The sequence below is a fragment of the Thermobia domestica genome, chromosome 16 (genome assembly GCF_964235325.1).
Source record: "Thermobia domestica chromosome 16, izTheDome1.hap1.1, whole genome shotgun sequence".
NCBI classification, from domain to species: domain Eukaryota; kingdom Metazoa; phylum Arthropoda; class Insecta; order Zygentoma; family Lepismatidae; genus Thermobia; species Thermobia domestica.
In genome coordinates, this window is record NC_137469.1 from 160,423,459 (window position 1) to 160,567,637 (window position 144,179).

Sequence of the window (144,179 nt, forward strand, 5' to 3'; positions counted from 1 at the left end):
ACGGAAAAGAAAATTGAACTACGAAACATTAAAATATGACGGACATAGGGAATGAAATGAAGAACTTCTATTATTTTTCGAGAGATCTTTCCAATCATTACTTTAGGCACATTTTAATTGTTTTGTGCTTTTGAACACCCTATATTTCAGGTGGAGACTTCTTGATTGCTATCAAGTAAAACTCATACAACCAGTGGCGGCGATTGGACGTTAAAAGTGGGGGGCGGGCAAGACATGATCTGAATATTTGTATATCAATGTTAATATACAAATTTCCCTGGTTGAAACTATATACATTAACAGGCCATTTCAGAAAAGTGGGGGGCAACTGCCCCCTTTGCCCCCCTAATCGCCGCCCATGCATACAACGTACTTGTAATCTATCTAAAACAATTCGTTAAAAAATTAAATGTGTAACAGGTAGAGTTTGAATCTGTTATACACTTTTCATTTCTAATTTTTGTTGGTGGTCGTTTTTTTTACACTTATCTTATGCACTAATGAAAATTATTTATTTATTTATTTATTTGTACCATCAACAGAGTATAAAACTCCAGTTACAGAAGGTTAACATTAGTGTTTATGTCCAGTTAACCAGTAAGAGTAATGATGATAAAAAAGTTTAAATACATACATAAATAAATACATAATAACACGACAAGACAAATAAAATACATTAAGTGTACAAATAGCCAGGAATCATAGGATTTCCATAACTTGGTTCCTGAAGTGACGCTCTTTGTTACTGAATATATCCAAAAACACATTCTCTTTACTTATTGCATTGTAAGCAGCACTAATTCTCCAAGTAGGTGACATATACAGTATATTAGTTCTTGCTTTCCGGCAAAAGAATATGTTATTATTTTTGCACGCGTTTTGAGGGACGGGGCTTGAATAAATAGACTTTGTAACAGCGCTGGACAGTGAATTTTATTATGCAGAAGTCGAAAGAGAAAAATTAAGTCAGTTAGTGTTCTTCTTTGTTCTAACGTCCTGAGGTTAAAATTATCAATAAGATTGGTATAGTGTTTAAATTTTGGATAAAGACCTGTCTTTTTGTAGGTAAAATATCTCAAGAATTTACTTTGTAATTGCTCAACTTTCTGGCATTTAGATTTTAAGTATGGATTCCAGATAACTTATGCATATTCTAATTTAGCCCTAACATACGAAAAGTAAAGAGTCTTCAACGTCATCTCATTTCTAAGTTCATTACCCATTCGAATTACGAATCCGAGGTTCCTGTAGGCTTCATTAGTTATTTTATCTACATGTTGGTTGAATGTTAACCTATGATCAAATATTACTCCCAAATCTTTCACTGAGTTCGATTTATTTAAATTTGCCCCACCAAGGAAATACGAATATTCGCAAGGAAACTCTTTTCTACTGAACGTCACAGACACACATTTATCTACATTCATCTGAAGTTTGTTTACCTTGCACCAATTCATTACCTTATTTAGATCTTATTGTAATATCTAACAGTCTTCTTGTGTTTTGATTTTGGCATATATTTTGAGATCGTCTGCAAACAGTAGTTTTTCTGAATTTGCAATACAACTCGGAAGATCATTGATAAAAAGTAAAAAGAGAAGAGGCCCCAAGTTCGATCCCTGCGGAACTCCTGAAATCATGTCGATTTCTTTAGAAAGAAATTCTTTATAGATAACGGACTGTTTACGGTTATGTAAATAAGAGGAAAAGAAATTGACCATCACAGGACTAAAGTTAAATAAAGCTACTTTATGTAGTAAAACATCATGTTGTACGGTGTCAAAAGCCTTACTGAAATCAGTATATATAACATCTACTTGACCATTGTTGTCCAAAGAAGAAGCTATAAAGTCTGTAATAATACCTAAATTTGTAACTGTCGATCTACTTTGTAAGAATCCATGTTGATATACCGAGATTACAGGACGCACGTGATTTAATATTCGAACATATAGGATACTTTCAAATATCTTGGCAAATACGGGTAAAATTGCAACAGGCCGAAAGTTTTCAATATTGTTTTTCTTTACTGATTTTGGAATTGGGCAAACTATTGAGTGCTTCCATTTGTCAGGAAAAACATTGTTTTTTATTGCAAAATTAAATATTATACTTAGAGGATATTTGAAAATATCAATAAAAAAAGAGCCTAACATAGTATTATTATCAATGTTATCACCAAATGAATGATTACTACCGGTATCATCAGTTGACGACGCTAGTCTATATATAGACTGAAAATGGTGTGCGAAAGCATTTGCGATCTCATCATTTTTGCTCAGACTACGTCCTTGGTACAACAGTGGTCCAGGAGAGAGATGTCGCGTTTTTCTCTTAATATAGTTCCAAAATTGTTTTGGGTCTTCCTGTATGTTAATTTCCGTTTCTAAAATAAATAATTTATACTCTCTTGCTATTTCCTGTTTCACTTCCTTCCGCAATTTACAAAATTCATTGAAATGATATTGACAATTCCCCTTTCCCCTCAGCCAAAAAGCAGGGCGGTACGATTTCTTTTTTATTTTTTCTATTATACTACTTGTAAACCAACATGGAAAAATTTTTGTGGACTTTTTTCTCAAGGGAATACTTTTGCGAAAAGCGTCATAAATTATTTCGTAGAATTGGTCCACCATTCTATTTACATCCCGGTAAGTTCCCAGACTTAAATAGTTAATTTCATGTAGATCTTTGTAAAGTCGCAAAAAATTTCCCTTTCGAAAGTTGAAACCTAAAATATTTTTATGGGATTTTGATTTTATTGCCCGTTTACACAATATATTTATGAGAGGGCACGGATGGTGCATGTCCTCTCTTACGAGAGAATGCAGCTCTCTTTCTACAGTAACATTCTCAAGGTTAGAGAGTACGAGGTCTAACGTTCGTCCTACGCTGTTGCACACATTATTAAGGGATGTTAGGTCATAATACAATAGGAAATTATATAAATGTTGATATTTGCCTGTCAAGTTAACAAAAGAAAATTGCGTTCCATTTATTTGAGAACAGTTCATATCCCCCACTATGAGAATAGTGCTGCCTACTTCACAATTGCCTTCAATAAATTGAAAGAAGTAATCATATTGAGAGATACTGGAGTCCGGTTCAATATACACAACGCAAATGTAAACAGCCTTTGAATTAATTTTTACTTTCACAAGAATATCATTCATGTTCAGATCGGTATAGATAACCTGAATCACTTCTATGTTCTTAAATGCCAGTAGCACGCCTCCCCCACGTGTTTTATTGCTTGCACTATCTCTACCTTTCCGATAAACAGAATATCGAATATCAAAAAACTCATGATAAAAAAAACTGTTATTTAACCAGGTTTCTGTTAATGCTACTATGTCATAGTCATTTGATAAAATATTAGGATAAAACTCAGCCGCCTTCTTTCTAAGAGATCGCACATTCATATAGCACATACGTAAATGTTCTATTTTTTTACCACTTCCAAACACATTAGAGCATTCAGTTTTCAAAGTCTTACCTTGAGGGTCATTGAACGTTTCCTGTCAATTTCGAAAAGTCCTCTGAGGTCGTGCCCCTCCTCTTCTTCTTGTTTGTCGACTACAAACTGGTTATGAAATTGGCAACCCTGTAGAATGGATATTTTTGTTTTTATGTTAATACATGTTACAAATACAGTGAAAGTGTGCATCAGTTGTACCAAACGATACCAGGCTTCTGTCATTGAGGCTGTACGCCAAATAGCAGGGAAATTGTTGTGCGATTCTCTTTCTTGACATAGAAGATTGACACTCATCAACTCAGACATCAACAAAGTGATGCATAGAGATATATGTGGAAGGATCGTCATTCGGTACCATCGACCGGACCAGAATTAACTGTAAGATGTGCGTGCGACACGAGTCAGGAACATTCATTTTTTTCTGCTATATAAGGAAGATATGTTTAACACTGATTTTGCCTAACATTTCTTATTCATTCACGTACTTCAGAAACCAATCTCAGAATAAGGTATACGTTACACAATGACGAAAATCTCGAGAATATGTTTATGGTTATATTCAGTGGCTATACACTGTGAGCTACTCGATGTTTTGCCTATGGCAATTTTTTTGCCTTTGATTTATTTTATTCTGTTTTTCTGGATCAAAAGATCCAATATATTTCAATAAAAAAATTTTCTTGGAAACCTTATATCTGGAGAACTATGTATAGTGTACCAAACCCAAACTATCACTTAACTCAGTATGATATGCCTATTCCGTAAAACATACGAAACTCGATTTAGAGGCCGTTCAAAAATTTTGTTGCACCTGATCCAAAAACTAACTGGGCAAAATCGCAATGTTTTGATACATTTTTGGGGGGACATTCCTAAAATGCTTCTTTATCTATCTATTTTTACATCTTCGAGAATCCATAGCTTTTGTTCCTGTAGCACTCAATAAAAGTTATTTTCATCTTGCCTATCAGTTCGCTATCTGTTCCTGAACCAACAACTTTCGTTCTAATTATAACCAACGTCTTTTTATTGTTCTTTTTATACGCAACTATAAGGAACTCTTGTAAGAACTAATATATATATTGCAGTATCACTTTCAGCGATCTTAAATCAACTTGCTATAATAAATTGATATATAATTTTCTACACAAACTAAATACAACTTTCTTACAAGGCTGTCTATAACTTTTATAAATTAACTAGAAATGTTACAGTTTCGGAAGTATATCACTTCCTTCTTCAGACTCAGTGTTGCCACAGTCCTGGCTCTGGAGTGGGCTGAAAAATAGTACCAAATTGAAACGAAAAGGGCTGAATTTATTATTTTATACCAGTGTAATACATGGCTCTATAACATGAAACTAAAAGAGGGTAAGTTCTAAAACATATCTTCCCCCCCCCCCCTCGTTTCCTGAGTCCAAATCAAGAAAGTGCTCTTTTAAAAATTACTTTTTAAAAATATCCAAATAGGAGGACCCCGAATAAACCAAAACAGTATTATGGCCATATATGAAAAAATATATAAAACGAGGAGCAAACCAATCATCTCGGCGTTCGTGTGTAAACAGTACGTTACAATAAAATAATAAAATATAAATTATTCCATTTTATTCTCGCTCGACCGAAGGAGGATATCTAATAACTGTAAGAAGAATATTGTGCTACTTTTTGTTTTCATGATTTCAAGCTAAAATTTCCACCACACTGCTTCTTCCTCGTCTCCTTCATGTGCGGCGCGGATACGCCCATGTAGCGTAATTTGTTTCTTGACATAGTTCGAATTACGAATCACCCACACAAAGTTCGTAGCCTTATGAATGTAATGCCGCAGAATGAATGTTCAACAAGGTTTTTAAGAGTCCAACACACAGTATGAGTAACATGAGATGTAAGAAAAGTCTTACTAACACTTTTAAAAGTATTTATTAAATGGGGCTGAATTGGGTAGAATTATACCAACTTTTTCACAAAAGGGGCGGAAAATGCCAGCGTGGTTCCAACAGGCCGATGAGTGACAAAAAGGGCTGAATTTGGTACAATTGTACCAACTGTGGCAACACTGTTCAGACTACTACTCCAACCGAAATCATAAATAACATTACATAATTTGTTATCTCTACAAATCAGGAATCACTTTTCATTAAAATTCAATATATATATCCATTGTTGTGACAATTTTAAATTCTTAACAGACATAATACATTGTTAACAAATCTTTATATTTCTTTTAACATATATTAACAAAAATAAATACTAATTAACTACCTAAATATTGAAATTTTCTACCTGAATATTGAATACTAATTAACTACCTAAATATTGAAATTTTCTACCTGAATATTGAATACTAATTAACTACCTGAATATTGAAAAAACACATAAATAAATTTAACCCTATATTGTCCTTATTTTCTACCTTTCTTCTTTCTTCTCTTTTCAAAATGTCCTCCCACTCTTCATTAATATTAAAAAAATTATTCCAGTTCATAGCTTTATCGTAAACTTCTTTTATCCTCTTCGCTTCTTTCCGCTATCTAACCAGTTGTCTCCCTTCATATTCCAATATTTTCGCTCCTTCCCAGTTTACTTCGTGGCCTGTTTCATCGACGTGCTTGTAAATTGCATTAGTGTCTCTCTTCAATCTTACATCATCTTTATGTTGTTTTAAACCTTTTGCATTCTCTTCTTGGTTTCCCCTACATATATCTTATCACACATCCCACACGGTACTTCATATATCACTCCTTTTTCTACATAATTCCGCTGACGTTCTCATCTTCTTTTTCTTGAGGATATCTATTACCTTCATTCCTCCTTTCCTGTACGTTTTAATACCTTCTCTCTTAAGAATTCTTCTTATCTTCTCTGATATCACCCCTGTACTTTCAATACCATGCCATCTTTTCTTCTTGTCCTCTTCTTTCTCTTCTTCTTCTTTCTCTTTTCTTCCTTCTCTTCCTGCTCTTTTTCTTGTCCTTTTCATTGTAACCATTCTCTTTTAGCTGTCTCAATAGTCTTTCTATATTTTTCTCCTTTTGATCTTCCTTCATATTTATCATTTTGATTCTCTCTTCCATATTCCTAATGAAATTCAGTTTTGTTCTTTCATCGACATCACTTCTTTCATTGCAATAAACTGCTGCTGCACATTCTTTTTCGAACCACTATGTTATAAAATTTCCTTCCTTTGTTCTCATTACTTTGATATTTAAGAAATTTATTACACCTTCTTTTTCTATTTCCTTTTCTAACGTGATTCCTTTTCTTTCATCATTCAATTTTCCAATAAATTTTTCTAATTGCCTTCTAGTTCTTTTTCATACTCCAAAACAATCATCCACATACCTACAAAACAATAGTAATTTATCACTACCTTTTTCCATCACTGTTTTCTCCCATTCATTCATTACCAGATCTGCTATTACTGGGCTTATACATGATCCAATGCTCAACCCATCTTTCATTTTCACTATTCTATCACTTATCTTGCAGAAACTATTGTCCCACACAAACCTTAAAGCTTTTTTAAATTTTCTCCTTATCCCAATTTTCAATCTTTCTGTCCTTCATCACCGTGTCCACTACTCTTAGAACTTCTTCTCTCTTGAGGCTGGGGAACATACTTTTTACGTCCACACTAAACATAACAGTCCTTTCTTTTCTGGTTCCTAAACTTTTTATCAATTCTTTCACTTCTGCTGAATTAACTACCCTCTTGCTATCCTGAATTCCTCTGAGAGCTTCTGCAATCTTTTTAATCTTTTTCCCCAATGCTTGCATGAAATTCCTCCTAAAGTCTAAAACAGGTCTTAGTTTTACTTCCTTCTTAAGAATTTTAGGAAAACCTTTCATCTTCGGTATCCTTCCTTCTTCATCAAGAAACTTTGAGAATCCTTTCTTCTTACCTTCTTCTATTACCTGTCTTCTTATCTTGTTCTCTTCTTTTCCTGCTTCTGCTACTTCCTCATATGTACTGTCATTCTATTGCTTAAGCTTCTCTTCATACCACCCTTTCTCCATAACCACTATTGCACCCCCTTTATCCGCTTGTTCTACAACTATATCTTTCCTGTTCTTAATTCTCTTTAAATCTTGTAATTCATTTTCATGTAGATTACATTTCTTCTTATTTTTTGAAACATTTTTTCACTAATTTCACTATTTTTCTTCTTACTTCTTTCATCTTCTCTTTATCTTCTATCTCCTGTAAAGCTTCTTCTGCTCCATAAACCAATTCTTCTATGTACGTTTTACATTTGACCACCTTAAACGTGTATCCTAGAATTAAAAATTCCTCTTCTTCTTTCGTAATCTGAGCTCCTCCAGTAACTACTACCTTCTTCTTGGAATAATTTCTTTTTTCTTCCTTTTTCATTTAACCTCTTCCTCTCTTTCTCCCTGTAGCTTTCTTCCAAACGTCTTAGACCTTCCATCGTCCACTCCCTGACAAATATACTTAGTTTTTCTTCAAATTGGCTTTTGTTTCTCTCATTACGCTCTTTCAAAGTCTTCACTTCTACTTTCTTCTTCCTGATCACATCCCATATGAGTTCTTTTCGTAACTTTCTAATCAAGTTTCTATATCTCATCGATTTGCACTCTACACCTTTTTTCTTTACCACTAGTGTTTTCGGAGTTACACCCTCTTCTAAGCACTTATTTAAGAATCTCAGTTGTTCTTCAATCTTAATTTCCTTTCTTTTGTCATCTTTCCATTCATCAATTTTCCTCTGAAAACTCGGAAAATGACAAACAACTTTTGTAGGTATGTGAATGATTGTTTTGGAGTATGGAAAGGAACTAGAAGGCAATTAGAAAAATTTATTGGAAAATTGAATGATGAAAGAAAAGGAATCACGTTAGAAAAGGAAATAGAAAAAGAAGGTGTAATAAATTTCTTAAATATCAAAGTAATGAGAACAAAGGAAGGAAATTTTATAACATAGTGGTTCGAAAAAGAATGTGCAGCAGCAGTTTATTGCAATGAAAGAAGTGATGTCGATGAAAGAACAAAACTGAATTTCATTAGGAATATGGAAGAGAGAATCAAAATGATAAATATGAAGGAAGATCAAAAGGAGAAAAATATAGAAAGACTATTGAGACAGCTAAAAGAGAATGGTTACAATGAAAAGGACAAGAAAAAGAGCAGGAAGAGAAGGAAGAAAAGAGAAAGAAGAAGAAGAGAAAGAAGAGGACAAGAAGAAAAGATGGCATGGTATTGAAAGTACAGGGGTGATATCAGAGAAGATAAGAAGAATTCTTAAGAGAGAAGGTATTAAAACGTACAGGAAAGGAGGAATGAAGGTAATAGATATCCTCAAGAAAAAGAAGATGAGAACGTCAGCGGAATTATGTAGAAAAAGGAGTGATATATGAAGTACCGTGTGGGATGTGTGATAAGATGTATGTAGGGGAAACCTAGAAGAGAATGCAAGAGGTTTAAAACAACATAAAGATGATGTAAGATTGAAGAGAGACACTAATGCAATTTACAAGCACGTCGATGAAACAGGCCACGAAAGTAAACTGGGAAGGAGCGAAAATATTGGAATATGAAGGGAGACAACTGGTTAGAAAGCGGAAAGAAGCGAAGAGGATAAAAGAAGTTTACGATAAAGCTATGAACTGGAATAATGGTTTTAATATTAATGAAGAGTGGGAGGACATTTTGAAAAGAGAAGAAAGAAGAAAAGTTGTATAAAAAGACAATATAGGGTTATATTGTATTATAATATAGGGTTAAATTTATTTATGTGTTTTTTCAATATTCAGGTAGTTAATTAGTATTTATTTTAGTTAATATATGTTAAAAGAAATATAAAGATTTGTTAACAATGTGTTATGTCTGTTAAGAATTTAAAATTGTCACAACAGTGGATATATATATTGAATTTTAATGAAAAGTTATTCCTGATTGGTAGAGATAACAAATGATGTAATGTTATTTATGATTTCAGTTGGAGTAGTAGTCTGAAGAAGGAATCGATATACTTCCGAAACTGTAACATTTCTAGCTAATTTATAATAAAGATTATACACAGCCTTGTAAGAAATTGTGTTTAAGATGGACACAAGGCCTTTTTATCATAATCAGAGTTGGCGTGGGTCAATGAAAACTTCACCCACGACCCACTGACCCACCATCCACCATGACCCACTCTGACCCACGACCCACCATGCCCCACCACCCACCGTGACCCACCATGACCCACCACCCACCATGAGCCACTCTCATTCACTTTCACCTACTCTGACTCACCAAAATCCATCGTCATCAACTCTGAATACGATCCAAGGCCTCTTCTGAACTGACTAAAGAGTTTACACTTGTAATAAAACAAGACTGTGAAATTGTCATTAATCGGAGTTTGAATTTCTAGTCAATCGCTCAAGCACCACTCTGTTACAATAACGGTGGATCTGACCTTTACGATATAAAATGGTAAAGTGTTTGTAGGTGAGGAAATTGAAACTCTTCGCGGTGGGGGGAAATTAGTGTGTGCCTAAAATATACTTGTACTAAGAGAGTATTCTTGCAAGTGTTAATTTCTGAACGCATTCAACAAGAAACTTCTATTCGCAGGAAAATACTCCTGTACAATATGGAAAAGGTTGTGGTTTCTCAGTTCACAGTATTTTTCTCACAAAAGACTTGAAAAATCAGTTGTTCATAGGGTATAAAGGTGCTCGGGTACCCTATGTGAGAGCATCTCCATAAAGTATGCTCATAATTGTAATTTGTGTAATCACTAAAACACCACGTTAAATTTAAGTTACAAATATGCATAATTGCAATTATTATGAATATTTATTCAAACTAGTTTACCTAAAGCAAAGAGGAGACTTACTAAAAATTAGGTACAAAGTTGAATAACACAAATAAGCCATTAGTAATACAAGTATATATTTTCCGTAACTCGTAATTTTCCACCTTAAAACAAATCTGAAATCGGATTTATTTCCTGTTGGTAACTTTTTGGCGGTAAATCATCCGCAGTAGAATGATGTCCATCCTTCAGCCAAGAAATAACTAGCTCGTCTACTTTGAGCTTGTCTAGCGGTGGGCCATTAATATTGATGAGCAACAAATTAGACAATGTTTGAGCACTTAGTCTATTTCTAATATCAGTCATCTGTAAATTCATAAGGAGAAATCCCCGTTCGCACTCTGTCGTGGAAATTGATAATACTTCTACCCTATTTCTGCAAATTCTCATCGACAATCTACTTGTTAGACTTAAGTCAGATAACGATTTTTCTTGGTCAGGTTTGAAATACTCAGCAAGAAGTATCATTTCTCTATCACCATACATCTTTTCCATATCGACCATGTCAGTTGGCAATGTCGACCCATGTAGAACAAACTTTATCTACCACGCTTTTGATAGGGAATCTTGTAAACAAATTATCAATTAAAGCCTGATAAACTGATGATTTCTTATTTGTTTATAAATTTAATTTTTGTAATTACACATGAAGGTTTGATACCATTACCAAGTTCCCTCCCCCGTCTAGAAAGCGAAAGGGAACGAGGTTCCTGGAAAGTGTTCAGAGGTGAATGGGAATTTCCCTCCTTCTTCAACTTCAATTACCACACTGCTGTTTGCCATGTGCCAAATTACGATGAATTTCAATTAAATTATCATAGTATAATTATTTCCTTGTTGAATTATCAATACTTTTCAGTGGAAAAAAGGATGAAATTTCAAAGTTCCAAATCAAAGTAAGTAGACCAACTTAAAGGGAAAAAAGTGTAAAATTTTCCATACAATTATGCGTACAATCCAAACTTCAAATTTCCGTGTAATTAAGCTTACAGTACAAATTTTATGCCTACTTTTCTCACAACTTTATGGGTTGATTGCCCTGTGCTGTAAGCGCTCCATATAATAAACATAAGCTTCAGCAATTATTATAGCAGAAAGCAATGGATATATGAAGCTAAGCACCGTATTTTGTGTTTCTGATTTTTTAAAATTAAATAACATCGATCGTTTTCGATCTTTTTTACAAACCAACTCACTACCAATTTTCCATATCTAGAAAGTGCCCCCTCCGCCTCACATAAAGGAGAATTTTAAAAAATGCTAGGACACATTCTGTTTATTTTCAATAAAGGATAAATACACTGAATTTCAGCTCCGTAAGTTTAACGGCTTGCGAGATACTTTTTTTCGGGGGGGGGGGGGCAAAAATTCGGATCCTCACTATTTACTTAGGATATTATGCATTATAATAAAAGCAATATAACATCCCAATTTGGATTAAGGCCTAAATATATACCAAAAGTAATTTCATTTGACTTTGCAATTTGACCGTGATGATCAGGCACACACAGTTACATTCAATTTTTTATATAATAATTTATATATTACAGTGATTCAAAAATGTATTTTTTCCAGTAGTTAGCTCTAAAAACTCACAGGTCTCGACAGCCAAGTTGTAGTGTAAGTCCTATTGCTATTATTACTATTAAAAATATCAATATCCAAAAGTGCCTGAAGTTCTTTTTTCACTTGGTTAGATATACTCACCTCAGGTAAGTAGACAGAAACAAGTGGAAAAGGAAGGGAAATGAAGGTCTTGAAAGTAAAACGGAGACTAATTTACCAGTCTTCAGAAGATACTATCTACAATGCAGTGAGCAGAGAGGGTCGGTAGATCATACTGAGTCGGTGGGTCACAGTGGGTCACGGTGGGTGGTGGGTCACAGTGGGTCACATGCTGTTGACCTACGACCCACTGACCCACTCAGAAAACTTGACCCACCGACCCACTGACCCAGTCCATCTCTGATCATAATATAATTTTCTAAATACACGTATAACTCAAAACTGTGTTCTCTGCTTCTTTATAAAGCACCGCTATATTAATGTACCGACTTAGTGCTCGTAGTGCTGTTTCAGTAACAAGGATACAATTTATAGCGTTCACGACTCTTTTAGCTGTTGAAGACCTTGAGTTAACAGCTATTGAACTTTCATGAAGAGAGGCTGAAATGATATCAATGGATAAGATTGCGATATAGGCTCCACTAATAACAGTAGGCATATATTTCGATATATCCCTTGATATAATTCAATGGCTAGAAAGTTTGCATTTATAATTGAAAATGCATTAATAAAATAACCTGCTATATTTGCAAATACACACTGCAGTAATTTGAAACAGTATGAGTTAGAATAACGCATTTTATTTACTGTTTTCTATTGTAATACCACAGCTTTTTACATTCATTGGAATACGCTTGTTTAAATTGAATTACAGTTCTTAATCACAAGGTTTAGGCTTTCGGGTATTTCTTGCTATTTCCCCTTCTTAGAATGTCAAAAATTTTTAAAAACTTCAAGCAAAATTATTTTAGCTGAATGGAAACAGCATATATTGACTTGATAAATAAGAAAAATCATTTTCACTGATTGGATGGACTAGAAGAGAAAAATAATCGATAATAAGTTATAATGTTACGAAGTATTACCTAAAGACTTAACGCTATATTATTTAAACTTTCTAATTAGTAGGATTAGTTAGTCTCAAAATAATATTACCACACGAGATAGATAACTCATTTCTCTCATTTCATGTTATTATTATTATTATTATTATTATTATTATTATTATTATTATTATTATTATTATTATTATTATTATTATTATTATTATTATTATTATTATTATTTGAAGTCAGAGGGACAAATATCTTTCTGATAGAAAATTAACCAATTAGAAGAAAGGTTTTACGTATTATTTTGTTAATTGTGGTTCTTAAAATGTAATTTACGAAGCAAAACATTATGCGTAATCTTGTTGAACCTCTTTCGAAATAAAATAATGAATCGATAAATTTATCGTATTTTCTGCAATTCTGAATCACAACATATGGTAAAAATACAAATCATGAAAACATTCTGAAACTAGAATACACAAAGTTCGAAGACGGAGGTGATAATATGACCTACTCAAAACACTATTCAGACTGGAGTCGCTAACATCAACACTGGGTAGAAGAACGTAGGTTGTAAGTAACAAAAGCTTTATTTACCACACGTTCACGAATGGTCAACTTAATATTCAAACGAGGAAGCTATGTTAGATTAGTTCTCAAATGAAATAACGGTAATATCGGATTAAGTAAAACCAAAATCTGTAAATTTATTAAAAGGTGTTGCTTTCAATGTCTGTAATTACTGCTCTGGTTTATACCGAGAGATTCTTAATACTCTTGGGGTCAGACCATGCCTGTTGGAAAAATTGCGTATACGGCATTTCTCTTTTCGAATCGTTTCTATAATGGTAATGAACTATTTATAGCTTGGTCATGTGATCCGTATCGTGTGACTTTTCTTTCAGTTGTACTTCAAACTTTAACCCTTTGGAGACGGCTGTATGAATGGGGAATGAATTTAAAAGTTTAAACGATATAACAAACATAGATAGAAGTCAAATTTGTATGATATTTTACTCTCATGGCTTTGCCGTATACAAGCGTAGATTGTTTGCTCACAGGGCGGGGGCGATGACGTCATTACGTAAATTGCAAAATATTGTTAGCCTATGTAGAACCACTTCCGTAGCTACTCCTATCGTGATTATAGTATAGTTATGATTTATACATGATTTTAGTCAGGAAAGAACATTGTTTCGAAGGTCATTACTCGCATAGGACTGTACCGTCACACGGAAGATTTGTTACCGAACCAATCTAATCAAAGAACCTCCACACCAAAGGAAGTGGTAGTAAGTGAAAGGTTTTTGTCCATTTTAAGTATTTTTCATAACTTGTTTAGCACACTTGTTATTCAATTACAGCTAATTGGTTGATTGTAATGTTTCCCTCTGTCTTTTCTTTGTTTCAGATAACTGTCTGTCACGTCGTTTATAATGGAAGGTAAAAATCTAGTACCTCATTTCAAAAGTAAACCGAAACTAGAAAACAGTACAGATCCAACATGTATTTTCAGCAAGATGCAACCTTGAGCGAAAAAAGTTTATGGGACAGATAGTGGTCGAGAAACCATTTCAGTTTCATTACAGAAGCTCCAGGTTTGCCTCTTAGATAAAGCGACGTCCAGTGAAAGCGACGTTAAAGACCCTACGTGTTAAAAGCAAATCGAATAGAAGAACGAATAGGATCCGTGAAAAATATTAACTCTATTGGCAGTGATAACTATAATGAAGATAAATCCCCTCAAGTTTTTCGCAATCGGAAGAAGGAAGGGAATTCCATAAGGAAACGGTGCGTTATTTGTGATCAGATATCAAACAAAACTAACAGAAAATTGTATAGAATTTGTGAACGAGACAGAGATACTCAAGTTCTCTCAGCATCTCGATATTTTCAAGACCATGTCTTTTCAAGGACAAGTACATTAGCAAACGAAGAGAATATTTTCACCAGTCAGAGAGTGTACTTTTCATCGCCAGTACATGAGTTCATAGCTGTTTGTTGAAATGTAGTAGAGCTGGATCATGGAAAGGAGTAAGTTATGTAATTTCCGGCGGCATTTCAAAAACTTCTGCCGAAGATTTCATTTCCAGAGAAAGGATATGAGCTTTAGCAGCAGCCTGTGAAAATTCACTGCAAACTTTCGGGGATCTAGTGAAGCGCATGTTCCAAAGAATACTTCATCTATCAAAAGGAGCCGTGAGAATGGATGTCGTTATGGAATTTACGTGGATGAAAGCATACATCTCAGAGAGAAGAAGAATGGATTGTGATCCTATTGAAATAGCTATTTCCAGCATGGAAACACTTCTTCCAAAGGGCATGATGCATTTTGGGCATCTCCACAGAACAAGCACAACGTTCAGCAATTCTTTGCACAATTCCTTATGGAACGTTATTTCCGGCAAACATTTATATCTACATGGCAGGACTTGGAATCAGTGGATACAAGAGTGTATGCCTTTCGAATGGTGAGTCTAAAGAAATAAAGGAGTTAATATCACATCTTGAAGAAGCAGATGAAAGACTTCTTTTACATGTGAATCATGCCATAAAGACATCAGAAGTGATGCACGTTGTACTTGATTCATCTGATGCTGATTCATTTGTATGTGCAGTGTACAGTACCTTTATGCTCTGGAGTTTAAGAACAAGGGACTTATTGAGATGTGAATTCTATGTGGCACAGGGTAACAACCAAGTACTAACCCGTCCACAAACTTATTGACTGCATACCTGAATCGTTCGTCAACGTTTTACCAGCTGTTCATGCTTGTCTCGATGAGACACCATAAGTACATTTTCAACAAAATGCGCTCCTGTTAAACGAGCGAAAAGAATCAACCCACCTTTTGGAAAATTTCGGGAAGAATTAATTATCCAACACTATGGTCCACCAAGCTGAGTCATATCTTGCAAGTACCTTAAAAGCAAACTATACAGCAATAAATGACTTCAGAGTGACGGAGTATCAAGGGTGAAACGTGTTGATTTCTCAGAGCTCCCACCAACATCTTCTTCAACACATTTGCACATAAAGAGAGCATATCTTCAGAGTCACCGTTGGTATCACATACTTGAGAATTATGCACCACTTAATCCCTAGGATTACGGTTTCTTAGAAGAAGATGGTGATTGGTTGTCTTCCATAGTAGAAGAAATACTTCCACCGGATTTTCCTTTAACTTACGAATGCAAAACAAAAAGTGTTAAAATCGTTATAGCAAATGTATATAATTGATTTCGTGCTGTAAATTCTGTCAATGTGGTCTTAATGGTTGTAGTTATCGCTACACTAAGAGGTATGTTGTACTACCAAGTGACACAAGTTCCTCTAATACTATAATATTGTAGCATATTAAGTGAAAGTAATAGCTGAACTTTATTTCTGTATGCATCTATTATACCTAGGTATATATTATGGTTTCACTACGAATTGTTAGCATTAAGAGAAAAGTCTGTCATTAAAATTTTATCAAAATTATTTTCTTAACTTATTATTGGTATATTCATCATGAAAATAGACCTAATCTTAGAAAATTGGACATTCTTCGAAGTTATGAATGTCACTTTAGTCTTAGATATTGCCTAACATATTGGAAAATTCTGGAAATATCAATATATTTTGCTCAAGGTTGAAGTAATCCATTAAGACTTTAGAAAATATTGTAGAAGAGAAATTCTTTATACACAATTTTTCAAATAGGAGCAGCAGTAATCAAAATGAAAATGGAGCTCTACGAACGTATTTGACAATGTACGTTATGACGTCATCGCCCCCGCTCTGTAAGCAAACAACCTACTCTTGTATACGATACAAATTTGACTTCTATCTATGTTTATTGTATCGTTTAAAAAACTTTTAAATTCATTCCCCACTCATACGGCCATCTCCAAAGGGTTAAAGTTTGAAGCACAACTGAATGGAAAGTAACACGATCCGGATCACGTGACCAAGCTATAAATAGTTCATTACCACCATAGAAACTATTTCAAAAGAGAAACGCCGTATACGCATCTTTTCCAACAGATCCTATGCATGGCTATAAGACTATAAGGTTATATCCTTGCGTAATTGCCATTGTATGATGGACAACCATACAACTAGTAACACAATGTATGTATTTAAGCTCTACTGTCTAAAACTTTATTTTATTCAGTTTAGTTTACTAGGGAGGAAAAGAAGTATAATTCGTTCAGTATAGAATTCATGTCCAGGCTAACAAGTTATATTTCCAACTAGCTAAGTCAACAGATTACTGACTTGGTTATTTCACGACATTAGTCTGCTTGCTATTGAAGATTTCGTACAAATAATATTTCTTAAGTAGTTAGGATTCTTGCTATTGTAGACTTAGTCAGAATAGTAAATATTAGTACTTGTAGTAGTACTTTTGTCTACTAATAGGTGATTACTTCTATACAATGATCTGATATTGGAAATGAATGCACAAGAAAGATGTCTAATGTTAAAAAAAAAGAGAGCTTAGACTTTCTTCACTAACAATTCCCGACCCCGGGTCCCATTATAATAGTAATACATCAATGTAATTTTGGAAAGATTTGTTCATTCTAAAATTCTCTTCTGGTTTTCGCTCTCTTTCTGACTCTCTTTCTCTCTCTCTCTCGCTCGCTCGCTCTTTTCTCCTGTATTTTGCTGAAATCTTTTATGACAGTTGATAATCTTCTTTTGGGATGATCAACCGTAATAAACGTCTTTAGCTCTTTTTAAAGATAGAAACAAAAAATTAACTGTTTCTTCGGCTTCCTTGTTAACTAACAAGTTAAAATCATCTATACAAATTGATCTAAACATTATGTCATTACTGGATATAGTAGATTCCATACTGTGAACATATCATTTGTTGAATGAATAAATACTAATCTTTTTTTAATTGCCTCTGCTTGTTAATTTACAATAATATTACAACATGTCCAAAAATCATATAAAATGAATGTTCTGCTTTGTAGGATAAACAGACGAAATTTAAGAACTCGTAGTACATATGTAGTACGGATAAACAGTCTCAAGGTACAGATATAGTGAAATTAAATGTGAAGTAATCCAAATAGATAAGTTGCTTGAACTTGAGGTACTTAATAATGAAAGCAGCTCATAAAAACCTCTGCTTGGATTAGAGGAGTGTACAAGTTAGAAATCGATAGACAAAGTCACTGAGTACAATATCTGAAAGTGTGAAAGAGACATTCATAGCACAACAGAAAGATGTATTTCAAGATATAGATAAGTTTGATCAAAAATTACACATTAATAGATGAAAAAACAACTTCAGTATTAAAGTCTCCAAAAGGAACACTATTAACAATACAATCTAAATTAATACAAATATTAGACTTGCTTGAAAAGGAAAAGGTAATTTGTAAAGAAGATACTCTAAATGACTGAGTTAACAACTTAATAAAAATAATAAAACACTAAAAATGTGCTTAATTCGAAAAGTCTAAACAAAGTAATTAAAATAAATGTAGCACTCATACATACAGTTTAAGAACTTAATGTTAAATTAAATAATACGAGTAAGTTTGTGTTCAATGTTCTGGATTGGAAGGATCAGTTTTATCACATTGAAGTAGATGAAATTTCTAGTAAGCACATATACTAGGGGGAGTCAAATGAAAACCATAAAAGTAGAAATAAAAATCCGCATATGGCGCCAGTGAGCTGTAAGTTGGCATGCCTTTGTACGATAGTATGCCGGATGTCTCCTAGGTGGCAGCAGCCGGCAGATGCACAAACACCGGCGCAACAACAGTTTCAAAATGGCAGCCCCACTAGCCACATGCATTAGCGAGGAGCAGCGTTCTGTGATTCGGTTTTTGCGAAGTGAAGGTGTGAAACTGATTGACATTTTTAGGCGAATGAAGGTTCAGTATGGAGATGCGTGTTTGTCACAGCCACAAATCTATGAATGGTGCCGGAAATTTGCAAATGGTGTTACGTCTGTGGCTTCAACGGCTGCAATGGTCTCTGGAGTCACTACGCGCCGAGCCTGGCCGGGGCGTGGAGCATCGGCCACAGACGTAACACCATCTCCATACTGAACCTTCATTCACTTAAAAATGTCAATCGGTTTCACACCTTCACTTCGCAAAAACCGAATCACAGAACGCTGCTCCTCGCTGGTGCATGTGGCTAGTGGGGCTGCCATTTTGGAACTGTTGTTGCGCCGGTGTTTGTGCATCTGCCGGCTGCTGCCACCTAGGAGACATCCGGCATACTATCGTAAACAGGCATGCCAACTTACAGCTCACTGGCGCCATATGCGGATTTTTATTTCTACTTTTATGGTTTTCATTTGACTTACCCTCGTATTTAGAACTCCTTTTATTTTATTCGTAGGTCATCATTTGGGTTATCGTTGGCACCAGAAATATTCAAAATATTAAATTACAAAGTTTTGGGAATATACAGGGCTATAATATATATATAGTAACTGCATCTCAATCAGTACAAGAACATGGTGAGATCCAGAAGCGGATTAAGGGCGGAGCCAATGCAGCACAGGCTCCGGGGCCCCAGCCTCAGGAGGCCACCAAAAAATCCCTCTAATACTAAAATATAGCAATGAACTTATTACAGGCTTCAGGTCCATGCAACTTTTATCCCGCTCGCTAGCTCGCGTTATCACAAAGTTTAGTCTTCTTTCACCGGCGTCTTCACGATACTTATCTTGTGAAGGAGTGAGCTATTTTGAGCATCCATTACAAACCAGGTTATTAGCTTGTGATGACAATTCCTTTGAAATATCTCTCATTTCAATGTCGTTTAATGACATGTTTAATGACATCCTTTGCAGAGCAAAAAATGTAGGAAGAAAACTTTTGTAACAATGTAGCCTTGAACAGCTTTACCTATTTGTATATGATTTTTTCCTTTTACTCTGTTAGTATTTTTTCAGGGACTGTTGACCATTTGGCTTGTATTTGGCATTGCAACATATGAGCATTTAACTGTTAATAATGAATGTAATTAAACTAATTTGGAGCGCATTAAAATATTACAGCATAGTTCTCAATGTTTCGATAAGTTCATGAGGCTGTGGAAGGCAGCAAAGAAATAGTCGCTGAAATTATTTGTAACTTAGGGCCTCCTTGAAATAGTCGGCTACAGGGCCCCAAAATCCTTAACCCGTCCCTGGTGAAATCATACATAAAATATTAGAGAGAGCTTGAGCATTGAGTATAAAATTATACCCATATAAATTATACTACGTACTTAGTGATCTAAAAATACTTGAATCATATTTACTGTAAAGCAATCAAATCTAATAAAGACATGGCTAAAGCAATCACCGAAGTTAGGAAACCTAATAACAAGAGAAAACAAGTAATCAATATTAGATATGGTAAATTATTTGAATTAGTTTATTCAGAACTATTCTAAGTTAATGACGCATTTAAGATAATTTATACAATTGGATATAGAATTTCAGTGGGTACCTCAATTTTAGAAACTTAATAAGAGCTGAAACATAAGCGAATTAAATCTAATGTACTGGGTACATTCAATAGTCATAAGAAAATTACAGTATATTGTGATACATCAGAATAAGGATTGGGTTATTTTTAATGCAAAGAGATTAACTTATTGTTTACAGTCCTTGTAACCTAACAAACACAGAACAAATGCATGCACAAGTAGAAAAGTGTTACTAATATCGTCTTCGTATGCAAGAAATTTCATATGGTAAAGAGAGGAACAGACCATAAACCTCTGTTGTTAATAATGACAAAAAGTATGTGACTAAAAGACATTCCAGTAAATGACAAAGGATAAAACTAAAATTGTATAACTATGACCTTAATTGAAACAGTACTGATTAAAAATGTGTACATTGCAGAGTCCCTATCTCGCTTGAATCTACCAACTCCAGATTAAAATAGTGGTTGCCTTAACCCACGAGCAGGCGTATATGCGCAAAAAGTGCAAAAAATAGCATTAAAAAAAAGTGCAGCTCTTTCATAAGTTTGATTGAAACATGCCTTCTTTCTATTCCTCACGGAGTTCTTCAGTTAAATATTTTAATAGTCATTGTTGTCATCCCACGAGTCTATTTTTGTTTATTACGTGTTATTGGAGGAAAATGAATTGTATCGCACAAAATGCGCGGCGCGCCCGCTAGTGTTAATCTGTTTACTTTCTGAGGTAAATGCGTTTTTACGATGGCGGAAGAAATTTACAGGCGACTGATTTGTTACAGGTTTTTAAGGTAATGTCAGATGATGAAGCAGAGCATGAAATTGATAGTGATAGTGACCTAAGTGGTGAAAACATATAAATAAATCAATATGACAGTAATTCGGAATAAGAAATGTCTGATGCTGAATTTTGTCATCTATAGATTTTGTGCGCTGCCGAGAAGCTAAGATCTACAACAATGAAATGTAGTATGTGCTCCTTCACCTGCAAAATCACTCATCAAAAATTATTGTTTGCGTTGAATGCAATGCAAATGATTCTGATTGTGCATAAATACCGGACATTCAAGAGCACGTAAGTCATAATCTGAGAGGTGTGTGGAATAGGTTAGATATCTTCGAGTACAGGAAAGAAGTAGAGTATATTGAATCATATCATATTACAACATTTTCTAAGCAGAATATCCAGTCAAAATATATTTCTGTTTTGTAAAACGTAACTCCATTCAAAACATAATATTCTATCAAGTACTTAATATATTCTGTGTTCTAATTTTCAATGTCACGTGTAACGTTTCTGTGCTAATATTGTGAAGAAACACATAAATAATTGAAACCTACACGAAAAACACATTTTTTCTGTTAAAATTAATAGATACTCTCAGTATTACTCTATATCGCGCAAAGAGCTCAACGAGCCCGCTGGTGTTATGGCGTGATGCGCGCCCGCTAGAAGGATAATGATGTAGTACAAAGTGCGTGTACGAATGTCCAAGCCAATGTGTAACGTAAAATAAAGCTAGTACAAAAGAACAAAACTGAGGTCAAATAAATTGATCCAGTTATATTTTAAAGGATAATAATACAGTCTGTAGAAGAAGAAAAACTTGGGTTTTGTTAGTAAAGAGGAGACAACTATACAATATGAAATTTATTTTAGGACATAAAATAATTGTACTTACATTGTTACGAAAAGAAACCTTACGGCAGTTACATCCAGGTCATTTTGGAATATAACAGACAAAAGCTATAGCTACACAAATAGTACGTTGGTCACGAATGGGCATATATATTAAAGTTTACTAATTGTAAAAGTTAAAATGTCATAGTATAAAGAACAGCTAATGAAATTTCTTAATTGTCATTTGAAAAAAAGAAGGTTAGATAGAGAATATGCTATTAAAACATAACATACTTAATTTTGGTGGATTATTATTTAAGTGGCTGCTTATCTTTCCACTTGAAAGGAAATCAGCCACTGAAATAATAGAAAAATTTAAAATATGTTTGCCTCAAAAATAACTATAAAATATAATATTAAAATTAAAATTTTGCAAAAGAATGAGAATTTAAAATTATTAGAACTAGTATGCGCTATCCAAACTTCAATGAATTATCAGAAGAAACAGTAGGAATTCCTAAATTAATCCTAAAAAATGTAACGAGGAAAAAAATATGGCGTTCCTAGCAATACTTGGGTATTAGGCAGTAAAATCTCACCCTCTCAAATTCTACTGAATAGGAGGCTTATAATCAAATTCCAAATATAAAAAAAATGTTTTAAATTCGAAAACAAACTAAATGTAAAGAAAATGATCATCAAAAAAGAAGAAAAAGATGGGAAAAATTATAACAGAAATACTAAAACACAAGTTGACTTTGAACTAAGTGAAAATTGTGTAATTCAACAAGGAAAACAACGGATGCCTGGTGTAGGTATTATAGCACATGAAACATTAAGATTTTGTGTTGTAGAAGATGTATACAATCAGATATTAAGAAGAAATGACACTCGTTAAAAAGATCAGTGAACAAATACCAATGTAGGGATTAAGTTCAACTAATGACGGCCAAGAAATATAATAATTTTGGAAAGAAATAACAGAATTAGACGAAATTGAAGCATCAGACTAACAACAAAAACAATCAAGGTCATCACTTAGGGTAAGCAATTAGGAGGAAAAAACTTTAATTTTGGACTATGAAGGCACGCAGTAAGATCATATTAGATTAATTTGTACTAAAGCGTTTTTCACAGTCCTCTGCACCTTTCAAAACAAACCGCGTAACTTGATGTTATATCACTGCGCGCACGACTATTTGCTGATTGGTGAAGAGGAAATTGTTTCGTCTGTTTCCCGCAATATTTCTGCTGCAGCACGTGCATGTATTTCTGCTACTGCGATGTGCATTACTCGTCTCACTCTCACACCATTGCCGTGATATAGGGCAAAATACCCAATACTATATAATACCCCCTCCTTTAAGAGCAACTGAACATTGTTATTTTTCTCCAAACTGTAATTATAAATGAAATTACAATGAGTTATGTCAAATTATCAACTGAACGATAAAGACATGGCGCTGGTATGTAACAGCAAGATTATTATTTCTTTTTCATCTATTATTTCTTTTTTATATATTATCTAAATCATTATACATATCCATGAAAAACAGGTAATACTTTTCCCCCTTAAGTTCAATTTATTGATGGCATGCGAATGTACAAATGCTAACTTCAGTAGAAAATACTACAAAGTAAGTAAATAAATATTCTATGAGAACATGAAAATTAGCTATTATAGGTCTTAATTTTCTTCAAGTGAATTGAACAACGTTGATATCGTTTGATAAAGTATTTGTTTTTCTTCTGCCCTTACGGTTTGCCTTGTTTATGTTTAACAGAATAACTCGGAGCAGTAGGTAACCTGCTGGCTTCCTTGGGCGACATCTTTAAATTGTGGCGCGCACTTCGTGTGTTTTGTCATTTGTTGTAACAGTTCTCTCTTACAAATTCGATTTTGGTTCAAGATTTCGATCCCATATAGATACATACTTTGAGTCGAAACCTAAATGTTCTTACTGTGCCTTAACAATACATTAATTCCTATAATACATTGTATTTGTTGTGTACTATTTGCTCATGGAAGAATAAACAGTTATTAATCTCATTTTCAATGTTGCTAACTCATAGTTATTTTTCTGTTTTTCACAAAGAATGGTTGTCAAATAGTTGTGTCATTTCATGAAAACGGGCTAAGAAAATGAAAAAGAGAAATAAAGTGAACTCGCTGTTCTTATTGAAGATAATAAGTTCCTTACAGTATTTCAGATCTTTGTTTGACCTTTCATTAGAGATAAGGAAATAATCAATTAAAAAAAAGAGAGAGTGAGGGTGATAGAGAGAAGTTAAACCTGTTTTAGTGATTCATTACGAAGTAATATGAGGCTAGTTTTTTTTAGTTATAATTTGTATATCGCGTTTTTAAAATGCGATCAGAATAAATCACCATTTAAAAGATGCAAAAACCGAATATTTATTTATTTTGACTTATTTTACATGTCGAGGTTAAGACTATATGGTGCCTTGTCTACCACCTAAACATGACACAAAATATTCGGTGCCAGAAATGAAATAATGTACAAAGGAATCTTCAACGTTTAAGAATTTTTATAATATTGGATAGGAATGTTCATAACTTTTGAGTCTTATATTTTATTCTGGCTGCAGTGAAATTAAGAGGAGGAGATGTGGATATTAAATAATGTGTCTTTATTCCTATGTAGAATCTAAAAAGTTTCTTGGAATTTGTTGAATAAGATGTCGATAGAGTATTCATACTCTCGTGACTGATAGTAGCTTATGGTGTAACTTTTCTGTTAGATATCAAATGAAAGGATAAGTCACGAGGATTCAAAATACACTGTATAGGTATTTTATTACATATAACAAAGGAAATAAAATAATAAATTCTCTATTCAATAAATAAGTAAACTCAGTAGTTTTCAAGTTCTTGGAGAATGAACAATTGCTTGTTCCAAACAATCGCTCGCATGTAAAGGAAACGTACAAGGAGCTCAATTTTAAAATGAAATTAAATAAAATCTTTTGAATTTTCGTCCCACGATTATGCAGGCTAGGCTAAAGGAGACTCTGATGATAAAAACATGAATGAAGTGGTGGAATGAAGAAAGTGGAAAGAAACTGAAGGACCTAGAGGAATCCCACGCACACGGTGTTTGTCCACCACAAGGTTCACTTGGCGCGAGCTGGAATCGAACCAGGAACCCCATGTGCCAGAGGTGAACGCTCTACCGCTGAGCCACCGCGGCCCCCCAAGAGCTCAATTTTGAATAGAAATCGTGAGTATAACTGCACATGTTTCTAGATCCTATAATTAACTCCTTTGTGGCTATGTGATCCGCGTACTCGTCGTCGGGCGGGAGACCCGCGTTCGATTTCCGGACGAAATTCATCTAGTTCGGATTACTCGTTCGACTGTAGGTCCAAATCTTATATAGCCTTGTTGTTGAAGGGGACGATAAACTTTAATCCATCCATCCAACCATAGATCTGCTAGTATGAACACTAAGTCATCATGTAATAGTGGCTCTGAATCCTAACATTTAGGTAGATTCTCAGCTAGAGGAAACGTTAGGAGTGGGGATAGTAAGTTTAGTTGTAATTTACACTGGTAGAAGAAGTTCAACGTTCTGCTCTTCTTCCTCTTGATGCGTGTCTGGGTTTACATAGTAGTTCAAAGATTCAGGAGAGCAGTGCGTACGCCACTGCAAACGAGAGAAAATGGTTCCTGATTCTCTTATCACAAGCCCATGCCATTTTATTTTTAATCTCATTGTTTCCCCCCTTCAGTTTGTTTATTCATTTCTTAGTACAAATTTGCATATAACATTTTTTGTTTAATTAGTTGGCAACATTTCTGCACTGCAGTCTGCTTTGTTTACAAGGAGTACAAAGGTTCGTGAAAATCAGATTAGAGCATAATGTGATTTTCAAACCCACTGCCTTATTAACTAACTTAGGAAATGTATGCCACAATAGTGGAGAAAATACATAAATGTAAAGTGAAAGTACGTGAAGCTAAACCAATAATGGTTCGTATTTACTTTAAGAATCCAATGAGGTATGAATCTCACAGGACAATATTTGTATGTCTAAAGCGATCCCTTGATTATTCTACATTGAACCAAGAAATGTCCACATTTTCCTGGACATAACTGGATCTGAGGATTTCTACAGGATGTCCACGGGCAAAAATGGACGTTCTAGGAATGTAACAATATTATTTGAACGCACATCCCAACGGATGCCTCAAGGACATTCTTTTATTCGTGACTGGACATCCCTTGGATGTAAAAGTAATGTCTCTGTGATTGTCCCACAAAGAAATACGAAACGTCCTTCATAAATCCCACTGAAAATCCTATTTAGGAGAATAATCGACGTATGGATTCTCACAGGTGTTTGCTGTTTACTCGCAAAAACGGAAATCTCACGTACATCCAAATAGTAATTGACTGCACATCCTTTGACGTCCAAGAGCATGAACATCCATTACACTGGACAGGCGACCACTGTTCATCTGAGTGATATCTGTACTATGTTGGAAGCAATGTAAACCTAAACCTAAATAATCAAAACTAACTTAAACTACGTTTACAAAACTTACGAACGTAATTATAGTTACAAAAGCTAAGCTTACATAAGATACATCTAAATATGGATGTCCATTGGATGTGTAGTGGATGTCCCATGTACATCCAGTTACTTTTTCTGGACATCCCTTGGATTTCCAGATTGAAGTGAAACCGAAACCTAAGTAGCCAAAACTAACTTAAGTTCCACTTACAAAACAGTGGTGCCCACCCCCCCTAATGTCCATGACGCACCCCCCCTCAATTGCCTATCCGTAGGTGTTCTTCCATGAAAAAAAAATCTTTTCGATTAATTTTTACACCCTCTCAAACATATTTATATAGATCTTTAACCCCCCCAAATATTTCAATGACGCAGTTTGCGTCATAGCCCCCCCTTGTGGGCACCCCTGTACAAAAGGTACGCAAATGCAACATATAAGGGTCATTCCATGTCAAATCACCTCGAGCACTGCCCTTCAATGTCTCAGATTCTCCTCAAAATTTTTTCGTACATAAATACCAATGAAATTATGCTAAATTATTTTTTTCCGATTTTTTGGATGAGAAATGGGCAGGGGAAAATTATTTGAAAAATGTGAATTTTGCTTCAATTTCACTTTTTGGCATTCAGCATCATGGAACTAAATTACCATAACTTTCTTATTTTTTAAGTTATTGGGCTCATCCAGGTGTCAATGAAAGCTTAATTTTTTGCTCTTTCAGTAGATCTTAAGTAACATTGCAAAACGTTACACTGTCAAACATTAAGGGGCATACAAAGCTTTTTTTTTTTTTTAACAAATTGTGCCGTTGCTTAAGTTACAACTATGAAACTTTTGAAACTTTTTGTACATTCATCTTAACACGTACATGGAATGGTTAAAAAATTAAGAGGGTGTGGTTGTATTTTTGTAATTATTATTTTTATGTACAGAAATATAGTTTTAACTGTTGTCACAAATTGTGTCATTGCTTGTAAGTTACAACTATGAAACTTTTGACTTTTTAAATAGAATCATCTTAGCACATACATGATATGGTTAAAAAATAAAAAGGGTGCTTTGGTATTTTTGGATTTTTTTTCTATTTTACATGTATGGAAATATACAGTTTTAAGTGTTGTTACAAATCGTGTCATTGCTCCTAAGTTACAACTATGAAACTTTTGAAACTTTTTAAATAGAATCATCTTAGCCCATACATGATATGGTTAAAAAATAAAAAGGGTGCTTTTGGTATTTTTGAAATTATTATTTTTTGGTAATTTACATTTACGGAAATATATAGTTTTAAGTTTTGTTAAAAATTGTGTTATTGTGCGAAAATTACAATTGTGAAACTCTTGAAACCTTTTTTATAGGATCATTTTATCACATACATGATATGGCTAAAGTATAAAAAGGGTGCTTTTGGTATTTTGTAAGTATTATCTTTGTACGTCAGAATGCAATTGATGAATCGCTCTGGGCCTTCTATATTGTACTGTCCAGAAAATGAAGACTTTTGTTGGATACCTTTTGAAAAAATCATCTGGGAAGTTCCTGTTCCATCTCGTACAAGCCAATCAGTCCGGACTTACGCTACTGAAAGCAAAGTTAAAAGAAGACATCATATCATCAATGAAAAGAATGAGCTGTGAAATATAGGGCACAACATTGTGTATGTAAATCTATGTAATTCTAAGAAGTATTACTGGTATGTACGTTTATTGTTTTCATCTATGTACGTTAATCTATTGTTTCTTATTTCTGTTATAAGATTTGTAATAATCATTTAACCCCTTACATTGCTAGGCCTATATTTTCCATTCACAAAACCGCAAGATTATTATTAAAAAAGTATCCCTTTTTGTTATTTAATCATACCTAGTAAATGCAAACTGATCCTATAGAAAGTTATAAAAGTTTGATAGTTGTAAGCTATGGTACAATTGTGAAAAAAGTTGAAAGTCATAGTTAAAGTACAAAAATATAATATTATGGTAATACCAAAACTACACATTACACCAGTTCTATTTTTAAGCATACCTAATATTTACTAAGATGACTATTTGAAAAAGTTTTAAAGTTTGATAGTTGTCACTTCAGAGTGGGGATGGCCAAAATTTTCTGAAATCGGAAATTTCACTTTCCGGAATTTTTCCGAAATCGGAATTTTTCCGAATTCCGAAATTTTTCCGATCTTACTTTCCGGAATCCGGAAAGTAAAAATTCGGGAATTGGCCATTACTACTTCACACAAAAGGCATAATCTGTTATCAACAGTAAAGCTGTATATTTCTGTATATTTAAAACACAAATAATAATAATAATAATAATAATAATAATAATAATAATAATAATAATAATAATAATAATAATAATAATAATAATAATAATAATAATAATAATAATAATTACAAAAATACCAAAAGCACCCTATTTATTTTTTAATCATATCATGTATGTGCTAAGATGATTCTATTTAAAAAGTTTCAAAAGTTTCATAGTTGTAACTTACAAGCAATGACACAATTTGTAACAACACTTAAAACTCTGTTTCCGTACATAAAAAATAATAAATACAAAAATACAAAAAAAAAACGCCTTCTTTATTTTTTAACCATACCATGTACGTGTTAAGATGAATGTACATAAAAAGTTTCAAAAGTTTCATAGTTGTAAGTTTTGAGCAACGGCACAATTTGTAAAACAAAATAAATAAATAAATAAATAAAATAAATAAAATAAAAATATAAAATTTGCTTTGTATGCCTCTTAATGTTTGACAGTGTAACGTTTTGCAAGGTTACTTAGAATCTACTGAAAGAGCAAAAATTAAGCTTCCATTTGATACCTAGATGAGCTCAATAACTTCAAAAATAAGGAAGTTATGGTAATTTTAGTTCCATGATGCTGAGTGCCGGAAAGTGAAATTGAAGCAAAATTCACATTTTTCAAAAAAGTCTCCCCGGCCCATTTCTCATCCAAAAAATCGGAAAAAATTAATTTAGCATAATTTATTTGATATTAATATATGAAAAAATTGAAGAGAATCTGAGACGTTGAAGCACGGTCATGTTTTAAAATTAGGTGATTTGACATGGAATGACTCATAATTGCAAAAGCTAAATCACATCTAGAATGTTAGTAGTAAAACGAGTTTGGTGCAGCTGTACCAGCGCTGCGAAATTTTATTTCCGGCATAGAGCAAATAACGGACCACTTCGATGGATATTTGTTTTTGTAATTTCTGAATAGTACTCAATTTGCAACAATTTAAAGATACTACTTTTGCGCAGTTATACGATATACGTGCATTCGCATTTAGTGATGAAGATAGGAAGCATGAAAATAACAAATATTTTGGCATAACAATTACGAGAGAAGGAAACAAACGAAACAGGAGTAATTGTGGGTAAGGTATTTTAAGACAGCCACAGTTAGTTAGAATTATAAAGTTGAAAATAGGTTCATGTTTGTAATAGATATAAACTCATTAAAACGATTGCATTCCTTGTCTTTTATTTAATTTATGTTAATATATTACATTATATTATTGTTTATTTCCGTGTTTGTTCCATTGTAATGCTCCAGTTCTAATTTAAATATATTTTCTCTTGTTGGTTGACATATAGTTAACTTGCACCAGTTAGTTAGTTTATAATATTCAACAGATTCGTTTGTTTTTTTCATCCAGACATATTGGATTTTTATTGTCTTGTCCTGCTATTATGTATTTAAACTTATTTATCATCTTAATTCTTACTACTTAAATGACCATAAACAAACACTAATTGATAGTGATGAGCGCAAGAGTCTTGGTCTTGCAGTTTTTGCAAGAGTCTTGCATGCAAGACCAAGACCAAGACCAAGACCAGGAATCCCGATGCAAGACCAAGACCAAGACCAAGGGGTGCAAGACCAAGACCAAGACCAAGACCATACCTGCAAGACCAAGACCAAGACCAAGACTCTTGCGCAAGAGTCTTGCACAAGTACCAACACTACTTGAATTTTTTATAGAATGTAAAAAAGGAAGAGGAAAAATCATTACATCTTTCACGTGAACTTCTTGGCTCCAGTAAAAATACCGCCGGAGTGAATGTGTTTCCAGTAGTGTATACAATCCATGTGAGTCGATCTGCTCCTGTAACATATAGCTACAGTATGTCGTTTTTTGAATCGGTTGTTCACGAGACGTCCGACAGCATAATTCTATGAATTGTTACAAGCTATAATAACTTCAGTGTCTGATTTACTTTGGTCATCATTTGATCATTCACGACGGCCCATGATTGGATTTTGGGAAATCATATGAAGAATAGTTGTGTCCATAAGAAGTGGATAAGCAAAAATAAACTAGAGCATGTTATAGACACGGTAGCTCAGTGGCAGAGCGTTCACCTCTGGTACATGGAGCCCTGGTTCGATCGCAGCTTGCGCTATGTGAGCTTTTTTGGTGAACAAACACCCTGTGCGTGGGTTTTCCCGTTTCCTCGTACTTTCTTCATTCCACCATTTCTCATCATCACTGTTTCCCTTAGCTTCAGTGTTATAATCGTGGGACGTTAAAGTAGATATTTAATTTCATTTCAAAAACATATGAATGGTGTTCTTCTTCCAAAACTAACGGGAAATGTAGCATTGAACATCGGCAATTTCGTACACCATAGGTGCCGACTACATGGGTATGGCCTTGGCTCTGAGGTTCAAGCATCCGTTGGAAATTTTTAATGTGTACTTATAAAATTAATATTGAAATAACATTTTCATGACATTGACAAAAACTTAGCGCATGTGACCGCAAGTTTGATTTCATAGGTGGATGCTTATACGTTGAATAATTGTTTATCAATATAACTTATAACCCCCTTAGGTATACGGCATATCTAGGATTCAACGATATAACATTATACAACAATAAATAATCTATATTCACAACTGAGAGTGATTTCGTACTTATTTCAAATAACTTGAAGTTTGATGCCGTTGTTATGTATTTCTAATGTAGGTCAAAAGTATTTATATAAATTGAGTATATATATATATATTAAAAAAGACAGACAGTTGAGTCGTTTTCAGTTTTCACTCAAATTATTCTAAAATATTGGGGCCGCGGTGGCTCAGTGGTAGAGCGTTCAGCTCTGGTGTTTGGTGTCCCGCGTTCGATCCCAGCCCCCGTCAAGTGAACTTTGTGGTGGACTACAAAGCTCCTCGTGCGTGGGTTTCCTCGTGGTTCTCCCGTTTCCTCCCACTTTCTTCTTTCCACCATTTTCATTCATTTTTCATCATCACTGTCTCCTTTAGCCTAGCCGGCATAATCGTAGGACGTAAAACTCACAAATTTAATTTCATTTCATATTCTAAAATATTAAGAGGTTTAATTATTATTATTTTAATTTGTTCTCTCTTTTTTGGTCAATATTGCAAAACATATCATCATCGTCATAATAATAGCTTTTCTGCTATTATTGGCAGGTCACTTGCTACAGCTGAGAAGCTTCGATGACTCTGGTCCTCCGCTAGTCTCTTCGTCTTAACGTAGCAATTTTCTGTCTTAATATCTTTCTTCAACTACGATCTCCTTCGCCCCCTCCCTCTAGCACGTCCCTCATAATACAGTTCCTCCTCAACCAATGTCCTCCTCTTCATTACATCTAAAATTCTTCTTTTCTCCCCTACTGCTACTATTTCTAAAACCTTCGCATTTGTTTTCCGTTCAACCCAGCTGATTCTCTCCTTTTTTTCTCCATGCCCACATTTCGAAAGTCTAACTGTTTCATCGTTTTTGCGTATGTTCTTATTTCTGCCATATACAGTACATATTAGAATCAGTAAAACAAAATTTCAATATTTAATTGGGAGATTGTTCAATACAAAGATGAGCTAATCGTGGTAGGGAAGAAAAAAATCTGACGCCTTTAGAGTGTAAACATAATTTTGCAATTTATGGTATTTCAGTAATCTGTGCCGTCTTGGTTTTCTTTCATGCGTCTCACTGTCAGGGATAGCCTCCCCAGTTTGGGAACCAGTGGAGTATTGGATCTGTTAAAACATATAAAAATATTACGAAATGTTGTAATTTATCTTATAAGTAGTGAAGCGTGATCACCCATTGAAAAAAAAAGTAAAGGTCATCGCCTATGTTGTACAGTATCATCACACTTACACGAAGGTAAAATAGGTCCTATATTACATTTAGAAACATACATTGTATTTCCCTCACCATTGACGCAATGTAGGATTTATTATCCCTTATATCCAGAGTAAAATTTACTTATGAAAATCATAGATTTCTTAAAAGCAAAACTTGCAAGACTCTTGCAAGCAAGACCAAGACTGGGTGTGCAAGAACAAGACCAAGACCAAGACTAGGTGTGCAAGACCAAGACCAAGACCAAGACCGAGGGTTCCACTGCAAGACCAAGACCAAGACCGCATGTGCAAGACCAAGACCAAGATCAAGACCACCCGGGTCTTGGTCTTGGTCTTGCATTTGCTCATCACTACTAATTGATAACCTTCTGTAACTGAGTTTTATACTCTGTTGAGAGTACAAATAAATAAATATTGCTATCCTTTCAATTATTGTACTGTGATGGCTACGTTCAACAGTATCTGCACCAGTTCGCAATCTTTAAACACGTAAAAGAAAAAGGACATGATGTGAACTGGGAAGAAGTTATTGTACTGGAACGGGAAGAAAGGTTGTGGCCGAAGAAACGGAAAGAGGCATGGTGGATAGAAAAGGAAGGGAATGTAAACTTAATGAATTGGACCCAAGGTATCAGCATTAATAAAGAATGGAGAAATATTATTGATAAATACAGAAAAATGTATGTGAATTAATGTATTCAATGGTTGCTTGCTCCTTGTTGTTTCTTTCTAATAGAATGTTATGTTTTCCCATTGGTCAGTTCAGATAGATTTCCACGCTTCTGATTGGCTGTTTGAACGGGCCAATGAGAGAGCAGATAGGGAGATAAATTTTGTATATATATTTGAGTTTTTTTTTTGTATCACTCAGTGTAAGTCTGATGAGGATCTTGGCTAGAAGACCGAAACGTCACGTGTAAATGTGTTTTTATATTAAATAAGCAGTCTTGTTCAACAGTGTGTTTATTTTTCTGTAGAAATTTATATTTATAATTAGCCATCGTCGATCTATTTTCTGTTCATCACATCTACGTTTGGAAATGAATTTGCTTCACATTAAAAAATTTTCCTTGCAATTGTATTGCGCTTCGCTTATCCATGGAATAATAACATTGGAGAGGAGGTGTTGTATGATACTTGTTGCTGCCATCAGCGGAACCTTAGGCCCGTGTAGAAAGAACACGTATGATGAGTCGCAGCGACGCAACTAGGCTAGTTGTCGCCCGGGGCTAGGAATCACCTTAACATCATCCCCCCGACCAACCACACTAAAACCCTCCCCGACTACACCTGTGATTGGCATCACACTGTAATTCTATTCCATTTTTTCTTCAAATGGTAAAGCTTGATTTCAAAATTGTGGTACATAATTTATATTTTAGTACAAGATAAAACACGAAACCAGTGTTTGTTCCAGCATTTTTTGGGGTGGGACAATACCCCCCGGAGCTCTGAGAGTGCCCCCCGGAGGAGACCAAATAATATGTCTATAATATAATCATAAATAGAATAGTACCAGCAATCCCCTCCTAATACTAAATGTGCCCCAGATTTTTTTTGAAAGAAACACTGCACGAAACTAATTAGTATTTGGTTGCCAAATAATCTAAGTAGTATGCTTGACATATTCTTATAGTATTATCATCATAACTGCCAATCACAATGTTTTTGGAATTATATCGGGATGTGCATATGTGTAGAATGAATCAACAGCCTGTTGCTTTAGCATAGAATATTTAATTACGGTTGGTAAGGTTGGTAAGTCGTTGTTATTCTGTTAAGTTTCTGAGATGTTTTTTATGACTTTAGTTTGCCAAAATTTCATTCCTTGCCTTATAGTGAAAATAAATGTTTGACCACTTTTGCGCCCCCCCAATCCGCCCCCCGGGGGAATAAGACCCGTTTGTCCCCTTAGTTATGTCACTGATGAGTCGTTTACTATAGGTAGTGTGATGTACAGAGTAATAAAAAATGTAGTAGTATTCCTGACTGCAACTACTGATTAACATTGAAATGAGTTAAAGGAGCAGTTCGACTTAGAAATGCATTTTTTACAAATTATTTCCATTTGTAGAGTTGAAAATTCTAAAAAGAATGGTGTTTGTTTTATTCCGATATGTTCAGTCGTTAGCGAGTAACAGAGGAAAAAAGATTTTGTGATGACGTCATCGGTGGTCAACTGCGAGAGTAGGCTTCCATATAGACAGTGCCAAGCGTTTCGTTCGTGAGTGGTCCAGTGCATTGGCACGTTCTAAAGTGTGGTTTCCTTTTTCAGAACTGCTTGCGATGACTGATACTTTCAGACCTTATCAGTTCGAACCTCGAGCTAGTGGCCGTGGAGAAAGAAAAACAAATAAAAACGATTCTTTTCGTGGTCGTTACAAAAATTTGGACTGTTGCAGTTGCAAATGTTGCTTGCATATGGCTACCGAAGAAGAAAATACTTGTTGTGTTGAGAGCGAGACAATAAAATAATGTCAGAGGAAGTGTTGAGTGTATAACATTACACGAAAACTTTGCTAGTGTTATTTTAAATATTGATACTTTAAATACCGAGAGACAATTCATGATAATAAACTCCAAAGACAGAATTGTGAAAAATAAGCTGACAACGAACACAAATGCTATGTGGCGATTTCTAGCTTACCGACAGTTCGTGTACTGGGTCAATTCATGGAATACACTAGGGAAAAATGTACGAAAAGTGATACCAGCTTGTGTGGTAAAGAAAATCCGTGAAACATTCCCTGAAGTGAATAACATTTATGTCGGTTTTAGACCATCTGTTGACGGAGAAGAATACGGTTATTTTGATTAGTTTTTGTATCGAATACACAAACATGTAATATATATATATATATATATATATATATATATATATATATATATATATATATATATATATATATCCTATTCTAAATCATTGCATTCGATATTAAAAAAGAGGAAGAAACGTAAAAAAAAAAGAGGCAAACTCTTATACTTACCCATAAATTTCTATTATTACTATTCTTCCTCCTCACCGCATGTAGATGGCCGAGGTATCGGAGCGATGTTCCTGGGAACTTCAATTGCGAATGTGTCTTCGAAAAAAGGTAAGTTTACTCCACTTGCCACATCCATTACGCTGCTTTGTAGTGATTCACGCCATGATGTAGATTTTCCGTCGTACGTTGTTTTCTTTATCCATTGTTTAGTGGCCTTTGGAAATTGAAGTTTGAAGCCTGTTTCTTTGCGATTTACGTTATTGTTATGATCCAGTACCGCTAGCATAGTTCTGGTCACCATACCATCATAAGAAAAATGTTTTCGTTTTGGAGTATATTTGAGTCTTTCATTGTGATACGATACGATTCTAAAACATTTGTATGACAGAAATGACTAGTATGTTTTAAATCTTGTATGAGCTGTGGGTCAGTCACTATTTTTCTTAAAACTTGAAAGTCATGGGATCCAGGATTTAACCATTCTTTTTCTTCTAATATGGGCCCATGTTCACATTTTTTAAATATATTTTTGTCACTCCATTCATGTACATTTGTAATATGATACAACACTGAGGTAAATTCCTCAACAGGTTCATCGCAGTCGCTGTTGCATGTTGCAGATGACCACCATAAATGATTAACCAAACTTGGTTTCCATAATTGTAGTTTAGTACACCGCTTACCTTCAATTTTAAGCCTTTTTGCAAAGCTTTTGGCTACATGCCATACGTCATATTCGTGAGTTACATTTCTGAATTCCGACGCGATAAGTTTCCTAATTCCTTTATGGCGATCAGAGACAAATAGAGTAATATTTAAATTCTTCAAAAGCTTTAGTAAAACTTGTTTACAAGCTGCTTTTTCTAAATCACCTTCCACTAAACCCTTTTGCACGACTGTAAAATCTACAATTTTATTGCTTCGCAAATCCATTACACTATATGTTAAATATTTTGCCAAGAATCCTGGAGAGTCGTATTGTCCATCCCCTGACAACCAGACATCGGAACCATGCAAAGATTTAGAAATGTCATTTGCATGTAAAAAGTAATAATACCTGGTGGTGGGCTGCACAAAAGTTTCTATAATATTACAAAACATAGTTTTTCCTACAGAGCATAAGTTCAACGTTTTACAAAAAGAACTAAAAGTTTCGAAACCAATACCATTTAAATAGATCGCGGACGAGATCGCTACAGCACCTGAGTACCTTTTCTTTAATCTTGGTTCCGATTCCCAAACATAAGTATGTCCATTTTCACATTTTGTTGAAAGTTCTTAATGATGACCCTATAATTTTGTGCTTCAAGGTATGTACAGGAGCGCGACAAATGTGGCAAAAATGAAATAACATCTGTAAAGTTCGCCAGAATACGAAAAATACTTTATCGGTTAAATTTGTTTTATTCGCATCGCTCTCCGCGGAACCCTCGTCACCCATTTCATCATCATTGTCAGTTGATACAGAAAAATTAAACGATGAATCAATGTCCTGATGAACACTGTCATCGTCACTGATTCCTTCTACAAGGCGGTATATTTCACTCCCTAATTCACATTGAATAGCACTTGTATTTACATTTATTTCTAAAACAGTACCTTCGGAATAATGAGTGACACCGTCGCTATTACCCTCTAATGACTCGTCTTGACTACAACCGGCAATCGCGTCTTGTACGATTTTTTTTTCGTTGGTAACTGGACATACATCGGCGCTTGTTTAATGGCTCGGATTCTAAACCTTTCAATAATATACTTGGAACAGCATTCTTTCTCAGTTTGCGTGCAAATGTTTCTCCTGGCAGTACTTTTTCTTTTTGTAAACATGACTGCTCGAAGTCGGACTCTTCAAAATGTTTCGAACGAACACGAGTGTATTTATTTGGCTCAAAATTTTTCCTATTGATCTCCTTGAGCCATAGTTTATATCGATCTGGTGATTTCTCACGATTGGGAAATCTAATATATATATATATATATATATATATATATATATATATATATATATATATATATATATATATATATATATATATATATATATATATATATATATACATATATATGTCCCTCAGTTTTAATCGCACGAGAATTACAACCGAAAACACAGCACGTGTTAGGCATTTCTACCTCACTTCACGCACACACACACATAAAGCACTGTACTAACACTTGCTTTCTACTTCGCACAACACTACGTAATCACTGCTCTCTCTATTTTTTTATAGTACTGCTGAAGAAAAAACAACAAACAAAAACGTCCCTCAAGAATTCAACACAAAGCAAGACTGCTAAAGAACCCAAAACAATCTACAAAATCGACTGCACTATTAAAGGATTATCAGCTACGCACAAGAGAGTGGTTGCCGACTCACATTGAATTCCTTGCAGCCCACCAGTGACGTAAGTATTTGCGATTCATCAAAAACAGAGGCATATAGAAGCTGAACGAGACGGCCTATCAACATTTAAAAAAATACGTGTCTCTTATTTCTTTTTACTCTTTCTATTGCACCAAACTTGTTTTTAAGTCGAATTGCTCCTCTAAGAACCAGTCCAAATAACAGAAAATCAAAATACTGTATAGAAAAACTAAGTAGATTTGGTAACAGGTAAAATAACCACTTTAGTTGAAATGATTATATTGTGATGGAAAAAGGATGATGTATCATGCATTTTTGTAATATTTATGAACATGAACTGGCAACATTGATAATAAACAATTGAGAAATGTGACTTTTGAGCATCTCTAACGACACTGAATATGTTACGAAATCTTTATTGTAACAATCAAGGATGTTATAAATAGAGGATCTGCCCATATGTATCATCATCCTATTAAATCGATGAAGCCAAAAAACAACGGAGCATCTGATTGGCTACTCTCGTTTCCACGATCGTCTGATTGGCTACTTTCGTTTCCGCCATGATTGCTGGCTCAAAACATTGCAATCCTATTGGGCGGAGTGGGCAGAGTAGGGGTGGCAAAACTGTGACGTATGGCTTCAAGATTTTGTTGTAAGGGCAGATCCTCTATTTTATAAGATCCTTGGTAACAATACTAATGTTTTAGTCTAGGGATACCGCGGCCGATTTTGTATATTTCTACTAACGTAACGATAGTACCAAATACTAACACAAGATAGCTGTGGATGCATTTCTTTTTATTCATTGCTCATATGCGCTTTACTGGAAACCACTACTACCCAAGGGAGCCGATCCTAGGGGGGCTTGGAGCTCCCCCCCAAGCTCATATGGGCCCCCTATTGTATTTATGAATATACAATATTTGGCATAATTTGAATGCAATTTGTCTTAAAATCCTCATATATATAACTTCTGGATCTGAATACCCCCTCCCCCAAAGTTACAGAGAAATCGGCGCTCTTGCTATTACCTTAGGTACAAACCCGAGATGGGAACCATTTCTACTTAATATTAGATTTTGTTTTACTAACCTCAGCGTAAAGCAATATCACATGCATGTGTCAGACATTGTTAAGTTTTTCGTCTGTCAAAATCTCGTGTATTTATGTGAAACTTACTGTGTGTTGTTTTTGGTTTAATATTACAAATATATACATTCAATACTTACTTCAGTATCTAATCATACTGCTCATATTTATAAAACGGAAATGATGTTCGGGAACTTTCCTCTGTAGAACCCAAGTCGAATTCACATGATGAACTAGATCCACTAAGGACTAGAGAAGACTTAGAATTTTCTTGCATCTCTGGAAGCAAATGAATGCTGGATGACTGGTTCAGAACTACTGATGAATTCTGAACAATAACACCTAATTCGTCAACTGTAAAATAAAACGTTGAGAACGTTCTAATAATGAGTCTTTTCCTTAGAAGACAAAACTACATTAGCTTCCTATTTTAGTTTATAAATTTGTAGCATATGATAAAATGGCGTATATTTCACAGATATGATTAAGAAACAAAGAAAGGAACTTAACGACTCTCATACAACCAACTATCTCACCATTAGCAAGTATACTAAATAGATGTTCTTAGTATAACTGTGTTCCAGAACAAACCCAAACGGCTCCTACTTTTGAAGTTACTTTCTTGTGCAACATACACGTAACCTACATTGGATAAATTAAGAGCATTTAACTGAAACTTATCACATCGAAATTATCTGTATAAATCCTTATGAATTTAAAGAAAACATCTCGAGTTGGGAATACGTCAGATGTCTAGGTTGGCAATGATCAGACGGCGACCACAGACCTAGGTTCTTGGTAGTGGTGTTAGGACAACCTGCGTATTGTGTAAGAAACAGTACAATGGCAGTATGCACTGAAGTGAATAGACAGTGATACTGTAAAGTAGGCGATCTATCTGAGTTCCAAAGAAATGAAATTGTTGACGATGTTATGTGATGCGAGTGTGATGGAAGTGGCAAGTGCAGTGGCTTATTTAGGGGGGTGGCTATCGGGCTCAAGCCCCCCGAAATAAATTTGTTATAGGGTAAATGGGGGGAATATGGGCATCGAGGAATATGGGCGGAAATAAGGTTTCCTCCTCGTAGCACAGCAAGTACAAGATGAATTTTCTTGTTGCGTGGGTCGGAAGCACTGTTGAAGTCTTGGTTGCGACTGTGAGTTTTATGAAATGTGGAAGCAGAAATTTAAGAGAATATTAATGGTTTGAAGATAAGTGATGTACAATTTTCTTGCCCCATAAAATGCCTGTTGTTATTCTGCACCTATAAAACTTAAGATAATGTCCGGATATATAAAACAATTACCAAAACTTGGTTACTGATGTGTAGAGTCCAAGATGCTTCCCTTTGTTCACAAGGCATGGCGCGCGCTGCAGAATCGTGTACGAACAGTGTTGCAAACCTAAATAAAATATAGCAAGATGGGGTAATATAAGATGAGGCATTCGGAGTAATTTGTGCACGTGGATTTATGTGGGGTAAATATGGGTACGTGGATTTACGTTGGGTAAACATGAGTACGTGGATAATATGGTCAAGAGACAAAATGTCTCGTGAAAGCGATACAGGGTATGTTTCAAATACATGGCTCAGTAGGTTGAACAGTTGGTAAGTCTTGGAAGTATGAGTCCTGTCCCATCGCGTGAAAATTAGTAAATAAAAAATCGAAAACAAACACAATCAAAGTTGAGAAATTCCCTGTTATACAATAAAACAAATATAATATTTCACGTAAATTTTAGGTACAGTAGGCAGTTCCAAAGAATTGACAGCAGACGAAAATCTTTTGATGCTGAAAAAGAGAAGGACTCTACAACGACAAAGAAAGAAGATGACGATGAACACCGAAATTTCGGAGAGTAACACTGACTCTCAATGTTCAGTGTGCCAATGGTTGTTCCATGTTGATCACAATGAAGAAGAGTGGGTCGAGTGTACACGATGTTTGATGTGGTATCATTTTGCGTGTGTTCATTTTGAAACCAAGACCAAGTTTATCTGTCTTCAGTGTTCTTAGGCAGAATTCTTAACTTCACCAGTTCCATGTAATATTTTTCATTTAAAAGTTCCTTTTTCGTAATATTGAGTTCCTAATATTGTCTATAAGAGTATCTTTGTCACTACTTTTTGTTTAATATTGTAGAATTTATGTCAGGCCCGTAGCCAGGGAGGGGCTAGAGCGGACAATGCCCGCTCTAAAATATTTTTTCCGCTCTAAAAAGGACGTTGTCCAGAAGTTTCAAATTGTTTCAGCAAATCCCAAATAGGAAAATCTTGTGATTTTATTTACTAAATAAAATTGAACTTAGCGCGCATTTACTACTACTAACAAATGAAATTGAACGTGGCGTATATTTCTACGAAAAACAACAGTTATTCTTATTGCTAGATATACTCAATAATCTTCCATGTATTACTTTTCCTCATTCCAAGAGTTTGAAGAATCATAACCACGACAAGCATTCAAGGTGTTGGACAAGATGCCCTTCCAAAGAATACCCATATGAAAATTGACCCGAAAACAGGCTATGTTACAAGAATGTGAGTGCCTGGCTTGTGCATGTGTAACACTGTAGGTAAAAAACATGCGTTTTGCCGATTTGACAGTACATGTCCCACGTGTGCCTGTAATTAACGTGTAAAACATGCAGCATGTCCATGTTCCTTACAGTGCAAAGAAAACGCGTCTCATACGAGTATATGCAACTGGTACCGAAACTGTGATGTTTGGAGAAAACGTACATGCGTCTCTAGAATAGTCAGATACAAGAAAAAATCTGATGTTTTTCACGTGATTTGAGTCTTTGCGGGGAGCACCCACGAAAATAAATCAATGATTGTAAAATGTTTCTAAATAGCAGTTTGGACCGGCTCACTTTGTGTTTTCTGAGTGGCCCCGAACCATTTGTTTCAAGATTTGTTTACAAATATACGGAATGAAAAGAACGTTAATTCCTTATATGCACTCAGAGAGAAAAAAATCAAGACGGCAGCAGAACACCGAACCTATTATTTTAAAAAGATTTTGACACACATCATTATAATTGCGCGCAATAATAAGTAGCCGAGTGCTTAGCGAATTTGCAGAAGGAAACAAAAACAGTAGAAAATTAACTACAGGCAAATGTACCACGCCAGACATTTGCAATTACTCTACTGACTATTATAACGCCATAAATATGAAGCAGGTATCCATCAAGTCATTTTTGTTGCAAAAGTTATCGAAAATGAAACTAATTCAGTAGCAGGGTCATCTGTATCAACATGTGTAGAAGGTCAAGAGGAAACTAAACGTCAAACATCTGTTTTCCACCATGTTGGTGTTGATTTCCACCATGTATCAGATCTTGGCGATACAAAACCCGCTCAGAAATTTCCAGGTTCCAGCATTTCTGGTTCAATTTGACGATTTCGTCCAATATGGTACAAAACGTGGGATTGGCTCGAGTATTCTGTTATGTTAGATGCTGCCTTTTGCTTCCCATGCCGGAAATATCCGTCAAGAAACAGTGATCCCTCATTTGTGCAGAATAGTTTCAGAGACTGGAAGCATCCAACCGAGAAAAATAAGGGATTTTCTCGTTACGCCGATTCTGAAACTCATAGGCACGCTGTGGCTTGCTACTTGGAGCAACGGAAACGTGAGAACTCGGGCAAAACGATCGTGAAGAAGGTGTGTAGTGATCCTAGTGATGTAATTATGAATAATAGATACTATGTGAAAAGTGTGATGGAAGTTATTCAATTCTTGGTTGTGAATCAGTTGTCCTTTAGGGGAGATTCTGGGTGTGAGCAACTCGGAAAATAATCAAGTGGTTTGTTCTTAAATTTGTTTGAATTTAGTATTCGCAAAGATCCGAAATTAGCAGAAATTGTCAAAACTATCCCTGCCAATGCAAGGTACTAGTCCGGATATTCAGAATGAGATAATTCATTTCATGGCAGAATATGTTCAGAGCAAAATAGTAAATGAAGCAAACGAAAGTACATTTTGTTCATTACTTGCAGATGAAACCAGAGACAAGCAACGAATCGAAGATTTGTCTGTCGCAATTAGGTACCTTGTGAATTTTAAAGTGCAAGAAAGATGCGTAGCTATACTGAAGTTGGACAAACAAGACGCTGCCAGCATTAAGAACGCCATTTTAGATTGTTTAAGAAAAGTAGAATTCAAAACCGACACGATAATAGCACAGTGCTACGATGGACAACCTGTCACGAGTAGACAGAAAAATGGAGTGCAAGCTCTTTTCTCTGAGGATTTGAAGAGGAATAGTTTGTTTGTTCACTGTTTTAATCACCAATTACATTTAGTTATTTCTAGAGCCATTGACACAATTCCTGAACTGAAAGAGTTATTTGATATTTGTCAACAATTATATTACTTTTTCAGAAAAGGACGCGTTGCAGCAGATTACGCAGGAAAGAGTTTAAAGCGATTGTTGGAACAACGTTGGACTGGACATCTTCACACGGTGACTGTAGTTCATGAAGACAGGTTTCACATATTAAGTGCACTGATGGCAATTCAAACTTCCCGTGAAGAACACACCTGACCTCAATGAAAGTTGAAGCTACCGGTTTACTACATCAGATCTCAACTAAGACTTTCTGTTTCCTTACTGAGCTCATGTTCAGGGTTCTTGGATATCTAAAACCGACAAACGCACTGCTACAAAGAAGAGATTTGAACATTGATGCCGCTGTGAAGGATCGGTAACGGAACAGCTCAGATCTTGCCGGCAAGACGAAGGAATATTTGAAAATATCCTTCACGATATAATGAAGGGATATGCCTTAAACACTTCGATTCAGCAACCATTGAAACGCAAATGCACACTCCCCAGTTGCTTAGCTGATTCGGTTGTTGATTTGGAAGGCATAAAATTTGGAAAAGGGAAAGGAAGACGAGAAGGAGTTGAAAAGATTATTCTGCGAAGTTCTCAATATCTCCGTCGAAGAAATTCGGAGCAGATTCAGTGAGACAGGGACAGCTGTGATTGGTGCCATTCATCACTTACTGAGCGAGAAAAGAAGTGAAGAAAATTTGAAACCTCTGTGTGGTGTTGTAAAGTAAAAAGATTATTCTGTTGTAAAGTAAAAAGACCTGCATTGCAAAGTGCTTCAGAATTTGAAGCAGGAAATAGATCTAGCAAATCGACTGATCAACAAGACATCATCTCTGGAAGAGCTCACAAAACAAATTGGAAAATATTGCGAGGCTTTCCAGGGCCTAAAGATGCTTACAGAAGCTGCTCTAATTATTCCGTCTTCTACGTCCACGGTCGAAAACTGCTTCTCACATCTGACAGCTCTCCTCCGACCTCAACGTCTGTCTATGGGACATGAAAGAAAATCGGACCTCGTTCTCCTGGCTTACAACAAAGATATTCTGAGTGCACTAGATCTAGACCAGCTTGTAATTAAATTTGCGAAGTGCTCACGTAAACTCCTTTTGATGTAATTACTTACATAAGGACTGTAAAAAATATTTATTTTACTTATGTCAGGGTTGTTAATTTTTATACATAAACATATTCCATAATCTACTTGTAATAAGAGTATTGTAGTTCCAAAATACTATAATTTAGATAACAGTTAATAAATGTTCCTAAAATAAATTATTATTTTTTACTTTTAGTACTACCTAGTGTATTAAAATATATATTGAATTATATACATTATTTTAACAAAAAATGTTAATGATGATATTTGATAGTCGTGGATTTGGTACTGTAATATTTATCAGCATAATAAAGTGTTTCAACTTTCTTATAGATTCCATAAATAATAAATAAATATATAGTTTGCCCAATACCAAAAACCAATGATAAACACGAAATAAATAACTATCAGCCTATATCAATTTTACCTACTTTTGCAAAGATATTTGAACAAATCCTATACCGACGGATAATTGACCACATCCAACCCGTAATCTCACCATATCAACATGGCTTTATCCCACACAAATCAACAACAACAAACCTTGCACTTATCACAAACTTTATAGCAAATTCGTTAGATGTAGGATATCAGGTTGATGTAATATATATAAATTTTGAAAAGGCATTTAACAGAGTCAATCACAAGGTACTATTACATAAGCTAGGCGAATATAATTTCTCTTCTCTTTTGATCAAGTTCTTTTCATCATATTTAAATAATCGAAAACAAACTGCCATATACAAAGAATATAAATCATCTATTATATTGCATATTCTGGAATTCCCCAGGGCTCTAATCTAGGTCCGTTATTGTTCCTTTTATTCATTAACGATCTTCCTGATCATCTATCTATCTATATATATAAAAGAGAACGTACAAAATCCTTTGTCCGCTCATCACGCTAATACGGCTGAACCAATTTCTTTCATTTTTGGGGGGTTATTAGGATTTGGACCCTAGATGGTTTTTATCATATCACTTTAATTTTTAATTACCAGTGTCTTGAGATAATTGACCATTCAAGTGTCCATAACGTACAAATCCTTTGTTATTAGTTCATCATAGGTAAAAATAAACGTATTTATATGCAACCCGCATGACCGTGTCACTCGGCGGGTTAACATAAATGACAGGCGATATACAGCGGAAAATAGCTTGAATCTTCTGTTTAAATTTTTTTAATTGATTTGCTTATTTTTACAGACACTTTTACAATATGCCAGCACCGGGATGACCGCAGCGAAGCGGGGCGGGTTAACATAAATGACAGGCGATATAATGTTAAGATTTACTGCAAACTTCTATGGTTTTTATCATATCACTTGAAAGCGAAAAAGTAAAAATTATCTAAGTAACAAAGTTTATTGCGTTCCGGGGTGACCGCAGCGAAGCGGGGTGAACGCTGCTAGTATATTATTAAGTAGCAAATTGCTTTCTGCTGATGACCTCAAAATATACGGTAGGATAAAGACCATCCATGACTGTCTCGATTTACAACGTGACATGGAAAATATTGCTAACTAGCAGCGTTCACCCCGCTTCGCTGCGGTCACCCCGGAACGCAATAAACTTTGTTACTTAGATAATTTTTACTTTTTCGCTTTCAAGTGATATGATAAAAACCATAGAAGATTGCACTAATGTTAACATTATATCGCCTGTCATTTATGTTAACCCGCCCCGCTTCGCTGCGGTCACCCCAACCCGCCCCGCTTCGCTGCGGTCATCCCGGAACGCAATAAACTTTGTTACTTAGATAATTTTTACTTTTTCGCTTTCAAGTGATTTATAGCGCCTGTCAGTTATGTTAACCCGCCGAGTCACAGGGTCATGCGGGTTGCATATAAATACGTTTATTTTTATACCTATGATGAACTAATAACAAAGGATTTGTACGTATGGACACCTGAATGGTCAATTATCTCAAGACACTGGTAATTGAAAATTAAAGTGATATGATAAAAACCATCTAGGGTCCACATCCTAACAACCCCCCAAAAATGAAAGAAATCGGTTCAGCCGTATTAGCGTGATGAGCGGACAAAGGATTTTTTGTACGTATTGACACCTGATTGGTCAATTATCTCAAGACACTGGTAATTGAAAATTAAAGTGATATGATAAAAACCATCTAGGGTCCAAATCCTAACAACCCCCCAAAAATGAAAGAAATCGGTTCAGCCGTATTAGCGTGATGAGCGGACAAAGGATTTTGTGCGTTCTCTTTTATATATATAGATTGGTGTTCTCTTAACAAACTTAATGTAAATATAAACAAATGTAACATTTTATAGTTTACCAGAAACAAAAGTCAACTAGAGTTTGATTACTCAATGAATCAGGTCTTACTAAATAGATTAAATTCAATCAAAGATCTTGGAGTTATATTTGATACGAAACTGACATTTAATAACCATATAGAGAACATAGTTAACGAATCTCTCAAGATGTTAGTTTTCATAATTAGAACTGGAAAGGAATTTAACAACAGTACTACACTAATAATAGTACTAAACTAAGCTAAATCTTGGTTTTATGTTTACTTATCTGATTAGATAAAAAAAAACAGTTTGGCTATTTTATGTTGAATATAACAACACAACATCATAAAAAAGGCTAATAGACTAAAATATAACACATAAAACAAAAGAACAAAAATCTTCAACTTATAATGATTTATATTATTTATTTAAACAAAAATAATAGTTTCTTCAGATAACTAAACTAGCTACATTAACCCACAGTGGTTCTCCAACTCAAAAAAAAAAAAAAAAATGCCATCAGCAGGAAAGGTGTTCTGACAGTGTTCTGATATAGTCGAGGCGTTGTTCATTGGGAATTCTTGCAGAACAGAAAAAGTGTAAACACTGAGTTTCATGTGACAGCACTGCGAAGATTAAGAGCACGTGTGGTGTCAACGGGGTTCGACAGGAAGTGGATGTCTTCCTACAGCATGACAATGCAAGGCCATACAGAAGCCACATGACTGCAGCTGCTCTTGAAACCATAAAGTTCACTGTGCTGCCCCACCCACCTTATAGCCCTGATATTGCTCCTAGTGATTTTTTTTTTCAAAATTAAAGGGTACACACTACACCTGTGACTCAGAAGTTAAGACTGTTGTTGGCTTTTAGCTACGCTCACATGATCGTGAGTTCTACGCCAACGGATTGAAACAACTTGCTTATCGTTGGCGCAAATGTATTTCAGTAAATGGCGACTATGTAAAAAAAGAATGAGTACACAACCTTGTAGAGAATTGTGTAAGCTTTCATTTGATAGTACACACTTAGTTCTGTGATTAGTGTTTTTTTTTTTATCTCGGAGGCAAAAGTTATCGCCATCTCCAAGTATCAATAACAAAAGAGAAAATGAGAATTAAATAGAGAATAAAATAACATGGCAATCGGAAGAAAGCAAAAACACACATACATAAAGAACACAATAATAATTTCTTCAAGGTAATATTTGAATTCAATATTTCAAAATAATTTCTAAAAATAGTAATTTCGCTAGGTGCTATTCACAATTACAAGTATTATAATCTCATTTCTTTAAATGTTGACGTTTGTCGTTAAATGTTTTTACATTTGACGTAAATATTCCATCATCATTACTAAATCAATTTCTTACTTTTCCTTTAACAGCATTATTGTATTTCTTTGAGAAACTTGTATGTGTGTGTTTTGATGATATACTGAATTAGATTTTTTTGCAATAGAACGGTTGCTGACTCCGTAACGCATTCATCATTTGAATATTAAAGTTTAATAATTGTAAACACTTACCACATTCCAATAGGCTATTTACAATTTTGTACAAAACTAAATGATCTGCTAACTCTCCTTTAACTCTAATGTATCACAAGTAAATTCATTAACTAAATTATTAAAAGAAATATTTTCTTCATATGAATATCTTTTAAATAATTGTAATACATATGTCTTAAAAATTCATTTTTTTTAAATTTTCTTAATGCAACAATGATAAGAAGGATTCCATTATAGAGTCTGCTTCTTACTAACTTTAAATAACTTAACGCAGTTTCAATATTGTTTATATCTTTGGGATTTCGAAGTACAAAACCAAGTGCCTTGTAAGAATCATTAACTGTTCTTTCAGTATGAGAGTTAATTCTTTAGCTACACACCCAGGTTTTTAGTAACATTTACCCTTGTTAACGGTCCATGATTCATAATATATTCACGGGTGTATGGAACATATTGCTATAGTACATGCAGTGGAAAATTTACGATTTTGTTTCGGGGGGTTTTGCTAACTTTCGGGGGGAGGAGGCTTTGCATGAAATGTGAAAATTCTGCAAGATGTTTCATATACTTTACTATAGTAAGTAAGATTTCGGGAGGGGCTTAAGCCCGGAAGCTCCCCCTAAATACGCCACTGAGTACATGTATAAAATGTATACTAGGAGATAAAACGGCACTGAAATGATTATGTTGGAAAGGGTAACTCAGTAGATACTTCCAAATATCTAGAATGAATACTAACAGACCAAATCCATATTCACGAAGAAATAAAATGTCGACTAAAAGAAGGGATTTTGTGTTATTATTCAGTTTAGAATCTTTTTGTCGTCGTGAATTCTGTCGAGTAATTTAAAGTTTAAAATATAACAAATGATAATCATGAATGTTATGTTGTATGATTATGAACATGGACATTTACTCTGAGGGAAGAACATAAACTGAAAGTATTTGAGATCAAGATACTGAGACGAATATTCGGACCCAAGAGGAACGGGAATGGGGGATCGGAGAAACTTCATAACGAATAACTACAAAATTTATACCGTTTACCAAATATTGTTGGGGTCATCAAGTCTAGCTGGCTCAAGTGGGTAGGTCATGTATTCGGAATGGAAGAAAGTAGAAAAGTTTTAAAAGTTTTAACTGGGAATCCAATCAGAAAACGAGCACTAGGAAGACCTAGCCGCAGATGATAGGACAATATTAAGATAAAACTACAGAAACAAGAATACAAAATAGAAACTGGACTTAGTTGGCTAAGGACAGAAGTTAATGGAGAGCTTTTGTGAACGCAGCATTGAACCTCCCGTTTCCATAGGCCATAGAGTTAGTTAGATGGTTAACTTGGGATATACGTACGATAAGATATTCGAAAATATAGTAAATTTTAAGTTTTCATTTTAATTAATTAATTAGTTAATTATTCGTAACATGAAAGCCGCTTCAACATACCTATAGTACAGATATATAGAGTATATTCAGAGATTTAATGACACCATGATGATTGTGATTGGAATAGGTAACTCAAGATATATATAATATTTTCGAAAATATGGGAACTTTCAAGTTCTCCTTTTAATTACAAGGTAACTGAAGAAGTTCTTGTCGATTTTGATGTCATATTAATCCTGCTTTTACAAAGGGGAAACGAAATGACACACGTGCCTGTCAAACGATCAGGACTTAGTCTGATCATCTATCTTCAGTAGTACAGGCACATTGTGCACACACAGCAGTCAAAACTCGTTCACTGTCGAATAGAAATGAAAGTAATAAATCAACTTATTTGGGTTTGTTTGTTGTATGACTTTAAAGTGGGCCTGTCAAGTTACCGCATATGCTAGGAATTTGGGGAGAATACCCTGAACGAACCCAGCGCCAGGAATTGGCTTCAGAAATGCCGTTCAGGAAATGTGAACCTTTTGGAACATTACGAGCTCCTTCCGCCTGATCAGACCATCACTGCTGACCGTTGCTCTCAGCAGTTACAAAGGGTGCACCGTGCATTGCGGCAGAAGGAGCCGGCATTGATGAATTGCAAGGATGTGCTTTTTCTTTTCCACAATGCCAAGCCATATGTGGCAAAAAGGACCTGCGAAACCTTCCGAAACTTGTCTGGGAGATAGTATACCATGCACCATATTCACCGGACCTTGTAACAAAAGATTAACACCTGCTTCATTTCCTCGACAACCACATCCATTTGAGATCCTTCGTAAATAAGGGAGACCTGCGGAACGTACTAACGGACTTCTTTGCATCCACGATCGCCGAGTTTTACCACCAGATACTATTGGTATGTAGCTACAAGAACATTGGCCAAACGTGTTGAATAGTGATGGCTATTACTTCGAAACCTAAAGGTACGTACCGTCCACTGTATTGTTCTTTGCTTATCACTGGTCCAGAACGGCAAGAACTTTGATTACCTTGCACTTAATTAGTTATTCATGACGTAGAAGTAGTACAAATATAAAGGTGTGAATCAGGATTAAGCCAAGATGATTAGAGAAGTGTAACCTGATATACGTATATATATATATATATATATATATATATATATATATATATATATATATATATATATATATACCCTAACAGCAAAATGATAGCAAGCATATGCCTATCATGTTCTGTCAGGTACATGGAAATGGGTCCAGTATGTGCCTTATGTACCTTTGAGAGAGAAATCACATGGATGGCAACTGATAGTCACAATCTATGTCCGCCCCTAGGCACATGCCTGACATGTACCTGGGGAACGTGCCTAGTATGTTCTAGGTATGATTTCCATGCCGTAAACGTCAATGAACTACAAAATTACTGCCCGAAAATATGTTAAATCGCCTATATGCGTAATGTGTTTACATGAAGGTATCTAAAAACACTTCAAACAAGTAAAAAAAATGTACCCCAGGGTGGGCGCGAACCACCAACCCTAACAGCACAATTACATAGCAGGCATATGCCTATCATGTTCCCTCAGGTACATGGGAATGTGTCCGATATGTGCCTTATGTACCTCTGAGAGAGAAATCACATGGGTGGCAAGGGATAGTCACAGCCTATGTCCGCCTCTAGGCACATGCCTGACATATACCTGAGGAACGTGCGTAGTATGTTCTAGGTATGTTCCCCATGCCATAAGCGACAATAAACCACAAAATTACTGCCCCAAATATGTTAAATCGCCTATATGCGTAATGTATTTACATGAAGGTGTCTAAAAACACTTCACACAAGTAAAAAAAACGTACCACAGGGTGGGCGCGAACCACCTACCTTTGGATTACTAGCTGCGTGCTCTTCCGAGTTGGCCACGGAGGCAGTGAACAGACCGGCGCTTGTAGAGGGATAAATTATTGAAGTCTTTTGAATTTGGCTAATCAGAGTGCTCCTTTAACCGCGTATATTCGACGATAGCCATTTGGTATCAGATAAAAATCTGCTCGCCATATAACTTTATAACAAAATGACGAGTGTCTATTTACTTTATTTCATGGTTCTTCCATATTCACTTTCAAATGATCGGTGACAGTGGCCATCTAATAAAACTTGATGCGCATCTTGCTTCTAGTACAAAATCGCTTAGAAAAAGAAGCAACAAATGCATCAAATTTGGGAGATGAATTTAGAACACCTAAATGGCGCATGATTAGCACCATCTTGTGCTGTTAGGGTATCTGAAACATATGTACCTAAAGGACGTACCGGTACCTAGAACATGACAGATATATGTGCCAAGTGAGCCAGGTATATAAATGCTAAATGTGTGGTACATAGTTGCGAATATCAATTAGGTGTAACAAACAAGTACCTAAAACTGTAGGAAGCTGAAGTACATACTTAGCACGTGAATATCATATGTCCCAGGTGTAGGGTACCTAAAAAGTAGCTGGGACAGCTAAATGGCACATGTCTAGCACATCTTGTGCTGTTAGGATATATATAAATTCAATTGAAAAATCCTCGAATTGTATTCACATCGATTTATGATTGAATATGTGCATCATTGGATATATTTGATATTGTTCTTATAGGTTTTGGGGCTACGGTTTGAGGATAATTTAACATTTTAAATATTTGTCACAACTATTGAAGTCACTCGTTGTGTAATACAGATTGATTCTATTTGAATGGAGTACATCTCTTTATGTATACTTGAATATAGTGTTTTCCAAGAGTACCTCACCAACTCTCATTTTATCATTGTATTAGTTTACATGATTCTCAGAAATTTTCTAAGGTTTTCTTAAAATAAGTAATTAATATATCACATATTATTTGATCACTTCTCAATGCGTGTGTATTGTTTATCATGTGCGAAACTTAAAATAATTATAGTTTTGTTCAGAACGGTATATCTTATACCTACTGTAATTTCTTACAAATATATGCAATTTCTTGATTTTATATTATATATATATATATATATATATATATATATATATATATATATATATATATATATATATATATATATATATATATATATATATATATATATATCTTATTTTGCCCTTATTGCAGTACTTTATACTTACTGAGTGCTGGACGATAGCTTTCCTCTGAGATAAACCTCTTGGACGACGACATTTTAGGTGACAAGTATTCGAATTCAAACTCTTCGGAAACAGAGGAGGCCAGAGGAGTTCTCTTCCCTATAAAGTACACACATTCTAAATCAATAAATAAATTAGAAACCTACATAAAATATCCAACTCATAAATAAGATTACTGACTACAAATTTCATCAACATGTGTTTTGTGTGTTTATTAATTATTTAATAAAAAATTATAAAATTTTAGCAAACATCGTAGGCAGAATATATTGTCCTGGTGACTACATTTCTCAATGATAAGAGATATTGGTTCAATAATGTATTCTTTTTAACGAGATGTCAAGCAATAGACCTACTTAAAGTAGCAAAATTAAATCTTTAATGCCCCGTGCTTCTAAGAAAATATATAGTGAACTCAAGAGAATGATGATGGATAAATTGGTAGAATGAACACATTGGATAAAGCGAGACCTTTTCAAGAAAGCCGCCGAAATGATGTTGTTCATCACAAACTCACGGCCTGAGATCGAACCAAGAAATTCTCTCAAAGAAAGCCAGTGTTCTACCAATGAACCAATTCAATCTCTGAGAATTCAATTTTACAAAACCAGATCAACTACCCACATAGCACGTTCAGCTGTCACCACACAAGAAAATATTCTTAATAGCTCTCAAAACCACCCAAATATCTGTATTTATGTAGTATGTTTTACCTACCATCCAGAACTACGTAGCACGATTAGATAAATGGATATACGTGTATCAGTCTTTTAAAATACAGTAAAAATTCGTTAATATGGACTAATTGGGGGATAATTTGCCCGGATTAACGAAAATTCACATTAACTGAGATAACTTAAAAGAACAGTAGAAAGCGTATTAAAAGTTTTAATACTCTGTTTATAATTTAAAACTCTGTTTATAGCAAACAAGACATGTTTATTATGTTACATATAAAGGCCATGGACATAAATATACTACTATACAATGAAATGTAAACCAGTACAGTGAAACCTGTCTATGTTGGCCACCATCGGTTCTATAGAAAAGTGGCCAACTTAGACAGGTGGCCAACTTACAGAAAATAAGTGTGATTGGTGTATTTTTAGAATAGAATTTCTAGTATTATTTGATTGTAAAATTTTAGTAAGCAATGGCACGACAGCTAGTTTTAAATAATATATATACAGTAATCATAACAATATACAGTACTAGACAAAATTACTACAGTATGTTTAATATATGTACTTCCTGAAAAGTGGTCTGGTACACTTTAGTTATTCAGATTGAAAACACAACAACACAAACAACCATAAAAATAGAAACATATGTAGATAGTTTATTGAAATTGATATTGTAGCACATTGAGGTATTTAGATTGAAAACAGAAAGGCAAAATTATAAATTGAACAATTTATGTGCAGTTTATATGACTTTTTTCTACAATAACAATTTTTTTTGTAGATACCTTTCGAAAAAATAGCATATTAGTTATTATACAAATTTATTCATGGTGGTTTATTCCAAACGTACTTCTTTTATTCCTTACGCACATATGCACACTAGCAGCGTTCACCCCGCTTCGCTGCGGTCACCCCGGAACGCAATAAACTTTGTTACTTAGATAATTTTTACTTTTTCGCTTTCAAGTGATATGATAAAAACCATAGAAGATTGCACTAATGTTAACATTATATCGCCTGTCATTTATGTTAACCCGCCCCGCTTCGCTGCGGTCATCCCGGAACGCAATAAACTTTGTTACTTAGATAATTTTTACTTTTTCGCTTTCAAGTGATTTATAGCGCCTGTCAGTTATGTTAACCCGCCGAGTCACAGGGTCATGCGGGTTGCATATAAATACGTTTATTTTTATACCTATGATGAACTAATAACAAAGGATTTGTACGTATGGACACCTGAATGGTCAATTATCTCAAGACACTGGTAATTGAAAATTAAAGTGATATGATAAAAACCATCTAGGGTCCACATCCTAACAACCCCCCAAAAATGAAAGAAATCGGTTCAGCCGTATTAGCGTGATGAGCGGACAAAGGATTTTTTGTACGTATTGACACCTGATTGGTCAATTATCTCAAGACACTGGTAATTGAAAATTAAAGTGATATGATAAAAACCATCTAGGGTCCAAATCCTAACAACCCCCCAAAAATGAAAGAAATCGGTTCAGCCGTATTAGCGTGATGAGCGGACAAAGGATTTTGTGCGTTCTCTTTTATATATATAGATTCTAATTTTGTAGTTAACTAAATCTTGTTAATGAGCTACAAGCGTTTTCCTCGGAGCAAAGTATGTTTTGAGGGAATTCATATCTCGAAACCCCCGCTACCTTTCGACAAGCCGGCTGTCAGGTGCCAATAGTTGGCAATTGACATGGTTATCTTTAACCTTGAAAATTTTCTGGAATTACTAAAGCTTCCCACTGATGAAAGGAGCTGATATAGCTAATGGTTTTACCAAAACAGACAAGGTAAACAAATACGTACGACCATTTCCTGAATCCCTGTACGTGCTTTTTCATATTCACATCTTCCTTCACTACCCCTTTTATGAAGGTAGTGTTCTGGTCATTGACCTCCAAGAACAAATCATGCGAATCTATGCTTCTTTGTGTCCAGTCACAAATACAGAACATCTGATTCTCATATGGAAATACGAAAATGTTCAGAAAAATAACAAAACGGTATTTTGCGTGGCCAAGATACGCAGGTAAATTTATCATTATCATCATAGGGTAAACATTGCTTCAATGCGGCCAACTTTCAAGATAGATAGGTGTCCAACTTACAGAGTAATAAGGAACGAATGTCTTATGGGAAAATGCAGGTTCAAGACGAACCAGGCCAAGATAAGCAGGTGGCCAAGTTAGAGAGGTGGCCAAGTTCACAGGTCTTACTGTACATATAATGCAGTACGTACGTTATACCCTCCGTATTATGATGATGCGCGCGACAGGAACATCTACATCACTCAAAACCATTGTTGCGGAAGTTGGTTTGAAATACGTGTCTATATTCTGTTGGGACAATTTGGAATGTAGTTCCTTCACTAATATTGCGCAATGTCTCAAATGTTCATCGTACTCACATACGTTTCCGTTGTAATTTCCTTCAACAAACTGGATTACGTAGTTTAAATATTCCTTCACATTACTCAGGTTTGACAATTTGCTGGCCTCTTCTTCTTCGTTTTCAGAGCTTTCAGCTCCTTTCACACTGTCTATAACCTCATCTGTACAAATGCGATAACCAGAGTCGCATTCATCATGTTTCAACCATCCCTCAATATTCTCCAATAGGAGTTTGTTTTCACCTACTCGAAGCACGGTTTCTTGACTGGCTCCACATTTTCATCCAATAAAATTTTATTCAATGCGCTCGCGAGCGTTGAAGCTTTTATATATTTTACAGCATCTTCTAAAGTGTAGACAATGGACCGCGTGTTATAGTTCTTTAAATTCTGCAGACTTCGTTGTTATCTTTTGTCTTCTTCATTGTTAGTTTCTTCTAATTCTACAACTTTATTAAGAAACCTTCCTTTACATAGTTTCTTGACCGTGCACATGATACTTTGCTCCATCCATTGTATCAAGGGTACTATATTAGTTGGAAGTTAAATGCATTTTACCCTCCCATCTTTGCTAGAAAAATTTTTCTCATCCGGATGAGTTGGAGCATTGTCCAGTGCAACTATTGCCCTCTCTTCATTTCTGCATAACTTTAAGAAATCCATTTGATATTGTCTGATTCCAGACACTGCTTTGATATGGGCTCAATCGATCGTAGTTTCTCTTGTAAACCAAGCCTTTCAGATGATAATAATAATGCACATTAGGGCGGAGCGAAAAATCACTTTTTTATATATCGAAGACGCAATAGTGCGGGAAAGTTGTCAATTGATATTGATAAAATACTGCAAAAATTTCGTTTCTGAAATCAAATATCTTCCGGTGGCGAATCGCCAAAAAAGATTTCGTGTCTTTATAGGGTATGCAAACCCGCCGTACACATCACTTTTTTGTGTTTCTACAATAAATGAACAAATTATTACGTATATTTCTTAACGTAAGCAGTCTATAAAATTGAAGATGATTTAGGCTGATTTGGAACCATAAAATAGCCGATTTTAGTAAAACAAAATATTGCATATCATATACTGTACTTGTAGATTCTTATAAGGTTCTAGCATTAAATTAATATGCCGATAAATGTGTTCATTGTTCATTATAATTTTTTCCTTCAACACGCTTTTTCCTTTTAAAAATTCTCGTACTGTTTTATAGAGTTTAACTTCCTCCCCTGAATAAGAATTCAATTTGGACTAGTCCAATTGATAGTAACAGTATTAGGAAAAAAAAAAAAAAAAAAACAACGTTAGTATTCGATAACTTTGTTCGGGTGTGGAAGATGATTTTTTCAAGGTAATTTTGTGGGGTTAACATTGCATTTTAGTGTTTACTTCGTTGCGCGTATTTGGTACGTGTATAAAGAGTTTGTTTTTGTACTGTAAATTAAACTTTATGTGATGTGTGTAAGATCTGTATTTTACATCAATATTGAAACTCTAACCATGCCGAAGATAAGAACAGGATTAAGAACAACTCACCCCGTGCTTGGACATTCAGCTGAACTTTCAGGTGTGTAGTTGCCCACAAAATAAGATGTAATGAAGCATTATTTTCAATTGGTAGAGCTGGGAAAGTGTAAGAAAGGGTATGATCGATCTATAAAGAAGTTGGCGAGAGACGTTGCTCAATGTGTGAAATCTGTTTAGGGCAAAGTTTCCATCCCTACTTTGTCGTTAGAACGTGTAGTTCAGTTTCTACTTGCTTTGCACGGAAAGTATATAAGTTTGTTAAATCTGAGAAAAAAACGAAAGCTTCTGCTAGTTTCCAGAAAAAATGGATATTAAAAAATGGATATATTTAAAGAAGATTTCACGAAGTCTTTTGATATATGTTCCTGTAAATGTCATGAACTTTCCATGTGCTCATGTGAATTAAGAAAGAAAATACCTAGAAAGGAGTGGACATTTCTGCAAGAACAGAGAACAACATGAGTAGCCAGAATAGAGTGAGTTGACTACGAGGAGACTTTAAAATTAATCATACGCACTAAAAGTAAATCCCGAGAGACCACCCGCCAACAGTCTTCTTACACATCACAAACGAGTACTTCTAATGAACTCCAGACATCATCTTATGATGGCGATGAGTCAGGTGTTGATGATTACTTTGCAAAACAACTGAATATTAGAGAACAAAGAAGCAAGCAGCAATGACATGTCCTTAGACTTGTCGGTATGCTGGCAGACCGATTTCGAACATCTGATCGTGCAACTGCTTTGATAGCAACAGCTACATTGCAATCTTTTGAAATAATTGATCCACAAAATGCTGGCTAGATGATAGACTTCCCAAAAGTGCAGCGAGAAAGGGAAAATATAGGACAAAAGGAGGTGTTAATGGCCAAAGGAAAGGATCTTAGAGGCTTGTATTTTGATGGTCTGAAAGATCAAACTCTATGCAGGAAAGAGACTGGAGGTCGTTGGTTTTCAGCAAAGAGATACGCTACTTGTAGAGATGGAGCTAAACACTTGTGGTTAATGATAATTTCTTCAAGGCACATACCACAAAAGTAGCGGCAATTGGGTCAAGAAGTGTGTAATCCAAAATAACTGTTATTTCGCACACCCGGAGAATATATTGTTTTCTATGGTTGAAGAAAGATTCACGTCAGAACAGAGGCATAGAGAAAGATAGTCAACGTAATGGGAAAAGCTAAGAATGAGAAGAGCAGATATTGTGACAGTAGTATCAGTAGGAAGACGAAACGAGGAAGACCAGCTAAAGAAGACCATGAGTCACATGTAAAAAAAATGTATGCTACCAAAGCTCAATTTCAATGCAAACGATTACACAGACCTTATTAATTGGGAATCAGTTGAAGTGAAGTATCCTCCAGCTTTGTCTTGTTTTCCAACAAAGAACATCCAGTCATAAAAAGAGCTTTCAAATATTCCTATCACATTACGAGTACAGAACGCTGCGTGAAACTTGTAACAGAAGCATCTGCAGCACTTTGTGGCAGAGACGGTTTTATCAGACTTAAACTAAGAATACCGATTTGTAAACACAAAAATAGAAACAAAGGCAAACTATGCTCTGAAAATAACCAAAGATCTAATTTTGAACATACGTGTATGGATGGTAGGGTGGGCATGGGAGGGACCTGACCGGCACCCACGTCCTCGTCGTGGGTCTTGGGTCGTTTCGCTGAAACAAGCAGAGAGGTGCAAAAAAAATATGTATTTTGTATTGAGTTGATTGTTATTTTGATCAAATTGACTAGTGTATGATCCAAAATGCGCCTAAATCATTCAGAAAACATTTCCTAAATTTTATATATATTACTTAACTTTAAAAATGTAGGTTATACTTTTGTTCATTTATCGTAGAAACGCAAAAGAGTGATGTGTTCGGCGGGTTTGCATACCCTATAAAGACACGAAATCTTTTTTGGCGATTCGCCACCCGAAGATATTTGATTTCAGCGTCGAAATTTTTACACTATTTTATCAACATCAATTGACAACTTTTCCGCACTATTGCGTTTTCGATATATAAAAAAGTGATTTTTCGCTCTGCCCTAATGCACATCCAAATTCTGCATTATGTCTTTGATTACTTCTAACATACACACAAAGCACATGAAACCATACGAGTAAAGTGATGGAATGCATCATCGTACTGGAAGATAAATTTAAAAATATGTCTGGTGTAAAATTGGTAATTGCTTGGAAGCATGTTGTACAACGAATAATACACATATTAAACCACTTTAGTTTGTCACAGTATGATGGATTTTGCTACCACTGCGTTCATTTTTACACTGGATAAACTACTAAGTTGTCAAAATAAACAGCGTATTATTCAACCACCCAATTGCCATATCTTCCGCAGCAACCCACGAATTCTCACAATTTTCCTCGAACAACCTGTGTCTAGCAAATAGACTCATTTCTCCACTATCCAGGCTGTGGGTTCCAACGTTATGTCTAAACTTCAATATCATACCGAAAAAAAACTGTTGAGTCAGTCGTTAAGAACTCATCTTCCGTACGATAATTTCTGCCCACCCGTAAGCCAATTTCGCTACAGAAGTGATTCAAAGTGGCGAACATGGTGACAATTAGGGACAAAACAAATAAATATGACTGATAAAAAAGGATTTTATACTGCAACTTGGGTAATGTCAGGACTTCCTACGAACGCTATCGTACGGTAAGGAAACAGTATGTTTGCTTAGCGATATTGATTGTTTTCAGAGAAATTGTCTTGTTCTTCGTAGTTGGCTACACCAACACTCCAAATTTCAAAACGACGTTAGAAATCACTTCCCCTGAAGATCAACATATAGAAGAAAAATTATAATTTAAGGAATAAATATATGACAATGGCAGTTGTCTGAACGTTCAACAGTTTCTACTATGATCCACAAAGCACCATAACTAAATCAATTTTAGTTATAGGAGGCATTGGTACGAAGCTGTTATATCTTAATTGCGAGAAAAGCACAGTTGTCAGCCTCATTGGTATCTTTTTCGGATGTGGCTAAGTTGTTGATACACAGTGAAAGAGTGATAGAGTTGCATATTGTCACATTACCGTATTCACAGAGGAGCGTCAAGCAGCAAATCTATCTTTAACTATCTGGAATTAGTTAAGTAAACATTAGAAAATGATTCGTACAATGTAGTCTTCCCAGAATCAACTCATTTTCGAGTTCCCACAACACGACTACTTCACTAGCAAATACAACGCACGTTAATCCCTTAGTGGCGCAACTTGTATTTCTTCGTTTCGCCTGTACTGTCCCGTGCTCATAGCATTTAATCTATTTGGAAGCATTTTAGCAGCTGTGCCTAATATTATCATAAATATTATCAAAAAGTAATCAATAACGAGTACAACATGGTGAATGATGTTTTAATATTTGAATGCTGTATCATTCTTCTCTTCTCTCCTTTACCTCAACCATAGGTTGGTGGGCAACATGGAAATTTTAAAATTTTTCTCTCGCTTGGGAAAGCTGTTTTATACAGCAATATATTGTGAACAAGAAACACCAATTACTATTCAAAATGAACACCTTTGGCACGCGTACAAAGTCTTTGAGCTATTACGCATTAGTTACATTACGCACTGTTTCTCAAGGAAAATTCGCTACTGCGCTCCAAACTGTCAATGTTGTGTCATTTCTTGTAGGTCATCTCCTGCTGCATACCTCCTCATTTGTTAGTCCAGAGAACTGACGTTTGGACTAGCAGAAAGCCAATCAGATATCGGGATGAAGTCCTGCACCTTCATCTCCAACCACTCTTGAGTGTTCTTATACTTATGAGCGGGTGCCGAATATTTCTGGAACCTTCAGACTTGGCCATGAACGAAAGATATGTTTAGATCCTTCAGCAATCTCTCTAAGACAGTCTGCTGATACACTACGGCTGATGTTTTGACCCGTTTCTCACAAAACTGGAGCTCGCTAGTGTCCATCATAATTGAGTCCCACCACACCATTTCTGAAGCATGATTACGACAGCTCTTGACCTATGGAGTCTTTTCTGCAGATTCTTGTGAACTTGTATCATAAATTTCTTTGTTTTGGACATTGAACGCCTCTTCCACCCATGAGAAAGATTAGTCTGTGTCCATTTGGTGCATAATGCTTCAGCAAGCGCTTTGATTGTATGACCTTCTAACGTCTTAACCAATTAGTGAGGATTTGTCGATATGTCCTTTGTAAGTTACAGTCCCAGGTCACCCCTTAACAGACGTGACATAAACGTTTTATAAATTTGTGGTTCAGATTCATCATGATTGTTTTCATACCGGTTCGCATTGCTATCCCTTTCATGAGTTTAGGAACCTGCACTGTTCCTGGTCTTGCTTTATCTAATGCAGTCTTTCACACTTACAGTTTCAATGCAGAGACGTTCACAGGAAATTTTGCAGGGGGGATCAAACAGCATAGGCTGCTTTTACATAATTTTTGACTTGGAATTCAGATTAAACTAACTCCAAGACCTATAAAGATTAATGTATTGCATATATTCTAGAATATGTTTATTATTATTATTATTATTATTATTATTAATAATAATAATAATAATAATAATAATAATATGAGATATACAAAACTGAAGGATTTGTACTCTGGAGGATTGTAAACGATATTTAACCATTTAATGTGCTCCCCTACTTTTCAAGAAAGAAGTCACACCTTCCTTTTAGTAGCGTTTTGCCTTTTCTATTTCTACAAAACATGAAAATGTTATTTATTTTAATAGTACTATTATTATTTTAAAGCTCTACGAAAGCCAACGAATACGAAACGAAAGATGACAAAATGAATTACATAAAATTCATTTATATACATTGCATAACCAGACTGTAGAGAATATTTTAATTTTTCTTGTAACATAAGCTTTCCCAGAGTTCTCTTTTAAAATATAGTTATTCTATCCGTCTCTTGTTATTTAAGAAGTCAATATGACATATGAGCTTCGAGACAAATGAAAATACATTTTATTTACATAAGAATCTGAATTTTACCAACACTGAAAGAAAAAATAATATATTACTACTTACCAATAGCAAGAAAGACAGCATTCAAAATTATTACAATAACAAATCACTATCAGTCTGACAACGTCCTCATGTTTCTGGTAACTAATATCACATATTTCAATATTTCACCACTCATACAATCAGATTCTTTAAACTACACTTCTTCACAAAACTTAAGCAACCACAAAGAACGTGGGATATGTAACATGTGGGGGCCATTAAACCTGGTAGCAGACACGCAGATACAAACAGCCGCACAGGCAAGGCATAGGTCCGCTATAGAGCGTGCGCAGCAACGTCGCAACCACGGTGAACAGATTTTACCACGAAGCGTACACAACAGCCCAGTTGTATCCGAGTCTGCAAGCAACGAGTTGGTGGTTCCTGTGTGGGATATCAAGCGCAGCCATCTTGCAATGGCTGGCAGACGACATTTGACTGACGTTGACGGCGAGCAAATATTTGGGCGATTTGTACTAGGCCGATCCCAAATGGACGTGGCGCAGGAATTCAATGTGAACAAAAGTGGTGTGTCGAGGCTACAGAGTCGCTTTCAAAATGGGCATCCAGTCAGTAGACGTTATGGAGGAGGTCGGCCGTCAATGACTGGTTTCTCACAATTGATGCCAGACGTGATTGTCAAGCGTCATACTCTCAACTGCAAATGATTTGTTTCAGGCGACGGGACAACGTGTTAGTTGTGAAACTGTTCGTCGGCGGCTCAGTACAGCAGAACTGTATGCCAGAAGGCCTGTGTTGTGTGTTCCAATAAACGGGAGAACAAACATGCACGTTACACATGGTGTTAGAAACATGTTGCATGGGGGGAACAACAGTGAGCGGGTGTTATGTCCTCCGATGAGTCTCGATACTGCCTCTTGTTTGGTCTGGTCGGTTATTAGTGTGGAGAGAGCCAGGAACCCGGTATTACCCAAAGTTCATTGTTGAACGGTCGTCCTTTGGCGTTGATTCCATCGTGGTGTGAGATTGGATCTTGCTGGATGGGAAAACGGACCTCCATATTGTGGAACATGGCACTTTGAAGGCACAATGGTATCGGGATGAAATTCTCCATACACAAATGCGGAATTTCCGCCGAGTATCTGGTCCCGACTTAATGCTTTTTAATGACAATGCCCATCCACACCGTGTACATCTGGTATCCGAGTATCTGGAGAGCGAAGACATTACGCGCATAGCATGGCCTGTATACTCGCCGGACTTGAATCCAATCATGTGTGGAATGCTCTTGGACGGCGAATAGAGTAGCGTAATCCACCATCACCACTCTTTCTCAACTGCGAAGAGCTCTCTTCGAGGAGTGACTCCATCTGTCGCAAGACTTGATTAACACTCTGATTTTCAATATGGAGGCCAGATGCCGTGTCTGTGTATCTGTTCGTGGTGGTCACAGGCTATATTGACTGCCTATGTCCTCTCAAAGTCCAGTTTTGCATGCCGGAGTATTGTGATTCTCAACTTTCTGGTCACCCTGTACATCCTAGCTGTTTTCTTAGCCTTCATTTGTGTTGTATTGTCTATCTGTACCGTCTTTCTGTTGATTATACTTGGTGCAGTGATATTTTTGTTTTATTTTCTACGACTTCCTTCGAGTTGATTAAGTCTTGTTTAGCAGTGTAGATTGTTTACTAAATTTGTTTTGCCTAAAGCCAACAAACTTCCTGCTTTTATTTTTAAAGGTGCTCCACTTTGCATGTTTCTCCATTGCTCTCCAAAGGAATGGAAAAGACCCACACGAATAGCCTTCGTTCGATTTATAGAGAAAACCGCCCGCTAAAGGCAAATATTTATTTTTAGTAGTGAACTTGAACCAACCCGATGCACATGTTTGTAGGGATTTCATATAAGCAATGCAGAGATTGAGAGAGAGAGAGAGAGAGAGAGAGAGAGCAATGCGTGTTTCTAATGAGACATGTGTCCCATTTCTTTCAAAACAACCTTTGTGATTTGGAAAGACAGAGTAATGAAACCTTGTTTTCTCGACTTTTGACTTTTGAAGACCCACCAAGGTGTCGACAGGTAGCCTGACCACTGTTTCTTCCAGATATGTTTTTTTGGTGCCACTGCCCCCGCCCTCCGGAGCTCTGAGAGTGCTTCCCGGAGGAGACCAAGATAATACTGTACGTTTATAATATATTAATAAATAGAATAGTTCCAGCAGTGCCCCGTGAATACTAAGTGTGTTCCTCCCCCCCCCCGCCCCGGGACATTTTTTTCTGAAAGAACGACTGAGCCTGACCACAAACATTTTACATCTGTGCATTGGGTCGATTGGCACACAAGTGGAAATCCGTATTTAGATAATAAGTTTTACATACAGTGTTTGACAAAGCAAAGCTCGAATTATATAAACATAACTCCTTCTTAACAAAGTGCATGCAATAGACTTTTAATTTGAAAGAATTATTCTTATTTTACAGATATTAACCTGTACTAACAAGATTCTAAAGGGGTGCATCGACCCGTTCGGCTCCCTGCGTAAGCCCATGTTTCAATGTATCAATAGATAGTGATATATATTCGAGCCTCCCCGATAATTTTAGCTTCTGAAAGAGTTTGAAAATCTCCCGTGTTCCCTTCCCTGACAGCAACACAGTTTTCTTATTTTTCCCACTGCAAGACGAGTGATTGCACAGACTATCTTTCACTTCTGCACCATGACTCATGTCTTCTGTACCATGACTCAAGTTTTGGAGATTTTCGGCCCGAGCCCGGCCCGCCCCGGCCCGATGAGTTTTTTTAAAATTCTTGGCCCAAGCCCGGCCCGAGCCCGATAAATTTTAAGTTTCATTTTCTAACATTTTTCACGGGCACACTTCTTCAACATTTGCCTTTATTGTAATTATCGTTTAATGAAAATCAATAATTATTAAAGAATTGCAATTAATCGGCCCCAGCCCGGCCCGACCTAAAGAGAAATCAGTGCCGGCCCGCCCAAGCCCGGCCCGGCCCTAAGAAGTAACAGAGTCGGCCCTGCCCAAGCACGGCCCGCAGGCCGGGCCGGGCTTCGGGCCTCGAGCTGGACCCGGCCCGTGCAGGTCTCTAGTACAGCCTGCACCAGAAAAAGTGACAGTAATTATAGTACTACTTAGCATTAATGTTCAATAATTATACGTCTTAAACTGCATCATCTGATTTCAGGCCTATGACAAAAGGCCTGCGAAATTAGTTATTTAACAGATCTTACTTCCAACTTTTCGATGTACAGTACATGATCTTCAAATTAATCATTAAAATTCAAGATAGTGAACCAGTTTATGAAACTTTTTAAGTTCTAACAGTGTGGAAATATGTGTACTGTGTAGAATAAATATTTATTTCTGTGTAGTATGTATTTACCTTCTCCCACATCAGATGGTAAGTTGTTTGTCCTCCTCACTCTCCTTTTTCTAGACAATTTATAAAAACATCCCCATGTGCACAGAGAACAGACGACTCCAACTGCCAGCAACACAAACGATGAGGTTATAAGGTTATTACCACTGAAACGAATAAATAAATATGAAGTTCTTACCATAATCGCTTGTCTTTACTTCCTAATAATTTGTAATGTAAAATCTATGACTAATGACAAGTTAAACTCTGTGGAAGCCTCAAAGCACAGAGCCCCTTTTGGAAAATTGTCTTGTACGAGACGTTAAAATTTCAAACCACAATTTTATCAACCTAAGTTCAAAGAACAACTCTGTTCTATGATTAACTTACCATTTGCATAAAATCAAACATGTAGTAAGCTTATTTTTTTTAGATGGGTGATTCCGCGAAATTTTAGGATTTGTCCAGGCATAGTGTCCTGTATCCTTCGTAATTTGATATAAGTACACTCATGTCCAAAATTATTGTCGCATATCTATAAATATGTTGTAGAAATATAATTTGATAAATTCTCCCGGTATTTCTAATAATGTTTAGTATATGTATAATCGGCAAAGACATGTATGTGGCAAAGTTCATGTCAAAGGAGCAGTAAATAAGAACAATAAAACGAAAATATAGCTTTCTTGTCCATTTAGCATTTTGTACTACTCATTCTAATTTTCGTATTTATAATTCTTTTCCTACGGAATTTACCACAAATATACATTTCTCGATTATACACAGAACTTCAGTACTTAAAGTGCCCTGCAAATTCATTATCAAATTATATTCTTACAAGAAGACAGTTATAGACAAGCGACAATCATTTTGGACATGAGTATACATTGACTACTTTTTTCTCTGACATCCCCTGGGCAACTCATGTTAAAATTTGACAAAGTATGACTCTCTTGGGCCTGGCCTTTGACCTCACCTCCTAGCAAGATTACACCTTCAAAACTATCTCCTTTTATACACCGTAGGTTAAAAATTGATTGGAAAGATTTACAGTTGGTGTTCCTACCCAGTTTCAATATCACATTTTTTTTTTTTCAAAATCGTAAGATAAAACCCTGTATGTTGTTGACGTAATGATTTATATTTAGTGGAGTAAAAAAGTACTGAACCTTTTTTGGCAGGAAATGGTGTTAGTAACCCAAATCTGGGGGTATATGGGTCGCAGCGAGTCAGGCCTAACGTCATTTTACATCTGTCAGTTGAAGCTAGTATAGATGTGCAAAAGGTGTTAGAATTCTTATAATCAGTTGGAAGATATTGCGCCGTGAGGGTGAGTGAGCTTTCCGCAAAACTACACTACATTTTACGATTTTACTTCGATAAAGGTACAATAGTCAGAAGAAGGCGAAATAGTGTTGGAAAACTACACAATACTCTACTTGGGTGGTGTCAAGGTTGAGAATGGCGTCGCGAATCCAATGAGTAGAGACCGGATGTAAGGCAAAATGCCTAGTCTTTAATATTAAATAAAAATATGAACAAAAATATAACTTTAAAGTTCATAAAGGGGTTATAGTTTAAATTTAAGCCAATTTTATTTTGCGTATTTTTCCTATTTCGGCCCATACTGCCTAAATAATTGCTTCAGTACCTAATGTTGCCTATTCTATGCATTTTCTTCAAAATAAGACTTCATTGGGGAAAATATATAATTTCGTATTTCAAGAAAAGATTCTGCCTCTTCTGAGAAATATAGGATTAAGAGAAACTAACTTAGAGACAAGTCAAGATAAGCTTCACCTCTCTGCAATAAAAGAATGTAGCCAAAAGCAATGACACAGTATGATCCACATTTTCCACCCCGTCTTCGTCTTGTTTGCAACAGCATTGCATTCCACATAAGCATAAAAGAATTAACGTTCTTTAAGTCCATATTTCAGTATTAACTAACTAACTCTATGGCCTATGGAACCCGCAGGTTCAGTGCCGCGTTCACAAAAGCTCTCCACTGACTTCTATCCTTAGCTAATTGCATCCAGTCTCTACTTTGTATTCCTATCTCTGCGAGATCCATCTTAATATTATCCTCCCATCTGCGCCTAGGTCTTCCTAATGGTCGTTTTCCTATGGGTCTTCCAGTCAAGACTTTGAAAGCGTTTCTACTTTCTTCCATTCTAGCTACATGACCTGCCCACCTAAGCCTCCTAGACTTGACGACCCTAACAATGTTGGGTAAACCGTATAAACTATGTAGTTCCTCGTTATGAAGTTTCCGCCATTCCCCATTCTCGTTCCTTTTGGGTCCGAATATTCTTCTCAGGATCCTGTTCTCAAATACTTTCAGTCTATGTTCTTTCCTCAGAGTAAGTGACCATGTTTCGCAACCATACAGAACAACAGGCATGATTATCGTTTTATATATTTTAAGCTTCAAATTCTTCGACAGAATTCGCGACGACAAGAGATTTTGAACCGAATAGTAACACGAATTCCCTGCTTTTAGTCGACATTTAATTTCTTCGTGAATATGATTTTCGTCTGTTAATATTGATCCTAAATATTTGAAAGTATCCACTTTATCAAAAGTATTATTTAATATTTTAACGCCTCCACAATTTGCCGTATTACGGTCCCGACGCACTTCCATGTATTTAGTTTTCTCTGCATTTACTTCTAAACCCATGTCCCTGCAAGCATTTAATAAGATCTCTGCATTTATTTCTACTGTTCTCCTATCATCCCCTATTAAATTTACATCATCAGCATATGCCATCACCTGGTGAATACCGTTCAACTGTAGACCCTGGTTGCTATCTTTGATTTTTCTTATAGCGTGTTCTAGCACAAAGTTAAATAATAATGGCGACAACGCATCTCCTTGTTTCAGGCCATTTTGGACGTGAAAGCTCGTGGACAAAAATTTTCCTACCCGGACTTTACTTTGGGATTCACTTAAGCATATCTTAATTAATCCAATTAGCTTTCTCGGTATTCCAAGTTCTGTAAGAACGTTGTACAATGTTTCTCTCCTAACCGAGTCATAAGCCTTTCTAAAATCAATAAATAGTTGATGTACCGGGATATTGTATTCCCACTTTTTTTCGAGTGCTTAGCGAATGGTAAATATTTGGTCGATAGTTGATCGATTTCGTCTAAATCCGCAATGATAATCTCCAATAATTTCATCTGCGTATGGGGTCAGTCTTGCTAATAGAATATTTGAAAGGATTTTATAGGATGTTGACAGAAGAGAGATGCCTCGATAATTATTACAGTCAGTTTTGTCGCCTTTCTTGTGAATTGGAACAATGATTGATTCTTTCCACTCTTGTGGCAATTCTTCCTTGTTCCAGATAAGGAGAATGAGTTTGTGTATCTTGTTCCACAATTTTTCGCCTCCAGCTAAAATTAACTCAGCCGGAATTTCATCCACACCCGGAGATTTGTGTTTCTTTAATTTCTTTATAGCGGCTTCTACTTCTATTCGATTGGGTTCTGGAATATACGGTTCTGCGGTGTGTATCTTCTTTTCTCCACGCGCATTAGTATAGTGGAGTTAGCATATTTCAGTATAGTGGATTGAAGTTACGAACTGCTGTTTGTAGTGATAAAATGCCGTAAAACTTTAGACTGCTATGAGTACTGATAAAATTATTAAAATTTGGACTGTTATGTGTAGTGATAAAGTGTTGTTTAGAATGAATTTACCAAATATACATAGAATCCACGTCAAGTTTCGTTTTTATATATGCAGTAAAAGAAGTTATTAAGAAACAGGTATGTTTCTATATTCTTTGAACATTATCTATAATTTAATATTTTTAGTATTTATCTTCATTATTTCGAGTTACATTTTAGTGCCTATTTTACTACCAATTTATTAAATTGTAACTGCTTATTTACCTGTCTATCTTCCTGGTTTTTAATGTGTAAACACCCGGTCTCTACCAATGAGAAACGAAATAGCCGAAGTTGTGATTGAAGTGGAATTCTGTACTGACGCGTGATGTTCTAAAACTAACATAAGTGCAAACCATTGAATATTATTGTAATTCAAGTGTATATGCCAACACTTGACCATGATGACAATGAAGTAGAAATGATAGATGATGAGAATAGATGTGCATCAAGAGAAAGGCATCAGTCTAACGCCATATTAATGGGAGATTTTAACTGCGTGATGGGAGAAGGACCTGAGAGCAGGGATGTAATGGGGCGTATACGAGAGTATACGGCGTATACCTACCTGAATTTTTTATAACTCAGCGTATACTAACCTTAAATTTACGAAAGAGTGAGCGCACATTGGGTGCATATACGCCAAGTAGTCTTGTGTATACGCTATACTGTTTTAAACGATCGAGCGTATACCTACTAAACGTTCTAGCATTACACCACTGCCTGAGAGTAAGATAGTGGAACCATTTGGAATAGGTAGACGAAACGCACGAGATCAGATGCTGATCGACTACTCTGGGTAATGTTATTTTTATGGTGACAAATACGTGGTTTAAAATTAAACCTTTCAGTTTTACGTCCCACAGTTATACCGTATAGGCTAGAGCAGACGGTGATGATAAGGCTGAATGAAATAATGGAATGAAGAAAATGGGAGGAAACGGGGGAGCTCGAGAAAACCCACGCACACGGTGTTTGTCCATCATGTGGTTTAAGAAGAAAAAACAAAGTTGTGCACGCGGAAAAGTTAAGGAGATTCAAGACGCTACCAAATCTATTAGATTGTCTTCAAGCAGCATTTCCGGAATAGTGAACGGAACATTAAACCACTATCAGGAGCCGACATTGATTCAGATCACAATCCCCTAGTGGCGAAAATGCAAACCTGGTTAAAATCAATGAATACTCAAACCTCATAGAGCAGTTAGGACTACCTAACTTTCTAATGATTTTAGAAATGATCTGAGGTTTTACGTGCTCTGAGGATTACTTTTTACTGTTATGTGTTACCGTATTATTACTGTTATTTTCACTTACTTTACTTTATATTCTGTCATTTATTCTTTTCGCTTTCACGTCTCCTGTTTCAATTTTAGATTTTTGTTCTGCTTTTTATTAGTAACTTATTTTGATGAATATTTACACTTGAACTTTACTTTTTCATGAGTTTTATTTTCAGCTTTTAATATACAAAATGTGTCGGCCATTGAGTTTGTCGTGAGGGGACAAATAGCACGCTGCTGACGCCTTAATTAAAAATCTCCATTAACCAATCGGTGCCGATATCCTAATTAAAATTCCTCATTAACCAATCAAACCTCCTCTGTTTTTAATATTTTTATCATTTTAAATGTAGTAGCGTAAGCAGAATTTCATCAAGGGTTGTCAAGCTTCCAAGTTAATATTATTTCAGGAATTCTATATATAAATATATCTCAATCTGGTAAAGGTTCATTTCTTCATAATATTTTGTTCAAAGGGGATTAAAATCAATAAAAGAAATCTTTGCGAATCTTATTCAATATACCTATTAAAATCTCACTAATGCATATATAGTGCTTTGAATCTTTTATTCCTCTTCAAACGCTAGTAAAATTTTCCTATTGCCTATTTTTTCTAAAGCAAGTTTAATAGTTACTATCGAAATTGAGGCCAAACGAAATAGCTTTCATAATACTACCAGAGTCGTAGCTAGGCAAGGCGTGGGGGCACTTGCCTGGGCCCTGATAGCAAGTGAGCGTCAAACAGCAAGAAAAAAGAAAAAGAAGTGTTGAAAATGAGTAATGATGTTTCGCCCTATAAAGAACCCCATTTATTGGAACTCCATTAAATCAATATTGTTGTTGGTTTTTAAAGAAAAAGAAATAGATTTGGTAAAAATTTTCTTGCTCGCTTCGCTCGCAACCCAAACCTTTGAATAGGAGTCACAATAAGTTTTTACTTATTACTTAAAGCAAGTTATTATATACGATTTGTTAATGACGATGTGATATACAAGGTACCGAGTAATAACTTATAGTAGGCCTATAGGCACCAGCGTTTTCAACATCAGAAACGGTCAAAGTCTGAAATACGTTACAACGAAATCGTAATACATCTTTTTAAACAACCCTCGTATATGGAAAAACACTTCTTAGAATCACCGCACAGCAGGACAAAATCCCTGAAATTAACATTCTGCGAAGTTTCTCGCTCACAAGTTTCTATGTGTGTGTGTGTGTGTGTGTGGTTGCTCGCCCTCTTCTCTTTTCGTATGGCCGAATTTTAAAAAATCGGTTCAACTTAGTTTTTCCCCATCTCTTTGCAAGTTAAATTGCGAAACTAAAAGGCGGTGGCGGACCATATGCTATAATTTGCATATTTGGTGATAAATAACTTTTATTCGTATTGCCACGTGTTTAAATGTAGTTAATGTGATCTCAATAATGCAATAATTAATTAATCAATTTCTATCTGTCAAGGAACTCCCTAAAAACTAAATGTTTTGTGGGAACTACATTTTATTCTAATAGTGTATTCATACGCCTTCATTGCGTAAAAACACACTGACGCTCAAACAAAGCGCGGGCAGTGAGATTTTGAAACTTAAAGACATCGCCTGTCCTTTCTTACTATTTTATATCCGTAACTGGTGTAGAGCCTTCAAATGTTTCATACTAAGATATAAAAGTTAATAGCATGCCTTAAAGTGGAAATATGGAGCCATAAAAAACATAGCTATAATAACATGTCTCCAATCAACATTATCTTAATCCAGTTTGCACAATGCAAACATTTTAAAAATAGTATTTTTAATATTGTTGGATGTAATACTCTGTTTATGAAACATTTCCAGCTTAAAATTTATATAACAAAAAGCAATGTGAAGCAAGTCTGATAATTGAGTTGATCAATTGTAATACCTGCCTGTAGCAAAATCACCATCTACAAAGAAACACTATCCATAAAAGAAAAAAAAACAAAGTTCTCACCATGATAGAATAAATGGATTGTGTTTACATTTTAATAATCAAATCTTCATACCGAAATCATGTGTGTAACGCGAACAGTACAACCGGTAATTACAATCTCGACCGTAATAGTTGGGCCAAAAATTAAATAATAATACCCACTTAGTGCCAACTTGTAGTGTAAAATTATATTTGTGACTGCAAGTTATAAGTGTCATAATAAATCGATCATTTCCACGTTAATCAATTTTCCTTTAGTCCTATTGAAGTAAATATACGTAGTAAAAGTGAACGAAGTTAAGTCCATCGAATGATATGCATGGTGTTATTGATGTGCTTATTATGTGATTTATCGTATATTTAATATTAAAATCTGTTCGTAATAATTTATTAATCAACAGGTCTCAGATAAGATTTAAATAGAATCATGTAAATTTTACATTAATTTGAGTGTCGTTCAATTAATGTAGTATAGTACAACATTGCGCTTTCTTGCTAAACAACCATTGAGTAGTCAAGTTAAATACATTTTAATTCTGTGAATTTCTCCCCGAGGTTATGAGAGACATGATCATTACCCGGGCCAAGCCTATTTGAAACAATAAAACAAGGAAATTTAATGTTCATCCGTAACAATATCAAATGGTCTCGTCAGTGACGGTGAGTATACAAAGTAAAACTCTTATCATCTCTACGCCTTAACGTATTCACACCGAAACGAATTGGTTGAAATCCCAGTTTCTCGTTTAACACCAAACCCAAACTACCGTTATAACGTGTTCGACGTTTTGATGGTGGTGAGTATGCTTAGTTAATCACGCTTTTCTACCCAATCGGATTAATTACGACGGTAAGAAAGGAGGAATGAAAATGAAAGGAGTGAAGAGACACGCAAGCTGCTTTTTGCACGGGAATAATAAAAATTAAGGCAAACAAGGGAAATAATAACATTTTCGAACTTGAAGCAGTTGTAGAATAAGGGTTTAAGGGGTCAGAACTTAACCCAACGAATTTCGTCGTTTTCAAAGACTGATCACTACCAGTGATATTTTTTATTTCATTGACATATGAAATGATTCTAATTTGAATCTCCACCAACTACTTGTCTGGCCAGCATATGTTTTGTGCATACGTATCTAGTTGTGTGATATCTTTTATCTATCTGCATACGTACAAAACATACACATTATACGTATATATATGTGCGTGTATGTGTGTTAATATATTTTTAATATGTTAATTAGTAATAAGTAACCTTAAATTCAGTACTTTTATTCATTAAGAAGTTAAGTAATTTCGAATATATGCAGTAGCCAAACTACATTTTGGATTTTAAATACAAACATTAAATATATTCTTCACCTCCATTGATTGAGAAACTGGCAAAGAAGGCTCCTTCTGAATTTCCGTCACATTTCACAAAATATTTTTTTACCGTAGAAGAATCGAAATTAAAAAGCTATTTCTGTGGTCACATACAGAATAAAATTATTACAAAAGTTTACAATTATTACTGGAAATTAGTGCTGTCACCTATTTTGAACATTAAAAAAACATAGTTTCTAATATATTGAAATTTCATTTTTTATCGATAGTATGAAACGTTGTAAATACTTGTAAAGGGCAGAGCGGAATAAGCATGTGAAAACTGCCCCCAAGCATATCTGCACCAAATTTACAGTATCGATTAACATTTATGAGAAAATCAGTTTCCAAAAGTTTCAGCCCCCCAAGCGCTTGTGAAGGAGTGTTAGGAGGGGAGGGGTAAGGAAAGTTGAAATTATTTTTTTTTCCTGAACGACTTAACCGATTTGCATGAAAAAAAGATGTTAGGTGTTGTCAACAAAAGAAAAGTCGGAAAATATTTTTTTTTTATTTTTTGGGGTTGAAAATTGAAGTTTTTGAAATTTTCAAAAAAAAATTTAGTGAAAAACTAACTGGGATACCACATTTTTTTACCAGTTTTGTCTTCATTGGGTCCCTAACAACATATTTGTTTTCATTTTGTTTGCAAGTGTACCTCATAGTGAAAAAAAAAACATTTTATTGAGTATTTCAGGTGGTCGAATGATTTTCGATAAGTATTTCGCATATGATAAATAATACACAAAGCAGCAACGTGAGAACACCAGCCAACAGTTCTGTTCACGAAAATCGATATTGTTCCAGTAGTGGACGAAAACAGTGATGAGGATTAATTTCTTTTAATTTATTCTTTATTTGATCATATTAAAACATTTATACAGTAATACCATCGAAACAAACTAAACACATAAATACATATTAACAACAGGCATATTATTAACCAACTGTTAGAAAACAAGAACAATTACTAAACAAAGACCTATATATATCACAGAACATTGATTATGTGCAAAATTAGCACAAAATGCGGGAATGTATAATTTCAGTTGATCTACAGCACCAACGTAGCCAAGGGAGATGCGAACAGAGTTCGAGAACTCCCTTCATCCTCAGAGACCAATTGCCATTAAGACAAAAAATACTTGTTATCATAAGATTTCAATGTTATAACAACTTCATTCCCCCCACTCAAAGGTATTGGTTATCCTAGTGGTGTACAGTGTGTATCATACGTATACCACATAGATGTTGACCTATGTACACTCATGTCCAAAATTATTGTCGCATGTCTATAAATATGTTGATAAATATGTTAGGAATATAATTTGAGAACGAATTCGCCCAGTATTTCTTACAATGTTAGTATTTCGTCGTCGGCAATTCAAAACCTGCTATGTGCATTTTGCAGGAGAAGCGAAAAACAGTATCCTGCTTAGATTTTTCGCTTTATAAAAGTGATGTTATAAGTAATATTTGATGTTGCACCTAACTTGATACCTTCTCAAGTAACTTGAGAAGGTATCAAGTTACGTGCAACATCAAATATTACTTATAACATCACTTTTATAAAGCGAAAAATCTAAGCAGGATACTGTTTTTCGCTTCTCCTGCAAAATGCACATAGCAGGTTTTGAATTGCCGACGACGATTTGTATAATCAGCAAAAACATGTATGTGGCAAATTATGAGAAATGAATGAAATGGTGGAATGAAGAAAGTGAAAGGAAACGGGAGAACCCCGAGAAAACCCACGTACACGGTGTTTGTCCACCACAAAGTTCACTTGGTGGGAGCAGGGTTTGAACCCGGGACCCCAAGCACCAGAGGTGAACGCTCTACCACTGAGCCGCCGCGGCCCTCAAAACGAAAATAAAACTTTCTTGTCCACTTAGCAACATTTTGTTTTACTCATTTTAATTTTCATATTTATAATTCTTTTCCTATGAAATTTACCAGAAAAATACATTTTCCGATTATACACATAGTATCAGTATTAAAAGTATCCTACAAAATCATTGTCAAATTATATTCTTACAAGAAGACAGTTATAGATATGCGATTATCTTTTTGGACATGAGTGTACATTTCCATTTTTTCACCACGAATTACATTTGCAAACAAAATGAAAACAATATATGTTGTTAGGGAACCTCTCAAGACAAAACTAGAAAATAATTGTGGGTGTCCCAGTAAGTAAAATTTAAATAAAATTTTTGACCAATTTTCAATCCCAAAAAATTTCAATGTTTTTCCGAATTTTCTCTTGTTGACAACACCTAACATCTTTTTCTCATGCAAATCGGTTGAGCCGTTCAGGAGAAAAAAATATTCAATTTTCCTTCCCCCCTCCTAACACCCCTCCAAAAGCGCTTGGGGGGCTGAAACTTTTGGAAACTGAGTTTCTCATAAATGTTAATATATACTGTAAATTTGGTGCAGATATGCTTGGGGACAGTTTTTACATGTTTATTCCCTTTCTACAGTTAACTGCTCTGTAAGTGGACTTGTATACAACCAAAGGTAGTTCTGTCAAGTTTAACAGAAAGTCCAAAATAAGCCTCTTGAAAACAGCTCTTATTTGTAAAAGAATACATAATGATCGCTTTTGGCTGTTGCAATGTTCTGTCGAAGAGGGTGCACTGAAATTGCGCCAACTTTATTTCCATACCTGTTGACACAGATAAAGCCTTAGTGAGCAGGCAACAAAATTGGAAATTGCGCAAAAAATGTTATGCAACATTGCCATAAGCATTTCGACTTATAAAAGCAATTACCAAAACGCAAGTCGTTTTAGGGAAAAAAAAAACCTACAAAAGTAATGAATGACAATAGCATTTTCAGTTATTGCTATTATATGTCTGCACAGGCGTCGCTAGAGAGGGGGACTGGGAAACATGTCCCAGTCAATAATTTTCTGTATCATGTCTAACTGTAAGATTGCCTGTAAGATTAAAACTGTAAGAAAATAATTATTGGAAGCAAATAGTTATTGGAAAACTGTAAAAACAAACAAACTTATATAAAATAAATATAAATATTTCTAGAAGTTCCCTTTAAATATCGTGGCAGGCGTTCGACCAATCAGAGATAAGGATTTGTTTACATTTTCCAGTTTTGCTAATCACAAACAAGCATTTGTTGAAATATTTCAGGTGTGTCTACCACATATCTTAGTAACTGTACTTTCACCATTCTATAAATGATCCTTATTGCATTTGTATTTGCATTTTAGTTACCGTTCTTAGGTACCGGTACTGTGAGAAAGATTTGTTATATATTATTATCGCATAAATTTTTACGAGAACGAGTGGTCAGTGTGCTGGTTGCGGATATAATAAGACAATAATATAACACGCCAATGAGGAACGAGAATCACAATAATCCAATCAGGATCCAGAATTAATAGCAAATTTTAGTGAGGAAGGTAAGCAATACACTGGACAAACATTAGTGAAAATTTCAGGACGGAAACTGCCATGAAAATGACGTCCATAGTGAAAACAATTTCAAAGGCCCAAAGACCAGTAGAAATCAAAAGGAGCGAGTTCTTCATGAGAAAATACACTGAGTTTAGGAATTCGCAGTGTATGACATTTAAAAAAAAAAAAAATCCAAAGATTCAAGCTGTAAACTTGAAATGGTTTATAAATATAGTTTGCTTTGTAAATATTAGAATGTAATAAAGTATATCTCACAAAGGAATGGCGTTTATACATTTTATTTTGATGCAAAATTTCACATAATTTCTTGAATCCTGTTGTTGGCAACGTCGCCCTGGAAATTTGCGTAATTTCAGCACTTTCTGCTCCTCGTTACTAAGTCATAGATTACAGAGATTATCAATGATCTAATCGTTAGAAAAATTTGCGCAATGTCGTTGCACCGGTCCAACAAGCTTGATAAAAATTCAGTGTAGCATAACAACAAAAGCTGCTTCTCTTATATGTAAAAGAGAGAGAAAGAAAGAAAGAAAAAAGAAAAGCTTGGTAAGATGAATATACGGAGCGCAGAATTCTACTTCGCCCCAAGCGCTGTAATCTCTAGTTACGGCTCTGAACACTACTAGCTCTAATTTGCAGGGAAAAGTAAAATTTAGAGGAAACTCTCTTTATTTAGATTAATTCTGTAACTTGGGTCTAAAAGAGCCAATGTCCCTTTTCGGCAAAATGAAATATTCTTCAAATTTTAACGCCTATAAATGGATATTTTCTTGTGCAAGAAAAGCAAATATTAATATGAATGGTATATATTTCAAACTATTTCGTGTTGACATTTGTAGGGATGCGCACGAGTCGAGTCGAGCTTTAAGCCTGTCTCGACTCGTCTCGAGAAAATGTTGTCTCGACTCGAAAATATGTTTCTGTCTCGACTCGACAGTCTCTGTCTCGACTCGACTCGAATTCGAGTCGAGACAAAATATACGACTTAAAATATACGCACACATCAGCCAGACCATTATGACTACCTACCTAATTGTCAGTATGTCCACCTTTGGCATGGATAACAACGGCGACACGTCTTGGCATACTCGCAATGATCCTTGGTAGGTCGCTGGAGAGAGTTGACACCACATATGCACACACAGGTCACTTAACTCCCGTAAATTCCAGGGAGCGGGGTGATGCGCCCTGACGTCACGTTCAATCACATCCCAGATGTGTTCGATTGGGTTCAGATCCGGCGAGTTGGGGGACCAGAACATCACTTGGAACTCGCTTCTGCGCTACTGGAACCACCCCATCACACACCTGGACTTGTGACATGGTGCATTATCTTGTCGAAAAATGCTATTACCTTTGGGAAACATGGTCGTCATGAAGGGGTGTGGTAGTCTGCAAGCAGTGTGCGATGCACCTCGGCCGTCAAGGTGCCTTGCTCGAGCTAAACTAGACACATGGATGCTCAAGTGAATGTTCCCCAGATAATAATTAAGCCGCAGCCAGGTTGCCTCCGTCCCGCAGTACAGGTGTCAAGGAGCTGTTCCCTTGGAATACAACGGATTCGCACCCTCCCATCGTCATGATGATGAAGTTATTTTGATTCATCAGACAATGCAACACTCTGCCACTATACCAAGGTCCAGTGGCGATGGTCACGTATTCATTTCAGTCGTAGTTGCCGATATCGTGGTGTTAACATTCGCACATGAATGGGTCGTCGGCTGCGGAGGCCCATTGTTAGGAGTGTTCGGTGCACTATGTGTTCAGACTAGTGTTGTGAAGGCCTGGGGAAAAACGGACATTTTGGATAAAAATAAAAGTTTTTTACGGTTTTCCCGAACTTGAAAAAAACGGAAAATTTGGGTAAAATTGAAATTTTTGAATATTTTATTATATTATGCTTACAAAATTAAATCTATTTTGCATTTACTAGTTTCGAGTTAAGATAATAGAGTACTTATGTTTCTTGTATTAGAATAGGGACATTTTGTGCACAACTCATCAAAACTCTTCAAAGTTAGCACCGTGATAGAACGGAGTTAGGGCTACAAAAGAAACTAAAATATAATCCTAGTTAGCTTAATTAGTATAGATGCATTAAAATGATCTTGAGTAACCTTATCAAGTTCCAACTTGATGGCAGGGAAGTGTTAAAATAACAGGGCCAGAATCATTTTAGTTACTATGTTAAATCAAACATGTATTTTATAGAGATGTCTTCCTTGTTCTATGTAAAATTTCCGGAAATTTTGAATCTATTAGAAAAAATCATTTGTCCGGAAATATTGGCAAAAACAGGAAAATACAATTAAAAACTATTTCTTGGCCTGATGCTAGTCATCTTACTTGCTGTAACATGTCTGCAGCATTTACAGTAGGAAGTCGAAAATGCGAACTAATTGGGACCACCGGTAGTTCGGATTTTCGAAAATGATCAAAAAATGGCATTTAGGCTTACATATATTGTATATACAATATGTTCTTCTATCGATACAGTGGTTTCAGTACATACAGTAATTATAATACCATACGAAAGGCTACTTACATTTAATGTTTCTGAAGAACTTGCTCGTACACTAAATTACACTGATCTTGTAAGTCACACTTAAAATTTATAGGCCTAAGGGAAAATAAAAAAAATAAAAATATGTATGACAAACAATTACGTATGACTGAACTTTTGCAAAAACACTGACTTCACACAACGTCGACGGACACACTATTGTTTATTTATTGCTAGCGTTATATTAACACAAAATGTAAAAAAGCTTCTAGGGACCGCGTTCGGATTTTTGACGTTCGTGTATATACAATGTATTTCGCTAACGGAAAAATACTTACAGCAACAAGATTTAATTATACTTTTTAGTTTTCTGATTTCTGGTAAAATCCCTCTTTATTATTTGTATGTTTTTCGAATAACTCAAAAAGACAGAGTATCTTATTTACATATACACACATATACCGCACAAGTGAGTAAATTTGAGCAGCGAGAAATATATTAAAGGGTTGAGTATGTGAAACTTTCGTTCGTTATTATTACAGACTAGCCGAATAGCTTTGCACGGGGAGAATACGTTTCATTTTGGACATAAAGGGCACCAAAACTGTCACCAATTAACATATCGAGCCTCAAAACTATTAATTCGACACTAATGTCGGTAATTTTTAATTACCTTTACCCGTTCCTGTCCCCCTTCGGAATACTAATGGGACTGAATTTGTGGATTTAAACGGCATCTTCTGTTCATCTTAGGGACCCCGAAAAGTATGGATTCGACGGCAATTTTCGATCATGTATATATCTATATCTATCTTTCTCTCTCTCTCTCTCTCTCTCTCTCTCTCTCTCTCTCTCTCTCTCTCTCTATATATATATATATATATATATATATATATATATATATATATATACAGTGGCGGATCCAGGATATGATCAAGGGAGGGGCATAATTTGCCGTTTTATCCATTGTAAAGCAGAATATTGAAGCCCATTTTATCCAGTGTAAACCTGAGCGTCAAGGGGGGGCTATAGCCCCTTAGCCCCCCCTTGGATCCGCCCTTGTATATATATACATATACAGTTTATAACATTCTTATTCGTACACTTGAATTTATGAGAAAAAATGTAACATATGTATACTTTACGTTTATTATTTTTATATCTACTGTGTGTATATGAGTAAAGGAGGTTTTGATCACATATCTCAATTTAAAAAACAATCCAAAGTAGTATTAAAAATTATCCAATAGTAATAAATAAAGAAAAACACCATGTTTTCATGCAACATTTCTATTCGTACATTAATATGACGTGTCGTGTTAATCGCAAATAATATTATCATTCACGAGTATTCTTCGTTTTGTATTGAAGCAGTGTGAGTGGTGTAGGTGATCCTTGTTAGTAGAAGATGCTGCGCGTGCTTTCCTTCGAACACCACGGATCAAAATGGGTAAGCAGAAGGAGCTGAGTTCCGACCTAAAAGAGATAATTATAAACTTAGCACTGAGAGGAAGTTCGTTACGTCAAATAGCACGTACCGTTAATAGCTCGCACTCCACTGTGCAGTACATAGTACAAAAATTGAGAGAGCACGGTTCAACGAGGAATTTACCCAAGAAACCAAAGGAACGTAAATTAAAAGCACGCGACGAACGTTTCATTCTTCAAAGAGTTCGAGAAAATCCAAAATTAAGTGTCCCCGAACTACGTCCATTAGTGGAAAATGTGTCCAGGAAGCAGATGTGTGACCAAACTGACCGGAGTGTGTTGTAAAAACATGGGTATCATGGTCGAATAACGCGAAAGAGGCCGTATGTAAGTAAGGAGAATCGAAAGAAGCGCCTTGCGTTTGCAAAACAATATCCTGATAAGGATCAAGAATTTTAGGACAGTGTTATATGGTTCGATGAGACGAAAATAAACCTTTTTGGGTCAGTTGGGGTACGTAGGGTATGGAGAAAACCAAATACAGAGAACAATAATATGAACACCCCCCACAGCTAAACATGGTGGTGGGTCACTAATGGCGTGGGCCTGTATGTCAAACACTATCCAGTTTACTGATGGCATTATGGATATTGTGAAATGGGCAATGTATATTGTGAAATATTAAAGAACAATGTCAAGCAGGTACAGATTTCAACAGGACAATGACAGTAAAACAAAGCTAGACTTAGCATGTTCCAAGTTTGTGTTTTTCTTATGATTTCTTTATGGTATAATAGCCCGTGTGTACGAATAGAAAAGTTGCAAGAAAACAGGGATTCTCTCATTGTTTGTTTTTATTAATTAATACTTAATTTGATACGAATTATTTTTTCTATGGTTTTCAGTTTGTGAAGTCCTAATGTATCCAAGTGTGACAATTAACTAACACAATATTGTAGTTTAATGGAGAAATTAAATATTTTGAATGAAAAAATAATGTGTACGAATAAGAATGTTATATACTGTATATATATATATATATATATATATATATATATATATATATATATATATATATATATATATATATATATATATATATATATATATATATATATAGGCTATATATATATATAGTGTTTTTAAATCATCAAGGGGGGCTATAGCCCCTTAGCCCCCCTTGGATCCGCCCTTGTATATATATATATATATATATATATATATATATATATAGTGTTTTTTAAATCATCAAGGTGCCGGTACGCTGACCTCACGGGTATACGGACAAAATCTCGCGGCCGAGACATCGCCGCCCAAAATCTCGCCGGCCAAAACCTCGCGGGACAAAATCTCGCCGGGCCAAAACCTCGAGTGGCCAAAACCTCGCCGCCCAAAACCTCGCGGGACAAAATCTCGCCGAGCCAAAACCTCGCGTGGCCAAAACCTCGCGGGACAAAATCTCGCCGGGACAAAACCTCGCCGCCCAAAACCTCGCGTGGCCAAAACCTCGCCGCCCAAAACCTCGCGTGGCCAAAACCTCGCCGCCCAAAACCTCGCGGGACAAAATCTCGCCGGGCCAAAACCTCGCCGCCCAAAATCTCGCCGTGCCAAAACCTCGCCGCGAATGAAACTTTTCTTTAAAATTTACCCAATGTGTTTCCTAATATGCAATTCCACGTTACAAATAATAATAATAATAATAATAACAACAACAATAATAATAATAATAATAATAATAATAATAATAATAATAATAATAATAATAATAATAATAATATACAAAACATCGTGTGCGTGGGCTTTCTCAGGTTATTCCCGTTTCCTCCCACTTTCTTTATTCGATCATTTCCTTCATCCTGGTCATCTACGTCTCCTTTAACCTATAGGACATAACCAAGGGACGTCGTAAAAACTCATATATTGTTTCATATTTTCATAAATATTATTAGATTTTTGTTAAAATTTTAAGTTTTTGGATGTTCCAAAGTTCACGAAACTAACCTCGTTAGTTGTCATTACTTTCCTTATGCAGACTTTCTTTCCCTATAACCAGTTTAAAAACATCCTGTCGCCCTACCTTCACATTGAAATCCTCTAATACAGAAATAGAATTTTCACATGGTATCGCGGAACTTGGTCAAATACCCGTGATACTTCTTCTGAAACAGCGTCTTTTATACCGTCATTCTTATCATCTGTTGGAACATTTACATTTTGGTCAGGCGAGATTTTGGGTATGGCGATATTTTGGGGCGCGAGGTTTTGGCCCGGCGAGATTTTGGCCCGCGAGGTTTTGGGTGGCGAGGTTTTGGCCAGGCGAGGTTTTCGCCCCGCGAGATTTTGGCCCGCGACGTTTTGGGCGGCGAGGTTTTGGCCAGGCGGGGTTTTGGCCCGGCGAGATTTTGTCCCGCGAGGTTTTGGGCGGCGAGGTTTTGGCCAGGCGAGGTTTCGGCCTGGCGAGATTTTGGGCCGCGAAGTTTTGGGAGGCGAGGTTTTGGCCAGGCGAGGTTTTGGTCCGCGAGGTTGTCGCAGCGAGGTTCTGGCCGCGAGGTTTTGTATCCAAACCACCTCACGTTCACAATGGTTAAAAAGTTGGAAAATTGTTTCCTTACCTTTCAGGGTAATAATAATAATAATAATAATAATAATAATAATAATAATAATAATAATAATAATAATAATAATAATAATAATAATGAGCACAATATATAGCACAATTAGCTCCCAATGTTCAGACTTCAAACCCTACACTTTTGAGTAGAACAGCATTTTCATTAAAGATAATTGCAATATAAGCACTTACGCAGCCATTTCTTCAGAAGAAAAATGAAATGAAATCTTTAAGTTTTACGTCCCACGATTATGCTGGTTAGGCTAAAGGAGACGGTGATAATGAGAAATGAATGAAATGGTGGAATGAAGAAAGTGGAATGAAACGGGAGAATCCCGAGAAAACCCACGAGGGTTGTGTTTGTTCACTACAAAGTCCACACGGCCCCAGCTGGGATCGAACAACCAGGGTCCCAAGCACCGGAGGTGAATGCTGTACCACTGCCCCCTATTTATTTCGGAAGGGTCAAAGGTATTCGGGGGGTTCAAGTTCACTTTGAGGATAAATTATATTAAAATTTGTAAACTTGCCCCTAGAATTAGACAAAATTTGCACAAAAATCAGGATTTCGGGAGTCCGGTCCCCCAAATTCCACCCCTTACGTTCGTCCCTGTTGAAATATCTACGTTTTATAGCCTATTCCAAACAGCAACGTAAACTACGAAAACACAGCATAATATTTTAAAACATGGTCCATAGGATAAGAAATGTACTCACATGGTCCTTGGCAATTTTTAAAAAAAGCGACTATATTTTTTCTCATATCTGGAGATAAAAACTCGACGTTCCTCTACACACTACACACTTATACGTACGTTTAAGATTCAATTAAAATTTTCATAATTCGAAAATATTTACAACTTTCTTGTCTGCCACACCACACAACAAATCACACGACCAACTAAATGAAAGATATTTCATTGCTGAAAATTCAACCCACGACGTTTTAGTGTCCCCAAACCGAAACCGCTAGCAAAATGTTCAGATTCACAGGATCTCTTTAGCCGCTGTGGTCGGAACTTCAATCTTTCCCACCTATAATTGAGCACAAACTGGAGAGCGCGATGAGTTGAAGTTGCTTCTCAATGCGAAAAAAACTAAGATTTTAGTCTAAATTGCTTTTCTCAAAGTGTCTGCAAGTAACAAAAGTGAGCGGGCTTTGATATCCAAAGAAGTTTCTGCCAAAGCATACAAAGAAACAATACAATAATTTTGATAGTATCTGTGTGGTCCTTCGGTAGGCCGCACCTCCCGTAAGAAGCTAAATCCTAAATTGTAAAATTGATAGCAGGAAAGTGTAGTTTGGACTGCACCCGTGGCCAAAACAAAAGACCCGTAGCCGGCTTGTATAGATAATTGAGTGCTGCATCTTGAATGCATATTTCCATTTACTGAATACCCATTTGTGAAAGAGAGAGAGTCTGACTTTTGCTCACGTCCACTTTTATCTTATTGCTTTCTTTATCTCAGGAATTCAACCCTCAACTTTCCATCTCTAATGGCCATTAAATTAGCGACAGACAAATTTGTTGGAAGACATCAGTCTTTTCAGAAAAAAAATCTGGTCGGTTTAGAGCCTTTATGGTTTATATTACTGTGCGAGAAAGGAATGAACAAAGGGAAGAATGACAACGTACCAGCGAAGGAAAGATCCTGAATATTATTAACTGGCTTCAAGAAGGAACAAAGTTTCGCAGCTCTTTCTCCTGAAAGAAAAAAGCAAAACGAGAACAAATAAACGAAAAAACTCTGATTTTCAATAAACATATACATTTACTATTTGGTATTTTTTTAAAGTTTCTTGTCAACCCATTTTTAAGACAGAAAAGAAAATATTCCGCTATCATTAAAATGTGCCAGAATGCCGTACCGTTGCGTACCGACAGAATAATCGACATACGGTGTATATATATATATTCTCCCTTCCGTCAAGTTGCGAAGCTGAATTTGGATTTAAGCGGCCGGAAGTGTCACTGTTCTTCTTAGGGACCCCGAAAACTATCAATTCGACACTAATATCGGTCATTTTCAATAATTTTTATATATCTCCTCCTTTCTCTAAGTTGTGGGGCTGAATTTTGATTTAAATGGCATCGGAAGTGTCATTGTTCATTTCAGCGACCCCGAAAATCGTGGATTCGACAATAATATCTGTCATTTTCCCCTCTCCCCTTCCCTCAAGTTGCACCTTCAAAGTAAAATGGTAAAAATCATACCGAACCTCATCTATGTTGAAAATTTTATCGAGGTCGGTGTGATGATTCAAGACTTATTAAGTTAGAAACATAGTCACTTTCATTTTGATTGTAAATCTGTCGCACTAGAAAACATGTATTTGTTTACATACAGGATTTTGTACATAAAGTTTATATAAGTGTCTATATTAAAATATTAAATAATAGTAATTATGGGCCGTATGCAGAGTCATTTTGACGTGTGATTAGTGCCATACTAAAGAGTTCGACTAACATAAGGTTCCTGTAGTAGTAAGGCCTTTAGTATGACGTTAATCATACCTCAAAACGACTCTGCATAAGGCGGTATATGTTTTAGTGCATGAGTATTAGCGAAATTTGGCTACTGCTCTTTCTCTTAAGAAGTAATTTGGACAAAACAAAATTTCACCAGACCAAAGAGCATATTGTGAAGTCAGTTTTATTCAAGAGACCTATTTGTTGCAACAGAACACTTCATGCTGGTAGGCTTGTATGTAACTGCAATTAATGCATATAACTGTATGTTACTGTAACTGTAACTTCCGTAATTAATGCACACCTACGAATAAAGAACATAACAGAAATGAGTGCAGACTATTAATTTTCAACTAGTTGAACCTGCGCTCTCTACACAGCGCATCATTCACATATGAGCATGAATCTCCTTGTTATTCCTCATATCTGTACATGTCCCTTTACAGATACAAGTGAAGAACGCCTTCATAAAAATCGGCAAGGAGTATCATAAAGGGGAAACTTTTTTCGACTTTTTTTTTTTTTAGTATCTCGCACCGTTTGCAGGATTTGAGCCGACTTGTGTTTGGAATTTCTAATTCATATTTGACAAGTGTTTTCTTTCTTTTTGCATGCATTATGTAATAAGTAAATAAATTACACACACAATTAATTATGTCAGTTATATGCGTAGTTCATTTTAAAAAAAACACTCCAAACAATGAAGATTCATCTTATATGTTAGACTGGGGAAATGGTTATCCTTCGTTTTCTTATCATTTGGCCAGGAAACAAACACCTGAGAGATATACAACCCCTATATACAACTATGTGATGTTGAATTATATAACTCGTAGGGTATGAAGCTTTACTTTTAAAAAAATCAATATTTCCAGTACCCCTAAAAGTTTAATAAAGAAGTAATGACCATGCTTTTTTTTAATATTTATTAGATCTGGACAATTTACACAACATTTGGAATCGATCAATGAAAACGACACGTTTCTAGCACTTGTGGGTTCAATATCTCATTGTCGAAAGGACTGGAGACAAACAAACAAACGTTTCTGTGGGGACAAACATATAAGCGTGAATCTAGTATTTTTATACAGATAATAATTGGTATAGTTTTATTTTTGAGTACTATATTTTAATATTCGCAATATTGAAATTTTTGAACTTATATTTTTCACGCGTTTAAAAAAAAAGGATACCATTACTAGTAAAATTAACCTAATACAAACTTTTTTTTATTTTTTTCAATGTTTCCTATTTTTCCGGAAAGAAATCGAAAAAAAACGTTTTTTTATCAACAGGTTCAAATTTCCGGAAATTTTACACTAGTTCAGTCACACTTGTACTTGGCCCAGCATTGAACTCTGATGTTAGTTCCAACGCAGTTCGCTGCCTGTCCTGTTTCACCAGTCTGCTCAGCCTACAACGTCCGACATATGTAATGAGGTGGGGGGCGCCCAACACCTCGACGTTTGGACGTCGTTTCCCGTTGGTTTCGCCGCTTGTTGAAGACACTCACCACAGCACTCCTCAAACACCTGACAAGTTCTACAGTTTTCGAAATTCTCGTGCCGATTGTTTCTGAATAAGTATTTTCTTCAAAATAATATTAAAAATTATAGAAAGATTTTCGAGACATTCGAGTCGAGTCGAGATTTTTACGAGCTGTCTCGACTCGACTCGTGTCTCGACTCGAAAATTCGAGTCGAGAAATACGTTTGTCTCGACTCGTGCGCATCCCTAGACATTTGTTCTTCTTGTACACGTAAACATTCATTTACAGACGTTAAAATTGAAGAGTACTCATTTTGGCCAAAAAGTGACATTGGCCATTTTAGACCTAAGTCACAAAATTGATTCCTAGTTTCTTAAAGAAAGTTATTACTGCTTCCTATACCATGCATATATTGATAGTTTACCAGTAATTTACTTGTGCACATAGCATAAAAAGACCCTTTCCATTCCAAAATTATATTGCCTGTCACGTAAATATTAGTAGTAAAGGCATATATTCCGAATTTGGGCGTCCGCTTTCGTCAAGGTTTTTCGCTGTTATCTCCTTTCCACACTTTCTGCAATTTGTTATTAGGTTCATTAATCCGTGCTCTTCACAAACTTTTAAAAGATTTTGCTCGTTATCAATGTATTCCTTCACAAATGTTAAAACTGCTAGTTCATTGCCCTTGTACATTCGCCATATTGGTAACATAAATGCTCGTTTCTTTCCCACAATGCAACTGTTCGGTTACCTTGCGCCAAGTAGTTCCCTCCGCTCGCCATATAGTCCCATGTTTATAACCGCTTATATATAACAAATAAACAGATTTTTCGAGACTCTTATATATTATCACGCACATAAACGATCAAATTATTTATATATTTCCTGTAAATTTTAAAAATTTCGCTGGAAACGGACGCCCAACTTTGGAATTTAACCCGTAGTAAATATTACTTATTGTCATCTGAACGTTGAACTACATGCAAAGATTTAATTACCTAGTATTTTTACCTTTCACCGTCACGCTATTCATGAATGATCTTGTAATACGATAGACAAGAAGGAAACAAAGCTTCAAAATATTTTCAACTTCCTCATTTCATCTTTTCAAAATCACTAGATAAAGAAATGTGGATTTAAGATTACAATCGCGGCTCTTTGGCTAAGTCGACTATTACACCATTATTGTCCCAAACTTGCGAGGTTCTATTATTGTTTTGTTTTGTTTATTTCATTAGTTTATTTTCATTACAAGAAATTAATATAAAAAGAAATGTAGATAAATAATTGAAAGAAATAATTTATTTAACAATAATAACAATTATTTTTCACTTTTTTGTATATTTAATAAAAATAATATACATTATTGTGATAAGTTTTGCAACAGTACTTTCAAACTTTCACCGAGATGATTATAGAAAAAAGATCTCCAGTTCCTTACCAGAGCTTTGCGTTCACAAAACTGATGCAACGCTCCCTCTTTGTACTGCCATATTGATGCGTTGCAGTAGAAAAGAGGTTGCTCTAGCTTCTCCTGACGATAAATAAATGCGGTGTCCGACTTATTTTATAAAGTTAAGACTTTCGGGACCCAAGGACCACCTGATTCGATAGCTATAGTGACAAAATGATATTTGTCAAGTAAATTACTGTATTTCTTGCGTTTTTCTGTTTCACGGCGAGCAGCCATCTTGCCAGCTTGTGCTGAAAAAGAATGTAGATTTGATGGGGCGAAGGTATCGGAACAAGTAAAATCCCATAGAAGTACTTTTCCTTTCTTCCATGGGCGCCCGCAGGGTTTTTTCCAAGGGGGGCAAGACATACACATACACACACACACGTGTATTATATATATATATATATAGGGTAGTAGGGGAGATATGTATGTTTTGCCCCACTTTCCCCCTCCACCCCCTAACTGCCCCAAAAATTTATGAAGCCACCATTGACCATTGTACTTTAACACAGAAGGATACCCCAAAGTGAGATTGAATATGCTTTTATGACATTTAAAATCATAAAAACTTACATCTAAAACTTATAACTAAAACTACACTACATATAATTATATCTACTTCTCTTCTATCTTATAATGCCCCCAAGCTAACGTATTTATACCATCTCGCGCTATATATCGTTTATCGTCCGAGGAATCTAGTGCCAGCTTATGAACGGTTATGCTATATATATCGTGCTTATAACTTCTAATGAGGTTTATGTCCTTATACGTTTTAACATTTTTAAATAAGCTTTCTTTATAATCATCAAATTGCAACTCCTTGGCAACTACGCATTTAGTTACTCCTTTAGCTTTTTTCTTTTCTTTATTTTCTACTCTATAAGCATACATCTTTGATCTCAATCCAATAAACTCAGTCATTATCTTACCTTTATTCTCATCTTTCATCTTACCTAATACTTTTTTGTTTATTAGTGGTAGTCCATATATGTTATTTTCCTTGTATTCACTCGTGTCAAACTGGTCAATTATTTCTGCTATATCTTTGTAAAGGTCCTCAGTCTCAATCTCATATATAAAGCTATCGGTATCCATATAACATAAATCTATATTGTTTCCATATTTCGGCTTCATCGTGTTATAATGAAAATCATACATTAACAGTTTTGATAGTTCTAATACACTCATACCAACATATATTGGCTTATTAAACGTTAATCGCTCTTTTTTCATATGTATAGCACACAAGTTCTCACTAAATATTGTTCTGTAATCAAAGTTAGGTTTAGCAATTAATGCTTCTACCCTCTTAGGATCACATTCTAATTGTATGGGCTGCCTCTTTCTAATATTTTCCATTGTTTTTCCGAATACCGAGTTATTCATGAGCTTATAAAAATCTTTTTCGAACTCATTTTTAGCTTGTGTTCTCATCTCTGTATTTAAATCAATGTATTTCTTTAGCCAGTTTGATTGTTTAAACTCTAATACCCTATGCACTTTCTTCAACCTCATTCCGAGTGACATATAAAGTTATAAGTTTCTATAGTGAATTACATATCTTTCCTTATTGTGAAGCGTTGTTAATAATTTCGATTGTTTTGAGCCGGGTGGACACATGTTCTCTGGAGCTAATGGTAAATCAGAATGCTTGTTATGTAAATGCTTTGGATATTCTAAATCTACTTCTAATATGTAGCCAGTTTCTGAGTCATCTGGAATGTTCTTTATATCTATGTAAGGTTTAACCCACTTAAAGTCTTTATAAGGCATGTATTGACTCATCGCCCATCCATATAAGTTGTTTGCGTCTAGATATGCTAGGTATGTTGAACACTCATCTTTATTATAATTTTGCATATATTTGTTGTTAGCTTTTACATATCTTTTACTACACTGTGAGATTCCTCCTCTTATACCCTTTTCTAACATTAGTATTTTATCATAATCAGTTAACAATTCCAAATTAATCTTAGTCATCTTTAACATTGCATCCCACGATAGACCTGGTGCTGTATAATACCAAGCAGGATCTAATCCATATGCCTTTAAACACACATCTCTAAAGTTTTCAAATATATCTGTTAATTGAAGGACATCTGTTTTGTTATAATGTTCAGTTAAGTCCTCCAATAACTCTAGATTGAATTCTTTACAAACTCGTACATGAAGCTTATGACGTTCAGGGCTCATTTTTTCTCCTGTTAATCTGTTTGCAAATTTGTCTGGAGATAATGGAACAGGTTCTTTCAATTTTTCAAATGAATCAACATAATCAAATGGATAATCGCCTTTTGTAGTAACTAGATCAAGCTTATCAATTGGAAAAAACTTTAATGTTTCTCGAAATTGTTCTGGCTTTAAATTCTTTGTTAGCTCTGCTAAACTCTTTGACATAAATCTAAATGAATCAACAAATCTTAAATTTATTCCATCTTTTTCTGATCCTGCTTTTACATATTTTTCATATGTTATGTACCTTTCCTCATTATTAGCGATCAGTTTAATTTTCTGTGTATCATAAGCTAACTCCTTAATAAACAAATGCGTATCATAGCCAGTTAAGTTGTGAAGAAATACAGGAACAAAGTTGGGATTTTTATAGTTTAAATTGCAATAACTGTGAGCTGCACCTCTAAACTTTCCAGTTAAATGATCATGATCTCTCACCTTAGCTTTGTTTTTAGTTATCTTATATAGACATTTTCCTAACTCATGCTTCCATTCTTCTACTTTTTCACTCATATCATCTTTATCCTTGTAGAACTGTATTTTCTTCTTCAATATATTTATTTTTTTCTCAACAGCTGGTGGTAAGTCATTCAAGTTTCTCTCACATATATGACAAGTATCCGAACTGTTATAAACTTCTATTTCCTCCTCACTAAGCGGGATCATATTAACTACCCTTTTATATATTTTCATAATTTCTATTGCTTCTTTTTGTAACATTTCTATAAATACTTTCGCAGCATCTGGACCTATATAACTAACAGGGGCTTTGTAGTCCCCATTTGAATACTTGACATAGTAACAAAAACTCATTGGCTTATGCTTTTGATATTTTACTGTTTTACTACAATTGTGCTCTATTTTTAACTTACATAAGATACATTCAAAGTCAGCAATTATCGTAAATGGAACTCTTAATGATCGATTATAGTTTTGAAACTTTATTTGATTGTCATATGGTTTAGGAAGTTCTATTCTAACAGCCTCGTGCTCTTTACAATACAGCTCATGGTTTTGCAACTGCTTCTCATTTCGAAAGTGTCTTGTTAAACATCTATCACAAAAGTATAACTTCTCAGTATGTTTTGTCACTTGACTTCTTATTAATCGTGATAAGTCTTTTATCCAACAAAAATGACTGTTCTTTTCATCTTTTACATATAATAAATTGATATGAGTTTCCTGCTTATTTTTTGTGATTTGAAGTGGATATACATTATATTTCTTGTCATAACCGTAAACATTGATGGAGATATTACTTCTTCTTTCAAATTTTGGAATATCTTTTAACTGTACAGGAAACTCAATACCATCACAATATTTCTTTTGTAGTTCATTAACAAGTTGTTTATAATGAGAGGGTCTTTGAGGATTTTTTGAAACGGTTCTATCAATAGGTTTTAAATAACTTGCAATAGAATATAAGAAACATTTATTATCTTTATTTTGAATATTTATTACTGCTTTCTTATCTTGAATCTGCTTTGGAAGTTCAATATAGGAAGAAGCTCTTAATGGCACATATTTGTTTAATCTGATTTGTAAGAATTTAATTTGGTGTAATGTCCAACCTGATCCTCTACCTTCAAACTCTTCCATTTCTCTACGAAGTTTTTGTTTTGCATGATGTATATATTCACTTAAGTCAGTTGATTCTAATATTCTTTCGTTTGATGTTTTGAAATTGTGCTCTTGTATTTCTTTATCTTTAATATAGTCGCAAATGAAAACAAGGTTAACTTTAACAGGGTGAAATTTTAATTCCTCTTTGATTTTGTTAATAGCAACTCTTCCACTTGTATCTAAAAATTTTATTGGGTCTTTATATCCTCCTGTGTTTTCGACTTTAATGGTTTGTAAACGCTTCTTGAGTGCTGTTTCTTCTAATTCAACTTTGATGGGTATACGTGCTGGCTTCGGTTCTTCAAATACTTCTTGTTTAAATGGGAATACATTTTTAATCTGCCTCCTGCTTTGTTCATTGTCATGTTGTTTAAGAAGGTCTATCAGTTCTGCTTTTCGTAATCGGGAATATCTTCTGATTCCTCTCTCTTTACATTGTCGTCTTAACTCTATTACAGTAAACTTGCTATAATTACTCATCTTATTTATACTATAGAAAATCTTTATACTCTTCAATTTTTATCTTCACCGGGTTATTTCAGTTCATTTTCATTTGTCCTAGTACAACGCTTAACATTGTACACCTCTGCTATTGTCTACATATTAAGCGTTGTATTAGAACACGGCTTTCATGGGATTAACCCATCAAAGTCACATATACACATTTAAAACTGAATCATTTTTGTAAGCTTACTCATCATCATCATCATCATAATCATCACTACCATATTTGTATTCATCATCACTACTCAAATCAGATGTTTTTTGTTGCATTACTAATAACTCTTTTTCCTTTAACAGTATTTGCTTCTCTAGTAGTGTTGCTAAGAGTTTAAGATCATGATGAATTAGTTCAAGTCTATCATGTAATAAATCAAAATTTTTCTCCATATTTGTTATATAGAAAACCAACAAAAATGAAATAATATTAAAAATCTAAGAATAAAAAACAAACATGACTAGTGCTAAAGAAATATTGTCTTACAAACCTGTATTTGATTGTGTATGTAAACATTTAGATATTGGTGGTTATAATGACAAAGACAAAATAAATTTTAGCGTATCCTTAGGTATGTTAGATCATTTGTTCAAGAAGGCCACTAAAGAAAACAACTCATTTCTTACACAAAACATTCTCTATGCAAACGTTATGGACTTGTCTGATGAAATATTAGATTCACTGACTGATGAACAATGGCTATCTATAGGCTATGATGGTTATGACGAGGAATACAACTATGATCACATTACAGAAGACTTCATACGCAAATATCAGGAGAAAGTTAATTTGATTGAAATATGTTTATGGAAAAATTTGTCGGAAGAGTTTATAAGAGAATTAGCTGATAAAGTTGATTGGGAGATTATTTCAGGAAGCCAAGACTTATCAGAAGACTTTATAAGAGAATTTGCAGATAGAGTTGATTGGAAAGAAGTATCGTATCACCAAAAGCTATCTGAAGAATTTATTAATGAGTTTATAGATAAAGTTGATTTTGATGCTATATCTTACAAAAACGAACTCTCTGAAGCCTTTATACGAAAACATGCAGATAGAGTTAATTGGTGGTACATATCTGGAACTCGTCAATTATCAGAAAACTTTATAAGAGATTACGCTGACAAAGTAGATTGGGAAATGACTTCAATGTCTCAAAATTTAACAGAAGAATTTATTGCGGAGTTCGAAGGTAGAGTTCATTGGCGTAACATTTCAACTTATCAAGACCTATCTATAGACTTTATATATTCGTTTAGACATTACGTAGATTGGAGAGCTATAATAAGAAAATATCATAATAATCCCAATTTAGGCGATATGTTGAATGTAGCATTCGCTGTTGCAGCAGAGGGTTAATGCATAACACTTAAATTGTACTTTGATGGTTTAAACCATAAAAGCAATGGTATATTTAGTTTCTCGTACTTAAATGTCTCTTAACTGAATAAACCTGTCAACAAGATCTATATCGCTTAAATCTGTGTTCATATGCGAACCGTGCCAAGTTATTCTATCATCATATCTTTCTTTAGCTCTGTTGTATAAGTTGACAGAGTTTGGATCGTCGACGTTAAGCAGAATACTCATACTTGGATACTTAAGTTTGAGTTGTTTAATCCTACTTTCGTAATTGCATGTTTGTACTCTTCCGACCCAATACTTGTATCGTTCTATTCTTTCTTTTTGATCTCGTTCTTCTTCGTCATAGTAAAAGAGTATATTCTCAAGTTGTTCTTTACTAAGGTTTTTCTTGATAATGAATAGCCTATGTATCTTTCCTGGATCTTCTGTATACGGTGCTGCAACTGTTGTAAGATAATCAACTTTGCTTTCTAGTTCTTGATTGTACAATCGTAATTGCTCCATTTGTTGTTCTATCTCTTCTACTCTTGATTGTAACTCTTCTTGGTTTTCTTGAATTTGTTTAAAATTAGAAACGAAATAGTCTTCGATGATCACAGAACATTTTTCGTAAAAGTCATGTGATATCCAAAAAGCAATAGCTAGGAAAATTCTATGGAAACACATATGTTCCTGAGATTAGATTGTTTATTTCGTTACCAGCTAGTTTTACTGTGTAAGATGAGTTTTTGAAATGGCCCGAATTCGGTCCACTTAGTTTGTTATTGTAATATTCTAATAGTTCGTTTGAATCTTTATTTTCTAGCCATTTTTTAAATCTTCTACCTCCACTCTGACACAGCTTAGTAGCATTGAAGTAACCAGTCTTCTTATCTATAATCAGTCTAAAGTCACCGAACAAACCATACCAGTAGTCATCTTTAATCTGTTCGTAGCAAATATCGTTTAAACTAAGAGGACTATCCATAGTACCCATATTTATTATATAGAAAATCTTTATTTTTAACTTCATTTTCGTTACCCGCTAGTTTTACTGTGTAAGATGAGTTTCTGAAGTGGTCGGAATCCCGACGAATTCGAAGTTTGTTGTTTGTTAATTTTTGATAATTTTATCGGCCCGAATTCGGTCCACTTATTTTTTGATAATTTCCACAGCTGGAGTACAAGCGCTGGAAATATATGCTATGAAGGGTAGCGTTTCGATACCCTTATCTCGTTCAAACTATCCTTTTATGGCATAATAACCATAAAAGACAAACATTTATATTTACACTACAACATTACTCTTATCTATCCAACTATTATGTGAATCATCAAACCCTAGCCATTTGACATATACTTTATCACCTTTCTTTCTCAACACCTTTTCTACCAAGTATTCATCCTTATGTTTCGTCTTTAATAGTTCTGGTTCGTAAAATCTACCTTGCACATCCTCTTCTTCTAAATCTTTAATTCTATAGGTAGGCGGATTGGATGGAATAACTTCACTAATAACAAATACTTCTGTTGACCAATTAGGTGTATATCCTTTCTCAAATAACCCTTTCGATTTACTTATACGAACATGATCACCTAACTTGTATTTGGGCTTAACACGCTTATATTCTTTTTGATACACTTTCTCCAATATTGTTTGCTCATTCTTCTTATTAACTTCTATAGGTTTTAAACCAATTGTTCTATGAATTTGATGATTATACTCTTTAACTAGTGTTGGTAATATCTCTATCCATTTGTAGTTCCCTTGTGTTGTGAACCTTTTCCACATGTTCTGCTTAAGCGTTCTATTGAATCTTTCAACCACAGAAGCTTTCTTACCACTATAGGTTGAGTAGTGATTAATCTTATTTTCCTCCATTAACTTCTTAAACTCTTTATTGTAAAACTCTTTACCTTGATCTGTTTGTAAGTTACTAGGCTTTCTCGTTCTTAATATGGATTCGAATGCTTCTGTAACATTCTTCCCACTCTTATCTTTAACAGGAACAGCAAACGCATATTTCGAGAACACATCTATAATCGTTAGCAAATATTTATAACCTTTATTGATTTTGGAAACGCCTTTTAATACTCCGCTATCCATTTCTACAAGATCAGCTTGCCAAAGATCATCGATACCTTTTATAACTACATTTAATCTGTCAAAGTTTTTTCTAGATGGTTTGTGAATTTCTTCTATAATGTCTTCTCTAACACCTTTACCTTCTTCTAGTCAATCAGGCTTTTTAACGAATTGAGTTTTAGTAATACCACATACAGAACAAATACCTTTCTTTAGATATCTTCCATTCTTTGCTTGTTCAATTCTAATGGTATCTTTCTTCGTATCTGTCACTTTCTTACACTTAACACAATACATCCTGTTTATTATATAGAAAATCAATAACTATCGCTGTTTAATATTACGCTATCAACATTCTCACCATCATCATCACTATCTTCGTCTTCTCTTTCTACATTCATAAGAAGCAATAGCAATTTACCATGTTTCAGATCAGAACCTTTAGATGGCCTAACTGCTAATAGATCATTTGTATTAAAGTGCAATGGAAAAGTTTCAACTAGAGAACCATTTAAATATAGATCTATATAATACGTATTGTAAGATGACTCTATATGCATTAACCTACCTTTATAAAGAAATTTGTATGCGATAGATAGATTATGTATTAAAAAGAACGGAGTTTCAACATTTTCTGATATCAATCGACTATGAAGCTCTATAACATAACTCCGTTTGGTGAAGTTAAGCTCTTCTTTCAACATGGCAATATCTTTTCTCACAACTGCATTATCTAACTCTGATGTCATTTTAACATTACCAAAGATATCCATATTTATTATATAGCAAACGTCTTTAGGAAAGCTCTCTCTCTATGTACATTACAACAAACAATAATTGTCCTTCTTCCATAGCAGAATTTCTATTTGGTTTAATCGTAATTATATCGTTCTTCTTAAAGTCAAAAGGTATCTCTTTAATCAAAGTATCACCCAAATATATATCTAGAAAGTATTTATCCAAACTTAAGTCCATGTGCATTATTTTCCCATTATAGAGAAATTTGTAACCGTTAGAGAGATTAAATATTCTAAAGATTGGCTCCTTAACGTTTTTAGCTCTTAATCGATATAGTAGAGGCATGGTTTCTTTTTGCATAACCAGTTTAGTAGTATCCATCCTAATCTTTTGAAAATCTTCTTTCTTTATGTATGTGTCTTGTAACGTTTCTAATGCATCTTCAAATCGTTTTCTATCGTTCTCTAATTGGGCTTCTATTGATCTAAGTTGACTTACGCTAACAACATCATTTAAATTCTCCAACAATTTTAATTTTTCTTCACTAATATCGACATCACCTTTTCTATCTTTAACATTACCAAATATATCCATACTCATTTATTATACAGAAAATGCCCATCCTAATTTTTCAAAACATTTCTTTAACATCTCTATTTGTCTAGGTGAGTGTTTAAAATCAGTATCAACATGAACATCGTGCTTTTTCAATAGATGGTACAATACACATTTCAAGTTAATAAACAATACTCTTTTCGGATACAGCTCCCTAAAGACCTCGTGTAAGTTTTCGAAGTCGTTTATAAGTGTCTCCTCCATATGTTGTAATTTTAATGGTTTTTGATCGGTAAGGTGATAGTGTAATAAATAGACATCATCATAATATTTTGTGTATTTGTTTTTCTTTAGTACTTCTAGAACATTTTTGTTGATATTAAATCTCTTGGTATATCTCTAAGTTCATCATTTAACATCTTGAGCACCTCTTCGGGAATAATTCTATCCTGTAAAGCTTGCAAACGAGATAACTGTAACTTAAATCTTTTTATAGTATCATACCATGGTTTTCGTACGCAAGCAGTTTTCGTTTCTTCACAAGTACTGTAAACCCAACCACTCTCTACAGAACAATCGTCACAAATGTATCCACTCATACCTTTTGTTAATGACTTACTACCACAATAACTGCATTGTAATGGTCTAGAGCTATAATTCGACATCAAGTCCTTTAAGGTAGTTATTGGACGTAACTTTCTCAACTCTTCTTCCGTGTACAAAACTTTTGGTATTAACCTTTTCCATAGATCAATAACATTGTATACGTTGTTTTTATCGTTTAAGTCTATCTCGCTAACATCCTGAAAACACTGATAAAAATTATATCTATCTAGCGCATCTAGTTCATCCTCATGCTTCTCAAAATAATCTAAAAATCTATTGTGTATAGCTTCCATATTTATCTTAAAGCAAAACTTTTATGGATACAAAACCATAAAAGCATTTAATCATTTTTAATCATATACATAACGTCGCTAAAAGAATACCCTTGATTTAGAAGATTTAAAACCTTAACACAAAGATGACCACATATAACTGAGTTAAAGTCTTGTATTCGTTCGTCATTGTAAAGTAAGTTTTCAGTACCAAGATATTGTACCAGTTGTTTAGGAGGAACACCACCATAAGAATCAAACACGTACTTTATGTTGTTATCTTTCCAATAGCATATCCAATGAGTACCAATGTTTTCTGATTTATCAAGGTTAACTACGCCACACTCATTTACAAAGGGTTTTTGTGGAAGTTCATCACTCATAAATACACCTCTAAATCATTTTATCTTTAATTCTTTAGCCAACCTCTCTATATCGAAGTTGGTCAATGGTTTTAGTTTTTTGACTTCTTGGGTTTACCTGCCCCCTGCTTTTCTTCCATAGCCATATTATGTCTTTTTTGTTCTTCAAGTTCTTGTTTATTCTTCTTAGCATCAAGTACAGTTTTAGTAATCGCTGCTGCACCACCTGCTAATGAACCAACTGCACCTAAAGCTGCTAGAATGGCTGGAATTGTAAAGATAAAACCGCCAATATGCTCTTTCTTAATCTTTTTCATTTGTGCAGTAGTTAAAGTTAAATCCATTCCTTTACCTTCTTTAATTTTCTTGGCTTTATCGTTAAGTTGTTTCTTTGTTAATACATGATCAATATTTAAATCCTTTAGTTCGTTATAAGGAACACTAAACATACAACCTTTAATAGAACACATCTTCCTATTTATTTAAGAGAAAATCTTGGTTTGTAAAAGTACAGTTGTTGTAGCTCCACCAAAATCAATTAAGGAATCATTCTCATCTGTTATCCTTATCTCAAAATTATCGACCTTGTCTTTGGATATAGGGAAAAATAATGGATAAGTAGGCTCGTAAATAATACTATGTTTGAACTCGGCATCTGTTTTGAATGATGCTATGATCCCTGTTTCTCTATGTGTGTATTCTGTATCTTTAACAAACATGCCATCTGCTATATTACAGTGAACATTTATAGTATCAAACGGATGAAACTTTGGCAACTTACTTCCAATATGTGTTTTGTTCTTTTCTAAAACTTCAAAAACATTAAACCCGAGGACAGTGCCTATACTCCCAATTGTAACATCATTATTATCAGTTTCAATTTTAACTCTATTTCTTAAATGATCTTCTGATAATGTTATGTTGATGGATTGAGATTTTAAATATTCATTAAGACTGTTTAAGCTGTATTGCCCTTCTGATATAAAAACTTGTCTATCACCATATGAGAAACTGTTTTTTTGTGTTGTTATGTTTGGAGTTAGATATGTACTGTAAAACCCAACTAGTCCTATACTTAAATAGTTGCTCCTGTTGTCTAATTCGTAATGGAGATTCTTCTTTAAAACCGAAGTATCACTCGTTAGCTTAAATACCTTAGCCATTTATTATATAATAAATGAATGAGTTTGATTTACCTAGAGATATTCCAAGAGAGAAAGTAATCAAGTTAATAGAAGATGTCATTTGAAAGTTAGAATGCAGTTTAAAGAAGAAAAAGAGAAAACTACGAATTGTTAAATATGCATACTACACTTTGATCGCGTTGTCGGTTATACTTTCTGCAACAACTGGGTTTATTAATATTTTTATACCTGTAACAATTTACTCGATATTAACAACGTCTCTTGCAACTGGAAGTGCTATAATAACAGGTTTATCTTCGAAGTTAAACATAAGCAAAAGAAAAGACGAGTATAAAACCATTGTCACTTGTATTAACTCATTTAAAGAACAGTTAGAGATGATAATAACATTGAATGGTGAAATGGATAGCGAATATATAAAGGATACGTTGCTTAAGATCAGAGAACAACTTAAAGATATAAGATAGGCTATGTAAATACAAGTCAAGTCTCTAATCTTCGGCCCTTCACATGTGTAGGGCCTAAAAGTCTTGTAAACGTTTCAACTGTTTCCTTCGCATCACGTAAGACAGGCGCGAGTTTAAGTCTTTTACAGACGTCGGGAAAATCGACGGCCGTTGTGATGGTAAAGCAATCTTCATCAACGAGTCTGACCTGTACTCTCTAATCATAAAAGAACGATTTTCTCTATAACAAATGAGTAAGAAAACTATTAATTGGGATGTAAAAGAGATGATAAAAGAAACAACAGCTAAGAAAAGAAATGGAGAGCTTATACCTGATGATGTTCGATGCCTTATCGTAGGTTCGTCGGGGTCTGGTAAAACGTTTTTGCTATTTAACTTCTTATTACAGCCAGGTTGGTTAAACAATAATTACTTCTACATATATTCTAAAAGCATGAATCAGCCAAAGTATGAGCAGTTAAAAGATCGATTTGAAAAAGCAGAACTAAAGTTTAAAAAGCAAATAGCAACGTTCTTAAGCGGTAATGATTCTATTGTACCTATTGATGAATGTGAAGAATACTCTGTTGTTGTGTTTGACGATTACATTTTGGAGAATCAAGATACTGTTAGAAATTACTTTACAAGAGGTAGGCATAGACATTTAGACTGTTTCTATCTTGCACAAACATATTCAAAAGTACCTAAACAGCTTATAAGAGATAACGTCAACTTCCTATGTATATTCAGACAAGATGATACTAATCTTAAACATGTGTATAATGAGTTTGTTGGAGGAGATATGTCTTATGATAAATTTAAAGAGTTGTGTTCAAAATGTTGGCAAGAAGATTATGGTTTCATAGTAATTGATATGACAAGGAAGGTAAACAATGGTAAGTATAGGAACAAGATAAAACACTTCTTGAACGTTTGATGTTTATTGACGTTTGACGTTTTAACGTTTGACGTTCTTTGACGTTTATTGACGTTTATTGACGTTTATTGATGATTGTTCGTTTGCTATACAATAAATGGATGAGAAAGAAATTGATAAGAATATTAAGTTGAAGGAGTTCTTGATAAAGGGCTTCAAATCTTGGAAGAAAGAAAGAGCAGGTATATACGATAAATTTAAGACACAAGAGCAACCTGTAATTGATGCTATTCAAAACTTGGGAAGTGAGATCAAAGAAGTAGCAGAACAAAATAAAAATCTAATAACTGAACTTGTTCCAGTTGCACATAAGACGGCTTCAATAGATCCTAGTCTACTAGAAACACCTAAAAAGATAACTTACGATAGTTCTCCAAGTAGTAGTGATACGCCTATAACGGGAGAAATAAAACAAATGAGAAAACAAATTAAAGACAAAGTGGAAGGAGTAGAACCTTTAACAACAGCACAGTCATTTGGGAAGATTGCGACGAAATATTATAGTAAAAGAAATGATGCTGTGTTTGGAATAAGAACTGTAGAAGAAGATGTAAAAATAATAAACAAGATAGGAAATTTGGAAGTTAAAGTGAATGGTGATGATTTGATAATTAATGGTAAAACTTATAAAGGAACAGAAGGTCTGTGGGAATTGTTAACGACGAATACTAGTAAAACCATTGAAGATTATGATGATGATGATTTTGAACAGTACAAGGAAATAATAATAGACTCAGATGCTGCCTTCCAAAAATATAATCGAGATAAAAAGGTAGCATCTAGTAGAGGTTCAAAGTACATTAATATTATCAAGCCTATTTGGGATAATTATATTAAACCAACTTTACCCCCAACTCCTAAAAAGAACACGACACATAAAAGGACTGGTGAAGGAATTAAACAATATACAGAGATACCTAAAGAATATATATGGATGGATGATGTGAGAAAGTTAATTGATCGGTTAATAGTTATAGATGGAGAAGAAAGGGCTGGAAATCATAACTTTTACAATGAGAAAGTAGGTATAGTGAGTATGATTAATAATAAGCTTTCACAGTTTATTCCTAATGATCCAAAAGGTATAGGGTATTTGATTAAGATCTTAAATACGTTACCACCACGATTCTGGAATGATGAGAAGCTTGGGAAAGGATTAGTAAATGATTTGATTAATAAACTCCCATTTGAATTACATATTCCAGGTTTTAGATTCTGCGGTCAACTGGGCCGCTGTCGTGCTTGAAAAGGGTATGGCAACACACACCTTGTTGCGGGAACGTCCTTAGAGCCTAATCTACCACCTCTATTTGGAAACTTTCAGGGGGAACTCGGGTAATGACCGAACACAATGGTAATAACGATTAGGATTGGATAATCCGCAGGCGAGCTCCTTAGTTAGCAAAATAAAAAAAATGAATTAGTATAATAAAGTTGATCAAGAAAAAGTAAATATGAAAGGTGTTATCTATAAAATCGTAAATAGCGTCGATGATAAAATTTATATTGGAAGTACAACGAGAAGATTATCCCAAAGAATGGGTTCTCATAGAGATGATGCTAGAAATAATAATCCTAAACGTGTTAGCGAGCATATGAGAACTATTGGAATAGATAAATTCTCTATTGAACCTATTAAGATTGTAACTGTTTTTTCAAGAAAAGATTTAAGAATTAGAGAACAACAAGAGCTTGAAAAATTTGATAAAAATATTATACTTAATGTTCTTCGAGCTTATTCGTTCAACAGAGAGAAAACAAGAGATTTGGATAAAAAGAGAGCATCAAGAAGGGCTTATTACCATCGACATAAACAAGATCCTATTTGGCATGAAAAAGAAAAAGAAAGAAATAAACTTAGAATGAGAGAACGAAGAAGTAAAGAGAAGCTATTTAAAATTGTATGGAAAGAATTATGCAACATAGAAATATAATGGTCAGTCTAATATGGAGCCGTCTCAGAGACTGAACGGGTGTGGTGGTGAGGAGTCTGACCAACTCCTATGATCCATTAAGATACAGTCCAGCTTTCAGGGAAACTTGGAGGGTTAACTGCCGGGAACTAAGCTTCAAGAAAGGTTAGAGAGAGGTGATGAAGGTATTAACCCATTAGATGAGGCTTGTAAAGAACACGATATATACTACAGAGACAATAAAGATACAGAGTCGAGACATATTGCAGATAAGGAACTGGAAACTAAAGCATGGAAAAGAGCAGTGATGCGCCAATTGGTGGTGATGCGCCAATTGGTGAACGATTAGCTGCTTTTGGAGTTGGTGCTGCTATGAATGCTAAGGTTAAGTTGGGATGGGGATTATAAGTTTTTGATTGTTATTATGTATGAGTCTTTTATGGGTATATCCCATCAAAGCATTGTTTCAAGATTTTCTTTATAATAAATGGATAGTGTTGAAAGTTACGAGTTACAGAGTTTTAAAGCTAACACAAGAACATTTAATAATTTGAATGAAGCTAACAAAGATATTGAGTTTGATTTTAACGTGGGTGATGGGTTCGTACATCCACACAAAGCAGATTGTCATATGACTTTTGAAGTTGTTGGTGCATCAGCTGGAGGAACATTTGGTGCAAATGATACTATAAAACTTGTAGATAACTTCTTCCCATTCTTCTTTTCTCAAATTGAGGTTAGAAAGCATGGTGTTGTTATAGACAAAATTGAGCTACCAGGGATAACATCTACAGCTGTCGGAACATTAAAGATTTCCAAACCAGAAGTTGAATATCTAAAACAAGCAGGATTTGAAACAGATGATAAACTTGGTCTAAGAAAGGACTTTAGCGTTTTGTATCCATTAAGATTAATTCCAGGCTTCTTAAGTGATTATAAAGAGGTTATGTGGAAAGGTGGATTGAGAATAACATTTACAAAAGCTAACAACAATAACGATGTTTTGTACAAATGGGTTGGATCAGGAGCAGCTCCTCATGATGGAAAAATAACAATAAAAAGTATGGAGATAAGAATGCCTATTGTTGAATACGAGTCTAATTACGAAAACAAGTTAAAGTTGAATATTCTTAAAGAACCAAAAATCATGTTTTCCTTCCATACTTATCAATGTGTTCAGAAGACTGTTGTAGGTTCTTTCTTAGAGTTTGATGTTACTACTCAATTTAATTCTAGACAATTTGATATGCCTGATTTCGTAGTTATAATGTTCCAAACTGATAGAAGTAGCAAACAAACAGCAGATGCAAGTAAGTTTGATCATTGTAAGGTAAAGAATATATATCTTAAGAATGGGAGGAATGAGGTATTTCCAAAAGAATCAAGAAACTTAGATATTGCTAACAAGGGTTATTTCAAGATGTACGAAGATTATACTGCATTTAAGAGAATAACGTGTGGCAACACCGAAATGTACTATGATCCTAAAGAGTTTATAGACAACAGACCAATGTATGTGATTAATTGTAGTAAGAGAAAGAATGTATCGATAAATGAAAGAACGAACATAAAGATTGTTGTAGACTTTGCAGAAGCTGTGGCTGCTAATACTATGTGCTATGCGATTTTAATTGGACGAAAGAACTTTACATATGATCCCAAGAATGAGAAAGTAGTAGAAGAGTTTTAGATAGTTAACAAAATATCAACGGACATATAGAGATTTTAAGGGTGAGCGTTTTGCTCACCAATTACGGTTCAAGAATCTAAGAGCCAGTATCACTGGCCCTTTATCAGTTAGCCATAAGCGACTTTAAAGGGTATCAAAAAGATACCCTTGCATCCTCAAACTGTTTTCATTAACGATTGTTTTATGGAAGTTTTTCCATCAAACGAAATTAATAAAAATGATTAAATATTTTTTGGTGAAGATAAAAATTGAAGATTGATTTTCTATATAATAAATACGATGGCAAAACACGTTGATTTTTTAAACAAGCTTGGAAGTCTTGAACAGAAACAAGTTGTTGGATTAAGAGAATTGGAATTAAATACAGAATATAAGATTGTGAAAATGGAAAAGATTAAAACTAAGTTTGGAAAGAGCATTTTGGTCGAGTGTGAGGAGTTCAAGGTTTTTCTTCCACCTAGATTTACAAAACACTTAACAGATAAAATGATTGATGAGATCGTAAAAGATGGGATAAAAATCAAATACACTGGTCTAAAAGAAAACTATCCAACTGTTGAGTTCTGTATGTAAATCCAAAAATGAACGAAAATGAACAAAAATATGTTGTCAGAAGTAAAAAATGGAGTGTTTAGAAATGGATCCCCAAAAGAAGTTCATTCTTACTAATAACTTCAATGTAATTGTGAAAAATGTGCAAACCGAAGTTCAAGTAGTTTTTGATATTAACGGTTGTCTATTCAGCTTGAATTACGATCAGTGGACAGAGTTTAAGAAGTCATTGTTTCCTATAGAGAACGAAGTTAACAGAAGATTCCATTATCAGTATCCGAACTTGTAATTTTAAGTATGTTCTAAGTGTATAAGTGTTTTTATAGTATCAACACTATAAAAGCTAAGGCCTTTGGGCATACAAAATACAATGCCGTTCGAATTTTAAAGATACATGTATAAATAAGAAAGTTATTTGAATTTTTGTAATTATATCCTTAGAGTTATGCAATTTATAAGACAATCGATAGATAGGAAATTTATTTGTCTATTGATTGTCGTTTGAATTTTGAAAATCGGTTAATATTTGACAATGTTACAGCCAATTCAAAATTTCGGGAATTTTTACGGGTTTATTTTTGAGTTTTCGGAAAAATGTTATTCTTTAAAAAAGTCTTAGAATTTTATGTAGATTATGCTAGTATTTTTTATTTTTCAAATTTATGAATTTTATTTTTTGCAGTGTTGCAAACTTAGGACCAAATTTGTTACTAGACTTAGTGATTTCTTAATTTTATAGGTTGGCAACACTTATGGGTCAGCCAAACACTAATTGCCAAAAATTAAATATCAACCCTCTATCTCTTATAGGAACCAAGATATCCACAATTTTCTTATTTTTCGTTTTAAATTTGCCGGGCAGGTGAACATATTCAAGCAGTTACTCACCTACTCAATAGATGACGTTACATATCACTTAGTTTATCACTTTGCTAATAGATGGCGTTGCTTGTAGAAGTATTTGTTCATATATAAGGACGAATTTTCACTGGATTTCTTGAGCGTAGTGTTAGCCGAGCTCGCTCGCTTGCAGTCTGGCCAGCTGTAAGTAGTTATCGGCGTGGACGTCGCAGGTTCGAGTCGCCTCCAAGCCAGAAGAAGGATTTTCACTCTCTCATCTATAAGCAGCAAATCAGATTGAGTTGACGTGAATGGAGACTAGCGCTAGTCAGGAAAAGAAAACGGAGGCACAAGAGAAGCAGCAGCAGAAGCAACAGCAGAAAGAGAAACGGAGGCACAACAGAAGCAGCAGCAGCAGAAGCAGCAGCAGAAAGAGAAACAAACAGAAAAAGGAGCCTGAGAGGCAGCCAAAAGCAAACCAAACAAACAAATAAGAGAAAGGCGTAAGTCCTCTCAGGTCCACCTGTGCACAGGTTTTGCTGCTTTTTACTTTGAAAATTTATTTTTGATTTTTAAATGTCATAAAAACCTATGCGACATACTAAACTTTATCTTCTTATAATTCAGTTATTTCTGAACCGATTTCGATCAAACAAAAACTATTTTTTCAATCAAAGACAGACCTATAAGTTATAAGTTTTTATGATTTTAAATGTCATAAAAGCATATTCAGTCTCACTTGGGGGTATCCTTCTGTGTTAAAGTTCAATGGTCAGTGGCGGCTTCATATATGTTTGGGGGCAGTTAGGAGGTGGAGGGGGCAAAGTGGGGCAAAACATACATATCTCCCCTACTTAGGGTGGTCGTGCATGAATGTCGGAAAATTCGGGAGATGAATCTACAGGTAAAAACAAGCAAAAAACGTCATATGTATATTGGGTGAATGTGGTTTCGTTTGGACGTTAGAGGTGTCTGAAACGTCACCTTCCGAGGCGGCAATTTGCAATATCTCAAGAACGGAGAGAAATACGAATGTCGGGTCAAAACATATCAAAGGAAACTCCATCCGAAGAATCCAATTATGCATAAGTAATGGCGAAACAGTGGCGGCGCTAGAAGGAGACACAAAGAAAGTGAATGAAACATGGAGAAAAGTGGACAATTTACAGTGAAAAATTGTAGGAGGGGATGTTACTTGGAACATTCAACAAGAAATGTTAATGAACAAAGGCAACAACGGTAAGTCTTTAGGGACATTATGGGGGGCGGATTGTAGGAATACAGTATCTTTGTAGGTGAGAAATAGGAATGTCGGGTCAAAAGATATCAAAGGAAATGTCATCCGAAGAATCCAATTATGTATAAGTGATGGCGAAACAGTGGCGGCGCCAGGGGGAGCACAAAGAAAGTGAATGAAACGCGGAGAAAAGTTGAAATTGGTGAAAACACAACTATTTGAAAGCAATCAGGAAACAAAGAATACAACTCTAGGTGTACTGTATGATACATGTCCGATGACAGAGGGCGCATAGCTACAGTAGGTGACAGAGCGTCGCGTAGTAGAGTTAGTTATAGGCGTAGTGAAAGCGTGGGTAAAGAGAGCGTTCGCATCGAAGGTGCAGAGGACAGCGCACAGTTCATTCGTACTGAATGGGGCAATGACAGTAACAGCACAAGCGTTTTAGTGCTAAACTCTACAGGCAGGGCAGTGATCCATGTGTATGTGAATGTGGTTTACTTTGTGTCGTGTGAAACAGTGTTGATGTTGACAAGCGCGGGACGGGCAAGTGCTATGTGTAATGCACCACAATGAATAGGGTAGTATACACTAACGTCGAAATGGCAGATATGCATTTGATGTACAGCTTAGCAGAAGGTAATGCAGAAGAAGCATTTAGGTTATATGCGGAACGCTACCCAGATCGACAAATTCCAGCACCGGGGATGTTTATTCGTATTCATCAGTGATTGTGGGACACTGGGTCATTCCTTCCCAACACAGACATTCCGAGACGACGACGCGTTCGAACACCCCCACTGGAAGAGAGGATACTCCGACATGTGATCCGGAACCCGAGTATTAGTACCCAATGAATAGCAAGGCAGGAACACATTTCGCATCAAGTCGTGCTAAGCATCTTGCATAGTAATAATCTCAGATCATACCACGTACAACGAACGCATGCGTTATACGATAGTGACTATGAAACCCGACGACGTTTCTGTCGTTGGTTATACCGCCGCTGCCGTGTATCACCAGCCTTTCTAACACAGGTATTGTTCTTGGATGAGGCATTATTCACACGGGATGGCATCACAAATTTTCACAATGACCATCGATGGGCACTCAACAACCCGCATACAATTGTAGAGACGAAGCATCAACAGCGTTTCCAATTGCATGTGTGGGCTGGTATTATTGGCGACAACGTTGTGGGATCATACTTCTTACCACAGCGATTGAACGCAATATCGTATCTCCAGTTTCTGACTCAGAACCTACCTATTCTGCTTGAAGATGTGCCACTGAGGACACGACAGTGTATGTGGTTTATGCATGAAGCGCCCTTGCCCACTCATGTCACACTATTCGTGCATATCTGAACAAAAAAATTTCCACGCAGGTGGATAGGTCGTGGTGGAAGACAAGCATGGCCCCCACGTTCACCCGACCTGAATCCCCTAGATTTTTTCCTGTGGGGTTACGTGAAGAGTCTTGTGTATACACGGCCCCTGCATGATGTTGAAGATCTTCGCCAGCGTGTATGTGCTGCATTTGCCACATTAGGGCAAACGCCAGCGATATTGGCACCAGTACGCCATCGTGTAACTGTCTGTCTCGAAGAACAAGGAGGACATATTGAACAGCTGCTATAGAATGGCATTGTGTTGACCATGGTAAGTAGGTACAATACCTATTGTTTTTACAGTACACTGGGTCTCATCTTCCATACGTGCTTTTTTACGATCTGCACATTTCATCACTAAGAGTGTTGAACAGTTTCTTTGCAGCTCCCATGCGTCGCCACTGTTCCGTAGTACGTGTGCATAATTGGATTCTTCGGATGGGATTTCCTTTGATATCTTTTCACCCGACATCTCTATTTCTCTCCGTTAAAGTGATAGTGTATTTCAACATTCCACCTAGCATAGTGTCCCTACAGCGTAGCCATTGTTGCCTTTGTTCATGAACATTTGTTGCTGCATGTTCCATATAACATCCGCTCCTACAGTTTGTTAGTGTAAATTGTTCACCTTTCTCCGCATTTCATTCTCTTTCTTTATGCTTTCCCTGGCGCCGCCACTGTTTCGCCATCACTTATACATAATTGGATTCTTCTGATGACATTTCCTTTGATATCTTTTGACCCGACATTCCTATTTCTCACCATTACAAAGATACTGTATTCCTACAATCCGACCCCCATAATGTCCCTAAAGACTTGCCGTTGTTGCCTTTGTTCATTAACATTTGTTGTTGAATGTTCCAAGTAACATCCCCTCCTACAATCTTTCAGTGTAAATTGTCCACTTTTCTCCATGTTTCATTCACTTTCTTTGTGTCTCCCTCTAGCGCCGCCAATGTTTCGCCATTACTTATGCATAATTGGATTCCTCGGATGGAGTTTCCTTTGATATGTTTTGACCCGACATTCGTATTTCTCTCCGTTCTTGAGATATTGCAAATTGCCGCCTCGGAAGGTGACATTTCAGACGCCTCTAACGTCCAAACGAAGCCGCATTCACCCAATGTTCATATGACATTTTTGTAGGGATGCGCACGAGACGAGTCGAGACAGGATTTTCCTGACAAAATTCGAGTCGAGACACGGCTCTTCCAATAGAGAAATATACATTTTTCGAGTCGAGACATCACTTTTACAGCACATTTTCGAGACGAGACAGCCACAAATCTTGTCTCGTGCGCATACCTACATTTTTGCTTATTTTTACCTGTAGATTCATCTCCCGAATTTTCCTACATTCATGCACGACCACCCTGTATATATATATATATATCAGGGCCAAATTTTCCGGTCGCCAGGTCGCAAATGGCGACTAGAAATTTAGAGCTCTAGACAGTGTTGAGTAGAAATGTTTTTTCCTCAACTCACAGGGCTGCGCAGTTTCTGTTTCGCACGAAAATAATTATTACTGGGTGAAAGGAAACACTGAATGTGAAGTCTTCACAAGGGACATAGAAAGTCAAGTCTTCACAAGGTTGTAATTCGGCCCTCCTTTCCTGCCCTCAGTGTGTCTTAGAAGAGTGGATAGAATATAAACGTTTTCTTCACTGATGTTGAATCAGACACTGAAAAAGATTTACAGTGAAAACTTGATTACGAGTTTCCCAAATCTGCCTCCAATTGTCACATTTTTACAGTTTTACCTGTGAGTATGCTTCATGTGAAAGAGGCTTCGCAGTCTCAATAGAATTAAGACTCCCAGAATTCACTGAAGACCGAAACTGGATGATTTGCTGACAATTTCCATCAATAATCCTTCACTGAAGAAGTTTGATCCGAAAATGCAATCGACAATTGGTACTTCAGTGCAGATAGAGAAAGAGCGTTACACGAACGTGATTTTTTAAAGATATTTTTGAATATGTATATGAATTGCCCAATTCAAAATTGATTATCCTGAATCTATTTGTCTGGTTTTGAAATTTTATGCCCTGATGTAAATCTCTTTCTTTGTCAAACCAAAGAATGCCTTGGGAGGGGGAAGGGGACTTCTCATTATTTGTACGTTATAGATGCTGACGACCATCATTTTTGGATTGGCGAGTGCGTCTGATTTTGAAATTTTGCGCCCTGCATATATTCCACTTTCTCTCACATAATTACCTTAAAAGACGTGTATGTGTATTCCTTCATATCAAACTGAATAATTATTTTAGCACATAGTATAACTTCAGGGGTGCAGTTTTACTATACGGATACACAGATTGTAAAATGTACTAAAAAATGTGAGGAAGTCTTTAATTTGCCCATTCTATGTCGAGAACAGAACGCAACGAACCCCTGCGGGGCTTCTAACCTGTTCCTATCTCTATTACTACTTATACTAATGATCCGTATAGTAAAACTGCACGACTTCACGTTTGTGAAAGAAACAACAAAGAGCGAAATTATCTTTTCAACTCAACTGACGAATACTATCATTCAAAATACTTTGCAATTGCATTCATCAGGCTGAATATAACACCGCTCTGCAATCTGAAAAGAAATTATTTGATGTTTTGATTTTGAATGTTGTTTCCTTGTAATTTTGAGACGCTGATTCCAAATATGTAATCGGTTTTCTTCTATCACGTCTAGTTTGTTCGCAAAAAACGAAAACCAATATGTCGCATTTACACAATATATTTATATTTGTACATTATATGAAAAGACCATTTTCATGCTGAAGACAGATATGTAATTACCAAAATTGCTTACAACCACTGACAATGATACTCCTATTAATCAGGAAGAAATTCCCTTCGCTTTGCACTTCGTCCGTACGTATCATCAGCTGTATTTTCCGTTTTCAGGGACCAACAGAAGTCTGCCATCATGTTCGTAGTCCACTCACAATGGTATCTTCGCTCCATGTACTTTAAATCTTGGTGAAAACGTTCACCATGTTCTTCGCTGTAAAAGCCAAGATTTTGTGGGAAATAATCCAGATGAGAAAATAGAAAGTGTAACTTTACACTCATGTTACATCCCAGTTTCTTGAAATTGTCCAACATGGCATTCACAATGCTTTTTTTAATCTGGACTCCTTGTATTTCCTAGGAAGTTTTTTTTATAACATCCTTGTAGCTGTGCCAGGCTTGCTTTTCTGTTTGGTTGATTGTAAGGTCAAAATTGGGGTCACATATTAGTTTTTTGATCTGGGATCCAGTAAAAACACCTGCTTTCAGTTTCTCCAGGGTTATTCTGGGGAAAACATTACATATGTACTTAAAACATGCACCGTCCTTATTCAGAGCAGTACGAACTGGCGCATGATACCCAACTTTATATAAAGGGGAGGGAGAAGAACTCTTGTGGGTTCTACAGGCGGCGCATATTGAACGTTCTTGGTTCCGGGTGTGAACGGTCCTCTGGTTGGCCACTCCCGCCTTTGCCAGTGATTTTTTTCTCGCGACTGTCCCATTCGCTCAAGAAGCAAGGCATTTTTGTATTACCCAGCTGTAGTCCAAGTAAAAGGTTGATAACCTTGAGGTCACCATATAAAACCCACTCATGCTCGGAGTACTTTACGCACTGCAACAAAAATTGCAAACTTTCATATGATTCTTTCACAGTAGTAGAATAAGTAACTGGTACAGAACCAAGGACATTCCCATTGTGGAATAAAACACCTTTCAAGCTGGTTACAGACGAATCTATGAAAAGTCTCCAGTCTGAAACTTCATACTGTACACCAAGCCACGTAATAAGTTGTGGTATATCATTACAGTAGATCATAGACTTTTCTTCTGAAAATAAAGACACTATTTCTTGTTCCCGGGATCTGTAATGTGAGATTTTTGTTCCAGGTAACAATACACGTGTGGCTTTCAGTATGAACCCTAACAGTCCCGCACGCTCCTTTGGTAACGCAAGATCACGTACCAAGTCATTCAGTGCTGTCTGACTAAATAAGTGTAGTTTATTGTCACTTGTACTGGGTACATAGTCGTCTGTATCTGACCCAGTGTTGTCTGTTGTATCACTCAACATTTCCTTTCGCCGCGATGTACTGCTTGATGGACGAGACGGTACAGGCAAAGTTTCCTCATGTTTGATCGGTCGCATTGCAGATCTCAAATGAGGATACACTATATCACGTTTGTTCTTGGCACTGAAACTTTGCACTTTCACCTGACAAAAATAACAATTATCCGTGTGGTTTAATTGTTCCCCCCATACCATTGGAAGAGCAAAATAAAATTTCTCTCTTTGTCCGTTCATCTACAACCGCAATCCTTCCACGTACGTCTTACATACCTTCTGGGGTGCCCATGGTTTATTTTCGTCACTAAGTACAAGTCCGATAGGCAAAATAGGCTTCTTTCACAAATGGTGTTATGGTTAGTCTTTGTTTACACAACATGTACTGTCCACATATATAACAGAAAGTGTTCGGGTCGTTTCTGCAGCGACGTGAAGACATTGTTTTCTTAATACACAAATCCACGTTTTACGAAACCGTCCAGCTCACTCCAGTCCATGATAGCAGACTACCTGTGAAGTAAAGAGCAGCGTAAATAGTGTTGCCAAACCAAATACTCTGCGGTATTCACAATTTCACTTTAGATTTATCACTAGAAATAAAGATGATCGGAAACATTCCTTGACGTTCTATAGCATACAAACGGGGCTTTTATTAAACACAAATCTTTAAATTACTCCGAAACCTGACGTGCTAGGACTAAACGGATTGCACCGTTGAACTCAGCGCAAAAAAATCGTTTAGGAACACTCATTCATTCGAAAACATCAATTTTGATGTAGAGCAGTGTAATCATTACTGAAAAAATGTAAAACATCACACGGGGGAAGGGAGTAGGTTAAAATCTTGAGGATGGGCTCGACTAAATTTTGATACTCCTAATCATTTATTTGAATGTTGATTTTAAAAGCAAACTTTTGTCACCGGAAGAGCCTATAAATATTAACCTCTTTCGAAAATCCAGGGAGGGGCAATTGCCACCTCTTGACTCCCTCTGTGGGCGCCCATGCTTTCTTCCACGGTATTAGGGTCATACCATCTGGCCTCTTACCGTCTGCACGACTGCATCCCAACGGTTCGCGTATAGAAGGAACGCCTGCTGAAATTAATGTCCTCATGAAAATGTCGTTGACGCTGGAGTGGTGTGAATGTCTGCCCACACTATTGGCACAGGAGAGTTTGTGAAGGCCCTTCTTGTTTACGACACTTCTACAGGCAGGACATTTGTGTTGCTCGCAAACATCTGGTCCCAAACGCAGTGCAATGGCAATTCAAATTGCATCATTGTTAGCGACAATCAAAGGTTTTAGAATCACAATTAGAGGAGGTTAATTACTTCTGTGATTAGGCTGAGACAATAAGATACTGTGACCCATGTGATAAGAACTGAACATTAGGGGATAACTTGAAACCAGTTACATCAATGAAACTAATTACATCATGAAACCATCCTTACTCATGATTCTATCTTATAATTACCTTTAATTGACCTTTCATCAACCATTTAACCAATCAAACAGTTGACACTTCAATACCCTTATTTTATTTATTTTCCTTCTTTAAAACAAACTCAGGGACTCTGGTTAAGGTATAAACAAAAGCAATACTACCTAGGATTAGAATCGATCAATTATTAGGATACCATTCCCTGCATTTATTAACTCCTCTTCTTTTGTACTTACATAATCTTAAACGCTAATGAACGAAACCTTAAGGATTGACATGCCAATGGTTGAGTATGGATGTGTATTGATAGCTATTACAAAGAGTAACTACCGATGGACATTACTGATGGGTATTGTAATACATAAATATTCGCTTAAATTATACTAAGTTTTCCGAATGTTGGCATTGTAAGAGCATTACTATACATCATACTGGTGAAGGACGGTATAATTTTAATTTACAATATTACATTGTGAAATTAAGTTATACAGAAGGTATGGCTCTGAATGAATAACACCGTTTTTTGGGTGATCCGCTTTACGGTTAACTTTTAAGTTATACATATGCTGACTAAAACTAAGTGCAATATTATGGTAAGACTTTCGAAAACAAGGCTATTTGAATCATGCGAGAAGTTATTGCCGAACAGGAAATTTACATGAATTTGGATCACTAGTCGCATAGATAATCACATAACCTCTCTTTTCTTATTATAGTAGTTCGACTTTGAACCTCATTAGCATCCTGAACATTACTGAATTGAAGTTATCGTAACAAGAATTTGATTTTTGGAGAAGTTGTTTAAGCTTACATTGAACTAGTAGTCATTTTCATGTAGGAATAACCTCTGTATAAACACCTTTTAAGTGTAGTGAGAGGGAATCGATTCACGAATTAATGGATTCCTTCTCTACAGTAGCGTAGCCAGGATGGGTGTTTGGGGGGGCCCAAGTGCTGTTATAGGTACATATAGAAAAATTACAAACAAAAAATATATAAACATAAAAATATATAAAAAATTACAAACATCAAACTACCAAAGTACATTGTCGGACCTCTTTTGGGGGGCCGGCCCCTCCGGGCCCCCCTTCCCTACGCCACTGCTTCTCTATGATTTCAAGTTCTATGTTCAACATGGATCCTTTAATTTTAAAATTAATAATAATAAAACCAACAGGATGAGGATGATTAGGGTTTAGTTATCAACCTGACTGGTTGAATACTCATTGCATTGTTATTTTTATAAAAACTAAGTGGCGCATACGAGTGAATCAGCTTCGAACCCGTGACCACAACTGTTGATAACTAGGCGGCAACATCCTATGATTAATGCCTATTAATATTTTATATACTATGTTTTTCATCAATAAGCACTGGAGAAGGTATTCCCACCTGTAAGCCCGGGGATCAGTTCCAAGATGATTCTCTCGCATGACAAAAGAAAGAGAAGAAAAAATCTAACACTAAATTAAATTTCTGTTCTTGTGGCTTATTCAAGCTATTAGGAAGTTTTGCTTTGTTAAAGGAATACATAGGCCTATCTTTGTTGTGCGGAAACAGTTCTTAGCACACAAGTTACTGTGGTTACAAACAGGATGTAGAGTTTCAGCTTCATCGACTAACTGCTAACAACAAGTTGACAAAATAGCCTTTTTAAGATACTTGCTTTTTTATAACATTGCTACATTAAAAGAAATTGCAATATACATTATAATATAAATTTTACGTCTTTCATCTCTTAGGATATCAGCTAGGAAAACGAGATATCCACAATTACACTGGTCGGCAAAATGAAACTTTTTTTTTCGCTCCCACCAACGAAAATAGGTAATTCCTATAGGTTTCGAGTAGTGCTGTCGAAATCGGTTTTTGGAAAAACCGAAAACCGGTTTTTGAAAAATGTGAAATCTCATAAAACCGAAATGTCGGTTTTGAAAACCGCTTTCGCGGTTTCGATTTTCAAAACCGCTTTTTCGGTTTCGGTTTCCAAAACCGCATTTGCGGTTTTGGTTTTGAAACCCGTTTTTGCGGTTTCGGTTTTGAAAACCGCATTTGAGGTTTTCGGTTTTCAGAAAACCGATTTTCTCAAAAACCGAAAACTGCAAAAGTCACAAAAATTCGACAGCACCAATATCAAGTAACGACGAGAAAACAGCAAAGAATCTTTCCCATCTTCGGCTCGCAGTTGCCATATGGAGGGAAATTTCCCTCGGCGTAGGAAAAAATGGTCAAAATTTGCAGAGGAGAAAGAAGATATTTTTTCTTAAAATGCCTTAATGTGTAGCGAAATTCTTGTTTAGTATACTTTTACAATTGGCAGAATAAAAAAAAAATAAGTTGCAGTTTCTTTCAAAGAGGCACGGCTATCGTTATTGAGAAGTAAAAAGATATGCGTAGAATAAAATATGATCGGTGTTCCCTTCACGTATGAACTATTGCAGGTGTCTGGGACTTGCGATAAGAAACCAGTCAACACATGCAAAACCACAACATTCACTTTTATCGGAGTGGCAACAAATCAACAATAAAATTGTGCATTGCGATCTAAATTTTCTTTTTCTTTTCTTTTTTTAAGAAAGGGAGGTTTTTTTTTTTTGGTTAACAAAAGAAAGAGTGGCAGTACTATTTAAAAACAAGGTGAAAGAGAAAAGATAATATAAAAGATCAAAGTGGATGAGATTTCAAATTGAATTTCATGAGTTGCAGAGGTGTAGTGATCTTAAATAGGGATATACCTTATTTTCTATTTAGCTTAGTGTTGTCATATTACCCGATTTTTGAGGGTACCACCAGATTTTCAGGTTCTATATTCGTCCCTCGCTTAAAGGTATCTTAATCACGAAAAACCACCCACTTTTTGGGATTGGAGAAAAATCTAAGACGACTTAGTGGATAAAGTGTTGGTATATTCAACGTAAACCGCTACACCTCTGAAAATCTTAATCGCGAGTGTGTTAAATTTGGTCTCGCGCTCAGGCTCAGGCTGTGAGCTATCTGAGCAGTGCGTCTGTGTGCGTGTGTAGGGCCATTTGCTAATAAGAGATCTGCTCTAATGCACAATAGTTTTCTTTGTGTAGTTCATTTGTTTTTAATGTAATGTATTGGAGGTTCTATACGAATGAATATTCGTTTGTAGATGTTGTGACAAACATACTTGAACTATTCATGCTTTCATAAGCTACAAGAATGTCGAACGACAATTTCAAGTGTAACTTTAACGACTCTTATAGAAGCGAATTTAGGTATGTTATCCAGGGCAGAACTCAGTTTGAAGCAAAATGTACACTCTCGAAAACTCAGTTTCGTTTGAAAACTAGTAGGCTGCAGGGAAGCAAACTGTACCCCACCTGATTTTTTATGCATTTTGTAAATTAGACCACAGAAACACGAATCTGAAGGAATTTTGACATTCCGAATTTCGGAACTCGAGATATTCGAACATAAAATGACCACGGAAGTAAACCGGACCCCACCTGATATTTTATATATTTCGTAAACTAGATCACAAGGAACACGAATCTGAAGAATTTTTGACATTCCGACTTCCGGAACTCGAGATATTAAAACTTTAAGTTTAATATAGATAAATTCTCTATACGAAACATATTATGTCCTGTGATAAATATATATAAAGGTAACAAAGAAAGTTCTGTCGCTTTTTGTGGAGGTCTGTGTTCAATTGATCCTCACACCGTGAGTTGAATGCGAATGGAGAAAAGGCGAAGGTCAGATGTTGGTGTGGGTATATCCAACATTCTACCTGCTTGTGGCAGTTCAGTTACAACGTGAACTTGTGTAAGGACGGAGTGAATATGGAACCTCCACAGAGCGTCATAAGGGTGTGTATGCTGTACGAGTTCAAACTTGGGTCAAACGCCACTGCAGTGGGACGGAAGATATCTCAGGCCTTTCGTGAGGGTGTCGTGATTACGCAGACAGTATAAGGATGGTTTAGAAAGTTTAAGGACGGCGACAAAACACTCACGAAAGACGCACCACGTGTCGGAAGACCAACACATGTACAAAATGAAGATCTTCAGGTAGCAATTGAGGCGGACAGTGGAGAGACCTGCGAGGAACTGGGGCTAACATTCAATGTGAGTGGAGAAACCATTCGGCGGCACCTCCATCAACTTGGGAAGCACTGCAATTTGAGTCTATTGGTCCCACATGAATTAACTCCGGGCCAGCAGGCTACGCGAGCAGACACCTGTGTTTCTTTGCTGTCTCGTCTGAGGAAGGAGCCATTTCTGGGCAGGAATTGACATGTAATGAGAAGCTCCATGGCGCCGTCATCATTTGTTAGACTCCCATGAACTGGTTCCAAAACAGCTGAAACCAGTAATGCAGTAGAAAGTCCTGCTGTGTGTTTGGTGGACTGCTCGCGACATCGTGCATCGGGAACTGCTACCGGCTGGTCAGAGCAGAACATTAATGCAACTGTCTACTGTCAGCAGTTGAGCCGTGTTCAAGAAAAACTCAAAACCCTGGAGCCAGCACTTCTCAATCGCTAAGGCGTTCTTCCGTTACGGGAGAACGCTAAACCCCACATGGCTATAATGACCCAGGACACCATCCTATGCCTTGGATGGGAAACACTACTGCATCCCCCATACTCCCCGGACATTGCACCGTCCAATTATTACCTGTTCCATTCCTTGGACACTCACCTTAGAGAACTCCAGTTCAACTCCATAGTAAAGGTGCAAAATGCACTTGATACCTTCTTCGTTTCACGGCAAACCAAGTTCTACCGCGAAGGAATCCATGCCCATCCCGAACGTTTTCAGAAGGTCGTTGATACTGATTAGTACTATTTTTGATCTTCCAGGTACGCCTTAGGTGACATATCGATGCTCTAAGGTGATAGGTCAAAAAGCGACAGAACTTTCTTCGTTAATTTTATACATACTATGTAAAACTACTGTATAAGTTCTAGTATCTCGAGTTCGGAAAGTCCGAATGTCAAAATTTCTTCAGATTAGTGTTCCTCGTGGTCTACTTTACAAAATATGTAAAAAAATCAGGTTGGGTCCAGTTTGCTTCCATGGTGACTTTATGTTCAAATATCTCGAGTTCCGACATTCGAAATGACAAAATTCCTTCAGATTCGTGTTCCTCGTGATCTAATTTACAAAATATATGAAAATCAGGTGGGGTCCAGTTTGCTTCCCTGCAGCCGAAAAGTACATTGGAAGTGTCATCAAAGAAGTAACTAAAAAAAAAAAAAAAAAAAAAACAAAGTGCGATGGATCCCAAGTCAGTATTTGTAACACACAAGTTTAATCAGTACTTAAGGTTTAGAACTCCCACTTTCCTGATTTTAAAATATTGCAACCCTAATTTAGCTGTGGGGGCGCGGAGGCTCAGTGGTAGAGCGTTCCCCTCCGGTGCTTCGGGTCCCTGGTTCGATCCCAACTCGCGTCATGTGTACTTTGTGGTGGACAAACACCGTGCTCGTGGGTTTTCTAGGGGTTCTCCCGTTTCCTCCCACTTTCTTCATTCCACCATTTCACTCATCTCTCATTATCACCGTCTCCTTTAGCCTAACCGGCATAACCGTGGGACGTTAAACTTAGAGATTTCATTTCATTTCTAATTTAGCTGTGACTTGTACAACCATCGAACTATCCCTTTCGCACAGTGCTGCCACACCACTGCCACATCTATTACCACAATAGTCTTGGAGCAAATAGAAAAAAAGTTAAAACACAGACATAAATCAATACAATTGTCTCGATCGATAGATGCTTTCACAATTGTTAAGGTGTAATTAAAAACATCAAACATTGTTTCTGCTTTGAAAAGGATAAACACGGTTTCGGGCGGCTTTCGGTTTTGAAAACCGCATTTGCGGTTTCGGTTTTGAAAATCGCTTTTGCGGTTTCGGTTTTCAGAAAACCGATTTTCTCAAAAACCGAAAACCGCAAATGTCACAAAAATTCAACAGCACTAGTTTCGAGCTCCTGAGTTCGAATCCGTAACACGTTTTCCTCCAGGACGTACCAGTTTTCAGGGAGGAGGGGTGGTGGTGTTTTGATATCCGGCCAAAGATGCTATTCTCCACCCATAATAATTTACACGTTATAGTTTAAATATCAATATAAATTATGCAGATAAAATTGCATAAGAAGTTAAAGTTTAACACGTACGTGTCACTTGGTTTTCCTACTCCTCTGTAATTATTACAGACTGTCTCGCGTGTCACATTCCAACAGAAGTCTGCCAACATATTCACACTCCATTTACCACTGTAGCGCCTCTCCATGGTAGCTATTTGCTGGTGGAACTTCAGGGAATTGCCCTCCAGGTTGCAATTCAGGAGGTGTAACTTTAGGGACATATTACATCCCATGTTACGAAATGAAGTAATTAACCTAACCACAATGTCTTTGTAATGAGGTGACTTATGATTCCCTAGAAAGTTACTGCACACTTCTCGAAAGGCCTCCCAAGCCTCACTTTCCACTTCATTAAGCTTAGAAGAAAATGTAGCATCCTTAAGAAAATGTAGTAACGTCTCTGATTTGAAGTCCCGTAAAAACACTTTCTTTCATCTTGGCCGCGCTGAGTCTTGGGAATAGTTTTGTGAGATGATTAAATGCTTCACCATCCCGCAGGGGTGTAGCCAAGGGGGGGGCCATCGGGGCCGGGCCCCCCCAAATGGTTTCCTGGCCCCCCAAATGACCAGCTTTTAAAACATCATAGTAAAATTATCTCGCTTCATTCATTTAAAAGTAAAAAATTTTATTGACAATTAATAATTTATGGTAAAATAGTAAGGAGAAATATTGTTTTTTTTTCCATACCGATCGAAAAATAGTATAGTATCTCTTCCTTATACCGATCGAGAAATAGGATACTTTTTTTTGTCACAGCAGATTACACAATTTACTGCGATTTATATGTTTTAACAAGTATATTTTTATATGCTTTAACAAGTATATTTTTATATGCTTTAACAAGTGTTTTAAAAGACATAGAGGATGAAAAATTCGGTGAGAAACAATGCTTTTATTCAATTTGGATTTCATTCGCTCTCTCTTTTATTTCTACTCAGTGTAACAAAATATTTTTTTTTAAGTCACGAATAATAAATATTTTTGTCAGGAAACCGTAAAGAAATTAAGTGAAATTTCAAAGAAAATCAATCTTGTGTAGATAGGTTCTGTATACAAGGTCTTAAATTTAAAGGTAACCAAGAAAAGTTTTGTTGCTTTTTCACCCACCACCTTCGAACATTGATATATCATCTAACCTGGAAGATCAAAAATAGTCTCCATCAGCATCGACGACCTTCTGAAAACGTTCTGGAAGGCCATGGAATCCATCGCGGTAGAACGTGGTGGGCCGTGAAACGAAGAAAGTATCAGGTGCATTTTGGACTTTTACTAGGGATTTGAACTGGCGTCCTCTAAGGTGATTGTTCAAAGAATGGAACAGCCCGGGGAATATAGTGGTTGCAATATTGTTTCCCATCCAAGGCGGAAAATTGTGTCCTGAGTCTTCTTAACCACGTGGGACTTAGCGTTGTCCCGTAAACGAGGACCCATTTGCAATTCAGAAGCGATGGCTCCAGACTTTTGAGTTTTTGTTGAGCACAGCTCAACTGCTGACACTACACAGTTGCATTGATACTCTGACCAGCTGGTAGCAGTTCCCGATATACGATGCACCAAACACACGGAAGGACCTTATTCTGGTACAGTACTGGTTTCGGCTGTTTTGAAATCGGTTCATGGGATGCTAACCAATGATGACGGCGCCGTGGAGCTTCGTATAGGACACACTTTTTATCATACGTCAACGCCCTGTCCAGAAATGGCTCCGAAACAGTAAATAAACACAGGCGACTGCCGCGTTTACTTCTGGCCCGGAGTCAAAATATGTGAGACCCATTGACCCAACTTGTAGTGCTTTACAAGTTGATCGATTCAAGTTGTTCGTTGTGAATGGTTTCTCCACACACTGAATTGTAGTCCCAGTTCCTCTTTGTACATGTGTTGATCTTCCGACACGTGAAGTTTTCGGAGTGTTTCGTCATCGTCCTTAAACTTGTTAAACCATCGCTGCAATGTTCGCGTCGTCACGACACCCTCACTAAAGGCCTGGCATATCTTCTGTCCCGCTACAGCGGTGTTTGAAATCCATTTGAACTCGTTCAGCATACATGCTCTTATGACGCTCTGTGGATGTCCCATGTTCCCTCTGTCTTTACGCAAATTTACGGTGTGTCTGAATTGCCACAACCAGGTAGTATGTTAGATATACCCACACCAACAACTGACGTTCGCCTTATCTCCACTCGCATTCAGCTCACGGTGTGAGGTCCAATGTAACACAGACTTCCACGAAAAGGTACCTTTATAGTTACCTTCTTGGTTACCTTTATAGTTATGCACAAAAGTATAGCGTTTGGTCCCGGGCAGTAGTTCTTGATTAAGCATAATAAAAACTATCTTGAATATAGTTTATGGATAATAATAATAATAATAATAATAATAATAATAATAATAATAATAATAATAATAATAATAATAATAATAATAATAATAATAATAATAATAATAAGCTAAAATAGTGTTTTTAGTTTTCCAGAAGAAAACCAAAATTTTCATTTCTTTCAGGCCTCAAAAACACTAGCAGCAACACTTTTTTTTTTGCTTTGTACATTGTAGCTGGTCCCCCCTCAAAAACGACGGCCCCCCCCTACACAAACCTGCTGGCTACACCCCTGCCATCCCGGTTCATGGTCTTGACGAATACCTTCATAAGCCCTAATTTGATATGAAGGGATGGTAAGAATATTTCCTCCGGATCCATAAGACGTTCATTAGCCACGTTCATCACCCCTGGGACCAGTTGCTTCATTGGCGGCCATTTTGTGATGGTGTACTGATCTTTGGCTCGACTATCCCAATGACACAGGAAGCAGCAGTGCTTTGTGTAACCTCCTTGTAAACCGGTGAGGATGGCAATAACCTTAAGGTCAGCGCATACAGACCGCTGGAACTGTTCGTACTTTATTTTCTGCAATAGGTTTTGCATGTTTTCCTATGTTTCTTTCAAATGTACAGCATGAGCAATGGGGATGGCTGGCTTTTCATTGCCATTGTGTAATAACACTACCTTGAGACTTATCCTAAAGGAATCTACGAATAACCTCCAATCTTCAGTGTTGTAGTTCAACTTCAGTTGTCCCATAAGCGATGGAATGTCACTGCAATAGACCAAATCACCTTTGTAAAATTAGGAACTAGGCTCACCTCTCTTTTCCTATACATCGATATATTCACATTTTGGTTTAGTAGATTCCATTGTTGAAGTCGTGATGCAAGCAACAGGGCCTTAGACTTGGGAAGGTTTAAGTCTCTGATCAGATCATTCAGCTCTTCCTGACTTATCACATGTGGTTCATTAGTGTCAGGCACTCGAGCGTAATTTGGATCTGACTGTGTACTCGAAGATTGTGCAACATCCTCACAAGCAACAGGTTCTTCATCGGATGAAACACTGCACAGGGTGTATGAGTCTGGTGGTACGGGTACAAGCAGACAAACATCATGTTTCACAGATCTCCTCGCGGAATCCAAGTTAGGATACTGTATTTTATGCTTCATGTTTTTTGATAAACCTTTTATATTAGTCAGGCAGAAGTAACAGTCTGAAACATGATCACGGGGCTCGCGCTAAACCATAGGTACGGCGAACGGCATCGATTTATTTGTACCTTTCAACCATCCTGTGAGAGTACGCGCACACGAATTACAACTTGGTTTCGGAGCCCAAACGCGATATCCTGGTCGCCGATTTTACACCCGAAGTACAGATGGTAGGCTGTCTTCAGGAACGGTGACAATGGCCTACTTTTACTTTATCCCTTAAAAATCACTTTCCCACATATGTAGCAGAATGAATCTGTCGAATTGTTGCAAGTTCTCGGCATGTTCACATAAACGTCAATATTTCACGCAGAAATATTTTTCACCTACGGTATGTACACAGACACAGCGTAACACCACCTTCTAACAGGAAGATCAACTCGAAACTGAAATATTTGTTTCACGTGACAACGTGGTGTATGTCTTGGTGCCTTTTCTTTAACAATCTGTCTGTCATCTAGACAAAAGGGAGCCGACGAATGATCGCAAGTTGATTACAAAACCTTTCTCCGTCAATAACGCCTAGGTTTTAGTGTATGCAGTGTGGAACGACAATAAATCTTTGCAAACCAAGGAGAAGGGGTACGTTTTCGGGGGGTCGTGAGCTAGAAAAAAGTATATTCCTGAGATATAGCCTAGTAACAGTTCTTGTATTAAGATAAAAATTCAGGATTATGCACTCCAAATACGGAAAGCACATATTAAATACGAAAAATACGATTTTTCTGTCAATTATGGAAACAACCCGGCCAAAAAAAAACTTACGTGCTGGAACTTTCTCGATGAGATATTCGTAATCAGCGTCTCGAAATCTATCCGGTACACCCTTTCACCCTCGTGGGAGGATTTTCACGCCGACCAGTGTTATTGGTTCTTATCCCTGATTTCTATACATAGTGACATAGTAGTTAGTGATGCATATATGGGAAGTTCCGGGTCCAATCTCCGACGAACATAGCATGAGGCTCTAAGGGATGTAAACAAAAAGACAGATACATTATGATATTTTTATAACGTTAGCCTCATAGCGTAACGTTACCTTACGGCTATAAAAGAAATAAGAGAATACTAATAGATAACAAGACAATAAAAGAGTAATATACAATCCACTTATCACATTATTGCGAATCTCGTACAATGTATTCATTCAAATTCGGTTTAGTTCACTGTCCTTTGCTTCAGCATCGAGGCTATACAAGATGCGGAAAGATAGTTCTATGTTGCATTCTATCCATTTCGGGTTCAACCTGATGGGTTTCTCTCCAGGGTTTGATAGTTCGTAGAAGTAAATATAACTGGAATATTTTGTGGAACAAACTGGAACACTGGAAGTTCATATTCCTGAAGTTCCTGAATATTAGTTCCTTTACGTAGTCTATGGGTATAATTATGAAGTTGTAAAACACTGATGAGACAGAAATAGTTCTTGTGTAAATGTTTTTAATAGATGATATGATTGAAGATAATAATAATGTCCACATCCAGGGATTGGTTACTAAAGATCTGACTATGTTATCCAGTTTTCGAGGGGTGAGTTGATACTGCTATTTATTGCCTTTATTATTATCATTATTTCCTTATCTTCATAACAGGAGATATACAATGAAGGTGTCTTCCCACTTGCGACAGTCCTATTAGCGACAGGAACTGATAACTGTCCTATGAGCGACCGATTCGATCTATTAACTGCCCTATGAGTCACCGATTCGTTCATACTAAGATAATGGAAGAAGATAAGGTTATCTCTTCTTTAACTTGTTTTATGCTAATGTGATTTAGAACCTAACAAAATATACTATGAAAAATTTCGCTTTATCTGAATTTAATACGTAAGAATGCTCTCATTACATTATCAATCTTTTATGCGTTTTTCCTAATATTATATTTTTGAATTAATTTACATGAATACATTGACTCTATCAAAGGTGAAACTAAGTAAATATTTAGAGTAGCTCCGCCTTTCTCTATGATTCTAATATAATTAAAAATTTCATGTTAAAATGATACAGAGCATAAGTTTAGATTGAATATGTTTATGGCATAAGAAAGAAATCAGAAAGATATATGGGCGCCGGAAGAAAATTTTCTAGAGAGGGGCATCTCCATGGTTGCTGTATCACGTCTGGTATATCTGGTATTTAATATGCGTGGTTTGCTATATTACGTATACATTTTTGTGAGCCAGGGGGACGACCCTTGCCTTCCCATCGGGTGCCCATGGAAAAAAGCTGTTGACCATTTGAGGATATCAAAGAAATCTAAAAACACGGTGTATGCAAAGAAATTATTACACAAATTACAAATCTCTCGCAGGACTTAACAGTTCGTCTAGTTATAAGGTACTATTTCAGATTGCTACACGACAAGCTTTTATGTATAAGTCAAAACAAGGGAGGAAGGCAAATTAAGCAATTAGTTTACGTTTTAGTAGCTTACAATAGTTGGGACGGTAGTTTAAAGAGTTTGTTTACCTTTTGGATTGTTTTACCTTTAGGAATATATTTTTCATGCAAATATCCCTGTTGTCTCGTTAAGTTATTTGATATGCTTTATGTCAAATCTAACTCGAAAATTAAAATAAGTTTTATTTGCACTCGCACTAGAGGGAAAATATATTTGACGAACAGTATCACTGGTACGTATATATTTCACACCAAGGTTGTTCGGACGCTAATAACGCCAGAGGCAAACATGTTTTACGAGATGGAATCATATCATCTCTTATCATCTCAATGTAAATTAATCGGTCGCTCATAGGACAGATAACAGTTCCTGTCGCTAATAGGACTGTCGCTTCTGGGACTAATTCACAGTGAAGAGAGTCACTGGGTATTATTTTTAGAGCATAGCGTTGTTGTCCCTTCTATCGGAAATTTAGAGTTTTGTATTCTTATGTCCTGGATAGGGAAATATAATTTCTGGCATAAGGACGTTTTACGTTTAGAGTATACCGTCTCAGTGACCACAACAGCATTAAAGTTTGTAATTTCTGCGATGATGCATTCAGTAGTTTTGGACTGGTTAGGTTTTGGAGTATGGGAATGTGTTAAACTTCATAAAAATTCATCACCGCTGATTCAGCTAACATCTGGTAACCTTCCTGGTTCGCACAAGTAAGAAATGCTTTTGCGTACTGGAGCGACATGTTGTATTGAAGAGAGGATAGAATTGTCACAGTCTCTGTCGACGAATATCTGCTTTCTTGGTTAGGCCTTTGGTGTGTACTGTCAGGCGGACGGTGATAACTTTTCTGCTCTGCTACCCTGGAACCGTCGTAGAATCTCAGCTTTTTAGACTCTTTCTCTAATTTCAACGGGTCATCTCAGGTCCTGGAACTTTTGGCTCACTCGGCAGTGATCTGGAGAGCTCAATGGAATGGTCTCCTGAAACAAGGTAACTTGCAACATGCGTACTGTCATTGGTCTTAAGTATGACACCAACCATGAGTACAGGAGAGAAGAGAAGAAAAGACCCGTGGGATGGTCACTATTTCACTCGCTAGATTAATTCTTATTTAATGTCTGTGGCTATTGCCACCAATATTGTATCGTTATTTTTGTTTTTCTTTGTGTGACAACTTATAGGGTCATTGGGGTAGAAGTATACCCCGTATAAAAATTTGGATTAGTTAGTTTATATATATATATATATATATATATATATATATATATATATATATATATATATATATATATATATATATATATATATATATATATATATATATATAATCATCAGTGTGAATAGTATCCCGGCAAGTCCGTGCTTTTCGAGTTTCGATAAATACGTGTGAGTATTATGTGTAATCGGTGGTATAATATATTTAGTCAATGGAAACATAATCTTGGACTGTCCTCAAAACTTAAATATTTTGTGCGTACCACACATTAGTGAGGGACTATTAACGAAGTTCTTTATATCGAAACATAACGATGTTAGCAAGGGGCAGTTTAATTATTATTATTATTATTATTTTTTAATTGAACACAGATGGAAGGTATTCTGATCACACATCATTTTACGAATGTCAATTTTTATTTGTTTTGGACAGTAAGGCATACTATGCAAAGTGCCAAACTGTTTTGTTTTTCGGTTAAAATTCTCTTGGTTTGATTTAAAAAAAATGTGCTGTCCATACCTTACTCATGAGCAGGGCCCGGATCTTGTTGACCTAAAATTTTGTAAAAAGTGACCTATAAAATGACACTAAAATTCCTGTAAAATGACCCTAAAATTCACAAAAATTTACCTTAAAACCTGCGTTTTTTCAAAACGTTTATTTCGTTAAACATTGACATTTTTTCAAATATCTATTGGATTTTAATTAAAGTTTCTCACTCATATTCAAAAAGTTTTGTTTCGGTTAGTTGTAGTCCATCGATCAGTCCATTGTATGGCATTGTACGTACTGAAAGCGTCAATTCACTCCCGAGTTGAAACTAGGAAGCACTCTTAAACAATAAAAGTTTGCAATTGTAGACTACATGAAAATAAGAGATAAAAACCCTGTTTAAAATCTTTGTACGCCTTCTAATCCATTTTTAGTTATTCACGTGATCACATCCTTTGTGATCAACAACCCAAAACTGTCTGTTTAGCCACCTACCAACACCCACCTGTCGTCAACCTGCTACAGGTTAGTTTTCATTAAATTGTTTAAGAATGCAGTTTTTTCACCCCAATAGTCAGAAGCGTGCAAAGAGATTTCATTTTAAGATTTCCTTATCTAGAAGAAAAAGAATAAAAAGCCCATAAGCGACCTAAAAGTGACCTTAAAATATTAAAAAATGACCTAAAACTTCAAAACGGTAAAAAGTGACCAAAAGTTGACCCTTAAAAAATATTTTTAGAACCTAGAGTTGGTGGGTAACGTTTTTATTTGAACTTGCCTTGTCCTATGCGTAAGAGAAAAAAGTTGACTTGTCAACAAGATCCGGGCCCTGCTCATGAGATATGAGTTATATTAGTTCTCTTTTAAAGAAGTGTGTAGGAAAGGAGTGCTTTCTTTATTACACTTTCTTTATTTCTAACGAAGGTTAATATTTTGATGGTAAAAGATGGGCTGACCACTCACCGTTTAGTGAGGATCTGGTTATTGTGTTGTTTCCTTTCGGACTTTAACTTAGGAAGAGACGAGGAAGGACAGTAACTTCTCGGTCATCTAACCATGGTAATTCCTGGCATTTATTAATCGGTGAAATGGCTATGTTGGAGGGATATATTTCGTTTTTGCTCGATGCTTATGGCATTCAAGAAAATGGTTCAAATTAAGTTAGTCGGCCGGTTGTTCCCATAAAGAACTAGGGATGGAACCGAGACCGAGACTAGTCTCGGTCTCGTGTCGGTCTCGTATCGAATTATCGAGATGAGACCGAGACCGAGATCGGCTTTTATATACCGAGACCGAGATCGGCTTTTATATACCGAGACGAGACCGAGACCGAGACGGATTTTATATAACCGAGACGAGACCGAGATCGAGACAGGCCACTATAAATCGAGACGAGACCGAGACGAGACTTAGGTCAGTCTCGAAAGTCTCGGTCTCGTCTCGGGCGCACTGCGCATACAGCACAAGTGTTTCTTACCCGTTTCTCAAACCTCTCCCGAAACAAAATCCACTGCTGATGTAGCCTTCTCTGTCCGTCTGTCTGCCTGTCTCTCTCTCTCTCTCTCTCTCTCTATCTATCTATCTATCTATCTATCTATCAATCAATCAAGATATATATATATATATATATATATATATATATATATATATATATATATATATATATATATATATATATATATATATATAAACAACGTTTGAGAGGAGAAGTACAAATACTACTTACAAAAAACAAGAAGCTGTCCAAAAAATATTTACTTCATGCAGGGTGTTTCAAAAGAAAACAACACCGACAACGTTTGGAAGGTAATTCCTGACACCAAGATAAGACAAAAAGTATAGAGCAACCTGGGTGCACAAATGCTTACTTTTGGAGTTATAGGCTGCGGAAAACATGCAAAAATGAACTTTAATGGTCCATAGCTCCATTACTATGGGATCTACGGTAGTCGGTTCAAGACTTCACTTAGGAACTATTATGCGCCCTATCCAAAAATACATGTTTCAGAATCCTGCGGTACTCACGCAACAATTTTTAAAGAGGGAGTTTGGCTAAGGGCATATAGTTTGAAGTACACCAACTACCTCTGTAAAAGCTGTTACAGAAATACCGCAGGATACTGATACATGGATATTTGGATAGAGCACATAATAGTTCTTAGTTGAAGTCTTGACCGACTACGGTAGATCCCATAGTATTGGAACTATGCAGTAGCATAGCTAGAATTTTTTTCAAGGGGGCCAATGAAGGGGCCAAGAAAATTTTGAGGGGGGTTGCCGAACATGAGCAAGGGTTAGGTGACTATTCTACTTAGACGTGACGGCGGAGGTTGACTGCTATAATAGAATTGGACATAAGGCGAAGCTCAAGGTTATAGGCAGCAGTCATCCAGGCACGTAGTCAAGGGGGGGCCGGGGGGTCCGGACCCCCCCTTCGAGGCCAGAAATGAAAAAATTAAGGAAGGATAAAACAAAATGAAATGACAAAAAGAAGGATCAGCGTTAAAAATTAAAAAGAAAACTACAAGAAGTTTTTGCTTACACTTTCTTATGAGGAGATTTGTATTACTTGCAATATGGTGGCGAGGTAAGCGAGGTATTCTGGAAGAGTTAGGGAATTTGAAATTTCAAGAAAAGCTATGGAATTCTCAGAATTCCTTCTACTAGTCAGGGAGATTTCAAGCTTTCGAAAGCATAAGTGCCGTTGTGTAACAGCGTGGACATTTTTAATCATAACTTTTCTTCATCGCATCCTTGCAGTATCAAACATGTTATTTTAAGGACAATTTTCTGTTGCTCCTTTAACCTGTCATTTGGAACCGACAGTAGTTGACGGAATAATAAAAACAAAAAATTATGTTGAAAGGAAGTTCTGTTAGCATTTGATTCAACAGACAAAGGAACGCATATATTGTAAAACTAGTTGAATATACACATGCCTCTCACAGAGGCTGTATTTGGAAGTCAACGCCTATGGGAGTATCACCATCGATCTCAGCGACCGCGAAAACTATGGATTTGATACTAATATCGGTCATTTTGGGCTATTTTTTTTACATGTCTCGGTATCCACCCCCCGCTGACTCCCGGCCCGCATACTTGCAAGTTATCGCTAATGGAAGTGTCACCATTGATTTCAGCGACGTCACGTTTAACTCTGGTCTGGAGCCTGGACCAAGGTATTCGTGACTAAAATTTGGTAACTCTCGGTCAATTTGTCTGCTTCCCAAGCCGGTTCCGGTAAACGCCCCCCTGAGACCCCACTGTTTCGAAATTTGAAAAAAACGCTTAGTCTTGATCTGGGGTCTGAGCCAAGGCACCCCTGACCAAAATTTGGTAACTCTCGGCCCACTCGTCTGGTCCCCAGGCCGCACACAGGCAGACAGACAAACACACAAACAAACTCTTTATTTTATTTATATTAGAAGATAGTTTACAAGACAGTATTCAGTTCGTACTTTTTATAATAATTGAGGTCATAACGAAAGGAAAATTGTTATATTTGAATAAACAGGAGAAGGACGTAAATATTGCAAAATCTTTTTCAATACATTTTTTATTATTTTGCTCGAAATTTATTCACAGTTTGTTATTAAAATACTTGCCAATATATCCTCATTTTATTGTCCTAACAAACCAATATATGTTGATAGTAAAGAAGTTTAGATTGATCGAGCTACTGGGCCTTCAGAATGTCATGCCACTCCCCCCCCCCCCGTTACGAAATCCTGGCAAAACGAAATGAAATGAAATCTTTAAGTTTTACGTCCCACGGTTATGCCGGTTAGGCTAAAGGAGACGGTGATGATGAGAGACGAATGAAATGGTGGAATGAAGAAAGTGGGAGGAAACGGGAGAACCCCGAGAAAACCCACGAGCACGGTGTTTGTCCACCACAAAGTTCACTTGGCGGGGGCTGGGATCGAACTCGGGACCCCAAGCACCAGAGGGGAACGCTCTACCACCGCGCCCCCCCTGGCTAAACGAACCAATATATGTTCCAGTAAAATAGTGATCGAGCCCCTTTTGTGATGACCACAGTATTTCATGTCACGGACCCCCTCCCCTTGACGAAATCCTGGCTACGTGCCTGAGTCATCTCAAATTTTACCAGCTCGAAAACATTCCTTCTTGTACACATCAGCCCAGTTTGCCTGATGGAATGATGGAAGTGAATAAATATCACAAGTCCCAGATTTGTTTTAATACCGCATAACAATATAAATAGTTATTTATATTATTATATAGATAATTTGTAATAATAATAATAATAATAATAATACCAAATTATTTAATGATTGCTATGCATTTGTTCTATGTCGCCATAGTCAATGAGAATTAATTACATACTGTATGAATTGTATATGTACGAAAACTTCTTTCGTCCAACGCAAGTGTAATGTTTTACTGAAGTGTATACTATTTGTAAGTAAGTGTCTCATATTTTAGTATAAATTTCAGCATTGAAGCGAATGAGAATGCCGACTGATTTTGCTTTTCTTTCTGGCTCTGTCGAAAACAAAGGAGGTAACTACGTTAATAAGATACAGGGGTTAAAAGGTAGTTCAGGTGGTGAGATCAATGCATCCATCCCACAGATTTCGGTGAATTAGATCTTGCTGTACTACGAACAGAAACTAGTAGAGCTATTTTACTCCAAACGCAGAGCAGTGGTTCAGTGGTAGAGCGTTCACCTCTGGTCCGATCACAGCTTGCGTCAAGTGAACTATGTGGTGGACAAACACCGCGTGCAAGGGTTTTCTTGGGGTTCTCCCGTTTCTTCTCACTTTCTTCATTCCACCATTTCATTCAACTCTCGTCATCACCGCCTCCTTTAGCCTAGTTGGCATATCCGTGGGACGTAAATCTTAAAAATTTCATTTCATTTCGGAACGCAGACTATTGCAACATACGGTATTCTGCAGTTGGTAACTCTGTTGTGGAGAGATGTTTTGGTAGTGGTTTCACTTGTGGCCACGACTCACTTAGTGTTTGTAAACCTATAGCGATATCACTGTGTGGGGGGCACTAAGGGGGCCTGGCCTCCCTGGGCTCCGCCACTGGAGCTATGGAACATTAAAGTTATTATTTTTTTTTTCATGTTTTCGGCAGCCTGTAGCCCCGAAAGGAAGCATTTGTGCACCCAGGATGGTTTATACTTTTTGTCTTATCTTGGTGTCAGGAATCAGCTCCCAAACGTCGGTGTTGTTTTAAAACACCTCGTATATATATATATATATATATATATATATATATATATATATATATATATATATATATATAAAGGCGCGGATCCAAGGGGGGTTTGGGGGGTTATACCCCCCTGACGCTCAGGTATACACTGGATAAAATGGGCTTCAATCCTGCTTTACACTGGGTAAAGCGGCAAACTATGGTTACGCTCCTCCCTTGCGATAGATTGATAGATAATATAAATAAAATAGAGTTTGTGTGTTTGTCTGTCCGTCTGTCTGTGTAAGGTCTGGGGACCAGACGAGTGGACCGGGAGTTGTCAAATTTTGGACACGGATAGCTTGATCCAAGCCCCAGACCAAGACGAAGTGCTTTTTTTTTTAAATTCAAACCAGAGAGTCTCAGGGGGTTCACTTCCAAATTCATTCCATTCGGCTGCGGCGGGGGTTACCGAGACATGTATAAATATTAAAAACTGACAGATATTAGTGTCACATCCATATTTTCGTGGTCACTGAGATCAATGGTGACACTTCCAGCAACGATGACTTCAAATTCAGCTACCATTGTATATGGGCCGGGGGTCACCGGGGGGATACCGAGACATATAAACAAATCCAAAATGACAGATATTTGTGTCAAATCCATAGTTTTCGCGGTCGCTGAGATCAATAGTGACAAACTTCCATTAGCGATGACATTCAAACTCAGCTACATTGTATGCGACCCAGGGGGCCTCTAACAGCACAATTACATAGCAGGCATATGCCTATCATGTTTCCTCAGGAACAGGGGAATGTGTCCAGTATGTGCCTTATGTACCTCTGAAAGAGAAATCACATGGATGGCAAATGGTAGTCACAGTCCATGTCCGTCCCTAGGCACATACCTGACCTGTACCTGGGGAACATGCCTATGTTCTAGGTATGTTCCCCATGCCGTAAGCGTCAATGAACCACAAAATTACTCCCCTAAAATATGTTTAATCACCTATATGCGTAATGTGTTTACATTAAGGAGAGTAAAAAAAAAACACTTTAAACAGGTAAAAAATGTGCCCCATGGTGGGCGCGAACTACCAACCTTTAGATTACTAGTCGCGTGCTCTTCAGAATTGGCCGCGCAAGTGATGAAGGGAACGTCGCTTGTAGAGGGATAAATTGTTGAGGTCTTTTGAATTTGGCTAATCAGAGTGTTCCTTTAACCACGTATATTCGACGATAACCGTTTGGGATCAGATAAAATCTGCTAGCCATGTAACTTTATAACAAAATGACGAGTCTATTTACTTTATTTCATGATTCTTCCATATTCACTTTTAAATGATCGGCGACAGTTGCCATGTAATAAAAGTTAATGCGCTTGTTGCTTCTAGTACAAAATCGCTTAGAAAAAGAAGCAACAAATGCATCAAATGTGGGAGATGAATTTAGAACACCTAAATGGCGCATGCCTAGCACATCTTGTGCTGTTAACCTTCCAAGACAACAGGGCCTCTACCAATCCGATGTGAGAAGTGTCAAACCTATAATTCTCACTTGACATACCAATGTCCAAACACATCTAAATGCGGATACTGTAGTGGACCTCATGAAACAAAAGCTTGTAAAAATCAGCAGCAACCACCAACTTGCTCTGCGTGTAACGAACATCATCCAACCTACAGTTATCGCTGTAAGGGTAAACCAGAAGCACAACCTGAACTTCCAGAACTCACAGTACCAGTACAAAGCTTCGACAAATCCACGCCACCTACTCAGTCTCTCGCTCAGCCTCTCACTGTCGAAGATCTTCTTCGTTACATCACCATAGTACTCCAAAATGTTTTTCCATTCCAACGCGAGCACATTCTTCGGGTTGCCATTTCAACAGCTAAATCTTTGTTCAACTTAAACTTTACAGCTACATATTCAGGCAATTTTGTCCACTTTCACATCGCACCTCTAGAAACAGCAGTCTGAAACCAACATGGCAGTATACATAATGGCTTTGACTTTACTCTTTTTAAACATTCGATCTTTTCATCAACACAAAATACTTCTAGAGCCACTCCTGCTAGAAGAGAGAGTTGATATTGTAGCTATCAATGAAACAGCTTTAAAACCAACCATTACTGCGCGACTTTCAGGGTATCAAATTCAACGATGCGATTACCATGATGCACATGCGCGCGCTCAAGGAGGAGTACTGATTGGCTTTTCTCCAAAACTTCCTTATCGGCAATATAATCCTCCGGCATTTGCACAGCTACCTGAACATCTCTTCTACTCTATATACTATCCTTCTATCACAGTAAATGTAGCCACTATATATATCCGCCCTGGGCATCCAATACTATTTTCTTTTTTCGATTATATAGCCGGTAATTTTAAAAATAATTATCATGGCCGACGTAAACATTCATAGCAGAAGTGCCAGGGAAAGGGAACGATTTACGGAATGTATTTCAACCACCCTACAACTTTATATTCACAACCTTCCTGGTCCCACTAGACCAGCCAGTCAAACAACTCCAGATGTGGTAATCACTTCTTTATCGCTTGTAAATGACTGTGAATTGCAGGTTCTCGACACGATCGGAAGTGATCATTGTCCGATCAAACTGTCCATTAACAAGGGTCGTTCCACTGTAAAGCAGTTACAACCTCATTTTATTCCCCGTTATGATAAAGCCGACTGGCCTCAATTCCGGCAGTTCATACATACCCAGGTCTCAACCCTTCATTCACCAACTACTGAAAACGAAATGTATAGCACAGTCAACCAGATTACAAACATCTTGCATACCAGTGCTCAACAAACCATCCCTGAGGAGAAATTTTATCCTTCTAAACCTAAATTGCCTCCTCAATATCTGTGTTTAGTACAAAAATCACGCCAATATTTCCGAGAATACCAACAAACCGGAAACGAGGAATGTCTTCGCCATCACCGGCAATGGCATCGCAGAGTAACTTATTATCTCATAGCATATAAACGTCGATGCTGGATCAGCGCCTGTAATAAATTAAACGATGAAGCATCTCCAAGCCGGTATTGGAAATCTTTCCATAGACTCACAGGCAGAAATACTAAAATTTCGTATCCACTTTTGGACAATAGTACTCCTCTGTTTACTGACCTAGATAAGGCCAACGCTTTTGCAACGCAATTGCAGACAGTTTTTACACCTGCAGTATCTCCTCATTCACGTAACCGTGTAGACTTGGCTACTATTCCTGCTCTACAGCCGTCACTTTTACACACAATCGATGAGGAAGCCCTTCTTACATCACCAATCACTACTCACGAACTTCAACGTGCTCTCCATAAGAAACGCAATACTGCACCAGGCGTTGATCGTATTTCCTACCGGCTACTAAAAGAGGCTCCGCTTTCTTTCCTTACGTTACTTGTTGCAGTATACAACTTTATTCTCCGTACCGGCTTTTATCCTGTCGATTGGAAAGTATCCAAAATCTGCATGTTTCTCAAATCTCATAACCCGGCACATGATGTAACGTCTTATCGCCCTATCCAGCTCACATCAGTCTTTAGTAAACTGTTCGAAAAAGTCCTGGTACAAAGGCTTCATATATATATCCAAGACATAACTTATTACCTACACATCAATCAGGCTTTCGACCCTCATTTTCTATTAATGACCAGTTACTTCGTCTTTCGACCATTATCACCAATCAATATAACAAAGATCTCCCATCATGTCTCGTCTTAATGGATCTGGAAAAAGCATTCGACAAAGTTTGGCACTATGGGCTCATACGAAAGTTGCAGAAACTTAACCTTCCGATCAGTTACTTACGTTTTATATATATACCTTCTTAACTAATAGAATCGGATATGTTTACATAGGATCTGCCATCTCCCGTCCTATTTTTCCATCCTCCGGAGTTCCACAGGGTTCTGCACTTAGCCCACTTCTCTATATACTATACGCCTCCGATATACCACCACCTACACAGAATGTGTACTTATTTCAGTATGCGGATGATACGGCATTCTTAGCTCTGGGCAAGACCATGCAACAGATCAACCTAACCTTGCAATCAACTCTAAATAATTTTATGCAATGGTGTACCACTTGGCGACTAACTTTAAATGCCGCCAAAACACAAGCATTGGTATTTCTACCTCCTAAACGCCGCTCCAAGGTTCAACGTAACCCTCGCAACCTTAATATATCTCTACAAGGCCATCCACTTCGACCAACACCTACAGCTACATATCTCGGGGTTGTTTTCGACTCTAAATTAAATTGGAAAGCTCACTTAGAGAAAATAACACAAAAGACCACTTTGCGGCTCAATCTTCTACGGCGTCTAACAGGAACTACTTGGGGCTTAAACGCACCTCTCTTAATCAACACATACAAAATGTTCCTCAGGCCCATTTTAACATTTGGCCATATTGCTTGGTGCAATGCTCCAACAAAATTTTACGACCGGTTATCGATACTAGAACGCCATGCTATTAGACTTGCATATCGCATAAAATTACCATACCCGAACTTAATGACATACGAACACATCAACTTTCCTCACCTTATTCAACATCTTGCAGACCTCCGTTTGAAACATATACTCTCTCGCCTACCGGTCTCCCACCCATTACTCCTAGATACTTTACAAGCTGATGCTGAAACTGATGCACCGCATAAATATCTGCATACACCGTTAAACGTTCTCCACACGCTATACCTAAAATCTATACATCCTACAGCTGAAGACCACGACATATTTCATATATATCTTATACCAGATCATCATCATCATTTGTTTCCATTTTAGCACAATGTCTCAATTCACTACTAACTTTGGGCTTTCCCCGTGTTTCCATCAGTTTCGAGTCGCCCCGAGACAGAAAAACTAACATGCATTCGTGTATCTAACACTATGTTTGTGATTGTGGCGTGTACGCACTGCATTTCATTTTATACTATCATGTTTATTTCATAACAATTCAACGCACTGCTTTCATGACAAAGTTCCATTCTGTTTTCTACCTGCACCAATTATATAATTATATATGTATTTTGTTTACTTATCTGAACATTTAAATTTATTTACTCACTTATTGTTTTGTTTATTGTTACTTTCAGCACTATTCGTTTATAAAACTGCACTTAGACCATCTTATATGCTAAAAACCCACCAGTGTCGTCAATTCTGTGCAAAGAGAGGGCGTAACCCTCTAATGGCTAGGGTTAGGAGACACTCTACCAGCATACCTTTTTGAAACAAATAGATGAATAAAGTTTAAAGTACCAATCCCTAACCCTATAACCTTAAAAAAAATAAAAAAACGTTGCTTGTCACAACTAAAACGTAACAATTATGCCTATTTTGATGTTTTGCAGAAGCAGCTCGGAGACTTGGGTGTTTTCACGGTTGCGCATTTGCTTCAATAATTTAAGTTGAGGGAACAATATATTGTAGCATAGATTTAGTCACACGGTTAAATTATGCTGATTTCATACTGTTTTATCTAAATTCGCTTACTGCAAGATTCCATATAAATTGTTTGCCGTGTGTTTCGCTTGCAATAAGCTTATTAAAGCTTGCCATTGATGAGAATACGCTTATAATTGGCTTGCGTTTGAGATAATTTGACTTGTGTTTAACTTGTGAAGACAAGCTTGCCCCAAGCCTTGCCCATATGTAACTAACTATCTTGCCACAAGCTTGCCGCAAGCTAATTGGCTTGCTTAGGATAGCTTGCGGCAGGCTAATTGACCTTGCGACAGCAAGTTTGTGGCAACTTGCAGCAAGTTTAAATTGCTGTCTGGGTATGTACCTAAAGGATGTACCTAGAACATGATAAATATAAGCCCGAAGTGACGACATAGAAACAAATGACTATTAGAGTGCGAAACTCATCGAGGTATATAAATGCTATATTTGTAGTACCAGGGAAGCAAGAAAGTTCGTGCGCTTTTATACTATGGAAGAAAACTGTCAATTACAGGGTTTTAACGGTTTGTTTATTCGGCAAAATAGCCTCCATTTGCTTCTACAACCTTCTCCCAGCGCTCAACAAGCTTGTAAATGCCAGTTTTGTAGAATATTTGTTCCCGAAACTCGGAAAACTCAGCAACTGCATTTTTGACGTCTTGTTCAGTCTTGAACTGCCTGCCACGCATAAAGTTGTCTATGGCCAAGAATAAATGGCAATCCGAAGGGGCGACATCTGGGGAGTAGGGAGGATGAGATACAAGCTCCCAACCAAGTTCTGAGATTACTTCCAGCGCCTGTTTTGCGGTGTGTTGGCGCGCGTTGTCCTGGTTATAGAGCACACCTCTTTTGTTTACTAGTGCTGGCTGTTTCTGGGTAAGTTTGGTGGCTACCGTTCTCAGTTGTGATGAGTACACACCTTTGGTAATTGTCTTACCACGTTCCAAGAATTCGTAGTGCACGATACCGTTTGTAGTCCACCAAACACAGAGCAAAACCTTGTGTTGATGGATGTTCGGTTCTGCAGTCAAAGGCTTCGGATCATTCGGTGATAGCCAATGGTATGACCGTTTTTTATTGTCATACATGACCCACTTCTCGTCACAAGTTATTATACGGTCCTAAATTGGACAGATTTTGTGTCTCGTCAACAAAAATGAACAGATATTCAGTCTTAGAACTTGGCTTATAGCGGTCAGCTCGTGAGAGACCCACTAACCCAGTTTTCAGGTCTTCCCCAACTGATGCAGACTTACCCGAATAATTTTCCTGCTTACCTCGAATCGGTGAGCAAGTTCCTGGCATGTTTGACTGGAATAATCTTCAATAGAGGCCTTCAGGTGGTCCATATCCACTGATTTAGGCCTCCCAGAGCGAGGCTTATCTTGAAAGGTCTCGTCACCAGTTGAAAAGATCTGGAACAATTTTTGTGCTGTACATTTACTTATTACACCCTCTCCGAGCGCAACACATATTTTTCTAGCTGCTTCTGCATCATTTGTCCCCAATTTAAACTCGTAAAGCAAACAAGCTCTAAAAACTTCATTTGACACTGACATGATCACGAGCGATTTTTACACATTACACTGACAAATGCGTTGTTATATTCACCGTGGCTGATGCGTCAATAAATAAGCTTTCCCAAACAGTCAAAACTTTCATGCTACGGGGACAGATGTCGCCGCAGCAGCCAAATATAAGCGGCAGTGGTTCAAAAGCGCACGAACTTTCTTGCTTCCCTGGTACATAGTTGCAAATATCAATTAGGTGTAACAAGTACCTAAAACTGTAAGTATCTGAAGTACATACTTAGCATATGAATATCATATTGACTATGCCAAGTGTCGGGTACCTAAAAAGTAGCTGGGACACCTAAATGGCACTGCCTAGCAAATCTTATGCTGTTAGGGGCACTTGCGGGGTGGTTACCGATATATGTAAAAGTAGTGGAATGACCGATATTAGTGTCGAATTCATAGTTTTCGCGGTCGCTGTGATCAATGGTGATACTCCCACAAGCGTTGAGTTCCAAATACAGCCCCCATCGGCTGGGAACCAAGGGGTCTCAAGGTGCGTTTACCGGGACATTTAAAAATAGTATTGACTGATATTAGTGTCGAATTCAGTTTTCGCGCTCGCTGAGGTTAATGGTGAAACTCGGATCGCATTAACTTCCAAATTCATCCCATTCGGCTTTGGGCGGGGGGTCACCGGGATAATACCGAGAAATGTAAAAATAATCCAAAATGACCGATATTAGTGTCAAATTCATAGTTTTGGCGGTCGCTAAGATGAATGGTGATACGCCCACTGGCGTTGACTTTCAAATACAGCCCCCATCGGCTGGGAACCAGGGGTTCTCAGGGGGTGTTTACCAGAATATGTAACAGTAGTAGAAAATGGTCGATATATTTTTCTTCCGTTGTTTTGTTTGTTTACTGAGATATTTTATCTGACCCGTGCAAAGAATGGGTATTTCAGCTAGTGTATATATAGACCGTAGTGATACTGTACTTCCATAGTACAATTCGTTTTCCAGACACGAGTCGTTGACACATTGACATTTTGATCGGCCATATTGGGTTCAATACGTCAACGTCCGCGAAATTTCAAACCAATAGATGTGTAGTGTTCATACATATATCAATCTGCAACACATTAAGTCAATCTGCCCATGGGAGGTGGATGAGAGATTGCTTGCAAAAGTCGATTGGCATGACCTTCGGGCGGGCATATTGGATTTATCCTTTGCTGTCGGCCCGGCATATTTCACCAGTATTCCTTCATGGCTCTCCTCTATCTAAATAGACCTATATGCGCAGTTTCCGGATCCCCGATTCTTGGGAGAGAACCTTCACTTGTTAGGCCTGGTATACGCTTTAGATTAAAACCGTGATTAATTAAAAGTTCTAATTACACCCTAATTACATTTCACTTGTTTTAGTTTGACCATCGACCGCCTCAAACTAGATCCATACCATTTAGCTACACTGAAAAAAACCAAGTCCAGATATAAGGAAAAAACGAGGATAAAATTCTTTCAGTTGGGAACACCATGACAAGACGGTGATGTCAATTTTAATACTGGGTGCAACACCCTTATTTCATGTGGCTATGTACGTCAGTAAGTGAGAGCACCAATTATTCCTGTGAAAAGAGTAAGCATCGCTCTCACTTACTGACTATGTCACCATGGGAAATGAGGGTGTTTCATCCAGTATTAAGATTGACACCACTGTCTTGTCATGGTGTTCCCAACAGAAAGCATATTATCCTTGTTTTCTCCTAAAATCTGGAGTTGTTTTTTTTTTCAGTGTATATGTAATTATTCAAAGACTTACAGTTAGTAACACGCATTGTGTTGATTTTTGGGTTGGCTTATTTTGGTTTAATATTTGCGTAGCAAAAGTTGCTCGGAGAGACAAAAACAAACTATCACTTATACATTGCATTCTATCATTTATCAATTCTAGCAATCCTGATTTCTACCACAGAATTACATTTTAATTTTCAATAACACATGTACCTCTCACTTATTAATTTATATAGGGAAATGAAAAATAAATATGTTATTACATAATTCCTGTAATTGGTTAGGTGAGCTTCCTTATCTAAGATCCGGTTTTGTTCACCTCTCTGTCCTTTCTCTGAAGTAGGTAATCTGCAAAGACACTTATTCCTAGGCAATTTCATATAACATCTAGTACAAGAGTATCGATGAATACTTACTACTACTATCCCCTCTTTCTTCCGATATTCTTTATTTTTCTGGTTATATCTATCTCGTTACGACATCTGTAAGGGGTAGTTAGTTAATCACTTAAAATATTAAGATTAGCGTTAATAACAGTATGAACTGTGAGGTTCCGAATACTTTGGTATCGAGGTGCTATTATTATTATTATTATTATTATTATTATTATTATTATTATTATTATTATTATTATTATTATTATATACAAGGTTTGTCCGGAAAATACGTATAAAAGTTGAATAAGAACTTTATTTTACAATTATTCAGGTATTACAATATGGTTTCCTTCAAAGTCCTCTTCCTTAGACATGATACACTTCTCCCAACGCCGTTTCCACTGTTGATAACATTGCTGAAAGTCTTCAGTTGGGATGCTGTTCAGTTGCCGTGTCGTTTCTGCCTTGATAGCTTCCACATTTCCCAAGTGCCGCCCCTGAAGCACCATTTTGCATTTCGGGAACAGG

At 36.1% G+C, this 144,179-nt stretch overlaps 2 protein-coding genes across 2 annotated transcripts in view; both read right to left on the bottom strand.

The window, feature by feature from the left end:
- Positions 1 to 12,731: 12,731 nt before the first annotated feature.
- LOC145672677 (uncharacterized) lies at positions 12,732 to 70,886 on the bottom strand. Its single transcript, XM_081741842.1, has 5 exons — positions 70,867 to 70,886; positions 65,896 to 66,038; positions 52,866 to 52,982; positions 39,245 to 39,458; positions 12,732 to 12,909 (listed from the first exon to the last, which is right to left on the bottom strand). Exons 1-4 carry the CDS (start codon positions 70,884 to 70,886, stop codon positions 39,253 to 39,255), a joined length of 486 nt encoding a protein of 161 aa, XP_081597968.1. The 3' UTR covers positions 12,732 to 12,909; positions 39,245 to 39,252.
- Positions 70,887 to 143,974: 73,088 nt separating this feature from the next.
- LOC145672678 (histone-lysine N-methyltransferase SETMAR-like) overlaps positions 143,975 to 144,179 on the bottom strand; it is a 1,075-nt gene continuing 870 nt past the window's right edge. The window contains exon 2 of the mRNA XM_081741844.1: positions 143,975 to 144,179. This exon is cut by the window's right edge and continues 256 nt beyond it. Coding sequence (XP_081597970.1) covers positions 143,975 to 144,179 — 205 coding nt within the window.

Coding starts and splice junctions, on each gene's coding strand:
- LOC145672677 (XM_081741842.1), bottom strand. CDS start 70,886: ATGACAGAATATAAAGTAAA. Junction 66,039..70,866: donor ATGACAGAATATAAAGTAAA/GTAAGTGAAAAT, acceptor TATTCGTTTCAG/TGGTAATAACCTTATAACCT. Junction 52,983..65,895: donor ACCATCTGATGTGGGAGAAG/GTAAATACATAC, acceptor TGTACTTTATAG/GGAAGAGAACTCCTCTGGCC.